Source organism: Hermetia illucens, chromosome 5, assembly GCF_905115235.1.
Source record: "Hermetia illucens chromosome 5, iHerIll2.2.curated.20191125, whole genome shotgun sequence".
Classification (NCBI taxonomy): domain Eukaryota; kingdom Metazoa; phylum Arthropoda; class Insecta; order Diptera; family Stratiomyidae; genus Hermetia; species Hermetia illucens.
Window position 1 is genome coordinate 80894716 of NC_051853.1, and position 144179 is coordinate 81038894.

A 144179-nucleotide genomic window follows, 5' to 3' on the forward strand; every position below is an offset into this window, starting at 1 on the left:
AGAACGAGACCCTTCTCCCCCAGTAGGCGCTTGATAGCCTTGCAGAACCTACTTTTAGTAGTTATCTTTGGGCCTAATTCAACGAAGACTCCGCCACCCTTCGTTTTCCGTACGGAAGACATTTATGCTTCACGGTCTTCGAGCTTCATCTTGTAGTGGATTCCACTTTGCATTTCCGAAAATGTTTTGCCTTCCGTCGGTTTTATAAGCAGAGCCCGCGGTCCAGCCCTTGTTCGTTACCGCCTCTTTTCGGTTAGTCATTTGCTATTCGCAGGCTCCCTGTCTTTGAACAGACAGGTTTCTGACGGAATAGCGTGTTGTTTCCTTTTGTCCTTCTTTGCCTTCTTGTTTGAAGACTGCTTGGATAAAGTCTCTTCCAGACGTGTCTTCCTCTTTCCGCTTCTTTCAAATCGAGAGAAAGATATACGATAACTACGATATGCGATGGTTTCATAATAACATGGCTTAAAATCACAAAAAAAGTAGGCTAACCTACGGATGGAGTAATGGAAAAATGAAACATAACATCAACCGCGAAGATGCGTGTTTACTATTGTTGTCAATAGTCGCCAGTTGCCAAAAACAGAAATCTTTCAAACGATTTTCTATTCATATTTCATTCCAAATTTCCTCGATAAAAACGTAGAATGCACGGTAACTATGGAGAAGTCTTGCAACATATCAGACGGAAGTTGACAGCTCTTAACCGCACCGGGAACTGGATCTCGAAATCTCTTTAATACAAACTACAAAAACGTTGTTTTTAATTTTTCACCACTAATGCTTTTAATATTTTACTAATGATCTAATTTATCATCTACACTCAGAAATAAAATCACTGCTGAGATGACTTCAGAGCCTGGTCCAAATCATCTATAAGGGAATCAGCATCTTCCAAACCGATGGAAAGCCTGATCAGATTATCAGTAATACCAAGTTTCTCTCTTTCTTCGGCAGACAGAAAGGCATGACTCAAAGTAGCCCTAGAAATAAAAAACGTTAAAAAGGTCACTCCAAAGGCTTTCAGGAAATTATTACGGTGTGGAGATTAAACTTTCAGGTCCACCGAAGCTGCTGGCAAATAGGAAATATTTAAGAGACTTCATGAACTTAGCCATGTTGTCCTTATTGCCTTTTAGGTAGAAGGACATTATACCGCTATGACCATAGCTCTGCCTAAGAGCGAGCTCATGTTGCGGATGAGATGGGAGCCCAGGATGTAACACACGTTCAACTAAGGGATGACTTTCGAGGAATCGCGCGACCATCAGTGAGTTTTTACCATGAGCTTCCATTCGCAAGGCAAGAGTCTTGATGCCTCGATTCACTTGGTAACAATCGTACGGCGATGGTACTATTCCTGAGACTGAAAATTTTCAATTGAGATGATAACATTATTTTCATAGAGCAAAAAATCAGCTAAAGTAAAACAGTTACTAACAAACTTGTGCAAACTTTAGCTTTTCCGCCAGCTTTGGGCAGTTCGTTATTGTAGCTCCCATTGTAACGTCAGTATGACCGTTCATATATTTCGTTAGCGAATAAAGGACAATATCTACTCCGAGTTCCAAAGGACGTTGGAAATAGGGGGTGAGCAAAGTGTTATCCACCACGAATATTATATTTTGGCTGTCGAAAGTCTTCAGTATTTTCGATATCGCAGCGATGTCCATAACTTTTATTAATGGATTGGTGGGCGTTTCAATAAACACCATCTAAAATAATTCAAACGTAGTGTTAGGAAGTGGATTTTAACGATACCTGGTATTAAACTTTACTTTTGTATTTTTCTTGATTGCCTTCTGCAGCTGATCCAAGTCTGTGGGATCGACGGTATCCAGCCCAATTTCATATTGGTCGCAATGTTTCCTGAAAAATAACGGATTGTATAGGTAAATGCACTGGTTCATTGGACCAAGCGTACTTTGTTATTTAAAATATTGAGTGGACTTTAAATTTCCTAGAAAAGGCAAATATTTTCAAATTCCCAGGATAAACCGCGGCACAATCCCTAAAATAGAACTAATGAGCTTTTCGCCACTTTATCAATACTCAGACTTGCTGATGAGGGGGTGCATCCATACATTATTATGAATCACGGATTATATTGGTGAAGCAGCACTATGAGTGTCCGACGGCTAAACCGGGAAGGGTAAAAGGAAATGATGTGCCACAGATATCTTGGTGTGGCACAGAGATATACATCGAAGTAACTAAAGCTGGAGGGAGAATAAAAGGCCCGCATAAAAATCATCCTGGGTCCGGGTTTAGTTTCTGCAGCTCTGCCGACTCTATTTTTCCACTACCGTTTTTGATAAACGCCGTGTATTTTATTAGGTCTACCAGATAGTTGTATTTATAATAAAACAAAATACTAAATTTTTCATACATAGAATAAACTTTATTGAATAATATAATTTCCAACATTACTTATGAGTTTTTGCTGTTTTAAAAAAAGTCTTGTCCCTAAAGTCGAAAACCAGTGATCAGTGTCTGACATCTCCTTCATTTTTGAACTTTTGTAAGGGCAAAAACAAGTGGTAGTTGGAGAACGCTAGGCCCGGAGAGTATGGTGGAAGTGGTAGAACTTCTCAGCTTAGCTCTGTCAGCTTCTGACGAGTGCCTAAAGCAACATGTTGCCTGGCATTATCATGATGTTCTTCCTATTGAACATGGCGGACCCTTTTTCTGAGGGGCTGTGTTTAATTTATCCAACTATGGGTAGTATCTCTCCGAATTTAGTTTTCTTACTGGTTTCAGCAGCTCATAATGTATGGGTCCCCCAATGCAAATAAACTTCTCTTATTCAAGGTCATGTTCAGCTTAAAGGTAGAAAGGGGTAGATTTTCCGGAGTGAAAACATTCTCTTCTCCTTACAATATTTTCGTAGGTAATCTGTAACATAGTTTTCAAAATATTGTCTTCAAATAAAAACGGTACCCCAGAGCGTAGCTTATCTAAAAGGTCAAAAGCCCCTACTTCCAATTTTTAGAATAATCTGCCGCATGCTCTGCCATAAACTTTACCTTCACCAAACACTTTCAACAAATTTCTATACGCTTCCGTAGCATCCTTCCTTGTTGAGATTCGTATAAAATGCAGTGGTGCAAATAAGCTTTATCAATAGCCATCATTATATTGGGTTGGGGAAAAATAAATGTCGTATTTGTGATCGAAATTTGACGCTTTATTTAACTTACTTAGAATTATCGGATTTAAGTCAAATATGCGCCGTTTTGTTCGCAAACTTGTTGCCATTTAGAAGGCAACTTCATTATCCCCCTTATAAAACCCCTCCTCCTTATTTGCAAAAAAATCAGGCAGCCAGTTTTCGCAGGCCTTTTTTCAGGCCAACTTAGTAGCACCAAGAGTGTTTTGCATGGACAGGAAGAGGTAACTACTCGGTGCCAGGTCCGGATTATACGGTGGATGCGATATTATATCACATCCGAGCTCCCCTAGCTTTTGTCGGGTCATCAAAGATGTGTCAGGCTGGGCATTGTCCTGGTGGAACACAACACCATTCCTATTGACCAATTCTGGCCGCTTCTCGTCAATCGTCTGCTTCAAACGGTCGAGTTGCTCACAGTAGAGGGCCGAATTGAGGGTCTGGCCATAGTTGAACCGCTCATACTGGATGATTCCCTTCCAATCCCACCAAACACACAGCAAAACCTTCCTGGCCGTCAATCCGGGCTTGGCGATGGTTTCGGCTGGCTCGCCAGGCTTCGACCACGATCTTTTTCGCTTAAAGTTATCGTACGTGATCCACTTTTCATCACCATCCGCATCAAAAATGGGTTGAATTCGTTCCGTTTCAACAGTGCATCGCAGCCGTTGATTCGGTCCATGAGATTTTTTGTGTCAACTCGTGTGGCACCAAACATCCAGCTTTTTTTGGAGTACAGTCTTCTGTAAATGGTTCCAAACGGTTTTATGGTCTATACCCAGTTCCTGGCCAATCGAGCGAATGTTCACATGGCAGTTTACTTGGATGATTTGGATGATATGCGTCAAATGAATTTTTACGTTCCGTTGGACTTTCTTCGTTTTCTTTAGCTTTTGTCCCATTCATAAGCGAGGTGTGCCCATCGTGGTCGGTTACGCCATTTTGTTCTGTCAAAGGTCTGATCTGGATGCAGTCGCGAGGTTTCAAATCATCATCCAACGTACCAAGCTATTGTTGTTTCGCTCAGCCATTGGAGTCGGGCGTAAAAATTTCTGTTTTTTCAGATTCGCTTTGAGACCGTGTTGCATGAGGCGATCATTCCACTTTTGGACAAGCTGCTGGAGATCAGCTTTGTTATGGGATGCTGGGAAAATATAATCTACATAGAACAGTGTATAGAGCGCTGCACATTGGATGTTCCATGCGACAGTATCCATAACAAGAACAAAAAGGAATGGCGAGGACGCTTCCTTGATGAACAACGATAGACCCATGAAGTGGTTTTGATATACTTACAATATTTCGAGCTTTACTCTTCGGATCGCAGAAGAACAATTTAACCCAGCGCATTAGGTGTTGTCGTAAAGCATAACAGATGAGTTTGTGTGGAATACGAGCAAATGCCTTCTCCAGATCCAAATGCAATGTAGAGAGACTTAGGGGTAGAAGTGTTCCTTCTCACGGACCTTCATCTGTACATCATCCTTTCAAAGCCAAATATTTTGGGTTCGATATTCTTAATTAACTTAATTATTCTTAATTCTTTGTTCTCTTTTCTCATGAAACCATCATTTAATTCGCGACGGGCCAATGAGGCCACCAAGATTTAGCTTGCAGATAGGTATTTGTTTGGCATGGACTAATTTTCTCACGTCTTGCCACGTGGACTTAGATGAGCCCTAGCATTTCTCCGAAGCTTTTTATTCAAAGTGATCATTTTTTCTAATCACATTAAATGCCTTTTCTTGATCGCCTTCTACCTGTATACTTTCACCTTAAAAATATTGATTTAAAAAAGTTCTCTGAAGTAGAGTTAGTGGAATCAATTTTAATATATTTTAAATTTTCAATTTTAAGGTAAATCGAAGCGAAGTAGATCACAGAGCACGAGAGCACAGAGCATTTGGAAGGCATAGATGGCTCAGGAGGCACTCATTTAATTGCTGCGTTAAAAAATGTGCAATCGCAACATTGATACAAGTCTCCAAGTAAGTAAGTCAAGTTGTGACTTAAATTAAATAGTCTTGCAAAATTAAACTTATCCTGACCTTAAAAATAGAGTTCTGGAGAGATCAATTTAATTTAACTTGATTATAGTTTTTTTTGGAAAATTTTGAATTGAGATAAATGTTCAAGGTAAAGTGGTAACCTAGACGTTGCAACAAATTTGCGCCCAGCGCCTCTCATTCAGCAAAAGTTGCGACTTGCACGAATGACCCACCTATTCCTGATTTCAATTAAATCTATGTTGAGAGAGTGCTGTTTAATCCACAATAGACAAATCAGGCTGCGGAAACCAACTACGTGTTGACTGGGAAACCTTATGCTTTTCTGAAGAAGACAAGGAGCAAGCACTCGGGACATTTTGATATTTCTCCAAGTTCATCCGTGTAATAGTGAAAGCAGGCCAGAGCTTGTCAGGAGACTGAAAGCTGCTTAGACCATGAATGACGCTCGTTCGAAATTATTTCGGAAGAAAAGGCCAATAACTTCTGCAATAGTCAATTCCATCCGAATTTCGCTTTCATGGTACCAAATAAATCAAATGAAGTAACCGACCATATTAAAAAAATAAATTGTTGTGTTAAAATCTTTCCGGGTATCACGAAAAAAATAGCAAACTGAATGTGGATCTACAAATTTATGGAGCGGTGTGTATTTGCATTATTGTCAAAACCGTACCCCTATAGAAGATTAGTAAAGTTAAAATTTAAAAATAAAACGTACCTCAATAGATAAGTTGTACCCCCGTAAAGGTCACTGCTGCAAATCAAATGGTCGTTAGTATTTAGCATAGTTGCTACCGCCATGACTGCCCCCGTACCTGATGCAAAAGTAACACAATGCTCTCCATTATCCAGATGAGCCAAACACTTTTCCAAAACATTTCGGGTCGGATTCCCATAACGACCGTAAATGAATTCCTGAAAATTAGAATACTGTTAAATGGAGATTCTGGGTATATATTTAAATTTTAAATAGCGATACATCTTTCCCTATTTATTGATTATCGAAATCAACTGCTAAGGCGTGGGAAAGGAAGGATATCCAGAAATAAAACCAAACAGGGAGAAACAGAAGAGGAATAAAGTTACGGTGTAGTGCTTCAGGAACCCAGTACCGGCGTTTTTTGGGAGTGGACAAGCAAGTTTCCGGCCGTCGATACCCAACTGTCACAGTACATACTTCAGTAGTGGAAACCTTGGCTACTATGGCATCTAATGTTATTAGCGCGTCGCCCCAGCGCTGCATCGACGGACCCGTTTTGTAGAAACTCGATTTTTGGCATATTCCCGCCTATAAGGCCACAAGCCTCTGCGATCGAAAACGCTACCCCCAGTGGAGAGTGTTTAGTAGGAGGATACGAAAAGGAAAAAAGCTTCATGGCAAATCACCCAAGCAATGAAGCGACCAATCGAAAGAACTCCTAGAGAAGTGGAGTAGGTGAGGAGGACAGCTCTAGTTGCCAGCGAAACTCACGTAGCCGCGATTCCGGTAAAAGGAAATGGATCTCACAAAAAGGATGTGGGAGCCTGGGCAAAGATGTCGCCTCGAACAAAGAAATATCGGAAGAAGATAAGACCGGATGTTATCATTACCTTCAAACGAAGTTCAAGGTTATACGTTGACATTGTCAGGAGAGTGAAGGCGACACAGAAGAGAGATAATGTTAGTTGCATTAGGCGGTCCCAGAAGGGAGACCTTATGTTGGAGCTCAAGAAATCCAAGGATGTAACCACAGATAAAAAAATTGGAAAGGAAAGACTAACAGGCCGGCGATACAAGGATGAAGATGAAAAGATGGATGGATGGAAAAGCAATTTGAGCTTATCGCATTACAAGTTACAAGCGACGAAAACGCTAAGGAAAGCTTACGGTGGAACACAATCCGCCATCATCAATTTGTCAGTGGAGGTAGCACTCAAATTGTTGACAGCAAGGAGATTAAGAATAGGCTGAGTTATATGTCGACTTAGGGAGCAGGCGGCAGTGAAGCGATACTTTAGATGTCTTGGCTTCGATCACATTACGAAAGCACACATTAATCCAAACGCAATCTGTCCTTGTACAGAAGATGCAGAGTGGAAGGCCATATCAGGAAGGACTATGGAACTGACCCAAATTGCTTATTGTGCAAAGGAAGGAACATGTGCCCAGAATAAAGGAGAGCCCTCAACTCAAATCGTAGATGAGGTTGAGATTCAGAAGCTACTCTCACACACCATCCGCGAGAAAAACATACCGAAATTATGGTAGTGACATTCTGCTCAGGGATCAAACGGGCCAAGCAGCGCTATGGGTTTGCGTGGAACATGCCCTTTAAGAAATGAGCATCCGGAGAATGGATTCGTCAGAGCAAAATTGAAAGGAATCCACATATATAGCTGCTATGCTCCACCCAGTCCTGCACTTGCCGAGTACAAGCAGATGCTGAGCGCTCTGGTTCTGGACCCAAGAATAATATCGGAGAATTTTAATGCGTGGGTTCTTTAATGGAGCAGTCGGACAATGGATATGAAAGGATATGTTCTGCTGAGCTAGACATGGTACTCGCAAATGTCGGGACCCCACACTGTCTATAGTGGACCTGACATTATTGAGCGCCACTTTAGTCAAGAGAGCTGCTTACCAAGTTAGTGAGGATTATACTCATAGTAATCACCAAGTAATCTGCATGGACGTGTGAATTGAATCCGAAAAATACCTTACGCGGAACACGTTTTCCGCGGCACTCAAGCGCGACATATCCCTAGATGGTACGGTAAAAAAAAGTCACCCAAATCAGCCGATGGCTGACGGCAATTCACCTACTATTATGCTCGGCAGGCAGCTGCTCTCCAATAGGCAACCCAACGACTGCCGGAACAACGAACAAGGAAGTTTTATCACAGGCTTTGGGGAGAACCCCGTTGCGACATTTGAGAGGAGACACACAAACAACTGCGTGGCCGTTTAAAAGAAGGTATTCGGAGGAGTAAAAAAAACTGCTTCAAACAATGCCAATATAAGCCGGAATGAGGCCTAGAGGGTGGTAATGAGAAGGCTATGAATATCGCGTCAAGTGATCTTCCCGAGCCTTCCGAAAGAGATTGTTGCTACTCTGTTTCCTCACTACGAAAGCAGTAACTGCGGAGGAGTTGTATTATATATGTCGTGGGATCGGCTCCAGGTTTGGATAACATTCCTAACGAAGCTTTGAAGCTGGCGCTGAAGACTAGGCCCGACCTTTGCGTTAAAATCTTCGCCTAAAAGAACGAATAGCCCCTCTTCAATGGAAAAAAGCAGAAATTCGTGTTGCTTTCCAAACCCAATAAGTCACCTTGAGATCCAGTATCATATCACCCGATCCGCCTGCTTCTTACTTCTCAGAGAGGATTCTCTGAGAGAGAGTACATCGTCAGAGCGGGGGGTACTATGGGGAATCGAGAATATAATTGGGGTTCGTCAAACATTCAATGCAAAAAGCGAAACCTCTGTAAACCGATCTTTACGAGCAGCACTGTTTCAAGTCAAGTCATTTTAATAGAAAAAAAAACATGTAGACTAATAATATTTTTTAGAAAAAATTTAGATAGTTTACATAACCCGGGCAAATTTTTCCACGATATTCGTCACTAGACCGTAACGACGTCATACTTACACCAAGCTCATTAGGGAGAGGTTGCTGGAATGTGGTAGTCGTAGTAATTGGGCCCACAACGCAATGACTCTTCCATTGCTCCGGTTCTTGTCCTGTGTGAAGAGCTTTCGTAGCAAATCCCTTTGGTTGCTGTCGGAATCGTGGTGGTTCAGCCATTTGGAATTATTCTGATATTTCACCTTCGTAGTCTCCCTTACGTCGTAGTTTAAACAGCGACGGTAATCAACTGTGAGCGTAGATATATAGTAGGCCCGAATAGGGGTTGTTATCTAATTTCTATTTTTTCCAGCGCAAGCGGAGCTCACAGATCAGATTCAACGATGCAAGTTCACGCTATCAGCGATGGTATTAGTATTATGCTCACATTCGAAGTGGTTTAGAAACAATAATAACGTGTGCGACCATGTGCCAACGTTTTACTTCGCAAATGCTTCAGCCAGTTTTGAGGAGGCTTTAATTTATAAACAACAAATACTCAAATCTATACAGTAGCGTGCAAAAAATTGCAACAAACAAGGAAAAAAATCATTGAAGATTTCCAACTTTGTATTTTTTAATGTTTTGAATTAAGAATGTTTTCTAAACTAACTAGAATATTATTAAGTTTTCACATTTTGAAATGCATACCTAAATGCCAAAAGCATACCAAGCATGCATTTTTGTTTAAACTTTCTATTTTTGAATTAAAAAAAATTATTGTTTGTACCCTACATTCCATCCTTCTTCTTTCATTCACCAATACCAAGCCGTCTGAATTTTTGTTCATTTTACCACAGACTCTCTTCTCTGATTCCTACGAAAGTGACTCAACTGAATTCAAGACAGGCGATTGGACGAACATTTAAAAAAACATAAACACTGCGTTCATCCTAAATAAACACAAAACCTTATTAAAATCTGTTTACTGTCTGTCTGTCTGTCCGTCACACGCAGTTTTCTCGAAGACGTCTATAGCGATTAATACCAAATTTGGTGAGAAGGTGGAAACTGTGACCGCTCGCGCATACAGTAAGTTATATCCTTCTATGTAAAATTTGGGGGGGGGGTCCCCAGACATGCAAAGGGAGTGGTAAATTTTTTTTTATCAAATGTAGTCATGTGGGGTATCAAATGAAAGGTCTCAATTAGTACTTTCCGAAGCCGATGACAATTTTGACATTTACTGAAAAAGCGGGGAGTACTGGGGTCGAAAGTAATCATTTCTTTAATGGACTCATTCTCGGAAACTACTCAACCGAAAAATCTGAAAAAAGAATCAGGACGCTGCTACTATATGGTGGCTAGGCTCCGAAATACTTTCCATACCGATATTCGTTCAAACAAAGTTAATAATAGTATATTACTATAATTTTTGGTAATTGGCTGCGAAACCCTCCTTAAGTTCATCCTAGAATCGTAGCGGTGTAGGCTATAGTATGGACAACGATCCTGCCGAGTTTGGTGGAAATAACACTATTACTAACAAAGTTATAACAAGTCAAAATTGCCGTTTCTGTGCAAATTTAAGACTTTGAATGTAAATATCACGGGAAAATGGATATTCTGGCATAATATATGCATAAATTACGTGCTAGGTTTTGATGCGACAAATGTACACTCAAAACGCTTTATAAAAGAAATACACAAAACCTTTCACATCTAAAGCGTCCAGCTTCCAGTTTCCCGACTTGTTCTACTTTAAACGGGAAACACAATCACGATGCGTGCGGAATGCAGACGAGAGAAGCTGCGAACCGCGCACTTGCATTAGTTCCGTCGCTTCCAATCATAAACATTGAATTTAAACCGGAGAAGCACTCTTAGAGGCATTAATTGTATGATTTTCATAATATGAAAAATGCACGCAATTCGATTGGCCGTGCACAAAATCATGACATTGCACATCATCTTCAAGTTTATGCAATTAGTTTATCCATCTTCTTATATTTTATGTTTTATTTTTTACCCAATAACAATTTCCGAAATTACCATTTGAACCCTTTCATTTGATACCCCACATGACCATATCTCTGTGAAAAAAGTACACCCTCCTTTTTACATGTATGGGAAACCCCCTTCAAACTAAAGACAAAAATGACGCCACTCGCTGTATGTAAACGGGCATACAGACCACAAGTTCTCACCAAATTTCGTGATAATAGGTTCAGCCGTTTCCGAGTAAATCGGGTGTGACGGATTGACAGACAGACAGACATTGAATCAATTTTTATAAGGTTTTATTTCACACAAAATTCTTTTGCACCAAAAACATCCCGCTAATCGGAAACCAACAGCCTCGGGCTTCAAATGAAAGTTTTTGCAGATTTTGTATATTCAAATATTTAGAGCCACAAATTGGTTCATTCAAGTGACCAATTTTGATGAGGTTTTGTTTTTCACTAAAAAAAGTATAATTATCAATATATGTATGTACAATAGTACAATTGAGACATTTTATCCTAAACCACCATGTTTCCAAAATATCAAAAGAAAAGCCACTGCTACTCTTCCACATGGTAACAATCTAAAGTGTCATTTTTAAAGAATCACCTAAATTGAGAAAAAGACTATAATACATTTGTTGCAGAACATAAAAAAAAATCTTATAACTTTCAACTTTTCATATCGGCGGTAAAGGGCGCTTTCCGAAAGGCACCTTTTAAACGGTGGGACATTATTTGAGCTTCTAAAAAATATCAATATATTATTTCTACATATTACATTATTCTACCATTTCCACACACTTAACTTTTATTCAAAACTCAAGAAATTATAGTACATGCTTCTCGAAGAACGATACAGGCAGCTGTATAATATATGTGAACACAATATGTTTTTAAAAGCAAATATAAAAACTGAATATACACGAGACGAAGCGCAAACGGTTGCAATTGCCTCTCTAACTTTTTTATATATGGAATTTCTCTGATTTAGAAAATGAATATGTAAATAAAATTGCTGCAATTTTATTTTTTCATTCCTTTTGCTCAAAATCCATGAAGAATTAGTGAAAAATTTGCTACAGGCTTTTCAGGCAGTGACACGATGATTTTCATCTACAAAAAGCAAACGCTGTCGAACCAAAGATTGGAAATACAAAATGCTACTAGGACAAATTAGCCCTGCCCAAGACTCGAACAGTTTTGGCTCAACATGCAGTGATAACCGATTTCTGCATCTTAATGCGAAGACCAACTACTGCATTGAATATTTGAAGCATTATATATGTACGCTTAGTTAATCCTTACATACATATACGAGTATATCTTCTGTCCCGCTCAAGCCTAGTAAAATCGTCACACTGTTCCCACCTACTGGATTTTAGCCCCCATAGTGGACGATATAATTTTTTGCTTTTGCCATTGATTGCCTAGAGAGTAGTTTTGGAACTTTTCTTCAATTCTTTCTCATCCTCTGAAGACTTATTGTATACCGCCCTGATTGCTCTCACAGTATTCTTGATTACTTGGTGCCCATTCTGCTTACCGTTTGGACAGTTCATCAATTCAAGGACAAACTTCTGTTCAATGACCTTTTTTTCACGAGCGTGATTTTCAATCCTAGTTCTCCATATTTTGTAAGGTTAAGAGAGCTCCTTTGGTCTACGTGTCTTACCGCCATCGATATTAAGACGATCTCATCATCGTTGCGCTTCGCCTGAATTGATCCAGTTCGTGTCATTAAGACTTGTGATGCCCATCATTCTCTTGTGGGCGCATCCTTCTACGGTTTTGTTATGGGTGCTTTTCTCTCCGATATTTGTTCAAATAAAGTTAATATATTAGATTATATTATATTGCTATCTTTCGTAAATTTTCTGGAAGCCCTCCTTAAGTTCACCCTAGAATCACAAAGTTGCAATAATATAAATAGCTCTAATACGAAACATGATACAGGAAAGTTTCGTGGAAATTCATTTTTATTAACAAAAGCATAGTGGGTCAAAGTTGCGTCTTTCGCATACTGTACTCTAAATCATCATATGTTGGAAGTTATAATTATATTAAGGAAGATATTCAGACAAACTAAATGCGCATATACTACATACAAATGGAACCGCAATATTTTTCCATAACAAAATCACAAAACTTTTCATAACTAGCAGCACACAAACAATAATAAATAAACTGAGATTTGAATCCAGGGCAACGAGAGACTGATACTCAACCAACTTGTATATTCATCACCAGTTAATCTAGCTCGGGTTTTTGTATGTGGAGCATAGCGAGTGAACTACGCACCATGATTGACAGCGATGTATTATTCAACTGTTCTAGTTTTCTCCACGAACAAAAATTGATAGATTGAAAAATAATCCCTCTCGTATTAAAGTACTAACTAAAGTTACCATAGAATAAGCAAAAGACTTATGAGTCTATACAATGATACCATTATGCAATCCTTACCTTCTTGTCATCTAGCACATAAGGTAGTAGTTGGCAGTGTATTAGCTAATCGTTGGGCCGGATAACATCTCGTAGGTATCTCTCTATACCTGTTTAGAGTCTTCAGCCTTTGTTCCTTTTTTTTATATCAAGGCTTCCCGTATTTTCCTCCTAACTGTTCTTTCAGGCACCTATATCGTTGATATTCCCATCTCAACCGTCTTGTTTTACAATCAACTCATCAATTAATTTATGGCACTTTAAGGAATGAAATGAAAGGCGAATTAGTAAAATTTTCCTCCTAAATCTAGAGAGAACCGTATCTAAAGGTGGCACCTCCTTGAAGCGAACGAAACTTTAATTTCACTGCAAATACAGATTTTGTTTCAAAAAACGTGTAGAATGAACATGTTTTTTAACTAATATTTATAGAATGCGTGGTTTGTAAATCTGTTTGTTTCGTCTTTATTCTGCAACGAGCTAATAAAAAGATCCATTTACACGTATGCAACATTTTCCCTTTCTTCCTATCTGGCATCCTTTGGCATCTTTATTATCCCTTTTCCAGATTTCTAAATCCCATCCCACTCAACAAAACCCAAAAAACATTAAGGACCATTTTAATTTATCTTTGAATATTTTTCCACAAAACCCTTCCATTTTTAAATACCCAGAAACCCTAAAGTCTAGTATTTATTGTAATTACATAAATTTCCAAACATCAAAATGATAATTAACCTCTTTTTTGATCTTTCCCATAAGTTGCATTGGCCAGTCATGTGCAAGCAAATGTATTTCTACGTATCAGATCAGTGCAGGCAATTACGAAACATTTATTTATTTGTGAATTACTGCCATAGAGCTGAATGCATAAAGCATGAAGTGGCTTTTAGAGTTCGTGTAATTACTTGCTTCAGGAAAGTACACTGATGCTGACTTTTGTCTTCATCAGCCTCCCATCTAGGTGAGTCCAGAAGTTACACCATTGAGTTCGACAGCATATATATTTGCTTAGCGCGGAGGCAAAGGGCCACGAACTGGAGATTGACAAAACAAAAATATAAGGTTCTGGCAATAAATGTTGTGTCGCGATTTTCGTAGAATACCATAAAGCTCCTCAGAGGTAAGCAGATCAATCAGTTATCACTTAACTTTTTGGGATGCATATTAAAGAGGAGCAATAATGGATTCCGTAGCCTACATAATGACGAAATCTATGAGCGATACCACGGCCGTCTGGTTGGGATAAAATCCGGGTCAATAGTTTACGGTAGGCGGGTCACTTAATCCGTATGTATGAGGAGGATCCAGCCCGGAAAGTCTATAAGGGCAATATCTATGTTAGAAAAAAAAGACGCCACAGATCCTGCCTGAGATAGAACGATGACATAGGTCAGCACGCCAGACAGCTTTTAGGGATATCTAATTGGTGGACCTCGGTGCAAAACCGGGGTATCTGGAATTCTTTATTAAGGCAGGCCTAGACCGGATACCGGTTGTTGCGGCGTTGATGATGATGAATAATCGAGCGGTAAGGTAAATACATTTCAGAACAGCATGCTAGGTAGCACGTCGTAAGATCAAGTGACCATAAAGTACACCGCAACGCTAAAAAAAGCTAGCCTAGACAGCAACGTTGACCAGGTCGGACACTGCACCACCACTACAAGGATGAATTTTCCACAGGCGCAATCCCGCATTATTTCGAAGCAGAAGGTTTTTCAATTAGGAATTTGTTAAAAGCTTGGGATTATTTCTTAATTCTACAGAGAAAAAAATCCATAATGTAAACTCTTGCATATAAAATGCAGAGTGCAATGCAAAGGTTTTGAAATTTAGGCATTAGGCGTCAAACAGTTCTTAATTTTATATATAAAATGGCGCTAAACTACGGCATTTGAAATCACATTCTTTAGTACTATAGCAGTTTTTCCTATTTCTCTAAAAGTCGTGAAAGCGGCAATAATAATCCGAACTTTTATTCCTTTTATTAAATTTGTCATCTACACTCATTATCTAAATCAGCGATAAAATCACCGCTGAGATAATTTCAAGGCCTGGTCTAAATCATTTATAAGACAATCAGCATCTTCCAAACCAACGGACAGCCTGATCAAATTATCAGTTATACCAAGTTTCTCTCGTTCTTCAGCAGGTAGGAACGCATGACTCAAAGTGGTCCTGAAAATAAAAAAAAACCGTTCAAACATGTTATCCTGATACAAATCGAAAACTATTACGGTGTGGATATTAAACTTTCAGGTCCACCGAAGCTGCTGGCAAATAGGAAATATTTAAGAGCCTTCATGAACTTAGCCGTGTTGTCCTTATTTCCTTTTAGGTAGAAAGACATTATACCGCTGTGACCGAAGCTCTGCCTAATAGCAAGCTTATGCTGCGGGTGCGATGGTAGACCAGGATGTAACACACGTTCAACTAAGGGATGACTTTCGAGGAATCGGGCAACCATCAGTGAGTTTTTAGCATGTCCTTCCATTCGCACGGCAAGAGTTTTGATGCCTCGATTCACTTGGTAACAATCGAACGGCGATGGTACTATTCCTGAGACTGAGAATTTTCAATTGATTACAAAAAACTACGTGATATTTGCATAGAGTTAAAAAGAACTCAGCTGCCAAAAATAGTTTGGATACTAACAAACTTGTGCAAACTTTAGTTTCTGCTCCAGTTTGGGGCAGTTTGTTATTGCAGCTCCCATTGTAACATCAGTGTGACCGTTCATATACTTCGTTAGTGAATAAACAACAATATCTACTCCGAGATCCAAAGGACGTTGGAAATAGGGGGTGAGCAAAGTGTTATCCACCACGAATATTATATTTTGGCTGTCGAAAGTCTTCAGTATTTTCGATATCGCAGCGATGTCCAGAACTTTTATTAATGGATTGGTGGGCGTTTCAATAAACACCATCTAAAATAATTCAAACGTAGTGTTAGGAAGTGGTTTTTAACGATACCTGGTATTAAACTTTACTTTTGTGTTTTTCTTGATTGCCTTCTGCAGCTGATCCAACTCTGTGGGATCCACGGTATCCAGTCCAATTTCATAATGCTCGCAATGTTTCCTGAATAACAAAATACTGTATAATTAAGAGTATGCATTCACGGGACAGACAGGTAGTAGTCGATTGATGAATTTCATGCTGCAATTCATTTAATTTTTGGTCGTTTTGACCTGGATATATGAGGTTGTGCGTTGCCATATATGTATATGTTTATATTTTAGGAAAGATGTCGAAAGATCGTACATTGAACTCCTCCACGTCCTCCAGATATATCACAGGCAGGGGCAAAAACAAGAAGAAATAATATCGGTGGCAAAATCGAACCCTGGCGGATTTCACTTTGGACCTCAAATTTCTCTGACATTTTCTCTTGATGTAGCACGTGACATTCTGTGCCATCATATGTCACTCTGATAATGCCTATTAGTTTCTTCGTAATGGCCCTCCTGCGTAGAGTAGTCCAGATATACTGTTAACGCTCTCAAAAACGATCTCCAAAGCGATAAAGGGTATGTGAAGCGAAGATCTAAATTCTTTACGCTGTCTCAAAGTGATCCATAGGGTACTGACATGGTTAATGCAGGAGGACCCAGCCCTTGCGCTCTATCGATCGGGCTTTCGAGGTGTTCGTTGACGCCTTCTACGATTATAATAATAATCGTTGGCGCAACAATCCAATTGGATCAGGACCTTGAAGTGTGTTAGATCAGTTAATTCAAGATCGTAATGGTACACTACAGGATTACAGTACCCTATAGGAGGCAATATGGTCAGCATTTCGCTCACCCGAGATTATTACCCTGATTTGACACAGGTACTCATTTACTCGACTGATATCCGACGTAAATCACGATACAAATTTCACTGCTACCAGTGAGATTTGAATCGCGACCTTCCGTACGACAGCCTTGTGCTCTAACTACTCAGCTATCCGGACGTACCTCCTAAGACAACTTTAGCTGTTATCTTTACGACGGCAGAGAGCACCCAGATACCCCTCCAATTGCCAAGACGAGTGCCCTTGTTTGTAATCTTAACGATCAGTTTCTTCTTTCACTCGCTGGGAAAGATCTCAGATTCCCAAGATTTCCGTACGAGTGAAAGTAGGAGATCTGCAAAAGCTACAGATGCAATGATGAATAACTTTGCGGGGAAATCGTCAAGTCCAGCGGTTCTACTCCGTTTGAGTGCATTGATGGCCGAGATGATTTCTCTACTGTTTGAAGGAAGGAGGCGTCCGTATGCGGACCATGACCGGATGTGATATGACTAAGAACCGTCATAAACTATTCCTTCGAGCAGCTGAAAAGGTTGCCTCACAGGATCATGAGTATACACTTTTGAAATCATTGCGATCTATAGCTTCCGCTTCCACGGAGTACACTACTCTCGACTTCACGGAATTCCCCGCGAGCGCGTCACACCCGCCACCACTTACAGCGGTCAATAGAGCCTCTAATGCTTTCTGTTCATCGATCTGCTTCCATGATTCCACAGTCAGTCTTGAGACGTGGCCGACAACCTGCGTAGCATCCGGGAAAAGAGCTTTTTTATGGCGACAATGCTTAATGCGGATTACTCAGGGTATCTGCCGTACGATTAGCAAAATAGCGTTCCCACTGTGGAACGACATCATCATTATCAATGGCACAACAACCGGCATACGGTCTAGACCTCCCTTAGTAAGGAACTCCAGACAGTTGGACGTATCCATATTAAACCAGTTCGGCTGTAACTCTATCAGCTCCTGGCGATTTGTGATTTTTAAGCTCATGAATTAATTGCACGGGCTTTTTTTCATGCTTTGTGATGGCAGCATTTGTCCGTCATCTTCACTTGGCTCCCAATTCGCCGATACCTAGTTGTTGAACAACTTATGGAAATTTTCAACCCATCGCTTCAATATGTCCATACAGTGGGAATAGGATTTTCCTCTTTATCTTGGCAGGATGAGCATCGAGGTGTATAAGGCTTCATCCTGCTGACTTGTTGATAAAACTTAGGTGCCTGGTGTGATTACTCCATGCAGTTGATTACTCTTGCAGTTGGTACTTCCATTTAAGGAGTTCATGATACATCTTCGCACATGCTGTTTTCTTTGAGAGTGCTATGAAGATAGAATTAGTAGAGCAGTTGGTGTTTGTTCAGCAAGCATTTCCCAAGTTTTATGCTCCATCGTGGGTATCAATCTACGTTTCGCTCTGAGACTTATACTGTCCTTTGACTTTTATCGAGCGACAGCTGGATTAAATAGCAGCCGATGTTAAACTTACGAGGTCGCAGCTCTCCAACCCTGCGAAAAGAAGTGGACGCAACACTCAAGCGAAGAAAAGTGACCATCAGATGGTGATCCCTTTCGACGTCGGCGTCAGCATCATACAGCATACATGCAAAAGGGATGTGTAAATTTTTTTTCACCGAATATAGTCATGTGGGGTATAAAATAAAAGGTCTCGAACTGAAGAATCCCGCATATCGAGTAATGTTGCATTCTCAAAGAAAGCAAATACGCGCGGAAACATATCACCAACTCCATCAAGCGGAGAAGCGACTTCACAGACGGAAAAAGGAAGCCTGTCTGTGAACTAGAAAACTACAGGGAGCAAAAAGCTTTACCAACAAGTCAGCAGGATGAAGTCTTACATACCTCGATGCTCATCCTTTCGAGACAAAGAGGGAAATCTAATTTTCGACAGAATAAGTATATTGAAGTATTTTGATGAACTGCTTAACAACCAGAATATCGGCGAGTTGGAGGTCCTGCCAACTGAAGGCGGCGGACAAATATTGCCATCACCAAGCATGGAAGAAACAGTCCAGGCAATTCATCGGCTTAAAAGTCATAAGTCGCCAGGTGCCGACGGAATTACAGCCGAACTAATTAAATATGGAGGCAACCAATTACACCAAGCGGTTCATCAACTTATGCCAAGGTGTGGGACAGCGACTCAATGCCTGGAAAGGGATATATCACGTAGTGCAGCAATTATAGAGCTTGCTAGGCCGGATAGCCCCATACGCCCAAGCTTCACTCCAGGCAAATCAGCAAAAAGTCAGATTTTCTTTTTGTGGCAAGCGATAGGAAAACTTCTGGAATATGGCCACCAGTTGCATCATCTTTTTGTAGAGTACTCAGGATAAAACGGTACGCAACCATGAGTGAATTTGGTATCCCGACGAAATTGATAAGACTGATTAGATGTGAGACCAGATAAAAGCACGAGGATCACTCTCGAGACCATTTAATATCAACAACGGTCTAAGACAAGGGGATTCCCTATCATCTTTAACCTGGCCCTGGAAAAAGTGATTCGTGATGCAGATGTTATTGCAAGAAGCACCATCCTCTTCAAATTCACCCAACTACTGGCCTACGGTGACGATATTGGCTTTATGGGAAGACCAGCTCGATATGTACGGTCTACCTTCATCCACATCGAACAGGCGGCTCGAGATTTTGGGTTGCACATTAATGAAGGTAAGACGAAATACATGGTGACAACGTCAGCGCTAAAAACCAAAAAACGAACAACATCGAGTCGCACTTGTCAAACGAGAAGAATAAAGATAGAAGACTATTACTTTGAGACCGTTGAAAATTTCTCCTATCTAGGGTCGAAAATCACAATCGATAACAGCTATGTGCGTCCGGATAGCTGAGTGGTTAGAGCACTAGGCTGTCGTACGGAAGGTCGCGGTTCAAATCTCACTGGTGGCAGTGGGATTTGTATCATGATTTGACGTCTGACACCAGTCAACTCAACTGTGAACGAGTACTTGAGTCAAATCAGGGTAATAATCTCGGGCGAACGCAATGCTGACCACATTGTACTATAGTGTACCCTTACAATCTTGAATGAAGTGCTCTAACACACTTCAAGGTCCTGATCTAATATGGATTGTTGCGCCAACGATTATTATTATTATAACAGCTATGACGATGAAGAATTGTTGGTCCCCTACATGAGGGTGGACGATACCACAGTCTCTATGAGCAATACCACGACCGTCTGGTTGTCGGTAAAATCCGGCGCAACAGGTTGCAGTGAGCGGGTCACTTAATCCATATGGATGAGGATGAGTCAGTCCGGAAAATCTATAAGGGCAATATCTATGATAGAAAAGCAAAACGCGGCAGACCCTGCCTGAGATGGAGCGATGGCGTAGGTCAGGACGCCAGACAGCTTTTAGGGTAATCGAGGTAAAATATCCTATGATTAGTCTAAAAGGAAGTCTACTTCACGCTTCATTCTGACTTCAATGATCGGTGACATTCATCATGCTTCCCTGGCTGCAGGGCGCAGAGAAATTTATTGAATTTAATTCTCAAATGTTTAAATTGACTCCATTGTTGACATTTGTTAATCTCCTAAGGCGGTCCGGGCTTAGAAGAAGCGGTCCTGTCCACGGGGGAAAAAAAGGCCCAGGACCGAATTCTTTCGTATAACGAAAATGTCCCAACAAAGAGCACATGAATGCTTTGGGAAGGACAAAGGGAGCAGAACCTAGCTGGTCCAGATCTCAGATCAGCCTTTACGAAAAATAGCAACTCCCCCACCCTAGAAGCAAACATCTCTTTAGACCCAAGGTCAGGTAGTACCGACACGACAGAAACGCCATTCCTGAAACCAAGCGTAAGTTGATGACGTTAATATTATACCTCGATCCATGACGAATACTAACTAACACCAATTAAAGAAGGATCACACTGAAGAGTTCGCCACAATAACGAGTTGTATAACTTATACAATAGAGCAGAAACACAAACCCTTATCAATCTCCGCAAGCTCAAGTGAGTTATCCACCAGGAAATGTTTGACGAAAGATTTCTCAGATGCGTTGTGAAAGACAAAGATCAAGATAGCGAAAAAAAGCAGAAACCGAAGAATTATTTAATCACAGATAGCAAATCACTAACATTTCCCAACTACTACTGGAAAAGTGCTTACTTAGCTATAGCATCATACAAGATGCTTTAGGAATTATATAACCCAGGAGTGGCCGCTTGCTCAGGGGGTTAGTCTTTTTAAAAACATTCATCCGATAATTGTAATCGGTATTGCCTATTTGAAGGAAAATTGATAATAAATGTATATATTTCTATTGGTTTCACAGCACTTGCAGCTGGCGAATAAAATGAAAATTGGAGGAAAACTTACCTCAGCAGATAAGTTGTGCCACCGTAAAGATCACTACTGCAAACTAGGTGGTCCTTGGGCTTAAGCATTGACACTACAGCCATGACTGCCCCAGTACCTGATGAAAACGTGACACAATGCTCTCCCGCATCTAGGTGAGCCAAACACTTTTCAAGAACATTTCGAGTTGGATTACCTTCTCGGCCGTTAATGAATTCCTGGAAAGTTAGTACGCTGTCAATCGGGGATAATTTATGAATATTTTTGATCACTTTTCACATATTTTGAGGTATACATCTTTCAGCAAAAGAAAACGGACTTTAAATTCAGCACTTACACCAAATTTATCAAGAGAAGGTTGCTCGAATGTGGTGCTCGTTATAATGGGAGCCACAATGCAGCGACTCTTCCATTGTTCGGGATCTTGTCCAGTGTGAAGAGCCTTCGTAGCAAATCCCTTTGATCGTTGTCGAAATCGTGGTGGTTCCTCCATTTGAAATTATTATATTTTATTTTCAAAACTTTCCTTCCCTTCTAGTGCTATCAACAACGGTATACAACTGTAAGTGCTGATCTGGACCCAAGGCATTTATAAAACTTCTAATCGCCAACATTTAGTGCAGTCAAAGTTCACAGATCAGTTTCAACGTTACAAGTTCACGTTATCAGCGATGATGTTAGTAAATATATGTTTATATTTGAAGTGGCTCCCAAGAAATAAGTAGCGTGCGCAGCAAGCGGCTTTAAATTTACGGAATCACTTGCACATGTACCTTTTTCATACTCCTCTAAATGACTCTGCAATCTCCTCTGCAAGGTGGTAAACATTAATGATTCTTCTATTTCGAAATTTGCCTTGCAAGCACAGAGTGCATAGACGTTTATGTTTTGAAAGCCGATAACAGCAGGCTGAGCAGGAAACCTACTCCGAGAACATGGTTTACTGTATAGCCTCTGTAATATATGCTGTAGTCGTTTACTCGCTCTTCTCCAGTCAAACAGTCCTTGTTCAGTGCATCTCCTGTGACATCAGCCTTATAGCGTATCGACTAGCTGCTTGACAGCTCCTTTTCTGTTGAAGGAGCTCGCCTTCCATGAGAAACTGCCCAAATCGCTTGTGTGTTTTTGTTGCCGGGTCCGTCATTGTAGAATCCGTCCAGTCCGAGGCTCCTTTCGTGGCGCCGCAACTTTCATTTCCCGTTCAGACATTACAAATACAATTACATTACAATTTCGGCTTCATCCTTCTCCGTCTGCGGTTTTTCATGGAGATAGAACTGCCAGCAACCACCACGTGAAGGTGGAGATAGAGTTTGGTAGTAGAGGTTGTTGGTGCTTGTTCAGCACGCGTCCCAGGTTTTATGCTCCACCGTGGGTATCAATCTATGTTTCGCCCAAGAACTTATACTGCCCTTTGACTTATGTTGAGTGACAGCGGGATTTTATAAGCGGTCGATGTTGTACTTGGGAACCCTGCGAAAAGAGGTGGACGCAACACACAAGCGAAGGTTAGTGACCATCAGATGGTGATCCCTTTCGACCCTGATGTCAACACTTCGTCGTCTCCAGAGTCTCACTATCTTATTTCGCTTTAGGCCCAGAAGATTATATTACTAAAAGTCTCGGGCTAATTGGAGGAATGTTCGGTTTCGGGGACCCTCGATACCGTTGTCGAGAAGCGTACGTACATACCAGAAATCAATTATAATTCGCTATAGTTAGTTAGTTTAGTTAAATGGGGGGAGCCGCAGCTCCGAGCACTCAGGCCATTATTAGGCCCATTGTACTATCCCCGTAAGTTGCCTATTCAATGGCTTCCTGCCTCCGGTGTTCGCAGGCTTTAGCGAATCTGAGAACATTCTCAAGAGGCAGAGAGTGTGCAGATTCTTCATTGAAGAAAACCTTGCCAAGGTGTCTTCGTCTGAGATCTGAGGATGCCGGGCAGCTGCATAAAAAGTGCAGGGCAGTTTCCTCCTCCTCCTCACATTGGCTGCACACAGCCGAAACCACTACCCCAATCTTTTCCATATGGTAGTTTAAGGGGCAGTGTCCCGTCAAAAGCCCTACTAGGGTTTTCATGTCCCACTTCTTAAGGGACAACAAAAATGCCGCTCTAGTGGCCCTAGGTTCCTTTACAAGGATTTTCGCTTGCCGGCAAGAGTCCAAATTTCTCCACTCGGTTGCGTGAATCCTTGCAATTTCACCTTTCAGAGTAGACCTGACAGTAGATGGTCGGATTCCAAGAGCTGGTTCTGGGCCCACCATTGTGGATCCAGACCCTCGGCGAGCCAGTCTATCAGCCCCTTCATTACCGGCGATGTTAGAGTGCCCCGGCACCCACATTAGGAATGTTTCGTTCAGTCGGCCAAGTTTCAGCAGCACCTGACGACAACTCCACACCAACTGGCTTGATATGTTGTTGCCATCTAGTACTGATAATGCCGCCCGACTGTCGGAACAGATTCGAATGGTGCGACCCCTCCATTTTTGTCGCAGACATTCTTCTGCTGCCAATGAAATGGCATATATCTCCGCCTGGAATATGGTGGTCATTTTTCCGAGGGGTCGGGCCAGTTCTATAATCGGATTCTCCGAGAACACGCCTGCACCCGATCCATCCTCCGTGACTGACCCGTCGGTGAAGATTATTAGGTCTGTAATCTGAAAAGACTCATGGCCACTTGTCGACCATTCTTCTCTTTCGGTGATTACGACAGTGTATGTCTTTTCAAAGACGAATCTGGAAACCATATGATCGGTCGGCATCAGGGCTACCGGATGTTTTTCAAGGAATTTCCATATAGACGCATGCCCGTTGGATTGGCCGCCTTTCCACGCCCCAATGGTATCGAGCCTATATGCGTCGTTTGCTGCTTTCCGTTTCACCTCCAAGTGGATGGGGGGTAAATTTAGGATGGCTTCAAGTGCCGCAGTCGGCGTAGTACTCATTGCTCCAGTAATACTTAGGCAACCAAGTCTCTGAATCTGCGATAGCAGCTTCCTGCTGTTAGCAAAGTTCAGTCTTGGCCACCAGACGATGCATGCATACATCAAAATGGGTTTTATTATGGATGTATACATCCAATATATCCGTTTAGGTGAAAGTCCCCAGGTCTTACCTATCGCATTCCTACAGCACCAGAGCAATCTGCAGGATTTCTGGTATTGTTCCTGGATATGATGCTTCCACGTTAACTTGGAGTCGAAATGTACTCCTAAGTACTTGACTGTTTGTGCCAGCTGGATTTCCGCCCCTGCTAAGGTGGGTAGCGTATAGCTGCCCCACCTGACATTCTTAGTGAACATAACTAGTCCAGTCTTTCTAGCGTTCACCGTGAGTCCATTGCGGAGGCACCAGCTGTGGATTACATGCAGAGTTGCACTCAAGCGGTCACATACTGTGTCCGCAAACTTGCCGTTAATTATTACGGCTAGGTCGTCCGCAAATGCTTGTGCGAAGACTTTTTTGTCCTCCAGGAGCCACAGCAGGGTATCCATCACCAAGAGCCATAACAGTGGAGAGAGAACCCCTCCCTGTGGGCAGCCCCTGAGACATCCTGCTTCAATAGACTTCTGGCCGACCGATATGTGGATTTTTCTCCACTCTAGCATGTGAAGGATCCAACTGATTAGCAGCGGTTCGATTCCATGCTGTCTTGCCGCATCACAAATTGCCGCAAATGAGGCATAATTGAAGGCACCTTCGATGTCCATGAATGCGCCTAAAGCGTATTCTTTATCGGACATCGCCTTTTCAATTTTTGCCGTAAGTTCATGGAGTGCTGTCTCCGTGGATTTGCCTTTCTGGTAGGCGTGTTGCCTATGGTGAAGTGGCCATTTAGGAATGTGTGTATCCCTTATGAACCGATCTACTAATCTTTCTAGTCCTTTTAGCAGAAAGGACGTTAGGCTGATCGGTCGAAAGCTTTTTGCGTCTGTGTAGGTGGGTTTTCCTGGTTTGGGAATGAACAACACCTTCACATCCCGCCATCTAATTGGAATATAAGCGTGTGCTAGGCATGCCCGATATATATTCCGAATGTGTCGACCCAGGGCATCCATTCCTTCTATTACTAGCGCAGGAATGATGCCATCCGGACCTGCAGACTTATATCTGTGGAACGAGTTAAATGCCCATTTCACTCGCTCCAGTGATACTACATTGCATGCCAGATTCCAATCTCTCGGCTGAGGGCTATATGCACCTGTTGGCCCCGAGATTAGATTTTGGATGCTGCCTGGGAAGTGTACTTCAAGCAAATGATTTGCCGTTTCTTCGTCGCTTTCTGTGTACTTCCCATTCTGTAAACGTAAGTAACCCAGTTTCTGGCTACGTTCTTTGACCAGAATCCGCTTCAGCTTTGAGGTTGCCTCAAGAGAGTTAGTCTCTTCGCAAAAGCGTCTCCAAGATGACCGTTTGGCCGATCTTATGCTCTTCTTTAGAGCCTTCTGTGCCTCTTTATAGCGATTCCAGCTAGTGCTTGATTCGCCCTTCAGAGCACGATTAAGGAGCATCCTTGTCGTTCTCCTCTGTTTTGCCAAATCCGAGTTCCACCATGGTGTTTTACCCTTCTTTGGCATCCTGAGTGGACAGCTTTCTTCGAAAGCTTCTCTCATGCTAGTTGTGATCATCTGGGTTGTCTTCTCAATTCCAGCAATGGATTTGATGCGCCTCCCAGTGATCGTGACTCGGGCGTTCAATTCTGTTTGATACATTACCCAATCTGTCTTCCTCGGGTTCCGAAATGGAGTGGGTGGAGGTAAATCCATGCCCATAACGAAATCAATGCGTCTGTGATTCGAGAGTGTGACATCGTTTGATACTCTCCACTCTCCGATCAGAGCCGCGATGTCAGGAGATGCCACCGTGATGTCGATGACCTCTCGCCTGACCACGTTGAAGAAAGTGGGCTCGTTACCCACATTTAGGATCTGCAAATCGGTTCCTACTAGATACTCCAGTAGTCTCGATCCTCTTGCATTGATGTTCGAACTTCCCCAGCATATGTGGTGAGCGTTGACATCACATCCTGCTATTACCCCCATGCTTCTACTTTTGGCATATTGGATAGCTCTGATGAATGTTCCACTGGGAACGTCTTCTGCGTCGTAGGGGAAGTATGCAGAGCACCATAGTATCTCTTTTTCTCCCTGTTGACTTTTTATGGTTAGCTTAGCCGATGTGGTGTCGCCATCACATAGATCGTTAACCAGGTTAGCCTGGAAGTCTTTGGAGACTACCATGCAGGTGCGGGGTCGATCGCTTCCATTGGCATACAATAGGTCAGCATGTTGGAAGTTTAGGCCCCTGACTGCCCCACCAACAACCCACGGTTCTTGTATGAGGTATATAAATGTCTTGCAGCTATTGATCCGACGACTGATAAGTGCAGTCGCCGCTTTACAATGCTGCAAATTTAATTGGGAGATGTGGCACCTCATCTATGTTTCAGATGTAGATGCCGGGGGCTGCATGTCCCCTTCAATGGTTTTAGGAGCCGACACTTGTAACGTGACGGTCCCCAGCCCATAGTAGAGCCGGCAACCCGATTTTTCCCGAACTATCTTAACATCAGGTTCGGGAACGCCGATAGTGAGAAAAGTTCCCGGCCTATCGGTTCTCTCTCCTGTTTTGCTGCTTAGCAGCAACCAGGTGGAAGTGTTAAGGTTGTTCTGTACACCAAGTTGTTCCAGAACCCCGACACCATTTCGCTCTTCTTCTGGAAGCCAGAGAAAGCACTTTTTGATCGATGGCAGCTCAGAGACCCTTTTCAAGGTTAGTCGCGCACCCTCCCACACATCGTTAAGGGAGGAGCAGTACTGCCTGAGCCACTCGATCGTGTCTTCGTCGGCAAAGTTCAGCCGTAACATTTTACGGTATACACCTACCGACTCAAAGCAAAGCTTAATGCCTTGCGCGGACGCAGTCCTTACAGCTAGGAGGAGTTTCCTCCTAAGCTGTTCGCACTGCTCAGCATCGTAGCCGGATGGATTAGAGTCGTCATACAGGACCCATCCGTCGGCTTCGATAGCCTTGGCTGCAAATGAAGGCCTAGCCGTTGCCGGCCTAGCCCTCTTTGCCGCCTTTTGTGTCGAAGAGTTAGGATCGTCCGAGGACCGCTGCCGCTTCGGTTTCCCCTTAGCTGCAGGTGCCCCGAACGCTCCTTTCCCCTCAACCTTGGCACAGCTCTTTGGTTGTGCGTTGCCCGGAGGCGGTTTGCCCGAAGGCGGTTTGCCCGAAGGCGGTTTGCCCGAAGGCGGTTTGCCCGGAGGCGGTTTACCCGAAGGCGGTTTGCCCGGAGGCAGTTTGCCCGAAGGCGGTTTGCCCGAAGGCGGTTTGCCCGAAGGCAGTTTGCTGTCCGTGGACAGGTGCTTACCCATGGGCAAGACTTTAGCCTCAGCAGGTGGCGCCGATTGGAGCCTGGGGTCAGGAGTACTGACAGAAGGGGCCTGCATTGGCTCATCCGTTAAGGACTGGGTCCCAATTGAATTGGTTCCCACTTGAATAAGTGTGGAATCTGAGTCTAGACTCAGGTTCTCCATCGATGAGCTCAGGGTTGCCCCTTCACTCGGGGTTGGATCGTCACGACCGAAGTTTATTTGTGTTTGCTTAGTAGATTTGTGTTTTTGTTTTTTTATTTTTTCATAATTGGCTGCCATGGCCTCAATTTTTCCGGGGAAAGTAAGTCGATCTCGGCAGAGCCCCTTTTTGCTGAGACAAGGCTAGTTGAAACTGGGGGTCGCCTGGTACCCAGAGTTCACCGTTTACGGCCACATCTTAACCCCTGTGACCATTCAGCCCTCGGCACGGTAGTCACACCTTGGCTTGGGGTTTTGATTACCGCTTGGCTTCAGGTGTCACCTCCCGTTTCCTGGAGGATCTTCCTTACTGAGCTCCCTCACCACGTCAAGGTAGGTAATCGTCGAGGGAGATAATTCGCTATAATAGCCAAAGAACGATGTGTGAGGTCAGCCCCTATCCAAGGTGTGGTTGACATTGCAGTGGATTACTAGTCCATAAATATTATATCTCTTTTAGTCGCTTTTTATGACAAGCAGGGAACACTTTGAGTGTATCTTAATCCCCAACTGGCAGGAATCTTGGCAGCGCTGGGCAAATATAAAATGGACATTATGGATAATGGACACCATTCCTTTTTCATTTTTGTGTACTTTTTTAATTAAATAGGTACTCTTCAAATCTGGCAGTTCGAAAACACCGTGGCGTCATTCGAAATTCACTGAAAAGTCCGATCAATAGGGCTACGACATTGAAAAAAAAATATTACTAAAGCCACGGTGGACAAAGAAGTTTCATAGTGACCCAGCCAACAAAACCGTTCATCTTCGAAAATAACCAAGAAAGCAGCCTGCCTTTGTGAGAGAGCATCCTATAAAAAACTTAGACTTTTGGTATTCAGTTCGATGGTCCGGCGAAAGTAAATATAATAGATTGGTATTTGATAACTAGAGCATGGAAAGAATTATATTCTAGTGTGTTGTGTTTTAATTTGTTACAAAACGCCATAAAACAATCGTTTACTTCCGGTAGGACAACAAGCCCAAGTATACCTCATTCTCGGTACGAGAATAGTTATTGTATAATGTCCCACGTCGACTTTGTATGCCTCCCAAATCGGTAAACCTACATTTAATTGAACATTTGTAACATTTTCTCGAACTGTATGTCCATAAACAGCAAAACATGGATTGGTACCCACGATAGAGTACAAAACCTAGGGGACGCCTGATGAATCGACACCAACAGCTCTATTACCAAACCATATCTCCATCTCCACGGCGAGTCTCCCCGGCAAATTGTACAAACTAGTACTCCAGGTTGGGGATTGGGTAGGGCTAACAACCCTACACGGAAAACCAACATTACGAAGCCACAACAGGAGCCTCGGACAGGATGAATTTTACAAAAGCGAACCCGGCAACGGAAACGAAAGAACAACGGAAACGAAAGAAACAACATTTTTTCATGGCACGTGTGCTCCCTGTATAGACTGAATGTTGCCTAGCAGCTAGCCGATACTCTGTCCCAATATAAGACTGATGTAACAGCGCTACAAGAAATGCGCTGGACAGGTAAGGATTTCCTGGAGAAGAGCCACTACACTCTATATTATAGCAGCCAACCAGTAAACTATGTGCTTGGAGTAGGTTTCCTAGTCAGCCAAAAAATGAAACCTGCTGTTGTCGGCTTTGAAAACATAAGCGAAAGGCTATGGACTTTGCGTTTACGAGGCAAATTTAGAAATAAAAGCCTCGTTAACGTTCACGCCCCTATAGAGGAGAGTATAGAGTCGGAGAAGGATACCTTCCACAAGGCTCGAAGCCTGTCCGAAGTATAATATCAAAATCACACTTGGAGATTTGAACAGTCAAGTAGCGACGTAGTCTGTATTCAGGCGATACGTCGGCTCCCATAGCTTACATAAGGATACCAACGATAACCGACTGCGGATTATTTAGTTAGCAGTATCGCACGAAATGGTTGTGGGAAGTACCTCGCACATAGGCTTCTTCAGATGGCATCACTTTTTACCAAATTGACCACGTGCTGATTGAACGCCGCCATCTCCCAGCCTTGATAAATGTCAGAACATATAGGGGGGCCAATATAGACTCGGATCACTATGTTATTGGTATAGCCCTCCGGTCTCGAGTTACAACACCGCCTACAATCCCCTCTAGCCATCAGATGAGAGTGAATACTAAAGTCATCCACATCCCCATCCGGGAGATGAAGCATCAACAAATGATCTTTACAACCACCTGAAGAACGTTATCATTGATACGGCCACAAACACATTTGGCCCCAGCCGCAGGAAAAGTCGAAAAGGTTGGTTCGACGATGAATGTAAGCTAGCAACGAAACGGAAGAACGTCACATATCGAGTAATATTGGATTCTCAAAGAACGCAGGCACGCGTGAAGATTTATCACGGACTCCTTCCAGTGAAGAAACGACTTCACAGCCAAAAAAGCAAGCCTGAGAGAACCAACAAGTCTGTGATTTCGAGAAGTACAGGGAGCAACCGCACCAGGCGCGCAAGTTGTACCAACAAGTCAGCATTAAGAAGCCTTATATACTTCAATGCTCATCCTGCCGAGACAAAGAGGGAAATCTGATTTCCGACAGAATGGGCATCTTGGAGCAATGGGTTGAACTACTCAACCACCAGAATATCAACGAGTTGGAGGTCACGTCAACTGAAGACGGCGGACAAATGCTGCCATCACCAAGCATAGAAGAAACAGTCCGTGCGATTCATCGGCTTAAAAGTCATAAGTCGCCAGGAGCTGATGGAGTTACAGCCGAACTGGTATAATATGGAGGCAATCAACTACACCAAGCGGTTCATCAACTGATGCTCAAGGTGTGGGACAGCGAATCAATGCCTGACGACTGGCAACGAGGCATTATCAGTCCTCTTCAGAAAAAGGAAGATATCACGGAGTGCAGCAATTATAGAAGTAGCCGGATAGCTCCATACGCAGTTTTTCTCCTTGCGGCAGCGGTGAAAAACTTGTTGGAATTAGCCATCAGTTGCTGCATATTTTAAATCTTTTGTAAAACGGTACACGGCCATGAGAGAATTCGGTATTCCGACGAAATTGATAAAACCAATTAGGCTGACCCTGACAAATGTCCGGAGGCACCATTCTCTTCAAGCTGACGCTGACAATATTGACATTATGGGAAGAATCAAGTCTCGTTGGTCAAACGAGAACAATAAAGATGGGAGAGTACAGCTTTGAGACCGTTGAAAATTTCTCCTATATAGCACAATTGTTGGCTGCCAACAGACCCTATTTCAGCTTACAAAAACTGTTTCGCTCGAAACGTCTCACCACACAGGGTCAAAGTTTTTACTGTACAAGGCAATAATCTTATGTATTCCACAGAGACCTGGGTTCTCAACAAGAAAAATTTCGAACTCTTAGCCGCGTATGGATAAGGATGATCCAGGCCGAAAAATCTATAAGGGCATTATATATGAAGAGGAAAACGTGGCAGTCTCTGCCTCAGATGAAGTGATGACGTAGGTCAGGACGCCAGACAATATCGTAAGCGTAAGCCAGTAGTTGGGTGGATTTGAAGAGGATGATGCCTCGGTATTGCATATTTGAAGGAACATTGATAATAAATGTATATATTTCCATTGTTTACACAGAACTTGTAGCTGGTGAATAAACCAAAAATTGAAGAAAAATTTACCTCAGCAGATAAGTTGTGCCACCGTAAAGATCACTACTGCAAACTAGGTGGTCCTTGGGCTTAAGCATTGACACTACAGCCATGACTGCCCCAGTACCCGATGAAAACGTAACACAGTACTCTCCCCCGTCCAGGTGGGCCAAGCATTTTTCAAGAACATTTCTAGTTGGATTCCCATCTCGGCCGTAAATGAATTCCTTAAAAGTTAGCACATTGTCAAAGGGGAGGGTTTGTGAATTACTTTTTACATATTTTAAGGTACCTTCTTTGGTAACAAAATACTTTAAACTCAACACTTACACCAAATTCATCAAGACAAGGTTGCTCGAATGTGGTGCTCATAATAATGGGAGTCACAACGCAGCGACTCTTCCATTGTTCAGGATCTTGTCCAGTGTGAAGAGCCGTCGTAGCAAATCCCTTTGATCGTTGTCGAAATCGTGGTGGTTCCTCCATTTGAAATTATTATATTTTATTTTCAAAACTTTCCTTCGCCTCGTAGTGCTATCAACAACGGTATACAACTGAAAGCGCTGATCTGGGCCCAAGGCATTTATAACATTTCTAATCGCCAACACTTTACAGATCAGTTTGAACGTTACAAGCTCACGTTATCAGCGATGATGTTAGTAAATATATGCTTATATTTGAAGTGGCTCTCAAGAAATATATAGCGTGTGCAGCAAGCGGCTTTAAATTTACGGGGATTGCATTGTATTGCAGTCAAGTGCACATGTACATCTTGCATACTCCTCTAAATGTGCATATCGCACTTGATTGAAGAGTTTACTCGGCTTCACATGCATTGCGACATTTTCGATTTCCGCACACTTTGGGGAATGATGTAACTACTTTACTGTATAAAGGCCAAATATTTATGAGTTTAACGAAAAAGACCTTAAACAGAATCATTCCAATTACATGGAATCAGAAGAAGAAAAAGTAAGAAACGTTGCCTACGATTGAAAGTAACATCGAAAAATGGTGTACAGACCTAAATTCCAGAGCGTTCTAATGTCAACAGTCTCGGAATCGAAGAGTGGAAATAGATGTCGATCTCCACGAGCAGCATCCGGCGCTACGTCTATTATATGTTGCAGTGCGATAGACAATGTCTATAGAAGCGAAGAAATCCATAAGGTTGTTACATTGAAAATTATCAGGGAACAATCTTACATTTTGTTGTGCCTTTCCAAATTTTGGGTCACACAACGAAAGCGGATTTAACGTTTTTAACGCATCTAGTAACAGCTCCACGCTAACATTAGCAGAAGAATTCTAATAAAACAACCCACATACGCAAATTTCTGCGATATTTCCGATGTTTTGTCCATTGATACCGATAGGAAGAGTATGAGGTTCCTTCAGGCTGAGAACCTTAGCTTGGTTGGTATTTATCTTCAGTCCGACTCTTTACTCCATTTAAATGGATTGATTGACTTTTTTCACTAGATAATCGAAAGATTTATTGCCGCCTGCAAGCTCTTTCGAGATGTGAAAATAATTTCCTGTGATCATAGCGATAAAGAATTCGCCCCCTTTCACGCAGTTTTGTACTTTTGCGAAGATATCGAAGTTTTAGCCCTGTTTACTGTCCTCTACACTCCATGGTTTTCATACTATTCGACGGCTCATTTTTTCCGAAACCAATGGTCATAAAATTTACTGCCATTCGTTTTTGTTTTGAATTTTAAAAAAATTTAACTAATTTATCCAGTTTGACATTTTGCTAAAGTTCAAAAATTAAGAAGTACAATTTTTTTTGGCCGGACGTAGAAATTATGCAACGGTGCAACGATTCGAAACGAAATAAAATCGCTTTTTACAATTCATTTATTTTATCAAGCATTTATTTCTCAAAAATCTGGATGATGCCATACAATTTTACCCCTTAAGCATCCACTCACTAATAATGGATAACGTGGACTAAATTTAGTACTAACAACTATATCTGAATGACATGTGACACTTTTAATTACTTTAAGCTGTTTAGGATTCTTTTGTGGTGAATCGCAAGCGATTGGAAGTTCAGAGCAGTCTTCATTGAAGGCAAGTAAGCGGAATCCTTCTTCGTATGGTGAACAGATGATTCTCCCGTCTGCCGAGAACGACGGTTCCTTGATGAATCCTCTACCCTTATTTGGCTCTTCAATATAGTAAAGAAGTCGACTAACATTTTGGTAAATTTTCCGATTACAAAATGACATGTAGTTAATTTGGACAGGACTTTGTGGCTCCTGGTCTTCAGGATTGGACGTTTCGCCATCGGTGCTGGCTGCGCTTAAGTTACTTCTTCGGCTGACGGATGAACGTAAGGACGACTGTGGTATCACACCGCTGCTTATTGCGTAGACGTAAGCGTAAGCATTTGTTGAATTTGAGTCTCGATATCTACGTTGATGGATTCTGCAAGCACGATCTTGTACTGTGACTTCGGCCGCCCATATATCCGGAACCAAGGCTTCATTTCGGTTATTTGTCGAACCACGGTTGGTTTCAGATTCATTTTGATTTGATGTACTTTCGAAATTGCTGCTGCTAAAGCTACTATTGCCTGCCCTGTTAGAGGTGGGCGACAGATCATCTGATTCACTCAACTTCCGTTTTTTTACTTGTTCGTTAGGAAGATAATCTTCCTCCTCTTTCTCGAGAATATCGTGGATGCAACTCCATTCAGATCCTTCATCATAGCTTATATTGCGACTTAGCACACACCAACCATGTGGATGTATCTGTAATGGACATTAAAAGTACCTGTTAGATCTTCTGCTTTTAACAAAGTAAACACAACTATAAGCAATCATAGAAAAAGCATCATTAAAATTGTTTTTCCTATAGTGTATATTCTGATTAACATGGTTAGGTATCTTTGTTAGCTACAATTTGAAATTAGATTCTTACGTGGTCAACCAAATCTTCATGTTACCCCTGATCCAAAGTTCCAATTTTTACGCGTAAAAGTAACGGTTGGGTTAGTGGGGTGATAAGTCTTGGAATTACGGTTGTGTCATGAAAGCAGAGGGGACTACAGACAAAATTTTGGTTATTTTTTTTTTTGGAAGTAGGGTAGGTGAATACGTTTATGCACAGAGTGTTGGACTCTCGCAACAATACGCTGTCGGACTACCAAGTAAACACCTCAGAGAACTAGCCTCGAACCGTTTGACACATTACTTTGGGCTAGTCCTCCCGTTCTCCCGGGTTTGGGAGCTTTCAAGCCAAGGGATTCCTTTCACCAACGGGAGGGGAAGGGAGGAAGGTATTTATAGTTATTAGAACCTTCTCTTCCGCCTCTAATATGAAAATCGGAAGAAATGAAAATTGGCGTTGCGAACGAAACTGGTATTTGGAAGCAGATCCATGCAGACCGATAACATGAATTTGACAAAGCTCCCAGCTGACTGCGGTGGAACGCACTACTTAAGAAGGCTAGCCGTCTTGACAATGGGATTATGGGTATTGCTGCACCGCCAGGTGTGGCAATATCCAGAAGAACCGTATACAACGAAGTGGAACTTTCGGCGGAAAGTGGGGATATGCTGGTAACCCCGGTGAGACTCATGCTAAATACAGCATACTCTTCAGTTTGCAGTGGCTCTTCTACACATTTAGACTACACTTATATTACAAGCATAAAGGGTAGTAAAATTACCTTACAGAATGTCAAAGCCGCTTCCTATCTACTGGCAGGAAATCTGGAAAAAAATCCTTATATCTCACTGGATCAGCAAAGGATGAGAAATCCTCAAGGTTCGAAAGCCTGCGCATTAATCTCAAATTTCTTAGAAGCTAGAACTAAGGGATCTGCTAATGCATGCGCGTCAGGTGATCTTGAACTCTTAACAAGTTGTGAGGCGAACGCATAGTTGTCGGGGAAGTAGCAAATACAATCCTAGAAGAATAAAGCTATTCGACATCATCACTTCATCTGGTCCCATGACATCGGACATGGGATGCAAAGTAATTGATCTACCAATTTGTACTTCAAAAGAATTGATTAGAGACTGGCGTTTGCTAGACGAAGTCTCATTGTCAGACCACCGCCTTTTAGAATTTAGCCTGAAGTATTGCAGGCGGACAACCTGTAATACAAAGACGGAATCCGAGGAAAACGGATTGGACAACGTTCAATGTGCTTTTTAGCAAGTGTAACTTCCTGGGTGTCTCAGGATTCCTTTGGGAATACAAAATCAATTGGAAACTCTGAATCGCATGTGTTGAAGGGAGATGTTCTATTACTGCAAAAACTCATGGAATCAACTAGACAACTTCTGAATCGTGCTTGTAAAAGCAATAAAATGAAGACTGGTTAAACTTCAGGAACTCACAGCGGGAATATAAGAGGCTCCTGGGAAGTCCAAAACGACACTTTTTAGAACATGCTGTGAGGAACTGAGGCGAAAGAGAGACTTTAAGACTGTGCAGAGTCCTTAAAAGGGAGGTATCAGTCAAGTTGAACTCTTTTAAAAAATCTAATGGAACTTTTACGGAGTCAAGAGTTTAGTCAGTGCAAAGTCTGTTGGAATCAAACCATCCAAGAAAACAGGCAACGAAAATTGGAGAGAGAATTGACGGATTCTGCAAACCTTTCAACACGAAAGTGGAGGAAGATTGGAACGCCGCGAAAGTGGTTGTTACTATTGCTATCCAGTCTTTTGAACACTACAAAATGACAGTTATCTTACGATGCGAAAGGAAGGTGTAGAGCACCTAGAGCGTTGATAGCATGTCTTGCTCTCGAGTACGTGCCTTGGCTTTGGCAAAAGGTGAAGATAGTCTTCATACCTGAGCCTGGGAAAGACGACTATTCAAATCCAAAGAACTCTGACAAATTAGCTTAACTTCTTTCTCTCTGAATTGTCTGAAGAAACTGGTTGAGCGTCATATTCGTGAGAAGACGCCAACGTTTCACCCACTAGATGAAAACCAACCAGGAGTATTAAAAAGTGTGTTCCACATATGCTTGCTGTGTTATATGTAAGTTGGCGGTGCAAAATCTTACATATAATTGCCATAAACAACTATGTCAAGCATAATGCTTACCCATACCTATGTGCCATCATTGTCAGTTCGTGGCAATAAAAGCGTGCATTCATTCTCCACTCTTCTGCGGCGTATACCTAAATGTACAAACTATTCGGCGCCATCGATGTTTTGTCCATTAATGCAAATAGGAAGAGGGCGATGATCACTCAACTGACAACCTTGATTTTATTGGTGTTTATCTTCACTTTGGCTCTACTTGCCTCTTTCTCCAAATCCAAAACCATTTGATCAAGGTTCATAACTCGGTGGGACAGTAAGCAGATATCATCCGCATAGTCGCTAGTTGAGGATTTAAAAGCCTCGAGATTGCACCCAGATCAGGCATTCAATAGAGCTAAATGACGAAACCGATCACGACGAGCCGCCCCCCTTGTGAATAGGAAAGAAGAAGTCGAGGTTTTTGAGGAAAGATGACATTGTCCATTAAATGCCGCCAAGTTTTCCGGACAAGGCAGCATAAGAGGCGTCACCGATAACCAGAAAAAAATTATTGATGAAATTTGTCTGAAATTTTACTTCCATGGAATTCGTGACATTTTGTACCGTCATCAATGATCATTAAAGCAGAGGTCGCCTAGGAAAGTGAAAAGATCAAACTGAGGAAAGGAATGCCCCAAATGTTCTCCCTCCAGCACCACTCCAAAAAGGAACACAGTTTTTTAGGAACACATTTTTGCTCCATTGTTACAAAAAGCAGTGAAGAATTGATGACAGTCGAAATATCTATCTATCTAACTAACTTTCTTACCACACATGTGATCTATTTTGGTAATTTAGACACAATTTTTGTGTGCCATTACGTCATTGAATTATGACGTTACTTTGTTTTGTTTGTAACCAATCAAACGTTTTAGAGCAACCGTACACGGTCAGTTTTCCACAAGTTTGACATCAGTGAAAATGACAAAGTTATAGTCAACTGATGCTTTTGGAAATGACTGATGGATTGATATTTAAATGTGTTTAAATAAAATCTGTCAGTCTTTTTGAACTGATAACAGGCTGAGTGTAGTGCATTTGTCATTCTGTTGCTAGTCGAACACTCTCTTCTTGTCGTCTTTTTTTAATAAAACACGTTAGTCCAACAGTTTCTGGATGTCGAATACCAGGCGACTCATCCTGAGACAAATCAGGGTAATAATCACGGGTGAACGTAATACTGCGGTTGTGCACCGTTACGGTTTTGACTGGAGTGTTCTAACATGCTTCAAAGCCCAAATAAAATTATTATTATATTAGATTCATTTTTTAATTTGTTCTGGTAAAAATTCTTCGTCCTCAGCCTTTGTTCCATTCAGAAGCGGCTCGTCTTGATCGATCGTGCCATTTTGTTCTGTCAAAGGCCTAATCTGAATGCAAGGTGGTGAGGCTTTCAGGTCACCATCCAGCGTATGAAGCCCCGTCACTTCGGCCGGCCTTTTTTCCCATGAATTTCGATGTTCAGACCAATCTTGGCAAGTGAATTCTCGTCAACACTAACTACGCGATCAAACTCGTACCATCGAAGATACCTCTCTCACAATTTTTCCATGAACCCCTATCGATCGTGGATGTTCTCATTTCATGATGTCATGATTCCGTGTTACGCCACTAGTCTAACGCAACATCTTTGCCTCTATTGCCGCGAGACATTACGGTAAATTTAAATTTTTTCGTTCGCGGATACGTCGATCACAAAAAACGTCAGTTGTGGAACGTTAATTCAACCAGGTTGTGGCAATGCGTGAAGAAAGTTCATAATGCAGTTCTCCATTGGCTGATGGCACTGATTCAAAGCATTTAAATCGCTTAATTCTGGGTACGTCAATGCCACTGACTGTGATAGTGACTGTTTCATTAGGATCAGTCGTCAAAAATTCAATTTTATTCCGATTCAATCTGAGACCGTGTTGCATGAGGCGAACATTTCATTTGTGGACAAGTTGCTCGGAAGCAGCTTTCTACGAGACAATAGGAAAATATCATCTGAATAAAGCGCTGGACGTTGGATGCCCCGTGTCACAGTATCCATAACAAAAAAAAAGGACTGGTGAGAAGGCGCTTCCTTGATGAGCTCCGACAGAGACACGAAGCGGCTATGACATGCCCGCCACACTTCGAACTTTACTTTTCGGATCGTGGTGGAGTAATATTACCCAGCACACGAATTTTTCTATTACTAGGTGTTGTCGCAGAGCATGCGAGATGAGTTCGTGTGGCACATGATCAAACGCTTTCTTCAATGTAGAGAGAAGGATGCTTCTCACGTCAGTAGTTCCGGAATTATTAACAAACCCCGCTCGATACACGGTTATTTGAACGATGCCGAATACGGTTGTCAAGAATGCGTTCAAAAATCTTCATAGTTTGGAACAGCAACCGAATAAGTCACTAAGCCACCACTCTTCCCTTTCCAAAGTTCAGATGCGATATCGTCAGGTCCTGTTGCTTTCCCTGATTTCATTCATTTTATTGCTTTCTCAACTTTAGTGGCACTGATAGTTACGTCTCTGTGCTTTACGTGGGTACCTGTCTCGGGGATTTTCTGACCACAATCAGAGCCCCGCCGCAGCAACTTACAACGGTACCAGTCTATACCGAGTGCATGGCTCAGCATTCATACTGGTGAATGCAAGACCTACCTAAATCTCTACCGAACTAGGAACTAAGGAGGACGGCACCCGTGTTGAAACGCAACACCACGCCGAGACCTAAAAGTCTCTGTTCGCTTGAACGTAACCAACAACCCCCATGAAGCTCCCACTAGACGGCCAACCGCTACAACCGAGCTGAACGCACATACAACAGGAATTCTCCCGAAGTATGTAAATTCAGAGGCTATCCCGGTTCCCATGGTCCCAGTATACCCCTGGTAAGATGTCGTGACCTATTGCCACTTCAGATGAGTCTCCGTGCAGACTCGGGTCTGATCGCTCTAATTAGGCCTTTGGAGCATTGGCCTCCTGCATCAAGGCCGGCAACCAATGTGATAAAGCATCTCCTGGCGTCACCACTATGGAGGCTCTCCTCGGCCACTTGGTTTTGGTTCGGCCGCCAGAGTTGCCGCCCGTCTTCCTCACACGCCAACTTTGAGCACCGGTGGCGCTGACAGGTGGAATTCCACCAACAATCAACAGGGCTTGTGAAAATGGAGGAGGAGCAAATTCTTCAGTTTCAATCCGGCGCGGTTCGTTGATCGGTAAGCTAAGTACCGTTCTTGTCATTAACGCAACGGAAGTGTTCCATATCCTATGTGCGTTGGTGTCGGCTTTTGGCAAGTGGATAAAGATCTTTCTCGCCGTCTCGAGTGTTCAATTTATCGTGAAGATCTTTGTAATAGGCTGCTCGGGTAACCGTTTTATCCTCGATAAACTTATAGTAAAGACGTTTCTTTTCATAGCTCTTCATTTGAACATCATTCCAAAACCAAGTGTCTCAGATGATGAACCACTTACCTGGCTTGCTGATCCCGAGAGTTGTGGACCGTGTCTTTAATTTGGTTCCACGATTCTTCAACATTCGTAATGTTGGAAATTGCATAAGTCAGATCATTTCTTCTTTTTTCTCAATTGCCACCATTTAATATTGGTGGCTTGATTCGCAGACGGTAATTAACGGTCGATGTTGATGATCTCATAGGGATCAGCTTTGCAGTGACGATGATAAAATGTCGGCGTCTTATAAGGATATAGTCGATTTGTGTTTTATTGTTCCCATATAAAATATAGGACGATGAATCAATCGTTTGATAAAGTATATATTCACAAAGTACAAGTGTCCGCAAAATCGACTATACGCTGCTTGCTGCTGTTTTTTCCCATCCACATCACTATTAACGTTGCTCGCAATGAGTCATCAGCAGGCACTTTACAGCATTTTGTATCGAGAAGTTGCCAAAAGGCATCTTTCTCGGGATCTGATCGATCAGTTTGTGGTCTATATGCGGTGAAGAAGTGTATTATGCGGTTGGCGTGCGGAAACCATGGGGAATCTGCTGACACAAGCGAAGGATTGTAAAAATTACCGTTCTGTCTTTGAAGGAGGAAAACAACTGCTCGTACTGATACACAAATAGTAAGTGAAATGAGAAAATCACCAATTTGGCTAGGTGAAGTCTTCGAGTTATATTTCTGAAAGTACAATACAGCGGAGGTTCCCAGGGAAAGGGCTACTGCTGTCATGCCAAAACTAAGAAGCAGTTTATTTCCTAAAGACTAAACACAGTCGTCTGGAATTTGTTAAAAAATAGAATTATATGACTTTATCCTCAGGGGAAAAGGTAATATGGAGCGAAGAGAGCAAATTCGAATTTAAGCTTAAGCCAAAATTATTCAAAGCATCATCAAGTTTGGAAGCCGGAGCGTCCCAATGTAAGGATGCTTCAGTTATTATGGGGTAGAAAACCAAATTCCTCGTGGATAGGAAAATGAATGGAGCGTCGTACATCGACATTTTAGATAATAATTTCGTCTATCAACAAGACAATGATCCCAAGCATACGAGTAAAGTTGCAAAAGAACCTCTTGAGCTCTTGAAATGGTTTGGGAATGGCCTGCCATAGAGCATCTGTGGTCCTATCTAAGTGGCAAACTTAACAGATCCGCTTGCAGTGCAAATAATGACCATGTTTTTATTCATTTGCGTGAACTTATGTGCAAAATGCAAGCAACAGCCTTAGGTATCTTTGCCACTGCAAATATTTATAGTATGCATACTTCTGACGATTAGTTTCTTTTCAATGTTAATATTATCTAACCTAAAGTATTATTATTATAACATAACACCTTAGATAATAAAAATAATAATCCTTATCTGTTACAAATTCTACATTCATTCATAACTTTGCTTTAAAATTTATAACTAATGAAGGTGCACATAGTTGTGTCGTGTACTGCATATTCAAACGAGTCTTTTGCCATTCGGCATTTGTATGTTAATATGTACTATTTACTTAGAAAACTCTTTGAACTGTTTTTTTAAATAAATAAAAGAAATGGGCGAACCAAAGGGATTATGCCATTCCCTTTCATATCCGTTGAGTTTCAGTTACAATGTTCTATGCATACAAAACCCATGGGTCCGTGAGAAAAAAACGGTTGCCAAGTGTGAAAGTTTAATTTAAAAATTTTTCAAACTCACTAATTCATCGATTGCCTATAAAACGTTCCGGCGTGGAACATAACATAAAAAAATTATAAAGATCTACAAAATAAAATAAATAAAATCAGAAATATTACACCGGGGACAATACCAAGATGTATCTCATAACTTTGTCTCGTTCTGAGATTCTGGGTATAAACAAGAAGTTAATTGTTGAATTCTCTGCTATTCTGAAGGTGTGAACGGCTATTTCATAGACTTAATCAATTTTAAATTTATTATTTACTGGATCTAGGTTGCTGAGCCTTATTCATAACGTAGCATTCTACAAATTCTCAAAGTAATGAAATAATTGTCTTTTTTTTTGGGCAACTAACAAAACTCGTGGATTATGTAAAGAAAATTCAAGAATTTCGCAATCTCACAGACTACTCACAAAGGTGGCTATCACGCCACATAGTGTTCATGCATAAAATGCACCATCATATAAGGGAGAGAACAAAAATTGACGGTACACAGGTCCATGGTTATTTTCTTCGCTTTCGGGCCTACCGTGCTATGTTTTTTGTGCTACTAGATTCACGAGCAATTTGGGCGTTCCCATGTACACAGCCAGATCACGAGATGGACCGTATTGATGTGCCTACATAGTTGATGGGTCCGCATGTCAATTTCAATTAAAAGCCCAACCGTGTTACACACAAATATTATAAAAATCGATTTCCGAACGATGAGCGAAACCTTTTGCCACGAGTCGAAGTTTTCACCATCAGCTTTGTATTTGTTCCTGATGGCGGTTCAGCACCCAGTAATCATTATTATCTATACACGCTGGACAATTTCCCCAAGTGTCATTAGCGACAAGATCTCGAGTCTCTGTTTGGATCACTACCATTCATGCATTGGCATCAAGACCTCAAATAAATAATAGTTTGGGTAAAGGATACCTCCGAGGTAAGCATGGCAGTCTGTGAAAATACTCATCCCATTCATTTTTTTCCAGAGTCACGTTCATATTTTACATTGTTGGCTCCACTGCGCGCCTTATGAGCACTCCCACTTCATAGTATTATAGATCCTAATTGACAGGTTTCTTCCCCTGTACGATTGACCCTGGGCTCATTTAAATGACGAATTCGGTCCACGAGGGCCTCTTCACCTTCTTCGACGGCGCCTTCCAATCTCATTGGATTCAATTTTCGATATTTTCCCAGTTCACGTATTTGATGGATGCGTGGATTATTTCAATTGAATGTGCTGTATAAATGTTGTTAGTGAGAGGTCTGGTCCGTTTTAAGTGTTTTTGTGAACGATGTCCCCGAAGATAACTCTATTACCCTCAAAATCTTCCAAAAATTTTAGAAGAAATCATTTTCTTTGTTCCATGTAGCCAGCCAATCGTTCGCGCGATAATTTAATTGGACCGAGGTCCTGAAGTGTGTTAGAGCACTTCATTCAACGGTACACTACAGGATTACAGTACTCTGTAGAATATGGCCAGCATTGCGCCCGCCCGTGATAATTACCCTAATTTGACTCAGATACTCATTCACAACTGAGTCGACTGGTATCCAACATCAAGTCACACGTCACAGAGTCTAGTGCTGTAACCCCCACGGATACATCATCGTCCGACATTTCCACCCCAAAAATGGCTGAACAAAATTTCACAAATGCAAAAATTTCAAAAATGTGAAAGTGTCAAAGAAAGAAAGACGAAATGACTCTGCATTTCATATACAAATCTTAATCAAAGAGCAAAGAGTGGAAACTCATTAGGGTTTGTTTAACCGAATGGGCATCAAGCAGCTTAAATGCCAACCCTAGCCATTTTCTACCAGCAGCAACCAAACTAGAGAACTTTAAGAGATAGTAGTCATCCCAATTGTTAAACACATGAAATAAAACGAATATTGCAAAATTACCTGCAGCGCACAAACAACTTCGGCATCATTTCTTTCTGGAAAATCACTGATTAGCTCTACCCGATTCCTTTTCTGCGTCTTTGAAAAAACGTGATCGAATTTTGCTGCCTGTGGAATGAATTGTCGTCCTAGCTGCATAAGTCGATAAATATTCGGCTAAAGCGGCGACATGTATTGGATTAGTGTTCAAAATTTATCACGTGAATTCAGTTACACTTACTCTAAAACCGCATAGATCCTTTGCAAGCGTAGTCAAATCAAGATCATGTATAATAATTAAGTAACCGCCAGTAGTACAAATGACCATTTTCGATGCATCCGGCGATATTCGACATCGCATGAGACCCGATGTATGAAAAACTTTGTGATAGATGAAGCCTTGTTCTGTGTACGAATTTATATCCCAAGTGAAGATGCTTCCGTCAAATCCAGAGGTAACAAGCAATCCATCTTTCTGTGAATATTCAATGTTTTTAACCCAATTTGAGTGTCCTTGTAGACTTCGGATCTTCTTCTTCAAGTTTCGTGTGTCCCATATCGCTACCGTTGTATCGTCGGAACACGTTGCAAATATACGATTATCCAAAAACCTTATGAAATCACAATGGGTTTATTTTCTACATGGGAACAGTTCTTATTCAATGTGGATTTGATACAAGTTTATGCTTACTTAATGCAGTTGACACTATCTAAGTGGGCGTTATTTATTGTTTTTGTGTGTTTAGTTGTGACTGGGTCGAAAAGTCCTATCGACTTCTTTTCACACGCAGCCACAAGCAGATTTCTGTAAAATACAAAAAGTAATTATTAAATTATTCGAGACAAGAACTTGATATGTTTGGGCGAATTTCTTCTCTTAAGTTCTGCACTATCAGACAAACCAAGGATTTATGAAGCAACCAAAATACCACTTTTATAAGTGAACAAAGGAAAATGTGGGACAGCGACAACTCTCTCGATGGTGAGCTAACTTACTTTCAAGGAACTCATACTCAATACCCATTACGAGCATTTACATATCTCATTATAATTTACACCAAACGCAACATCAAAAGGTTGTTAAACTAATTGAAAAAATTCATGCATAATTGAACCCAACTTAAAGTATATTGTATGTTACTGGGAATCATTGCAATTATATCCAATTTTTATTCGCCTTTCCAATCCAATTATATGCATAAGCATGAAGATCCTAGATAGTCGCATTCATGGTTTCACTTACAGCGCCTACAAATTCCTCCACACCAATAATGATACACAAATTAACACCATTTAAACAATTTCACGCTCATGCAGCCTCAACTCACTGGAAAAACTATTACTTATGCATTTTTGCCACGCGAAAACCTAATATGCCTCTATAAATGTAAAGAATATGAAATCTATGCACCTAGCATAACTCCACAAAATCGAGTTACATGTCGTTGCTTACTTCACATGTGAAACGTTCGTATCAGATGTTAATGATTTCTTCGTTAACTCATTAAATTTAAATTAGGTTTAATTAGCGAAGGCTTTGGTTTTGAACTAGGGTGCATGTGTGCAACCTAAACTTCCTCCACCTAGTCTCGCGTTCAATGTTAGTTATTGTCTTGATCAAGGCGTCATTTGCCAACATAATCATACTTCAAACATCATCAGACAATACTTCGTATTATTTGCAAATGATGTCTAATTACTAGCTGTCTTTTTGTTGCTTTAATGTACCTTGAATACCTTGTGGGAAATATCAGCTTCATTATTTGATAGAGAATTTATTCTAGTTAACATACTTGAAAATTGCATCATATAAGTGATCAGCTTTATGAGGAAAACGGTCAAGGAAAAAACAGGAGTGACTGCCAAAAAAGATGAATCAATAAAATTTAGCTTGCCTGCTATAGACGCCGGCGCTGGGAGGCAAACCGACAGCGATGGCATGTAAATGTGGTTGGCACACTATTATCCATTTAGGGGCTAGTAACAACCATATTATTATCGAAAATATTTCGCTATTTTCTCCAAGTGCAGCATGACCGACCAACAAACTTAATTAATTTAATCGCTAGAAATGTCGCGGAATTACACTCAGAAGAAAACGACGAGTTTCTCAATGTTTTGTGTGTTCTCTACACTGAGGAACGGATAAAGTAATTCCCTAAATATTGTAAAAAGATAAGTAATAATAATAACAATCGTTGGCGCAACAATCCATATTGGAACAGGGCCTTAAAGTGTGTCAGAGCACTTCATTCAAGACTACAACGGAACACTACAGTACAGTGTAGGAGGCAATGTGATCAGTATTGCGCTCGCCCGAGATTATTACCCTGACTTGACTCAGGTACTCATTCACAACTGAGTCGGCTGGTATCCGACATGCAGTCACGATAACAAATCCCTCTGCTATCAGTGACATTTGAACCACGACCTTCCGCTACGATAGCCCTGTGTGCTCTAACCACTTGAGCCATCCGGACACACATAGATAGATAGATACGACCTAAAGCTCACAACAGAGGAATTGGTTGGATATGAATTCTAACGCCGGAGAAATTATTGGTTTGACAATGAATTCTAGGAACCGTCTGGCAAAAAAAATGACGACGCAGACATTATACAAAGTCAAACAGAAGGAGGAAAACTACAAAAATCTCCAATAAGTGGCTAATAAAATGTTAAAGCAAAAAAAGCGATAATGTTTTGAGGAGAAATTCAAATTAAGAGCCTGAGACGTGAATATCAATTCGATATCACCCTTTGTTAAAGCAAAAACGAGGCAATTATTGGGAGCAAAAGTGAACACTAGAAAGATGGGCGTCTTATTTCAAAGAACTCCCCAACTTCTCGCATACAACTTAATCACTCCGAGTATACTTATCGATCACAGTAGATCTACTATAGGCAGTACCCTTACAAAAATGACCCCACTTGCAAATGTGCTTGCAGAAGCTTATCTATACACATCAGAGACGCTAAACAAGGAAAAGACTTCGTCAAATCGTATTGGTAAGAGAGAGATCGGTGAGCTTTTGCTATTCTGGTACTACGGCGTGCTCACGCATATAGCAAAAAGTTGTTTCACGTATTCACTTATACATAAGCAAAAACTTGCCAATCTCACCAAAACATTGGCAAGTCCGGGCGGTATGTCAAACACAGCTGATCGGGTTTTCGGTGAATCTCGCTCATGCTCAAGGGCACAGTAGATCTACTATAGGCAGTACCCTTACAAAAATGACCCCACTTGCAAATGTGCTTGCAGAAGCTTATCTGTACACATCAGAGACGCTAAACAAGGAAAAGGCATAATCTTCGTCAAATCGTATTGGTAAGAGAGAGATCGGCGAGCTTTTGCTATTCTGGTACTACGGCGTGCTCACCCATATAGCAAAAAGTTGTTTCACGTATTCACTTATACATAAGCAAAAACTTGCCAATCTCACCAATCCATTGGCAAGTCCGGGCGGTATGTCAAACACAGCTGATCGGGTTTTCGGTACATCTCGCTCATGCTCAAGGGCAAAACAATTTGAAATCGTGTGTACTCGCACTGATTTCCCCCCTTGAGGGGCAAGGGGGAGTGAGGTAGCTGTGTAGTATCTAACTGTGCTCAAGGGCAAAACAATTTGAAATCGTGTGTACTCGCACTGACTACGCCAAGGAGAACACCGGTGCTGGTACTTGCCAGTCGAATTAACAACATTCGAAATAAATTTTAAATGTTGCTAATCCCGCTGCGCCACACACTCATGACCCCCAAGTACTCAAAATAATAAAACTTTGAAGCTGAAATTCGCTAGTCACATTCAACGTATGGGCACGGATTCCTTAGAAGGGTATTCGAAAGTGCTAGGCAGATTCTGTTGATGAAGACAGCGAATTACTGCTCGGATTTCGAAATTGGATGACACAATTAGTAGACAGAAGCTGTTGGAAGAAAGACATCCTGAAAGCCAACGCCCGAAATGTTCATCAAGTAAACATAGATAGTATTTTCCATTTTTCTCAGAAACTTCTGCCTGCAGTTTCATAAAGGTGAAGAGCCCGTATTCAGGCGATACGTTGGCTCCCATAGCTTACACGAAATGGTTGTTGGAAGTACCTGGTTTGTGCGGAAAGCGGTCCAGAAACATACGTGGGCCTCTCCAGACGGGACCACTTTCAACCAAATTGACCACGTGTTGATCGAACGCCGCCACCTCTCAGCCTTGATGAATGTCAGCACATATAGGGGGGCCAATATAGACTCGGATCACTATCTCGTTGGCATGGTGCTCCGAGCTCGAATAACAATACCACCTAGAATCCCCTCTGACAATCAGGTGAGAGTGAACACTGAAGCCATCCACAACACAACCCTCCGCGACACCTATAAGAAGGAAATGGATGCCGCAATAACCGCAGTCAACAGAGGACCTGGAGATGAAGCATCAACAAATGATCTTCTCAATCACCTGAAGAACGTTATCATGGATACGGTGACAAGCATACTTGGCCCCAGCCGCAAAAGGAGTCGGAACGGCTGGTTTGACGATGAATGTAAGCTAGCAACGGAACGGAAGAATGCTGCATACCGAGTAATGTTGCATTCTCAAAGAACGCGGGCACGCGCAGAGACTTAGCACGAACTCCGTCGAGCGGAGAAGCGACTTCAGAGACGGAAAAAGGAAACCTGGGAGAACCGACAAGTCTGTGAACTAGAAAAGTACAGGGAGCAATCGCACCAGGCGCGGAAGTTTTACCAACAAGTCAGCAGGATGAAACCTTATACACCGCGATGCGCATCCTGCCGAGACAAAGAGGGAAATCTGATTTCCGACAGAATGGGCATATTAGAGCGATTGGGTTGAGTACTTTGATGAGCTACTGAACAACCAGAACATCGGCGAGTTGGAGGTCCCGCCAACTGAAGACGACGGACAAACACTGCCACCACCAAGTTTAGGAGAAACAGTCCGTGCAATTCATCGGCTAAAAAATCATAAGTCGCCAGGAGCCGATGGAATTACAGCCGAATTGGTTAAATATGGAGGCGACCAATTACACCAAATGGTTCATCAATTTGTGCTCAAGGTATGGGACAGCGAATCAATGCCTGACGATTGGCAACGAGGCATTATCTGTCTCATACATAAAAAGGGAGATATCACACAGTGCAGCAATTATAGAGGTATCACGTTGCTGAGTACCATCTATAAGATATTCTCCTCTATCTTGCTAGGCCGGATAGCCCCATACGCCCAGAACATCATTGGCCCAGCAACCATCAGCAACAGATCAGATTTTCTTTCTGCGGCAAGTGATGGAAAAACTGTTGGAATATGGACAACAGTTGCACATCTGTTCATCGACTTTAAAGCCGCCTATGATAGCATAGCCAGGGTAAAACTGTACACGGCCATGAGAGAATTCGGTATCCCGACGAAATTAATAAGACTGACTAGGCTGACCCTGACCAATGTGCGAGGCCAGATAAAAGCAGCAGGATCACTCTCAAGACCATTCGACATCAACAACGGTCTACGACAAGGGGATGCCCTATCATGCGTCCTCTTTAACCTGGCCCTCGAGAAGGTGATCCGTGATGCTGAGGTGAATGCAAGAGGTACGATCCTCCAACTACTGGCCTATGCTGACGATATCGACATCATGGGAAGAACCACACGAGACGTACAAAATGCCTTCATCCAGATCGAGCAGCCGGCGCGAGATCTTGAGCTGCACATCAATGAAGGCAAGACAAAATATATGGTGGCAATGTCAGCACCGAAGACGAATCAACCAACTACATCAAACCGCACTGGTCAAACACAAAGAAGAATAAGGATAGGAGAATACAACTTTGAGACCGTTGACAATTTCTCCTATCTAGGGTCGAAAATCACAACCGATAACAACTACGATGATGAAATCCGCGCACGGTTGTTGTCAGCCAACAGAGCCTATTTCAGCTTACAAAGACTGTTCCGCTCGAAACGTCTCACCATAGGGTCAAAGCTCTTACTGTACAAGACTATGATCTTGCCAGTCCTCATGTATTCCTCGGAAACTTGGGTTCTTAGCAAGAAAAATTGCGAACTCTTGGCCGCGTCCGAGAGAAGAATCCTGTAAAGAATTTTTGGAACCCTACATGAAGATGGACGATTCCGTAGCCTACACAATTACGAAATCTATGAGCGATACCATGATCGTCCGGTTGTGGATAAAATCCGGCTCAATAGGTTACGGTGGACAGGTCACTTAATCCGTATGCATGAGGATGATCCCACCCGGAAAGTCTATAAGGGCAATATCTAAGGTAGAAAAAGAAGACGAGGTAGACCCTGCCTAAGACGGACCGATGGCGTAGGTCAGGACGCCAGACAGCTTTTAGGGATATCGAATTGGTGGATCTCGGCGCAAACCCGGGATGTCTGGAGTTCCTTATTAAGGCAGGCCTAGACTGGATACCGATTGTTGCGCCGTTGATGATGATGATGATACTTGCAAATAGCGATATTTAGGGAACCACTTGTTCCCTTCATCAGTGCTATAAGTCTTGAAGTATTTGCAAGTATAATAAATAATACAAGCGAAACGCATTCTACTAGTTATTCGTCTTTCCTATGGACATATGGTGATACTAATAACACTAACTTTATCAAAAAGTTCTCGGAATTAAACACGTTCTTCCTTTTTTTGTTAGATTACCATATCTGTTATTGATATTCCCTCCAAATTTGAGCATCATAGCTAAACCGTTCTGAAAGTAACCCCATATTGAATATATATCTCAATTTGGCTAAAGGCCATCTAATTCTCCAGACCATACTCCTATTAAAAATGTCTGGAGATTCCTAAAAACTAAGAATTATTCTGGCTTTAATTTGACTTCAAATATTCTAAAAATATATAGTGGAACTTTGATAATTGGAACTTTTCTTTTGGTCCCTATACTATAGGAAATAGTAATGATATTAAGAATTCGTGGATAATTCTATTTCTTGGATAAATCGAAGAATTTGGTGGTCCGAAAGGGGCCAACTATTTCAAGGACCCATTCTTAGAAACTACCCAATCGAAAAATCTGAAAAAATATTATGGCGCACGCACATGGTACCTAGGCTCCGAAATACTCTCCGTTACGATATCTACTCAAATAAAGGTAATAATAGTAGATAATTATATTTTGAAAATGTACTGCAAACCCCCTTTAAGTTTATCCTGGGTCCATAAAATGTATTAACATAAATGTTAGTATGAAACAGCATACTGGAAAGTTTAGTGGAATCCTACTATTATTAACGAAGTTATTGCAGGCCAAAATTGAGTCTTTCGCGTCCAATTACTACTCTCTAAGACACAAAATGTCAGTGCTACATTTGAATTGAATATTGGAATTGTTGGAAAATGGGACCATTGTGTACCTAAATATTCGTACAATAAAAAAATCAACAAAACCTGCTATGACTGAAGTGCCGAGCTTCCGGTTTCCGACTCGTGTAAAAATGGAATGTACAAACTGCCATCACGCTGGCAAGGAGTCGTCAATAATATTTAAAAATATATATTATTTAATAACATCTATTCTATATATAAAAAAATAAAATTCTATTTAATGATATAAAACAGTCCACCAACCACTTGCTGGCAAATCGGACCAATTGCAAAGAAGCTTCCTTCCTCGATTTCTGGCAGGGCAGAGCTAAATCAGCAGACGCTGCTTCAGGACTACCTCATATGCTTAAATAAAAATGAAATCATCCTCGGCCAACTTAGGCTTAATCTTACTAGGCGGTTTTTAACATGAATATAATTCAAACCAATGGCCAGTTATGAATTATATATACAAGAGCAAACAACATCTAGTAATCACTTCGATCACGTCGCGCCGAGTACTAACTGAGCCCTTTCATTTGATATCCAACACGGCTATAATCTGAAAAAAATGGAAAACGTAGAATAGGTAGATGTTCTCGCCACTTAAGGAGCACGTCGATTGCCACGCATCAAAGTTGTTAGTAGCGCATTAATCTTCACAAATTTTGGCTCGCCTAATCGTTAAAAATGTTTGCCAGTATATACAGATGCTCACAGAGTTGAAGGCACAAAGAGTAATATTTTTTTAAATCTTCAATATTTCAGTAAATTCTCATTAATTTTAGAAGCAAACCTGTTTATTTGAGCGAGCATTTCATCTCACACACATGACCACACGACCATCATGAAAAAATCATCCCACTAGAAATTAAAGGGGGTTTCCCCGAAAACTGTTACTTATGCGATACAAAAAGTTATATACATATGTAGTAACTAGACTTTCTGACGGTTTTTATCGATTGAAATTATCTGAAAATATTTCTGTATACCCGTTGTTTGTAAATTTTCCGGATTTGTTTTGAAAATACTGTTTAGAACAAATGAGAAATAAAACAACAGTTGAAGAGTGAAAAATTATTGTTAAGCTTGTTTGTGAAGGGAAAAATCTCGAAGTTAATAGAATCGGCGGGGGATCATTTTCATCGGTAAGAACGATTATAAACAAGTGGAAAAATGACGGAAGTTTGATAAATAGACCTGGTAGAGAGCGAAAAAGGCTACTAACGCCGCTCGATGAACAGTGTATTCAATAGCACATCAATAAAGAACCAAAAAAGTCCATAAACAACCTATGAGCTGAAGCCTCTGTAATGATCCGCAAACCTATTTCTAAAGAAATGATATGAAGATCGCTCCAGAATCACGACTTCAATGGAAGAGTTTCTCGTAGAAAGTCATTCATTTCCAAAGTTAATAGGAAGAAAAGACTTGAATTTGCAAAAAAATACGTTAATCACAGTCCCGATTTTCGGAGAAATGTAATTTGGAGCGCTGAAAATAAATTTAATATATTTTCCTCTGATGGAAAGCAAATAGCAAATACAGCCCTGAACAGGGAAAATGTATCAGCAAGAGTAAAGCACGGTAGCCGCGGAATTATGGTCTAGGGGTGTATGGCTGCTAATGGAGTCGGAAATTTGGAAAATATCGATGGAGTTATGGACCAGTATAAATACTTAGCTATATTAAAACGCAATTTTAACTGTAGTGCTGCCACATGACGTATATTGGTTCCAACAAGACAACGATGTCAAGCATGCGGCGCACCACGTTAAGCTCTAGTTGCTGTGCAACACCCCGACACAATTTAAAAGTCCACATGTTCACCGGATCTTAATTCAATTGAACATTTGTGGTCATTTTTGAAACAAGTCGGAATACAGGAAGCTATGCGCTTCGGGTATAAAGGTTTTGTGTTCATTTTATGTGAGAAACTTGTACGCACATTTTTCCATCCATATATAGCTACAAATCCAACATATTCCTTCATATTTTTCCAAACTACAAGATACATATTACAGACATAGATATTATTCTCACTCTAAACAAACGAACTGCCTATTACCGAATGATCGTACTTGTATTTCCGGTTTACTTCATGCACAAAAGTTGCGAGAGAGGCGTCTTCGATGGTATGGTCACGCAATCCGCGCTAACGAGAATTCACTTGCCAAGATTGGTCTGAACATCGAAGTCGATGATAAACGACCAAAAGGCAGGCCTAAACAACGGTGGCTTGATACGCTGGATGTGGATTTAAAAGCCTGGAGACTGCACCCAGATGAGTCATTCAATGGAACCAAATGGTGAAGCCGATCACGACGAGCCGACGAAGGCTGAAGAAAAAGAAGATATTGAATACTATCATACGGAAGGTCGGGGTTCAAATCTCACTGGTGGCAGTGGGATTTGTATCGTAATTTGACGTCGGATACCAATCGACTCAGCTGTAAATGAGCACCTGAGTCAAATCAGGGTAATAATCTAGGGTGAGCGCAATGCTGACCGCATTGCCTCCTACAGTATACTCTAGTGTACCGTTACGATCTTGAATGAAGTGCTCTAACACACTTCCAAGGTCCAATATGGATTGTTGCGCCAACGATTATTATTATTATATTGAATACCGCTGGTTTAATGTACTGATATATCTATCTAGATTAACTTCCCGCAAACTTCATTAACACGTATATATAGCTATATACACATATGTCTGTCTGGAGTAATTAATATTGAGATACAAATGACCCAAAAACTTGAAATAAAATGTTTCTTTGTGACCCCTCATTCATGTGAGCCCACTTTGTTGTGGCATTGACGAATTGATATGGGATGACTTCATACACGTTGTAAAATGCACGAAATTCACAACAAATGTCGAAGTTTCACCTTATAATGTTAATAATAATGGGATTTCTTCAAAGTTGACCAAATTATGCCTTATGTCGTCCTTTATACAAATGCAAATTTTGTAGTTCTAGCATGAACTTAAGGGGGGTTTCCGGCTAAATTTCTAAAATATGCTATCATTAACTTTATTCATGCAGATATCGGAACGGGATGTATTTTGAAATTGGATAGGTTCTGAGAACGAGACCTGTTACACTTTTTGTGGGTCATATTTTGAGCCCTCACTTCCCTACGTTTCACCTGATATCAAATGTGGGCCAGTTTCGAAAAGTGCTAATTGATACCCCACATGACTAAATTCTGTGAAAAAAAAATTGCACCTTCCATTCACATGTATTAAACTTAACAGAAAATGGCGCCGTTGTATGTAAAGGGAACATCAGACCACACGCTTTCACAAATTTTCACGACAATCGGTTCACCCGTTTCCGAATAAATCGGGTGTGGCAGACAGACAGACATAGAATCGATTCTATTTCACACAAAACCTTAAAAAGCTAAAAGAATGACAAAATATCGCGCCTAATACTACAGAGAAGGTAATCGAAAGTATGCCCAGACGATTGCAAGCAGTGATAGATGCTCGAGGATACCCAACCACGTACCAAAAGGACAACAAGACTGAAATATTACAGACTTAATTTCTTTGCGCCTTCAATTTAGTGTTGCATATTTTGTTTTTTTTTTGTTCTTAGTCTTTATATCAAATGAAATGGATTTTATGTTATTAAGAGAAAATATATTGCTTTTAGAAAAAACTAAAAAACTATTTTATTTGTCGCAAAGTTTTAATGTAGTATGATCAAAAGCAATAAATTACCATTTGTGCCTTCAATTTTGTGAGCCATCTGTAAGAATTTTAAAACCACAGCTCACCATTCAATGTTGGATTTGGTCTTCTTCAAGGAGCTGCACAGTTGCAGAAACATATTTCTTCGAACTGACGACATGTGAAAATTATTGGAGCCGTCATACCCCGACCCGCAACCTTATCATAGTTCACACGAAAAACGCGACGATAGTGGGAGAAAGTGGGCAAGTTGTCAAAATGAAACACGTTCGTTTTTGTTATAACTTGCAATAACCTTTTGTAATTTTTTTTTTAAATTTGAATTATCTAGTTTCGGGGGTTAACTCTACCACATCCAAAGGCGAGAACACTTCGAAAGTTCCCTTCCGCACGTTTTGAACGATATTGATAGGACTTTGGATAAATAATGCTTGATGTTTTTAAATTGTTTAAAAAAACACTTAAAAATTCCCAACTTTCAAGACAAAAATCCAAAGAAAGTCTAAAATAATGGCCTTTGAAGTCACCAACACTTTAATAAATTATCAATCAAATGATGATCCCAAAGATTCGCTCTAATTGACCCTGAGGTGCAAAAACAATTTTATACTGTTGAAAAAACTGGAAATTTCCGGAAAGCTAAGAATTTCGGCACTGGTTATTCCCCTTTTTTAAAAAGGTGTGTGAATTACTCAGATCAAACTTTGAACGATGATGTCGTTCTGCAGATCAATCAAAAGTAATTTTGTAGTTTCTAAATTCGCGAGTGACGATGCTATTGCTCTTATAATTCTCTGATTAGTACATCCAAATATCTACGGTTCACATTATTCCGATGTGCGTGAGATAATGTTTATACAAATCAATCTATGTTGCCCATGCCTCATAGCAAGAACCATGGAATTGCTAAATACATTCAAAATAAGGAAATGCTTCAATGTTTCCTGTTTCTATAATTTGGGCAAGCCTTTTTCCATTTGTTGATACACAACTTCAAAAATTGAAAACTAATTTTTGACCTTGGGAAATTTTTCTTGGAACGAATATTAACACAATTTTGCAATAATTGCTGAATATCTACCGAACAATAGGAAACCGGCTGAGTGAAAATGAATATAGATAGGATTGTTTTCTTAGCAAAGCACATTCACCACTAATGGATACAAATTTGAATCAACACTTCACTATCTCGAGAAACCGCATTACTGATTTATGCATAGTATTTCGATATAATTCAACGTCTTTTCTATTCAATGAACCTTTTTTTTACAGAATTAGACGAAGTCATCTACACTTTCTGAACTAACTGCTTTAGATTTTATTCTGATGATCTCGCTTCAACTGTAATTAAAAATAAAAGGTGACTTGCCTAACCAAGTAAAAAAATCACAATTATTTGTAGAAATTCCTTTTCCTGCAACGCAAAGCAAAAACTCTCAAACTGGTATCGTAGACTCGTTTTCAAATACACGCAGGTGAATAGTAGACACGAGTCTTCAAGAAGCAGAAAGAAGTGTAGACCTAATGATAAAGTACAATGCCACCTGTGCCACATTGGTTCAGATCTTATTTTCCAATAGAATCAATTGTCTGGAATCCGGTTAACTCCACAGCTAAACATCAACACGGTCTTTAAGTTACTGTTCTAGAGTAACTCTAATGACTGGTTACGATTTGATTGCCTTGAAAATAGAATCGTAGGCCAGATTCGAGGGAAAGTACTTAATTCGAATGTAATTGATATTTGCTTGATCTTGAAATAGACAATAAGATCGTAGGTTTAGGCGTGTTCCTTGGATTAATATTGTTAACTCTATCTTTTCGTTGTCAATGAAAAAGCACTTCATTGACAACAAAATCGCTTAATTTTCAAGTAAAAGATTTTGTGTAGAATTGTCACTCAACAATACAGAAATTAGATAGTCGAAGTTACTTTATAAGGAATTTATTAATAATGGTGCGATCTCCAAGTAATGTTTCAGCTTTTTCGCTTCTTTAATGATTGAGACTGCCAAAAAATTGTGGATCTAGAACTATGTTAAGAGAAACCAAAATTATTCTTGTTAAGTCCGTGTATTATTCCAAATGTACATTTCAGTAGCAACTTGCTACTTTCATTATTAGGTTATGAAAGAAAAAAACGAATAATTTTGGTTTTTCAAAAAAACAATGCAAATAAGCCGGCTCCACTTAATATTAATATGGCAACCAGCCCCAGCATTTAAAAGATTACTTAAAGCTAAGCAAAGAATGGCTGATATTACCAAAGACATTCGGTTCCTAAAACTTTGCCTACATCATAAAATTACCCCGAAAAGCAATAAGATAAAAAAAACATTAGTAAAACCCCGGATATGCGGTCTAAAGTGAAAACTTGGGAATGGCACTTAATAAAAGAAAATATAAAGAAATTATACACTAAACTTAACAAAAAAAACTCTACAAGCATATGCAACACATTTAGAATTAGCTAAGGAATTGGCAGCAAAAGAGGCATCAATAACTACCAACTTTGCTAAAATAGAAGAACCCAAGAATGTTCATGTTCATCAGAGATGCGCAAAAAACGGACTCAACCCCCGGATGATAGACCAAATAATAAATAAAAAAAAAATCAAGACTATCAAGAAACAATTACACTACCTTGTACGAACAAGAAAAAGCTAAACGCAAATCATATAGGGTATCATCTATTCAAACGAATTTTTAACGAGATCCCGATGAATTTGTCTAAACATCGAGGTAGTGGACTTCAGCAGGAAATATACGCTCAAGAGCTAGTTAACTATAGAGAAGAACCAAAAGTAACAAAAGAAAAAAGCGGGATATACCGTATGAAGTACCATAACTGCCCCAAAATATATATTGGCCAAACAAGACGACTGGTTCATGTTCGAGTCAAAGCGCACCTAAAGGAGGCAGAATTAGTCAGAAGATAGAATAGGCAGCGTATAAAATCGTCACCAAGTGGTTCATCAACTTGTGCTCAAGGTATGGGACAGCGAATCAATGCCTGGCGATTGACAACGAGGCATTATATGTCTCATACATAAAAAGGGAGATATCACACAGTGCAGCAATTATAGAGGTATCACGTTGCTGAGCACCATCTATAAGATATTCTCCGCTATCTTGTTAGGCCGGATAGCCCCATACGCTCAGAACATCATTGGCCCATACCAAAGAGGCTTCACTCTAGGCAAATCAGCCACAGATCAGATTTTCTCTCTACGGCAAGCGATGGAAAAACTGTTGGAATATGGACAACAGTTGCACCATCTGTTCATCGACTTTAAAGCCGCCTATGATAGCATAGCCAGGGTAAAACTGTACATGGCCATGAGAGAATTCGGTATCACGAAGAAATTGGCTGCCTGACTAGGCTGACCCTGACCAATGTGCGAGGCCAGATAAAAGCAGCAGAATCACTCTCAAGACCATTCGACATCAACAACGGTCTACGACAAGGGGATGCCCTATCATGCGTCCTCTTTAAACTGGTCCTCGAGAAAATGATCCGTGATGCTGAAGTAAATGCAAGAGGTACGATCCTCTTTAAGTCCACCTAACTACTGGTCTATGCTGACGATATCGACATCCTAGGAAGAACCACCCGAGCCCTACAAACTGCCTTCATACAGATCGAGCAGGCGGCGATTGATACGAGATCTTGGACTGCACATCAATGAAGGCAAGACAAAATATATGGTGGCAATGTCAGCACCGAACACGAACCAACCAACAACATCAAACCGCACTGATCAAATAGGAGGAATAAGGATAGGAGACTACAACTTTGAGACCGTTGATAATTTCTCCTACCTAGGATCAAAAATCACAACCGATAACAGCTACGATAATGAAATCCGCGCACGGTTGTTGTCAGCCAACAGAGCCTATTTCAGTTTACAAAAACGGTTCCTCTCGAAACGTCTCACCATAAGGTCAAAGCTCTTACTGTACAAGACTATGATCTTGCCAGTCCTCATGTATTCATCGGAAACTTGGGTTCTTAGCAAGAAAAATTGCGAACTCTTGGCCACGTTCGAGAGAAGAATCCTCTGAATAATTTTTGGCCCCCTACATGAGGACGAACGATTCCGTAGCCTACACAATGACGAAATCTATGAGCGATACCATGACCGGTTGTGGATAATATCCGGCTCAATAGGTTACGGTGGGCTGGTCACTTAATCCGTATGGATGAGGATGATCCCACCCGGAAAGTCTATAAGGGCAATATCTATGGTAGAAAAAGAAGACGAGGTAGACCCTGCCTAAGATGGAGCGATGGCGTAGGCCAGGACACCAGACAGCTTTTAGGGATATCGAATTGATGGACCTCGGCGCAAAACCGGGATGTCTGGAGTTCCTTATTAAGGCAGGCCTAGACCGAATACCGGTTGTTGCGCCGTTGGTGATGATGATGATAAAATCGTCCCTGGCAAAACACATAATTGAAGAAGGGCATATAATGAACGAAGTCGAAATAGTAAGAGAGGTCAAGCAGGCTAATCTCAACCCGTATGAAAGTTTTTTCATACATAAACAAATGCAGGAAACCCGCCTAAACACTGGCCTAGGCAACGCACATTCCCCCCTTTTCAAATTAACTCCAAGATAAACATAGTATGATAGTATAATTACGCAACGTTTGGGATTAAGAATTAGGAATAGGTATTGGCTTTTTCTTTCATAATCCACTGATGAAGATAGCAAGTTGCTACTGAAATGTACATTTGGGATAACACATTACTCATGGACTTGAAACGAATAACTTTGGTTTTTTTTTAAAAAAACAGTGCAAATAAGCCGGCTCCACATGGGAATAGCAATCCTCATCCACTTGATAGCTGCCCGGACTAGGCGCAATGAAAAACACAAACTCTTCGCACAACTAAGACGCCAGTTGTGATTAACCCGCTTTGAAATGCTCCCCACCACGGTATATTTCTACAGATTCCAGGGAGTAAAGACCACTGTGTTGGAAGGTGATCATATCAACGAGAAAAATCTCAATGAAACTGTCCTATACTATAAAAGCTCTTACAAAAAGGAAAGGAAAGCATGTGTTTCAAGTTTGAAGTTTATATGTGATATGGTACTTTTATTTGAAAGGCCTCCGCCCAACCAGTATAAAAGCTGAACTAGTTTCAACTTTTAGGAGTCTACTCCTTCGTTTGCAACAATAAAACATTGAGTGATTGCAAAATAAAACATTAAAATCGGTTCAATGTCTGTCTGTTACACGCACTTTTCTCAGAAATGGCTATACCGATTGACACGAAATTTGGTGAGAAGCTGGGAACTGTGAACGCCCAGACATGCAGTGAGTGATATCCTTCTACGTTGAGATTAAGAGGGGGGTCCCCATACATGCAAAAGGGAGGTGTAAATTTTTTTTTCACCAAATGTAGTATTGGGTATCAAATGGAAGGTCTCGATTAGTACTTTTTGAAGCCGGTCTTAGTTTTGACATCTGTTAGCAAGGCGAGGAGTGGGAGAGGTGGAAAGTGATGATTTCTTTAACGGACCCATTCTCCAAAAACTACCCAACCGAGAAATCTGAAAAAAATCACGAAGCTGCCTCTATATGGTGTCCAGGCCTCAAAATACTCTCTATGCCGATATCTGCTAAAATTAAGTTAATAATAGTATATTACCATATTTTTGGGGAAATTGAGCAGAAACCCCTATTAAAATTATCCTAGATTTATGGAAGTTTGTAGTAGCATAGAATATAATCTGAAACATACGATCCCCACGTTTGATCAAATCGTACTAACAGAATTACAGTAGCCCAAAGTTGATTTCACCGTGTAAAATATCAATGTCACACTAAGGTGAGTAGTTTGACATGCTAAATGCATATACATAACGTACTTCCTTTCGGATAAATCTAAGTCAATGTATGAAGTTGGTGCCTAATGAGGATTTAAAGATGACTACTGCTGACACTTCACTTCACTCGCGTTTCAGTTATCAAAACTAAATGAAATCTCAAGTCATTCACAAAGTCCGTTGTATATCGTAATCTTCTGCCATTCAAAACAACTCTGCCGGATGTCATCCTGTTATGGTAGCTCTGCCTAACAAATGATATAACCTCGAAAGTCGCAATCAAACACACACAAAATATATGATAAATTAAAGTGCATACATGAAGCAAAGTGTATACCCTATTGATTTTATTCTGTATTCAGAGGTGAGCCTCTATTCACATCAAAGGTAAACGGCAACCGATGTTGCGATTATTTAAGAAAAGAATGATTCCTTAACTTTCGCCATTGTTGTTACTGACTTAATAAAAAATGTAAACAATGTAAAGGTCCCTTTATTAATACCAAATCTCTCGGTCTCGTTTCTTACAATTTCATCAAATTTCTCGAAACCTTTCAAAAACAGTGTAGTGTGTCTGAATAGCTGAGTGGTTAGAGCACAAGGCTGTCGTACGGAAGGTCGCGGTTCAAATTTAACTGGCGGTAGTGAGATTTGTATCGTGATTTGAGATCGGATACCAGTCGACACTCAGCTCAGACTGAGTTAAATCAGGGTAATAATCTCGGGCGAGCGCAATGCTGACCATATTGCCTACTACAGTGTACTGTAGTGTAACGTTACGGTCTTTAATGAAGTGCTCTAACACACTTCAAGGCCCTGATCCAATATGAATTGTTGCGTCAACGATTATTATTTCAAAAGCAATTCCCAATTATGGTAGGTGAAACATCTTGAGTACAAACTGAAATCCCTTGCTCCCTTGGTTGAACATTATCCATTATATTCTTGTCCTCGTCGATCAACCAACTTGTAAAAATATCCCCGGTTATCTATGACCGCCTGTTTTTCATATAATGCAGGGATAGGCATTTTTTTCGTCAAATCAATGATATTTGCACGTTTGTCTCCCTATTATTGAAAACTTCAATTTGTTTGACCCAACCATGTTAGCTTCCATCAGCAAAGTTAACATTTCATTGCTATGCTTTCTTCACCTTTTAGCAGTAAAATGCTGCTTGGTAAGCACTTATAAAAAAAAACTATTTTCACTTTTATCTTCAGGAGTCAAATTATAGGTTAATATTCAAGGAGGTTTTTTAAACCAGTCATCCGCCGCTTCTCGATAGATTCACTTTCGCCAGAAATAATTTGTCCTTAGATCCCATATCTATTTTGGTAACACTCTAGCTGTTGCGTCTTCGAAAAGCAGGATAATTTTTGCATGCGAATTCTAAGGTAAATACCTACACCAATATTCTGATAATCCATCAGCAACTCTTCAGGAGTAAGAAAAACATTTATTATTGACAATTTTTCTCAAAATGGTGGCTATTGAGCGTTCAAAAGAAAACAAGATTTTTTTAAGGTCCTCCGAAAGGAGCAATACAATTCCATTGGGTCTCCATCTGGAAGTGCTGGTGTAGCTAATTTTGGATTTTTTTTGTGCCTGACATTTTAAAACGCTATAACTTTTTGAAATCATAATTTTTCTAAACTTGACTCTGCTATCTCAGCGGGATGGGCGGGTCACATAATCCATATAGGTGAGGATGATCCAGTCCGGAAAGTCTATAAGGGCTATAAGTCTATCGTAGCAAAAGAAGACATGGCAGACCCTCCCTCAGATGGAGCGAGGGCGTAGGCCAGGATGCCAGATAGTTTTGAGGAATATCGAATTTGTGGACCTCGTTGCGCCATTAATGATCTTTTCTGGTTATTCTTTTTTTTCTTGTAAACATAAAGCCTTATTAAAATCGGTTCAACATCTGTCTATATGTCTGTCATATCTGTCACATCTCAGAAACGCCTACACCGAATGTTGCGAAATTTTGTGGGAACATGTGGTCTGCGTGTCCTTTACATGCAGTGAGTGGCACCATATTGTGTTGAATTTTAAGGGGGCTCCCCATACATGCGAAAGGAGGGTGTACATTTTTTCACAGAACATGATCGTGTGGCGTATCAAATGAAAGGGCTCAATTAGTACTTTTCAAAACTTTTCTTATATTGGGTGAATTCTAAGGGAGGTAGGGCACAAAATGTGTGATCCAAAAAAAGAAACAGGTCTCGTTCTCTGAACCCACCCTACCGAAAAATCTAAAAAAAAATCAGTGATGCAACTATATGAAAGCTAGCCTCAAAATGCTCAAGTTAATAATAGGATATTACCATGTTTTGGAAATTTTCCGGCAAGCCCCCTTAAGTTCATCCCCTAAATGTGAAGGCAATCCGACTATTATTAACAAAGTTATAGGAGGTCAAAGTTTCGCATTTCAGGTAAATTTATGGCATCCAAAACAGGTATGACGTCATCATCATATAAAGTGAACTTACATGAACGGCAGGGTTCATGGGAACACTTTCATTTTTTGGACTCTTTTTAGTTAATTGCATTTCAGTGTCAATTACTCCAGGTAGACATGTGTATGCATATGTATATGCAAATATAGCTTGCCGGTAGTAACCAATATAATAGACACGTGTATATGTATGCTTTTGTGCACGGAGTAAAGTGGAAATGCATGAAGATGCGTTCCATCAATTTAGATGCCCACATATATATGCATGCATTATCATGCGCTAATAGACAATGTAGGCTAATTTAAGGTGAACACAGTATTTATGTAGTTGATTGGTATGTACATATGTGAATCTTGGGGTTTGGCAAAATATGACGGAATATTTTGTATTCTTAGCTATGTACGAGGGGAAAATCGTGCATAGCGACTTTCTAACATAAGATGAACACAAAACTTTTATACCCGACGCACCATATATATTCCTTCATATATTGCCGAATTCACCTATAAAGCCATAAATATTTTACTCATCATAAACAAGAAAATATTGCTTATTACCTATTACCTTGTGCATATTTATGTTTATATGTATGTATGCATCTAAATTGATTGAACACATCTGAACATCTACATTTATGTAAATTGAATACCGCTGGTATTAACGTGCTTATACATCTATCTTAATTGGACACTTAACGCAAGCACTGTTAGCATATACATATATCATACATACACTGACGCACAAAATTGTCCACGCTTGAAATGGTTACATTTTTCCTTTAACTTTGTAGCTAAAATATGCACAAATCTACAAATTTTATTTTATAAATTTATTGCTTAGAGTTTGAAATTCTGTTACGTTAGGAATAACGGTGTTTTGGATTTGGATTGGGTGGCAAAGGGTCGCGTGATCAATTTTGTGCATTTCGCCCGTGGAGTAAAGACGTGTCGTTGACAACTGTGTTTGCTTTGTCAAAAGGTGTCAAATTAAAAATACTACTTAAATATAAATGTATGACCTAGAAACAAAATTTAAAATTAGACACTAATGTGCTATCGTCAGCAGAAGTAGGTGAAGAGAATATGACAACTTTTGCGAGGAAATTGAAGAGATGAAGCGTAGTGGTAAAACACCCGGATTTCAATGCAGGTGGTATGCTAAATCCGCCAAAAAACCTCCGATTTGACTGTAAAAAATAAGGCAGGACGTAAGTGGATTGTTGGTGAATTTCAGAAATTGAAACTTCTATGGGCTATAAGAAGTGCTACAAACCAAAACGCAGTAAAAATGCGTTGCAGACTTCAATCCACAAATTGGAATTATCCCCAAAAACACTAGGAACACTATGAACTGCTGCGAAGACGCGGAAAAGTTAAGAAACCCCGTGCTAACAGAGAGACGCCAGAAACTGCGATTGGTATTCGCAAAAAAGTCCACAAACTGAGCTGCAGATGACTGAGACAAGGTTATATGGTTGAATGCAGGAAAAATACACCCCGCAATGGAAAACCCATGCTAAAATTTGATGAAGGCTCAATGATGGAATGGAGTCGATTGACAAAAAACGGAACCAAGAGATTGGAGAAGACTGCAGATTGAATGACAACAGGTTCTTATATAAAGATTCTAGACTATCATTTGTTGGGCGGCATTGAATATTTAAGAATTGATACTTTGGGCATTGTTTTTCAACAAGACAATGATTAGAAGTATACAGCAAAATCGATCACCAAATGGATATAGGAATGCGGAATAAAAATGTTAATCTGACTTCAACAATCTGCAGACCTAAACCATATCAAACTAGTCGCAGGATAGTCATCAACCGTATTTTGGCCAAAAGGGCTGGGTGCATGAAATGCAATACTACAGGAAACTTGTGAAAATCTAGTTTCTTCTATGCCTAGAAGAATACAGGTCGTACTAGATGCAAAGGAGGCTTTACCGAATATTAGTTTCGATTTTTCTACACACACTTTAATTAAATTACTTTCCTCCTTTTGCTCCTTTCTTGTTAGTAGCTCGAATAAAATAAATAATTTAAGAAAATATCAAAAACAAATTGTTTTCAATAACATGTCGCATTTACTGCAAAAGCGTGATCAATTTTGTGCGTCACTGTATGTATGTCTGCCTAGAATAATTGATGCTGATATACAAATAACTGAAAAAAGAAACAAACAAGTCGGAATAGCGGAAGCTCACGCTTCGGGTATAAAGGTTTTGTGTTCATCTTATGTAAGAAACTTCAACGCACATTCTCTATCCGTATACAGCTATAAATCCAACATACTCCTTCATATTTTCGCCATTCATACAAACTCACTTCGTTGTGGTACTGACGAATTGATATGGAATAATGACGTCATACACGTCGTAGAAGGCACGAAATTCACATAAAATGGCAAAATTTCACCCTCTATAACTTTGTTAATAATAGTTGGGTTTTCTTCAAACCAAATTGTACATTATGTTATCCCTTACATCTACGCCAAATTTTGTACTTCTGGGATGCACATAAGGGTGGTTGCGGGGTAAATTTCTAAAACCTGGAAATATACTATTATTAACTTTATTTGTGCAGATATCGGTATCGGATGTATTTTGAGGCCTCTATTTCGTAGAGATGCACTGTGATTTTTTTTCCAGATATTTCAATTCGATAGGTTCTGAGAACGAGGCCTGTTACTCATTTTGATGGTCATAATTTGAGCTCTCACTCCCCTATGTTTCACCCGATATAAAATAAAGAACCAGTTTCGAAAAGTACCCATTGAGCCCTTTCATTTGATACTCCACATGGCCACATTTTATGAAAAAAATGTTGCACCCTCCATTCACATGTATGGGGAGCCCCCCTTAAACTTAACACAAAATGGCGCAACTTGCTGCATGTAAAGGGAACAACACATCACACGCTCTTACCAATTTTCGAATCGATCCAGCCGTTTCTGAATAAAGCAAGTGTGACAGGCAGACAGAAATACATCGACTTGATTCTAATTTTGTTTCACACAAAACCTTCAAAAGGAAAGCTAAAATGTTCCCATTCACCTCGGCATTCTCACGAGTTCACTTTTAATGACGTAATACACGTCTTAGAGTGCAATATATGGTAGAGTATCAAATTAAAGATCTCGGTTAGTACTTTTCGAAGCCGGTCTTAGTTATGACATTTGTTGGAAAGGTGGTGAGTGCGGGGGGTTGACACTGATCATTTCTTTAACAGACCCATTCTCAGAAACTACTTAACCGAAAAATCTGAAAAAATTCAAGAGGCTGCCACTATATGGTGCCTAAGCTTCGAAATACCCTCCATACCGATAACTATTCAAATAAAGTTAATAATAATACATTGCTATAATTTTTGGTAATTGGCGAGAAAACCCCGCTTTCGAAATGCATCATGTAGGCTACAGGATAGGGCATGATCTTACCAAATTTACTAACAAAGTTATAATAGGTCAAAGCTGTCACTTCTTTGAAAATTCAAGACTAAATGTCAATATCACTTGAAAGTGGATATTTTCACATAATATATGCATATATTACCTGCTACATACTAATGGGACAAATGCACACTCAAATCTCTTTATAAAAGAAATACACAAAACCTTTCATACCTGAAGTGTCCAGCTTCCGGTTTCCCGACTTGTTATAACTTAATAACAGTTGGATTTCTTTCAAATTTCCCAGAATTGTGCCCAATAACGACGCCAAATTTTGTACATCTAGAATGAACTTAGGGGAGAGTTTTCGGGTAAAGTTCCAAAATATGAGAATATACAATTAACTCTTTTTGCTGATATTGGAATCATTGCCATTTTTCAAAATTTTTCCAGGGAATAGGTTCTGAGAATGGAACCCACTTCACTTTTTGGGGCTCACACTTTGACCCTTACTTCTCTGTGTCCCATCCAAAATCACAAATAGTTTTGAAGTACTAATTGGGCCCCCACCCCACATGACTATATTCTGTGAAAAAAAAACCTACCCCATCCCCTTACATTCAAACGAAAATTATATATGTAAAGAGATTTACTGACCAAACCTTCAACCGCAATTGTCTTACCCGAATAAACAAATTCTTTCGCCAAATTTCGAAAATGTAATGCCGTAAGCCCATTGGAGAGAGGATAGAAAGCTCACTGTAGGCTGAATGAAAAATTTAGATGAACTAGATAGGTAGGATGAAGCTTAGCCGGACTAATATAATTTATTACCAAACTGGAAAGGTGAAACTCCACTGACATAATAACTTCCCTGCGAATTCACACTATGTCCTGTTTATTGTAAAAGACGATCATATTTAAGGGGGCCATCCCGTGTGTCAGGTTGGAGAAATCGATTTTTGCATGAATTGTATCTATATATAGTAGAGAATATGTGGGCAAATGAAATTTTCCGATATTCCGAGTCGTTCAGAAATTACAGTGTTAAACAAGTAAGAAGTTTGCAGCCGCGGCTAGAGTACTCGATTAGAAAAAGCATCGAATCTTTTTTTTACCTGTGCCTTATAACACACAGGTATAAATATGAAAAGATGGAAAACCAATCAATCGTCTAGACTCATTTGCTGTTTGGAATAAAAAGGATAATCCAATCTAGAGTGAGCACTGAAAGTCTTTCAAGCTATACTCAGTTATATTTTGTTGTAAGTATTGTGCTGTTTGTGTGTTCATTGATTTTTTTTAAATGGTTCGTACGAAGGGAGATCGCTTTAACGTTCAACGTCATGCTCGCACTAAAAAACGAGTATTTCATGGGAATCGATACTTATCAGAGAAGAAAAAGGACTTCGCATCAACATCAGCAAAGAAACTTTTAGCAAGCATGAACATCCATATGTTCCAATTGCGACAAGTTTTGTATATTGGATTTTGCTGGAGTTTTCTCCGGTATTTCTACAAATTTCTGCAAATAATAAAATATACGTAGTAGTAAAAAAGGAATGCCTAGGACATGTCGAGAAAAGAATGGGAACGCGGCTTAGAAATGCAAAGAAGAATCACAAAGGCAAGGCAAAAGGGGCTGGAAAACCTACTGATAAAGTTATTAACGACCTCACTACATTTTTTGGGCTAGCTATTCGTCGACAAATTCGATAGAAGGAATGAAGCAAGAAATTTTGGCAACTTTCTTCCATAAATGTTCTACAGACGAAAATCCTCAGCATCAAAATTGTCCAGCAGGCTAGGACAGTTGGTGTAAATGGCGCAAAGCTAAAGAGAACTGGAGAGTTTCTACCACGAAAAGGCACCTTTGACCGCAGAAGTTCAAACAGTCATCAAACCAATCTATGAAGATTTGTCACGAGATGATCTCTTGAACAGATGTTTAAGAGCAGAGACCCAGAATAACAATGAATCGTTAAATGAATTGATCTGGACTTTCGTTCCTAAATACCTTCATTCTGGGGCCAAGGTCGTAGAAATAGCCATGTTTCTGGCTGTAATTATTTTCAATGAAGGATTCAATGGCATTCTCATCGATCGAGAGAGATCGACTGATCTCGCTAAAAGAGCCAGAATTGAAACCAGAGAGCAACAATCGGCCTTACAAGACTTTTTTGAAGAAACGGAGGGAGCTCTCTATGGACCAGGTAGAATCACATTTAAATTTTCAAATGCGTTTTTCTCGAAACTGAATCTTGAAAATCGGCTGCCACCATAGCTCAAAATCTATCCAACCAAATTCTTTGAAATTTTCACGATTTCTTTAATACATATTTCTACGGTCCGCAAGCTAGGATAATTGCAATCGGGCGGGCCGTTTTTTTTATTCATAAAAAAAGCCGTTAAAAACACCAAAATTCAAAAAATTAAGTTTAAAAGCCCACCAAAAATTTACCTTTCAATATTTTCTAATTATCCTAGTTTGCGGACCGTGGAATATTGTCCACATTAAAAGGCCGTTTAGTTTTTTTTCCTGAGATGAACACAGCGCCCTCCAGCGTGGCAGCAGAAAAACACCTTTTTTTGGAGGTGGGTGCATAAATTGACACATATACTAGAGGTGTCAATAAACACATGATGAAAAAATCACGTTTCTATCTTTATCCTCCAAATAATTTTTCAAAAAAAGGCAAAAAAACAGCCTTCACACGGGTTAGCAACCTGTAGAAATAACCATGGTTGCGAGCCTACTCGCTGTAAGCGACAATTACTACGCATCCGCAAGAAGCAAGTCACGTTTGTTATCACTTTCGATTTCGAATTATCCCTACCATTGACGAAGCCGGGAAAACATTTTTTCTTTTGTAATACAAGTTCTTCGTGAAAATCGATGGCGATAAGTTTGTTTCCAAAAACTTCAAGTAGGATTCATCAGATTCACATTGAGTCATAATTTGTTTCCATTAACGTGGTTTCTGGTTTGTAGCGAAGCGCAGAGTCCAATAAACCAAATCAATTTGGTCATCCGTCATCTTGTCTTTTTTTCACTTTAAACATCAACAAGTGCACAAATAAGAGTTAACAACGCATAATATTCGCATGAAAGCAAGTTCAAGAAAAGCTGAAGTCAACTCACGTGTAATTCATGTTTCACTTAAGTGTCAGCCTCCTTGGAAGTGCGACACAAGAACACGACTCGATATCATCCGAAAACATCAAAAAGACCAAGAGGCCAGCTCTAATCTGCATTCGGAATTATAATCATGCGAGCGTTCAGAACGGTCCAATGCATTTCCACAGAACGATTGAATGAGGGAAGTCTCAGAAGCGGTCTTAAAACTAGAAGAAAGCTTAACCTGTTCAGCCACCAATCAAAGGCATTTATTCAGCCAGAATGCTGCGGTCGCCCCAACCCACAGGCACAGGCAATAACACCAATGGAGGCACTTACCCGTCCGGGGAGAATTCCAGATTGAATATTCCTCCAAAGTCGCTGTTGCCGGTTTTGCCGCAACTATTCCATGTTTTATACAACTTGAAGGAGTTGTAAATGCATTTGTGAACAAAATCCTCATCACCCAGAACGGGACGAAACCCATGTTCCCTCCGCTGCAGCCACTTGTAAAACGTCATACTCTTATCGCTGTCTTCCAGCTTCGTTTTTCCTGCAACGCAGGACAGAATTTATTTACGCAAAACTCTCGGAACACGGCCACCAGATATGCACTAGACCATTTCCATGGGATAGATCTTCCCGGACCAGCAGCGTTGCGGACAAATCAACGATACGTCAAACGCGATTGTCCCGAAAATTTCGCGACGCGGTGCACTTACGATTCACTCTCCTTATCAAGGCAATTGCTCAGAAATACGGGAAGCCTCGTCACGCAAATGCTCTAATTAATGGCACACTCCGAGAACGCCTTGCTCCACTTCACGCGCGTACAGATCTAGCGGTAAATAATTGAAGTCTCCGCAAACATCGAGTGAGTCAAATTTTGCGGCCGTGTGGCATAAGAACGACAGAATCGAACGCACACTATGCGACAGAAGACAGGACAGTCGGCCGGGCGGGTAGGTAGAATCAGATGGCGTATCCAGCAAACATCAAACTGTAAATGGGGTTGGAAGTAGTGGATGTCTATAGTCACTCAGCCATGTGACCAACTAGCGACTGATACACATAACGTGCAATTCAGTCGAAAAAATATCATTTTGCAACAAACTCTCAGCATTTTATAAGAATATATGGATTCTAGATATCCGTTTTGTTTTGAATCAATTTCAACTAAGACCCGAACCTTTCAAAATTTGTTTCTGCGACGTGCTTCAGAGATCGTACTAGATCTTGCAAGAATGACATTTGAGATTGCAGTTGACATTGGTAAATATTTTTATTTTGCGTGTTGGTGCTTGGCACGTCTTTGGAGTACGTTTTATTAGCGACTGGCAGTAATGGTAGTTCCAGACGAATCTAAGAAAGCTCAGACGCTGCAGCTAATTGCGGAGAAGGATGCTATAGAAAGGAAAATCCAGGAATATGGGCAGATACTAGAAACGGTTAGTAAACTACAAATGACACCGGTTAAGAGGCTCCTTTGGTAAACTTCACATCGAAAAGGACCATTGATTTCGGTTCAGTTAATAGCCAGTGGAAATATATTACACATAGTGGGTAGCTTTTGCTTTGCGTGGAATTGGATGTTCCTCTTATTACACCCATAGATACATACAAGTGCTATGTAGAAGCTGTCAATGTGATGAGACCATGATCTTTCTTCTTTTTCTTCAGCCTTTGTCCCGTTCACAAGCGGGGTCGGCTTGTCGTGATCCGTTTCGCCATTTGGCTCTATCGAATGCCTAATCTGGGTGCAATCTCGAGGCTTTTAAATCCCCATCTGGCGTATCAAGCCACCGTTGTTTCCTTTGATCGTTTACCATCGACTTCTATCTTCAGACCAATCTTAACAAGTGTAACCATACCATCGAAGACGCCTCTCTCGCATTTTTTCCACGATCGACTTCCGACTTCGGATGTGATCAAAACGTGTCACGCCACTATTTCAAAGCAACATCTTCGTTTCCATTACCGCGAGACGCCGTTCATTATCTTTTATAGTCGGCCAACACTCAGAATCATAGAAAGCGACAGGACGGATGACATTGCGGTAAATTTTAGATTTTAGACGTTCGTTGGTACGTCGATCACAAAGAACATCAGATGTGGAACGCCACTCCATCCAGGTTGCTATCATGCGTGAAGCAATTTCATAATGCAGTTCTCCATTGGCTGATAGCGTTAACACGAAGTATTTAAATTGGTCAGTTCTGGGGAGATCACTGCCGTTGGCAGTGATTGTGCCTGTTTCATGGGGATCGGTCGTCAAAAGTTCAGTTTTGTTTAGATTCAATCTGAGACCGTATTGCATGAGGCGATCATCCCATCCTTGGACAAGTTGCAAAACATCATCTGCATAAAGTAGTGTGTAGGGCGCTGAACGTTGGATATCCCGTGTGACGGTGTCCATAACAAGAACAAAGAGGAGTGGTGAGAGGGCGCTTCCTTGATGAACACCAACAGAGACACGAAGCGGTTCTGATACACCCGCCATACTTCGAACTTTGCTTTCCGGATCATGGTAGAGCAATTGAACCCAGCGCACGAGTTCTTCTGGCACTAAGTGTTGTCGTAAAGCATACCAGATGAGTTCGTTTGGTTCACGGTCAAGCGCTTTCTCTAGATCCAGAAATGCAATGTAAAGAGGGCGATGCTTCTCACTATGTTTTCCATGAGTAACCGCGCAGTATTGCGTCAGTTCCGCAGTTCTTGATAAATCCGGCTTGATTCACGGTTATTTCAACGATTTCGCGAATACGGTTGTCAAGAATGCGTTAAAAATGGTATGGGAAAGTAACCGGATCGGACGGTAATTTCAACATTCTGCTGGACTACCTTTCTTTCTCCATATTGGAACAGTGGTACTTTCTTGCCAACCAGATGGTGTTCTTCCTTGCTGAATAACCCGATCAAAGAATTCACTGAGCCACAGTGTTGGGTCCCAGCTCTCCGCTTTCCAGACCTCAGATGCGATGGTGGTCAAAGGGTAGTATAGGTCCCGGGGCGAAACGTGGATTGGTACCCACGATGGAGCATAAAACCTGGGAAATGCCTGCTGAACCAACACCAACAGCTCTACTACCAAACCCTATCTCCACCTCCACGTGGTGACCGCTGGGAGCTCTTTCTTGTCGAAAAGCTGCAGACGGAGAAGGATGAAGGCGAATCTCCCGCGCCTAAAAACGGGACAAGTTGTACCAACTGGTCCTCCAGGTTGGGGGTTGGGTAGGGCTGACAACCCTACACGGAAAACAACCGTTACGAAGCCACAACAGGAGCCTCGGATAGGACGGATGTTAAAACGACGGACCCGGCAACGACAAAGGAACAACGATTTGCGCATTTTCTCATGGAACGTGCGCTCCCTGTACAGAGATGAAGCTGATAAGCAGCTAGCCGATACCCTGTCCCAATATAGGGCTGATGTAACAGCGTTGCAAGAGATGCGATGGACAGGGACCGGTTTCCTGGAGAAGAGCCACTACACCATATATTATAGCGGCCATCCAGTAAACCATGTGCTCGGAGTAGGTTTCTTAGTCAGCCAAAAAATGAAACCTGCTGTTATCGGCTTTGAAAGTATAAGCGAACGGCTATGCACTCTGCGCTTGCGAGGCAAGTTTAGAAATATAAGCCTCATAAACGTTCACGCCCCTACAGAGGAGACTGCAGAGTCGGAGAAGGATACCTTCTACGAGGCAGTAGAAAGAACCCTCGAAGCCTGTCCCAGATATGATATCAAAATCATACTTGGGGATTTTAACAGCCAAGTAGGGAAGGAGCCCGTATTCAGGCGATACATTGGCTCCCATAGCTTACACGAAAAAACAAATGATAACGGACTGCGGACTATTCAATTAGCAGGGTCACACGAAATGGTTGTTGGAAGTACCTGGTTTGCGCGGAAAGCGGTCCACAAACATACGTGGGCCTCTCCAGACGGGACCACTTTCAACCAATTGATCGAACGCCGCCACCTCTCAGCCTTGATGAATGTCAGAACATATAGGGGGGCCAATATAGACTCGGATCACTATCTCGTTGGCATGGTGCTCCGAGCTCGAATAACAATACCACCTAGAATCCCCTCTGACAATCAGGTGAGAGTGAACACTGAAGCGATCCACAACACAACCCTCCGCGACACCTATAAGAGGGAAATGGATGCCGCAATAACCGCAGTCAATAGAGGACCTGGAGATGAAGCATCAACTAATGATCTTCACAACCACCTGAAGAACGTTATCATGGATACGGCCACAAATATACTTGGCCCCAGCCGCAAAAGGAGTCGGAACGGCTGGTTTGACGATGAATGTAAGCTAGCAACGGAACGGAAGAATGCCGCATACCGAGTAATGTTGCATTCTCAAAGAAGGCGGGCACGCGCAGAGACTTATCACGAACTCCGTCGAGCGGAGAAGCGACTTCACAGACGGAAAAAGGAAGCCTGGGAGAACCAACAAGTCTGTGAACTAGAAAAGTACAGGGAGCAACCGCACCAGGCGCGGAAGTTTTACCAACAAGTCAGCAGGATGAAGCCTTATACACCTCGATGCTCATCCTGCCGAGACAAAGAGGGAAATCTGATTTCCGACAGAATGGGCATATTAGAGCGATGGGTTGAGTACTTTGATGAGCTACTGAACAATCAGAACATCGGCGAGTTGGAGGTCCCGCCAACTGAAGACGACGGACAAATACTGCCACCACCAAGTTTAGGAGAAACAGTCCGTGCAATTCATCGGCTAAAAAATCATAAGTCGCCAGGAGCCGATGGAATTACAGCCGAATTGGTTAAATATGGAGGCGACCAGTTACACCAAGTGGTTCATCAACTTGTGCTCAAGGCATGGGACAGCGAATCAATGCCTGACGATTGGCAGCGAGGCATAATCTGTCTCATACATAAAAAGGGAGATATCACACAGTGCAGCAATTATAGAGGTATCACGTTGCTGAGTACCATCTATAAGTTATTCTCCACTATCTTGCTAGGCCGGATAGCCCCATACGCCCAGAACATCATTGGCCCATACCAAAGAGGCTTCACTCCAGGCAAATCAGCAACAGATCAGATTTTCTCTCTGCGGCAGGCGATGGAAAAACTGTTGGAATATGGACAACAGTTGCACCATCTGTTCATCGACTTTAAAGCCGCCTATGATAGCATAGCCAGGGTAAAACTGTACACGGCCATGAGGGAATTCGGTATCCCGACGAAATTAATAAGACTGACTAGGCTGACCCTGACCAATGTGCGAGGCCAGATAAAAGCAGCAGGATCACTATCAAGACCATTCGACATCAACAACGGTCTACGACAAGGGGATGCGCTATCATGCGTCCTCTTTAACCTGGCCCTCGAGAAGGTGATCCGTGATGCTGAGGTGAATGCAAGAGGTACGATCCTCTTCAAGTCCACCCAACTACTGGTCTATGCTGACGATATCGACATCATGGGAAGAACCACCCGAGACGTTCAAACTGCCTTCATCCAGATCGAGCAGGCGGCGCGAGATCTTGGGCTGCACATCAATGAAGGCAAGACAAAATACATGGTGGCAACGTCAGCACCGAAGACGAATCAACCAACAACATCAAACCGCACTGGTCAAACACAAGCACGAACAAGAATAAGGATAGGGGAATACAACTTTGAGACCGTTGACAATTTCTCCTATCTAGGGTCGAAAATCACAACCGATAACAACTACGATGATGAAATCCGCGCACGGTTGTTGTCAGCCAACAGAGCCTACTTCAGCTTACAAAGACTGTTCCGCTCGAAACGTCTCACCATAGGGTCAAAGCTCTTACTGTACAAGACTATGATCTTGCCAGTCCTCATGTATTCCTCGGAAACTTGGGTTCTTAGCAAGAAAAATTGCGAACTCTTGGCCGCGTTCGAGAGAAGAATCCTCCGAAGAATTTTTGGCCCCCTACATGAGGATGGACGATTCCGTAGCCTACACAATGACGAAATCTATGAGCGATACCATGACCGTCCGGTTGTGGATAAAATCCGGCTCAATAGGTTACGGTGGGCGGGTCACTTAATCCGTATGGATGAAGATGATCCCACCCGGAAAGTCTATAAGGGCAATATCTATGGTAGGAAAAGAAGACGAGGCAGACCCTGCCTAAGATGGAGCGATGGCGTGGGCCAGGACGCCAGACAGCTTTTAGGGATATCGAATTGGTGGACCTCGGCGCAAAACCGGGATGTCTGGAGTTCCTTATTAAGGCAGGCCTAGACCGGATACCGGTTGTTGCGCCGTTGATGATGATGATGATGAGATGCGATGTCATCAGGTCCTGTGGCTTTCCCCGATTTCATTCGTTCTATTGCCCCCTCGACTTCAGTTGCGCTATATTTTATAATTTGCTAGCCTTTGCCTTTCTAATATTTGTGGTTGAGTTTACGGTCCTGTTGACTCCGGAATGCACGCGGCCAACTTGTAGTTTGTTTTACGATACAATATCAACTGCTGGGGATTTTCTAAAAGAAAACTGAAGTCTGCTTCTCTTCAAATATGAAACTCGCGAATGGAACTGCACCTCGAATGTGGGGAAGAAAAAGAATGCTATTTTCTGATTTGAATAGCTTTCGTTTATTTTAATAAAGCATAATTAAAAAGGTTTTGCAAGCTAAAATCATAGATACATAGTTTTTCGCTTCGTTTCCTCGATGCGGGCTAGAAGAGTGCGCACAGTATCAGCTGCTGTTTACATAAATGTTGTGGGGTTCGCTGGAAGGAAGCGCCAACACTGCTTCAGCACAACTAGGCGTAGGTAACATAGCCAGTTGCCTTCTGGTGGTCACCTCATTTGAAGGTAAATCTGATGTTAAATTACGTTGGCTTGTTTAGGCATTGAAAAGTGCTGAGCAGTTGGAACTTTTTGAGTGCCAGGCTCGGACAACTGAAGGTAGTCGCTTCGCATTCACGACATAGTCTGCTACCGTTTTTCTGTTCTTTTAACCGCACATTGAAACGAAGTTAATTTATAGCAGTATCAAGTTTTGCTGAATGACAACCTAACTGAGAATTTGAATTGTAATGTAGATTCATTACAGTGAAAATAGGTAAAACATTGCCATAAAATCGCAAAAGCAAAGTAGTGGTTTTGGTGAATCCAGTCCAACGCATCGTAAAATGTATAAAATATTCCTCAAAGTTTGACATAAAGTGGAACTATCCCCTCACAGATTTGGCAATTCGATAACAACGAGCCATCATTCGCAATTCATAGGAAAGTTTATTTAAAAAACGCCAGGATATTCAAGAAACGTTCGCCTGGTTGCGAGAGTGGTTAATTTCTCTTATTTAGAACACAAGTCTTCGAGGAATACAAGAAGATTGGCAAAATCATTGTCTTGTACAGCGAAAGCTTTAACGCTATGGTGAGGAATTTCGAGAGGTACAATTTTTATAAGCTTAAAAAGGCTCTATTATTTGCCAACAACGGGGCGCATATTTCATCGCCTGCACGATTTGGATGAAGGCAGTTTGTACATCTCTGATTGTTCTTCCCATGATGTCGATATCGTCAGCATAGCCCAGTAGTTGGGTGGGCTTGACGAGACGGGTGCTTCTCGCATTTACATCAGTCCAGGCTTACTCTTACCAGAGTAAATTTTAAAATAGGCAGGCTTTGAAGACGATAAAAAGAAGTTGCAGCTAATAGCCATATTTTAGCAGTTTTTTCATCGCTGTTATTGATATTTGTCGTCCACCTTTGTTTCAAATTATACTTTCAATTCTGCGCTCTGAACGCAAGAGTCAATAGACTGCCCAGGCTTACTTCGCGAATATTTTGTGTTAAAACGTTCTTCGTAAGGTTTTGCTTCTCATAAACCTTTTGTTTTACAACACTCCGACTATTTTAATTGGGTTGATATCAGGAGACTTGGGTGGCCAACTAAGAGCGTAGATGCTTCGACTGGACAAAAATCACTTCACAAATTTCGCGGCATAAAGATTGTAGAATCTCCATTTGCTTCCATTCGTTATTTTAATGGTAGAAGTGATGGTCTTCTAAGAGATTTTAAATATTACTGCTGTGTTGCCCTGCCTTCCACAAAGTGCGAGGATTCAGGACTTTTGTTCACTACTACTCCCCAAACCACCATTGAAGCAGTGTGTTTAATAGTTACTTGATCGCAGGATGTGTGGCTCCTTTTTCGGAAACAAACCAGCCGGTCCAGACTTGAAAGAGGATTCAGATTCAGTCAACTGCAGTGAGTGTTGTATGCTGCTTCGCGAAATTCAAAAATGTCTTTTTCATCGCCTTTGAATTTTGCCTTTTGGGACGATATGATTTTAAACCAATTTCAGTACATCGACGCTTCAAAAAGACCACAATAGTCCTGGATTTTCTTAACAGTTTTTTGCGGTTCTACGAACATTTTCGAATTACAATGCGGTTTACTTTCTCCGGGATTTTGCATTTGCTCTTACAGTTGACCGTAGACTTGATGGGGTGCTTTTTCCTCTATGGCTATTATTAGCTGTAATCACAATTACCCTTCTAATAGGGCACTTTCTCGGTAACACGATTTTATTACAACTTGAACAAAACGCACATTTTTTAAGCCACCTACGTTTTAAATCAATTGATCTTAATAATCTCAAACGTTTTGCAATGATATTAAACGTTTTTCCACGCAACGATGCTCTATTACGTTATTATGTATTATGTTATTTAGTAGCACTTCTCAGCGTAAAGCAAAACATAAAGGAATTTTTCCCAGTGTCAGCAAGGAGCGCAAAAGTGGGCAAATAATAAAAAAAATATGGATATAATAAAATAATATACACTAAATTTCATAGTTGCATTAAAGTCAGCGGTGTTGATAATTCACTGGCATTGCACTGTACGTAGGTCGAGTCATCCAGCTTTAACGAAAGTCCTGATAGAGAAAATGCAAGCCTGGGACCAGAGCAGCATTAGGCAGCAAAAGTATTGAGGAGAAACAACTCCTCTCATTATTTGAAGACGGAAATACAGCAACAGCAATTGGAGTGAAACCAGATTCGGCGTTGCCGAATGAAATCCATATCAACATTTTGAAGCATTTAACTAATTTTAATTTTTCTGATGGGACTAGTTGAAAAGTTCGATGTTTGATGAGAGTGTATCTTAGTAATAAAAGATAACGCCAAGGTACACAAGAGCCCAGAACAAAGGGCATTTTGCAGCGTGATGATTTAAATTTAATATTTTTACCGCCATACTCCCCAATTTTGAATCCCATTGAAAAATATTTTCAAATGTTAAAGTTAAAGGTTGGGAGATGTTCGTCAAAATTTTGTTTTCACGAACATACCTCTAATTTTGGAAGGACTAGCTTCAATTATAGTGTAATGTTGCTTCCTACTGCTGCTGCAGGACAAGAATTGGAGGCTGGCGAATATTTATTTATTTGATCGGAGAATATATTTACTTTACCAGGAAATTTATTTTCTTGTCTAGGAAATGCATTTATTTGAACTGGAAATGCTATATATTGACATAACTCTAGACGCAGGTTTTTGTTAATCTCCCAAGTTTCCTTTTTCCCTCTGTAAAGTCGCTTCTCCGTTCGACGAAGTTCGTGATAGGTATTTGTGCGTGCTCGCGTTCTTTTTAAGGTGCAATAGTAATCGGTGTTCAGCATTCTTCCATTCTATTGCTAACTTACATTCATTGTCCAACCAGCCGTTCCGACTGGGGCCAAATATGTTTGTGGCAGTATAAATAATAACGTGTGAAGATCATGTGCTTCACCTTCAGGACCTGTATTACCCCTGACGCCTGAATACGGCTCCCTGCTTGGCTGTTAAACTCTCCTAGTATAGTTATCGTTCCGATGCTTGTAGTTCTTCTAAATAAAAATAAAACTAGTTAGGCTCTCGAAATACGTATATACAAACTATTACAATATATTGTAGTAGGAGAAGCTACCCCGTTTGATTGCCTCCTAAAAGATATCCATCTCCAATTGCAATCTTCTCAGAAGGGACATGAACAGTAATTTACTAGGCTTACTAGGAAACTTACTCCGAGCACACGGTTTACTTAATGGCCACTATAACAGATGATGTAGTGGCTCTTCTCCAGGAAATCGGTTCCTGTACAGCGCATCTCTTGCAACGGTATAGTATCAACCTTTTCTGCACAGGGAGCATATGCTGCGTAAATCGTTTGCCCGTTTTCGTTGCCGGCTTCGTCGTTCTAAAATTCATCCAGTCTGAGGCTCCTTTTGTGTTTCGTAACAATTGGTTGTAGGGGTGTCAGCCCTAGCCAACCCCCAAGCTAGAGGGTCACTTTTTTTTCAGGCGTGAGAGACTCGCCTTCGTGCTTCTCCGTCTGCAACTATTCGTTAAGAAAGACCTCCCAGCGATCAGCGCTTGGATGTAGAGATAGAATTTGGTAGTAGAGCTGTTTGTGTTGGTTCAGTAGGCGTTTCCCAGGTTTTAGACTTCATCGTGGGCGCCGCTTTTCGGCCTGGGGCCTATACTGCTCTTGACCGCCGGTATATCTTCTCAAAAAAAAAAAAGATTTCCGGAAGGCATTGTAGCAAGCATGAAATGAAATTTCGACCGATGTAGCTCACTATCCTTCCAATTCGATACATCGTTATTTTACGACTGCAATTGCATATATAACATTAAAATTGAAATGAAAGTTCGTCTCATATGCTTTTAGCCGTACGTTCCTCAACTTGTATTAGTTGTCACATTACATTGCAGAAATGATAATCTTTTCTTTTTGCTTCCGGCAACATTGATGCTACTCGTAGCTTTCTCTAGTGATAACATTTTACCTAGAGTTTCCTCTAGGTTTTTCCTTTCTTCCACGAATCTCGGACATTGAAAGAATATATGCGGTAGATCCTCTGGGACGCTATCGCAGTTGTGGCTACCTTGCGAGGCGTCCAATTTAACCCTGCGCAGGTACTGAAACTATCAGCCATGACCGAAAAGGATGCAACCATTTCGCGCACGTGTGTCCCTAACGACCCTTTTTTGAACGTTCCTATTGCTGTTGCCTAAACAGTTGGGTGGAATTTTCTCTGCGATAAAGGAGAGTTGGATTTACGTTATATATAAATGCGTTATATACATTATTGTGAAGAACACACCCTCAGGGCTTCATAAAACACGCAGCGCTATTCCGCAAACTGGGATTGCACAAAAGGTGGAGCCCTTTCCGTGAATTTCTTTTTCGTCCGAGCCAGTAACCAATTTGATAGCATCAATGGTTGATCTGGTTTTGCAGAAGCCATACTGCCGGTATGAATGCCTTCCTCCGGATGTTCGGTCAGGATTTCACTGCGAGCTAAAAGGCTTTATTCGATACGCCATTTGAACCGGGGTCTTTCTATCGTCTATTCTACCGCAGATCTACATCAGCTTGTCTATACAGACTCCCGGAATGTGACGGCCACATTAGAGGCCGCTGGAAGTTTTCAGTGCTCCTCTTTTGCAGAGATCGATCCTATCTACCACGCTCTGACCCGTTCCTTCTGGCACAGTGGCAAGCCGATCGATGGCTGGCGACTTTACTACTCCATTAGTGGTTGGGTCTTTTACTGGGCATGGCCGCGTCACATACTTTGGCTTCGCATTGCTTTATATGGAGAGCTCCATCCATGGCGGCGTTTAAGTTATTAGGCTAGTCTAATCATTGTCTTTGCATACCGTGATGTTCTTTTCATTTGTTGGCCTTGGACGAGCGGCTCTCCTGCATGTAGCTCCCTCCATAATTCAAGATTAATTGCCTGGTGGCCACTGTGGGTAAAGCTGTCGCTAACTTTTTAAGACATATTGTACGTCAGGACAGGACTGATAAAAGCCTATCTATAATTGAATCAGCGCTCCCTTTGCGATGGGTGTTTTCAACCTCTTCGTCGTCCAGTATTATATCTGACTAGGCAAAAACTTCTAATCAACTGCGCCCCTTACGTTAGCCTCTCTGTTGCCCCACTCGATGGTCCACGCATTAAATTCATCAGCAATCAGCTTTGGACTTTGTGCCTTTGCGGCGAGAACGGGATTTTCTAACCAGTCTTCAGATTCACACAATAGAAGACTTGGTGTGTTGTAGCACGTAATATCGCTTATTTTTGCCCACAAAAAGCAACTAGTTGACAATCAATATTGTATGGCTTCGCGAAACCCGCACGGTGAGATTCAAGAGAATATGGTTAAAGCGGAACCTCAATTTTATTCGGTTGGTTGCGAGTATTCCTCTGAGGTTTGACTCTTTGTCATGCACTACACTCGCGTGACCCGCAAAGGGCAGTGCAGTGCAGCATACTTTCAGCTTATATCGCTGGAATTCTCGCTCAACTTAGAGAAAGCGAGCATTCTGGGAACTTATGATACCGATGTTGAGGAGCGTACGTACATTTCAGAAACCAATCGAAGCCCATTTTCGATAGCCGAAGGTCGTAGCCGGGTGGTCAGTCCTTATTCGAAGCGGTGTTGATGTTTCGGTGCAATGAAAGTTATAAATTTGACAGCTTGTTCCCTCAAAATGTCTTTACTTTTTAGTCGCCTTTTACAGGAAGCAGGGAATACTTTGGATTAATGTTCAATCCCCAACTCCAAACTGAGTCATTACCTCAGCGGGGCGTCAACTTCCTGGGTCAACAGTAAATTCTATTAGCCCAGGTAAACTTTTCACCCTCCATCCTACCATGAGATGCCAAGACGCTTCCTCCATCCTCCTCTCTCTTTAACGGGCTTGCGACCGTCTAAGGCAACGTATCTGAGCTTATACTGAAATTAAATTTTTAAATTTCGACGGAAAAATTTGGCTTTTGAGTCCATTCCACATATACTAAAACGAATTTAGGTGGTATTCTTAAGCCTCAGTTCAATAGGCTAAAACTAAAACAATTTATGGAGGGAGAAGATAAGTACATATTTGTATGCTTTTGTGCACGGGGTGAACTGGAAGTGCGTGAAGATGCGTTAGATCAATTTGGATGGGCGACGTTTGTTTATTTAGGATTAGATTAAAGAGCATAAATTTGTAATCAAAAAAAAATCCCGGCTTTAGGAGATTAGATTTTCACCTAATGCTTGTATTCCAGCTTTTCCAAACTACATTTTCTTGTTTAGAAGAGCAGTACACAGCTACTAAAAGTAATTAGATAATCAGTGAAAAAGAATAAAAGAATCTTATAACCGCAATTATTTTTAGTACAAAGTACTACTACTTTCATGCTTTTTCACAAATTAACTAATAACTAAATTTCCTGCGGCGCGAGTCTTCCTTACCTGAATCCCTGTTTAATAATCGCGTCGCGTCTTCTCTCAAAATTTCTAAACTTTCTCAAGGGTCTAAGGTTGCCATTCGATTTGCATGACGCAAGAGCTCAAAATTTTCTCGTTGAATGGCATGGCGTTCTTCGACTATGTGCGCTACAACCGGTGATCTTATGCACGAATTTTGTTTCCGGACACTACTTATCGATCCTTAATGTGTTCGATGAATCTCTAGTTGTGAGAGTCCAAAAATTTACTCTTTCACTGGCGTGTTGGGAAACAATGACTTCCGTCAAAAGATATCATCACATCGTCCTCGCTCATCCTGTCAATGCGTTGCAGCTTCTGTCTTACTGTGTACTTACTGCTCATCATCCCAAGGCCTTGGCACTCAAGGATCAACCACTTGGCGATGTTGTACGTCGGTGAGTTCGAAATCTGATTCTTGGAAATGTAGGATTTGCCATTCGGAGTCGCCCAATGGTCGGAAATACCGCACTAGGTTCCTTCAGCGCTCGATCGGCCCTTTTGATAGATTCGGAAAGCTAGTTGTTCCGCAATTCGAAGAAGTTTCCATTCTATAGTTCCTGAACGACAGCGTGGCCATACTTGGCTTTCTCCATAACGACGACGTAATTCCTCATGCCCACCTTGAGAAAATATAACGGTTTATCACCACGTTCCCATATTGTTTTTAAATCACGTTTACAAATTTTTTAATTTTATACCCGAACGAATTTCATCCTTAGTGTCGTTATTCAAGAATTGTATATTTACCTCGATGTTAACCACGGTTTTGACGACAACCTTAGTTGGTGGTTCTGCGAACGCAATACCGTTATTTAATAACTTCGTTTAGTTATTGTTATCAATAGCGCTTTTGTTAATTACGTAATTATCAATATGCGCGACGTTATTATTATTTACCTGTGGACCCGATTCGTTTTTCAGGTCGGAAAATTTCACACTTAAAAGCCCGGTGTAGTTTCACGATTAGTTGCTCGATTGATAGACCCGATTCTGTAGCTTCTTTGGTCATCTTGAGGTGAGCGCTGTATGCCCGTAACGTGATACTATTCTGTTTCGCGTACAGGGAATTATTACTCACGGTGACGTGTTGCATCTCTAACTTTAGAATTAATTTGCTATTAATGCAAACCGATTTCAACTCTATTCGATGGGACTTCGGTATTACGCGGGATTTGATGCATTTCTTTAAAAAGCGGATATTCTCGTTGTACCTCGCAATTATTTTCTTTAGCCTTCAAGTATGTCGCTCCTCAAATATAAATACATTCCAAACAAAAGATTGTAGTTTAGGGAAACTACCCCTTGTCTATTAATTGCCGGCTTCGCAAGAAAAACTAGTAAGTTAACCGTTGCAGTGTAACTAGAAAGAAATGCAAAATTGTTGCGAAGTTATTTGAAGTAAGCGCAGTTTGCGTGATATCCATGGCATAGAAGTGGCATTCAAAAATACTCATCTTCATTATTTTCAAATTTGTTCTTTTCAGCATATTTTTAACAAAAAATGTTTGCTATTTATAGAACAATGTTGGCATGACAGGGAGCCTAGTCGACGCGGAAGGCTTTCCACGCAACGATATAGATGTTTACCAAGTTCGACATGCGCGACATCAAATCATTTGCCTGCAAAATGATCTGAAAGCATTAATGAAGCAAATCGAGAAAGGAATTGAAGAAATACACGCAGACGCTAGACGTGAAGAGCAAGGGCAAACCAGCCCTAAATTTGCCGGCTTTTCCGAATCAGAAGGTGGAGCTGAAGCTACTGAGTTTGAATTACGACCTTTTATTAAAGTTGACCTTGTTTCGTCTGGATCACCAGCAGAGGATGCTGTAAGTATTATTTGTATTGTATTAATTCAATTCAATATGCCATATTTAATTTTTTCAAGGGTTTAATGGCTAATGATAGAATATTGGAATTTGGATCTATCAACTGTAAAAACTTCGTAAATTTGAATACAATCGCAGAGGTTGTCAAGCATCGCGAAAAGCAACGTATTCAGGTTAAAGTGAAGAGAGGTGAACAAGTTCTTGATTTAAATTTGATTCCATCTCCTTGGCGAGGGAGAGGTTTACTTGGATGCAATATTGTTCCAGTTGACCCAAGTGAACGTTAATTGTTATCTCATAATTTTGCATTTACGAACAATAAAATATTCTGCAATCGTTCTTGAAATACATTTATTCTGTTGTTTGTTCTATGGTTTTGTTGTTTTAATTGAGTAAGCTCCTGGATCTCTGCAGTACATTTCAACCGTAAAGTTCTCTTTGACAAAAAACAAGAGAGTAATTAAGTAGCCACTAGGACCAATGCTGCTAGAAAAACTCTATTGTTAGGTGAGAAGGGGAGCAGGGAGATATATAGTATAGAGTAATTGTTAGTTTTATAGGAAGGTAATCCAGTCGTGCAGACTAAATCGCTTCGCTTTTCAAATTTATTCCGAACAATGTTATTTCCTATCAATCCTGCCAGGAAACGTCAATATATCTGTGGCAATTGCTTTTCACGGGATAATCGGTATCGGAACATCGAACATTGACATCCCTGTAAGATATTTATGCAGGCGGCTAAAACACATATTTCTACCCAAAAATAAGGAAGTTTTTCTCGCAGTTTTAGGGCGAATTTTATAATTTACTGTGCGTCCACTGTTGCATATTGTTTTCTTTCGGAGTAAAAAATCGAGCCAGTTGAGGACAACTGGCAATTTTTTTTTGTTGGCCAATACAGAATTTAAATTTCTTTATCTAGGAAAAAAAGTTTAACTTTCCTGGCGGCATAAATAGGCCCATTATCCAATTGAAAAATCGGCGGAACATCTGCGATAGTTATTAGACCGTTAGATATTTGTTGTTTCAACAGCTGTTAAACCCCATATCATTAAGAATCCTCCACCGTTCTGTCGCTTGCTTAAAATTACTTCTCCTAACCATGTGGATCATCTAAATAAAATTATTCCTCTTTTTTCGGACTGGTTTAGATATAACGTTTTGAATCACTCCCCATATCCCTTAACCTGGCCGCTTCAGATTATCATCTGCTCACTTCCTCAAAGAGATACAAACATGACATAGAAGAAAAGTGAATATTTAGTTAGCATTCTTGATAACAGATGAATCGAACCCACACCAAAGTAAGTAGTGAGGTATAAACGGGCTGTGATCGACTCACAGAGTCTCAATGAATCCTGGACAGCCAACGGAAAAGTTAATTAAGCTAAAAGCTACAACCCAGGAAATGGACTGTACGTGCGACGCTATTAGCATCTTAAGCACATCAAGTAGCACAATTTTTTATAATTCCATGTAAAGCGAGCACTTAATTATGTATAGACAACAAGGCGGCGAGGAAAAGGAGCGGTCTCACCAGTCGCGGAAAAATAAGAATATCTCCGATGTAGAAGAAAATTCTTCTGACTCGGGACCCATAATTGATGATATCGAACTTTTAGGTGTACAATCCGAAACCGATCAAGTAGTGCTGTTGAAAGAGCAGATTATTCAACTGACGGCATCTGATGCAAGAATTGCATCACCAATAAAAATAATAGAATGGATGAGGAAATATACACGACCGTCAGGTAATACGTCCTCCTCTCCAATTAGTCGACCGCAAAATTTACCAGCTACCAGCATATCTACTGCAGAGAAGACCTTTACTCCAGGGGCAAGCGAAATCACTTAAAACCTCCACAGCAGAAGTTAGAACTATGTACATTTACACCGAAATTTACCGCCTCCCCCAAGAGCTCAACAGAACAGGTATGGTAAGTCGTGAGAAACTTCCTCCTGTAATACTGAAAACAGACAATTAAACACAATAACCTCACTTCAACCCAAATTCTGACTACAAAAGCCGAATACGACTCGAAAAAAATCCTTGAAGAAAGTAATCTCTCTTTCTTTAAATTTACTCCATCGACAAATAGGCACACTAATCTCGTTATAAGAGGCTTAGATAATTCGTTCTCCAGCCACGAAGTATTACAAGAACTTCATTGTCTAGTGATAATAAAGGAAATAACTTTGGGAATTTTTGGAGTTGTTAGATATCATTTAGTGTAAAAACTGACAGACGCTTAGTCATGCCGCATCAAATTGTAATATGCCGTACCAATCCATCAAATGCAATAACAAATGTGTAAATTACACTTCCACCCAGTGCAGTGACCACAATCAGCAAGCTACCTTAACTGCCACATCTTCAGCCGGCGTGCATCGCCTACGTCTACATCGCAACAGATACAACACTCGTTTTTACTCCTTGTTAGTCCAAACCGATCTCATATTACCTAACAACTTTTCCATTCCGTGGAAAATCTCTCATCTACCGCCTTATATCACTACCGAACTGCACATCAAAAGTCTTTCAAATAATCCTCTATGATCTTTTTTCATCAGGTCGCTAAATTCAATGCCATTCCACATTTTCAATTTACTAAAAAAAGGAAGCACTCTATCTCTGATGTCCTGTTTATTCTCAACAATGTTCTGCTGTCAAAGATGAATAACAATATTTCCTCTACCGCATGTCCGCTAGACATTCAAAAAGCCTTCGACTCGGTTCGGCAAGAACCAATCTACAATATGCTTAATATCTTCAGTTTTCAGTCTCAAATATGTAAGCTTTTACTGAGCTATGTAGAGAATAGAAACCCCCCCCCCCCCCCCCCGCTTCCATCCCGTCCTAGATGGTACCCTTTCAAATCGGCATCCCTGTTCTCAATTTTCATCGCTGATCTCCCTTCAGTAATTTCTTACCATCATCCAAATACCGCCATGCTGCTTCAATACGCTGATGAAACCTTGGAGAGGATGCTCAATCAATCTATACCTACCTTTCATGATTACTTCCAAAAGTGGAAACTCCTCCATCCCAGCAAAAGTGAAATAATCATCTTCCACGGAGGAACAAAATTTACAAGAAATGGAACACGACGCCCTTCACTCAAATCTATTGATTGGAGCAACCACGATCCCAAACAAGCAGTCTACCACATATCTCTGTAGTTTAAATAGAATTTTTTTACCTATCCCCCTTGTAGACTCCATCCAAAAACACACCCAACCGCGAACAAAACTGCTGACTAACTTTCCTCTCTTTCCTTTTAGGTAATAAATCGTTTTTCTTGAAATTAGTTTCATCCTAAAATTCTTCCTTTATTATTTGGCTCAAATTATTGATTATTTATTCTTATTACTACTTCCACATTACGGCGGTCTGCACGGGGCACTGGCCCTAGGGGACTATGCCGCTAGGCACGGCATACCCTACAACTCTCATTGCCGAAGCTGCGGAGAAGGAAGGGAAACCCCCATGCGCTTTCTCTGCGATTGCCCAGCTCTGGCTAGAGGCAGGCCGCGGACACTGGGCAAACCATTCTTTAGGGACCTCAGCGAGATTTCTAGCTGCAGGGGGGGGGGGGGCGCTGCTTTCCTTCGTGAATGCTACGGGCTGGCTTTGAAGATCCGAGCTAGCTGGACTCTGCCTCCCTGCTCCCATAACAACAGTTACGGTCTTAGCAGTTTGTGGCATCAAAACGGCGCATCAAAGCGCTAATTGGGCTCCTCGGAGCGGCCACTGATACCTACACCTACCCCTACTTCCACATTAAATCATTCGGACTGGTCACCTCGTGAGCAGTTTGCAAATAGTAAGTACCATTATTTTCGAAAGCATTGGACGCAAATGTTCAACGAAGGTGTTAAATTTCGAAATGAATTAAACTATTATTCCGTTCAGAACGTTTGAGTAAAGTTGTTGATATTAAAAGAATATCCCAAAACCGTTTCCTCGTCTTCAGTAGCAGGAACAACCAACTCAAAACTCCAATCGATCAAATGGTAAAGTCCGGGGTATACGAAATTCCCTGCGCTGATTGAGGCGTGGCTTGTAACCACGATTCGAATGAAACGAATGAAATTGTTATTCTTTCTGGTTTCTGTTAGTATGCCTCCTATAGGGTACTGTAATCCTGCAGTGTACCGTTGTGGTCTTGAATGTAGTGCTCTAACACACACACACAAGTCCCTGATCCAATTGGATTGTTGCGCCAACGATTATTATTACTATACATCTAACAAACCAAAAGGAGCGTGGAAATACGTTTTAGGGAACACTTAAAGGAAGCAGAATTGCGGAAAGAAAAGGTGCATCGGTTCTCAGTTCAAAGGGAGAGGAGCATATCGTCCTCAATAAACACAAGTTTCCGGGGAGAACGTAAGGTTGCTGAACTGCATAAGCCATATGAGGAAATTAGACGTGGCCGAAAAGATAGAAATTTACAAAACACCGAAAGGGTTCAAGGCAACGGTTACTCCTGGCTCTTCAAATTCATCAGGAGGCGCACTCGTGGGCAAAATATCGAAATATAATATCTGTTCCATCGGCGAGACTAATGAGGAGGAGAGAATAAAACAATAGATCGATTTTGAATTTCTTCTCTCATTTAAATGTAAGCATTGAAGAAGGCGATAAGTAATGGCCGAAATATGCATAGTTGCCATTTAATAAATAATTTTTAGTAAAGTAAAAGGAAACGGTTTTTGGATTTTCTTTTATAAGTGATATTTAATTCTGTATTCATTTATTATTTATTAAGCGTGTTTCATCTACCTTTTAGTATTAAGAGATTTGCCTGCCATTCAATATATGAATTAATCTAAAAATTTAACGAGACTGCCTGAGAACCCCAAACAGGACAGAAGAGTTCATATTAAGCTAATACTGCAACATTTCCAATGCCTGCTGCACCAAATCGCAAACACTGTTAGACTTTCTCAGTCTGGAATCCGAAATATTAAGAAAAAGGGTGAATAGCCTTTTCAGCCGCTGACAAAATATTCACACAAAAGTCTCAAAGCAGTTTGTTTCGATTTGTTTGTCAGATGAGTCGTCGATTCAGATCTTGGATGACAAGACCAGTTTTATCCGACGCAGGACTGGCGAAAAATTCAACAATGTTTTCATTTTAGAACCTATCAAACATCCCGATTCAATGATGCTGTGGTGCGTCATGATAATAATCGTTGGCGCAACAATCCATGTTGGATCAGGGCCTTGAAGTGTGTTAGAGCACTTCATTCAAGACCGTAACGGTACACTAGGAGGCAATGTGGTCAGCATTGCGCTCGCCCGAGATTATTACCCTGATTTGACTCAGATACTCACAGCTGAGTCGACTGGTATCCGACGTCAAGTCATGATACAAATCCCACTGCCACCAGCGAGATTTGAACCGCGGCCTGAGTGACCCGGGAGCTGTTCGACCTTAATCCTATTTAAAATGTTAAATTTCAAAAAGATAAATTGTAACCAATAAAAGAAGAATAAGCAACTGCCGAAAATTCCAAGAATTTCCTAAAATATGCATTGAAAGTATGCCACGTTGAATTGTATATGTTATTAAAGTTACAGACAGTTTCACATACTAATTTTAAATATGAATCGGCGTGAAAAACATAAATACAACCTTTTCGCCAAAATATATTCACCTTTATTTCAATATGAACGTGATTATGTTATGAGTAAGATATGTGGATATTTTCCGGCAAACTTAAAGCTTGAAACCTAAATTTTCTGGTTGAGTATAATAATTGGGCCACTCACTGTACTTTTCATTTCTAACCATCCTCTGTGTATCTACTTTTGTTAATATTAATCTATTATTTGATAAACAGGTGTTTATCCCCCGCAGAAAGTCCACTTTTAGAATAAGGGCAACAGGCGTGGGTTGTAAACACGATTCGAAACGAATGAAATTGTTATTCTTTCTGGTTTTTGTTAGTACGCTACACAATTCGTATGACTGTTGAGAAAAACGTGCAAGGGTTGCGATTATGTAAGTTGAAGAGTTTCAAGTAAAAAGAGCTTTAGAAGTGTCAGGCCTGCTGGCCTTCGAATTGTATTCAATCCCATTCCTGTCTCTCTATTTGTGTGGCCGTCAGCCCATGGTTTGTTTCTCTCCGTAGCTCCTAGTTCCTATTCACCTTCATCGGAGCTTTGTATTTTTGTTACGTCAAGGGGGTTTACAAACGAATTGGGTACACTCAACTCAATTTTTATTAGTTTTAGTCTTACGTTGTCATCGTGGTTGAATGCACCATTTGCACAAGTAATTGAGCATCCCAAAGTCTCCAATGAGAGTATCGTTGACTATCATATGCGTAGTCCAGTTTTTAGTGTTTTGTGTAAAACAGATTGGTGGACATATGAAATTCCACGCATACAGTAACTGATATAAATTTATGTGGAGTTTAAGGGCATGCACATACAGAGGGGATTTAAAAATTTATTTCATCGGATATAGTCATGTAAGGTTATATGAAACGTCTCGATTAGTGCTTTTCGAAACTGATATTCGTTTTGACGTGAAGTGTAAAGTGCGCGAGCAAGGAGTCAAAATATGCACGCTTAAAGTGAAACGGGACTCACTTTCGGAAACTACCCATCCGAAAAATCTGAACAAAAACATATGCATGCCAAGTATCACAAAAATACAGTTAGTAGTGTCAGTTATAGCAATTCAAACTTTTTAATTTAGCGCGAATTTACTACATCATAAACCATGCAAATAAGATGCCGACGTCACAATTAACGAGAATAATTGAAATATTAAAATTCCATTCATGAAGAATACACTTCTCTCCAACTCTTTCTGTATTTGTTGTCGGTTAGCTCCTAGTGTGAAACATATCGAAGTTGCTATCAATACAATACTTCCCAGATCAAATTATTTGTGTAAATGACTTTTTAAAAAGTACAGGGCAATTGAATTTTTAACTATGTGCACGCAGAACTGTCATTCGCTCATCATTACTTACATAAGGAAACACAAAACCTTTTATACCTGAAGCGTCTCTAGTTACTGCCCATGTACTTTATGTCTTCAAATCGTCTGAATGATGACCATTCACATTGGCTTGAAATGTGGATTCACCCAATAATGTGAAATTTGGAAGAGTCGATATCCCTGTTCGACTCCACTGTCCATTAAAGTCGCCATTCCCACAGACTTTGTTTCGTTTGTGGATTCGGTCTACTACTTTATTTAACGTTGGTCGACTATGTCGTCCCTATCCTAGATACTGACTGTACGTGCTATTATAAGATGTACTGAAATTTTCTTGCCATCGCACCACAAAAAGTAAAAAGAAATTTTTCCCGTTAGAAAATTATCTTTATTTTTAAACCGAATTATTTTCTCAATAATACAAATTCTCCATTTCATCTCATCTAAATTATTCTTTATTTGATCCGAATCATAATGTTTAAAGAAAAAAGTCCAAAAATAAAAACTGCTCCGTATATCTGTGTGTTGCTTAATTGCAAGAAGGTTCAAATTGAAGGAGGAAACATAATACACAAACAAACGGATAATCAACAACTCCTCAAAAATCGAAGCGTGCGTTTAAAGTAGTCCAATTTCATTAGAACAAAATTCAAATAATAAAAACGTGAAAACCTTGAATACAAATCTAATAATAATTCCCATATCCACTCCACTGTGAGTAGCCACTATTGTAATTACTGCCGTACTGCTGTTGCCAGTGATTGTAGCCGTAACTGTCGTAGCCTTGATACGTTTGACTGTTTCCATAATAATTGGAATTAGCGGACGATCCATAACCATAGTTTCCATTGTTATATGTCGCAGGCTGGCTCGCTGTAGTGGCGGGAAGTGGAGTTTCTTTTGCAGCCGTCTTTTTACTCGGACTAGATTCACTGAAAGAATGGAAATACAAAGAAACAAAATTATTCAATCGTAGGAAAACATTGATTTGTGAATAAGTATATTTACCTTTTCTTTTTTGCTTCGTTCGCTTTGTTCAACGCAATCTGTAAGCTTCTCTGAGCATCTTGCAATCCCTGGGCAGTACTTCCAAAGTCCTCCAAAAATTCGACTTTCCGCTGAGCAAATAGGACCTTTTGATCCGGGTCCATACCTTCACGGGCCATAAATTTATCCATTATACTCACAATCTCCTCTTCGTTCACTTTGCCTCTTTGCAATGCCAAATCAATCATCTGTAACGCAACTCTCGTGTTGCCCGAATCCTTTTCCAGTGTGCTTTTCAGAATATTAAGTCCAGCTTCCAAATCATTCAGAATTTTGTGACAGAATCGAGCATATTTAATCGCCAAACTTCCAGCGATACTTTTGTTTTTGGCTTGTGAAATGTAGTGTTCATAAAGTTCTTTGCATTTTGCGTAATCCTTTCGACGACGTTCCAGGTTTATTCGGCGATAAGCCACCTGTAAAAGACTTGGGCAGGTTTTCTCTACATTCACTAGTATCTCGGCAGCTTTATCGAAATTGTTGTGACATTCTTCAAATGCCGACCACATTATATGTAAGCTAGGCTTGTCGGGGTGATGAATTGTGCAGGCACGTTCGAAAGCGTCCCGTGTTACGGGAACAAGGTCTGCATCGTTCTGCGATTCTAAATAGCGAATCAATTTAAGCCAAAACTCGTCGTACAGAGCACATGCTATAAGGCAGCGTTCAAAGAGAATGAGAATTCGCTTGCGATCGGCACGTTCTATTTCGAAATCGAGATATTCATTCCAGTTCTTTAGCTGGCATCTTTCAAGTGGTTTTACATGGAAATAGGGTCTTTTGATTCCTTCTTCATACGTCCATCTGGCTGTGACTGCTGCCACAGTGGCCTTGTGAATCTTTCTTCTAGCTGCAATGATTTTATCGCGAATAGCCGTAGCTTCTTCCTCGTTTCGCACATGATCATCAGCTTCGTTCTCATCTGTTGCGTCCTTATCATTTGACTTTTCTGACTCACGAACTTCTGCGCGAATCTTTTTGAACTCTTCGGTACCAATTAAAGATGTTACTGGGTGGTTGTTAACCAAATCTTGAAAGCTGCAGAAATAAAATGTTAAACATACGGAATTGAAGGATGAATAATAAAATTGGAGCGTGTCGACTGTATGTATATCTCCATTTCAGAACTTATCGAAACAGGGGATTGAGCATGAGTAGATTTTCATGATATACTATAAATGGGTGGGATGGCAAAGGTAAACTTAATAACATTATACTTAAAGCACGCAAAGATGTGTAAAATATTACAGGTACCAAAGCACAAAGTAATTTATGTTACACCTCGAGAGAGAGAACTGAAAACAGGGTACTGCTTATTGTTCCAGAAAAATCAAAATTTACTAAAGACTAAAAGTCTAAAGGGTTCGGATTGAATCTACTTGCTGAACTATTTTTTTCCTTTCTTTAAAAAAAGCCTGTCTATATGTAAGTAAGCATTATTAAAAGATATTGTGGTAGTAAAACTTAACTTGTTCAGCTCCTTTTATTCGATCCATGATTACCAGAATAAGCATTGAAATACTATCTATTTTTACCGTTCTCTACAATGAAGACGAATTCAAGGATAATATTGCCTCTCATTAATTCATTAAGGGGTCATTCCGTGTGAAAGCCGTTTTTTTTGTTTTGTTTAGAATTTTTTCGTGAGGAACTGGAGAAAGATACAAATATGAATTTTTCACCATAGATTTATTAATATCTTGAGCGTGCATAGTGCCCGATTACATAGTTCGTTATTGAAATATAGAGCAATTTAAACACCCATCTCCAAAAAAAGGTGTTTTCCTACTGCCACGATAGAGGGCGCTGCGATCATCTTGGAGAAAAAAGTAAACGGCATTTTAACGTACAGACTTAACTACAGTCCAAACTAAGATTATAAAAAAAATATTAAAAACTAAATCTTTGGTGCCCTGTTAAACTTTTTTCTTTGAATTTTGGTGTTTTTTACGGCTTCTTCAATGAATAAAAAAAAACGACTGAATGAATCGCAATTATCCTAGTTTACGGACCGTAGAAATATGTTCTGAATAAGTCCTCAAAATTTCAAAGAATTTCATTTGGTAGATTTTGGGCTATGGTGGCAGCTGATTTTCAACATGCGGTTTCGAGAAAAACGCTTTTAAAAAGTAGAACGCGATTTTTAGTCATAAAACCTTAACTGACCATTAATCTACTATACCTAATCTATAAACCTTAGGTTTCTTGAAGAAACACATGTATACCCTTGGCTCCAATTTTTGTCCTTTTAGCGAAGTCGGATCGATAAATACCAGCTTTATTACGGCGATTGACATAAATCTGGCATGTGACTTATCACGTGTTTAACACTATAATTTCCGAACCTCTGCCCTGGGAGCAGCGTGACCGAAAGTGACGATCGATGGAAAATGCTCCACTTAAATATAATCGCAAACACCTAATGGGTGCGGACTTAGGACTCCCAGCATCCTCAACAAAAAATATTAATTATTTGCATCGGCCTGGTTTAGGTCTGGACTGTGACGGATTTCACTTAAATATAATTGGTACCCATTACGTGTTTGCGATTATATTTAAATGGAGCATTTTCCATCGATCGTCACTTTCGTTCACGCTGCTCCCAGGGCAGAGGTGAGGCAGCGTCTGATAAGTTGCCTCTGCCCTGGACGAAACCGTCAGTCAACTTTTTGTAAACTTGAGTTGTACTAAAAAAAAAGAGGAATCCGAGAACTACAAAAGAGGCAGTAAGTTGCTCCCCAAGTGGTTCGGTCCGTCACTAAGTGGGTGCGGACTTAGGACTCCCAGCATCCTCAACAAAAAATATTATTGAAAACTTGTTGTTTCTTTTTTCGTTGGTGTGTTCCTGATGAAGGGAACCGTTCCCGAAATATCGATATTTGCAAGAATGGAATATTCACACCAACGAAAAAAGAAACAACAAGTTTTTATTATTTCAGATAATTAATCGTTGGAAACACCGCATAATTTCATTCAGAGAAATGTACTTTAAAATGTGATGCCTTTAAAAGAATTGGGTTGTGTAAGTTCAGGGAGTCTGCATAATATTCACCCCGGACGGGGTTTTTCTTCTTACAACCTTGCGTACTAAACGTAACTATCTCCTAAACCACATTTTTTGTTCCCATTTATTAATGCCCTTGACTCTACAGAAAGGAATGAATGTAACCTCTTCTCACAATAACTACAATGACGGAAATTCGAAGTTGTCGAAAGTTACAATTAAAACAAAAAGTTAGAAATGATTCTCATCAAAAACTTGATTTTGAGACGGAATTCAATGAAATCAACACGCTCCAATTGCCTTCATATACCACTTACCTGTCGAAATGTCCACTGTAACCTTGTGTTGGGGTCTTCAATAAACGGTCGTAAATCTTCAAAACTTTCGAATATCGTTTACCTTCTGTTTCCCATTTGATAAAGGCTTCCCACAATTTGTCTGACCTAAATTCAAGACCACATGCAGCCAATGCACGTTCAAATTGAGATCTTACAAACTCTTCATTATCTGCATAATTAGCTTTTACGTGAGTTAAATAATGTATCCACAAATCAACGGAAAGCGGTATAGCTTTAAGTCCTCGTTCAAATACCTTTTCATTGTTGATTAGAAGAAAAGAAATAAAATGTGCCGTTTTTAATTAATTGCACCATGCTTAGAACAAGGTTTTGTAATGCAGAACTTTATTGTTTTCTATGTGTGTCAAAAACCAGATGGATTTAAATCTAAACTAAATTCAACGTAGCTTGTAAATGTACGCCCTATAGATAGCCTGAGCATCTTGAAGTATATTTTGTTCACACTTTTGGCCAAAAATAATTGCATCCGTATTTCAGTGCTGATCTAACACACGCTTTTATAGCTGACGAAGCATAAGTATGATGAAAAGTAAGTGGCGAATCCTAGCATTAAGATCATAAATTTAACTTCATTCATTACTCCAGTTTTATTCCATCTTTAGAAAAATATTTGTCGAATCGTTAATTGCCTAGGGATGAAGGCTTCGGCGAGTGAACCTAGAAGATCAAATAAGAATTCATGGTGAGGATAGTTCCTTTGTCTATAGTTCTACCCGTCCTATGGAACCGTAGGAATTTGACGAAACTAGTTGAAATAAAAGAAAACAAGCATTGAAAGCGAACAATGTCCTGGAGTGCCATCAACCCTATCCCTTGTTTAAGGTGACCAAACAATGACAATCTGAGAGAGCATAGTAAGTGGATTCATGAACGATAGAGCCACTAACATTTTTGATCGAACATTTCTCTTATCACCATTGTAATCAACTTTCAATTACCTCGATTTTTTTCGGAAAGTACTTGCATGGATAACGCATTTACCCCGAACAATTGTTTAAATTCTTTAATCGTATCATCTGCAGCACTCATTTGTTTCAATTTCATTTTTCAACCGTTCATCAACCAACCACAAAAACGATTTAGTTGTTTTTGGCCATTTACGTGGGTTTAAGGTGGAGTTTTCGGAATTGCGTTCATAATACATATCGGTAGCATTTTGTAAAAAATGAAATGAATATGAGAAATGTCAAATTTCTGCCTTCGTTAAAGGAACCAACCGTGAGATTACTCGCACAAGGCTATCATACGGAAGGTCGCGGTTCAAATCTCACTGGTGGCAGTTTGATTTGTATTGTGATTTGACGCCGGATATCAGTCGATTCAGCTGTGAATGAGTACCTGAGTGAAATCAGGATAATAATCTCGGGCGAGCACAATGCTGACCATTGCCTCCCACATTATACTGTAGCATACCGTTTCGGTCTTGAGTGAAGTGCTTTAACACACTTCAAGGCCCTGATCCAATACCGATTGTTGCGCCAACGATTATTATTATTATTGTCTATTCCCATGAAAAGAACTTTTGCCTCGACGAACCAGTTATTGGCGTGATATGAGGAAAGAACCGCGCCATTTTGCGGAGTGCAACTTCGGTGGTCGATTCATGATGATTTAGGCATTTTCAGCATTTGACAAGCCGAAACTTACGTTTATTAATGCCTGAATGAATTCCGAAGACTATCGAAGAATTCTGCATTATCATTTGTTGCCGTATTTGAGACCATTTTGATACATCGAGGTCTACAAAAGACTGACTTACCACTAAGAAAGGACCAACTCTAGATTGGCCATTACGGTCTCCTGAACTGAACCCAAGAAAGAATGTTACATCACACGGTTCGGAGCATTTACGGCGATTTTAATGATATTGGAAAGTTGAAAAGTGCAATTGGAACGGTTATTCAATATTAAAATGATTTTCTTTTCCTGATTTCTACATTTAAAATGCAATAAAAGCTGAATGAACAGTGAAACAAGTCGGGAAATCGGAAGCTTGACGCTTCAGGTATAAGAAGTTTTGTGTTTCCCTATGTGAAGAGCGTAACGCCGCTCTCCATTGGTTGATAGCATTGACTGCAAATATTTAAATCGCTCAGTTCTGTCAGCGGCAGGGACCTGCCCAGAACTGAGCGATGTAGTACTCTCAGGAAATATTTTACGGTCCAGTTGAACCTTGATAATTCGAACTCGAATAAATGGAAATTCTGATTAATTCGCACTTTTCTCTTGGTCGCTTGAATGCTGTAGTAACGATGTTAAATAAATCGTGGTTAAATTGAAGCCTTTTTGGATAATGCGAAATATTTTAGAAAATATTTCAACTTTGAACTTGATTTGTGAGGATTTCGTCCAAAAAGAAACTCAACAAATTCGAAAATCTTTGTCCTGAGGCCCATACCATTACGTTATAGAACTCCAACTTTAAGGAAAAAAGGCATATGCGTTTGGCGGGGTAAAAGGAGAGAAGAAGAATCTGCGGAGATATTACAGATGAGGATATTTTGGAAGATGGCAATCAATCTTCAAACAAGAAAATGTTTTAAATCAAATTGACGTTTAAGTACGAACAAACAGACTAAATATCTTCATACTTTAAAAAATTGTAATTACAATAATTTAAAGTAGGTAAGGTGCTATGTCGTTAGGTACATTATCTATTATTAGTAATGTTTACTGTAAACTCATTTAATATCAGCATATTTAAATTTACCCAATACGTATGTATGTTTCTTGTCCTTAGGTAACTACTCCCAGTAATGTGAGTTTTGGATAGTTCGAAGTTTCTCATGTGTCCCTTTGAGTTCGAATTAACTTGGTTCGACTGTAATTGAACGTTTCTTGCAATAGTTATAAGAAATGTTCGATTAAAAAAGCAGTGGTTCCGCAAGATGAGTGTCACATTTTACTTTTCCCGAAACCGTCTGAAAAGATGTGAAAAAACCTCTCGAATGTAACCATGAGTTTCAGACATATAGCTTACCATACAATGCAATGTGTAAAAAAATAAATGCATTTTATTAGTTGGGGACTGTTGCTTTTGCCTATGACGTACACAAGAAACTCTCCTGAATATTGATTACCATGTATTCGGCAAAATTCCGAATTGCGTGGGACGTTTGCATGGAACATTCTGAATCCGAATAAAATGAACAAAGGATTCTTCAGAGGCTATGAGGCAAGCCACTTTCGAGAAGTAATCGAGAATCACGAGACAGGCAATTAAATGCGTTACGATTGGTCCGCGCCAAAAGTGAAATAAAAATTTAAATTAAAATCTTTACTAAAACCAATTTTAAATCAAACAACCCTCTCAATTCTAGTCAGGTAAATGATAATTTTTTAACTATAGGACGATTAAACAATGTTATTGAAATAGTCTTTGCACACAGTAAATCTGCGACTTGGACCAATTACATAAGTAGAACTAGATTCAAAAGAGATGAAATAGAGTATGCACTTGTCTTCCCCGTGTCCGCGAGGTACGCAAGCCTGACACAATTTAGAATGAATAACTACATCAGCGTAAGGGCGGAAATTATAGTGAATAAGGAAATAACGACATGCTGGGAAAGGAGACATAGGCCGTTCCCTTCATTCGACGCGAATTTTCAGAAATGACATTGGTTGCACATATTCAACCACGTCCATTCCGACTCTACAGTTCTTTACAAAAGGCCCGAATCCACGTTTCGAAATTAAGAGGCTCATATCCGGTTAGCCGACTCAGCTCAGTCGGTAGAACATGAGATCGTTAATTTCAGGGTGTTTGGTTCAGGCTCCACGCTGACTGGGAAATTCATTGAAACAATGTTTGCCTCTTTCTAACATTTTAAACTCCATATTATTCTGCCCGTAGAATTTGCCGATGTCAAATTGCCAACAAGGAAATTGGTTTCAATTTGAAACCTAAGACGCATAGTGCATTGTCAAAAGAATGCATTGTTCCCCTTTATAGAGTGTAAGATAAACAAATCAGGCTTCAATTTTTGCCAGTTTTTCTTTGGGCCTCGGCATAACTCTACCCTTGCAATTAACCATTGTCAACTCGAATGGCCATTCTGGCTATCCCTAACGTCACAGTTCATGAAACATGATATAATAAATGAAGAAATTCATGTCATTAGCTCCCAGAACTAACACACATATCGAGCTGCAATTACCATACTACCAAGTTTTTCGGTAGAACTAATTTTTATAGGATACGTGTGAAAATTTCATGACATTCGGTTCAGTAATTCTTCAGGTATTGGAGGCTAAATGACGATAGATTTGTGTTTGTTTACACAATGGAAAAACCCGCAAATTTCGCGTGCTAATCAAACACCATTTTTAATGGGAAAAATACCGTTGGCACTGTGTCCAAAATTGCACATTGTAATTTGGGTATGAACAAATTGCTTTCCAAGTGGGTGCCGCGTTTGCTTACAGAGGAGCAAAAACATTCAGAGCGCAGTTTACGCAGGATAGAAAGGTTTTTTGCGTCGGTACTAAATGGATGAAACGTGAATTCATCATTACACTCCGCAGTCAAAAAGAGCGTCAGCCGAATGGAGACGAAAGGGCGAAAGCAGGCCAAAGGCAAGGCCTTTGTATTTTGGGGCGTCCACGAAATTTTGCCAAACGATCAACAGTGACTGAATTATTGGGTCGAATTCACTGAAACTATGATTTTATTGGGTTGACCAAGGAGACTAGAACCTTAACAGAGGTAGAAGTGATTTTTTACCACGATTTTTAACCATATAACATCCGCGGAAATCCCATTTCTTAGCGTAGAATCTCTGGAACTCTGGAAATCCGAGAGCTTTCCCAGAGAGTGGAAAAGGTAATGAGCGTTGATTCTGAAAAAGGTGCCCCCCGTCAAGTCCGATAATCAAAGGGACATTTATATGCTCTCTACCGCGTAACTAAAATAAATTTGATCTCCATTGGCTTCGAAAACGCTTCCGATAACATCAACATGGAGTGATCTGGAATGTTATAAGCAGGAGAAGAAGAAACTAATAGTTGTTATCAGAACGGCAAATGATGGCACAGAATGTCAAATGCTGCTTCAAGGTAAGATTTCAAAGGAATTTGAAGTCCAAAATGAAGTCCGAAAAGGTTGCATTCTGTCGTTGATATTGATACTATTCTCCTCTTGTTATCGGTGACATTCTAACATACATGCTGCCGCGTCCTGCTTCCTTCCTTTACATTATTTGTAAAGATGAAGATAAATCTACTCCAGCCTCTTATGTGAGAAAGTGTTATTCTAACCTTCACTACGCCTATTCAATATTGCCACTCAAATTTCACCATACTTATGACTTAGTCAATTAAAGTTATCTTTGAATTTATTGGAAGAGAATTCAACATATTGTTTCCTACAAATCCATCAATTCACTAAAATCTCAAATGCTGTAAGAAAATCATTATTAATTAAATATTATTATATGAATATCAAAATTTCATGAAATGCATTCACGTACTTACGGCTTAGTTATGTAAATAAATGCTAACACGATCACATTAAATTATTGTATATGAAACGTATAACTAGAACTCATTGTGAATTTTGTAGAAACTCGAACTGTAGATATTGAAGGAAAATACCCTCGAAGAAGTCCATTTTGTTGTCAGTTAATTTTGGAAGTTATAAAGAAAAATGAAATTTCACGCATGAAGAGTTTCATAGAAATCGTCGAAACACGTAAACATATTTAGAGCCGAAATGAATGTTGTTTCTAACATAGGAATGTGGTTTGTTTTGTGACGTTCGATTTATCTTATGAAAGTTCGCGGCAAACATTTTATTCATTATTAAGATTATCGTTGTTTCGCATTCAATGTCGAGGAGTCAGTTGTCGACTGCTCTTTTCTTTGCTATTGGAATTAGAGTACGCGAAACTTTTACAATTCCATGAGTAATTTTCATCTGAGATCAAGGAATCCAATCTCAATATGCCTAGAATCTAAAATAGAACAGTGACTTGATGAGCATGCTAGTGCACTATCCCTTGGTCAGTGGACTGAAACTGTTGGAATAGAACCAATAGGGGAGCCTATTAAGAAATATTTCCTGGGAAACTGCAAGGTACTGCGAAGGCAAGCGGCAACCGGGAAACCCAAGGTGTTATAATGCCCGTGTTAATAGGTGGATGGCACCAGGGTAAATGAACCGTAAATGGAACCTCTAAGATACAGGGCGACCCCTTCCAGTAATGAGCCTTGCGCGTCTACAGAGGTCAGTAAGCTCGTACACCATCGTTCATTGCAGCACTCGGTAGGAGTATATGGTATATTCACTAATTATTCCAATAATTAAAACAGAAACATTAACATGGAAAAATGGATTTGGGGATAGGACCGTGTCAACCTCTGCGATTTGAGAGAAAGGAAGCACCGATAAACCCATCCGCAACTCAGGGAAACTAAAACCAATTTTCAGTACAAACACTAACACTCGGAATAAGGAGACTAATTATCATAAGAACAAACAAGCGAAAGAGAAGATTTTTTCATCTGCGAAGATGGCCGTACTGCTAGAAAAATACCTGAAAGACAAGGTAGCTGCGAATGAAATTAAGATAGTGGGGCATTGTCTGCAGCCTTTCACTTCCACTAGGTGTGGCTGATGGAATCATAGTCTCGAAAAAATCTAATAGGACAAGAATACAAGGCTCTGGGATGAATATAACGAAACGGACACTATTATAACAAAGAAATCTGTAAAGTGAACTCATGGAGAAAGTATTTATATATTTAAAAGGAATGCTCTAGCTTAAGATCTATTGCGACATTGAGGAGGTCCAACGGAGCATACCCAGAAATTACAAAACACTCTCTAGAGACCGCTTTCTGAGTTCCTCAATAAGAACAGAGCAGCCACTAGTTACAATCTATTGCACTGGGCTATATATCAACGGTTTGAATGCAGGGGATGGCCTTACTAGAATAGCCAGAAGAAGATAAACCCGATGCGAAAGCAGATGGGCTAGTAAATCTAAGTTGTTTTCTTGACAACACTTTGGAGGTTGAGATGTGCGTAATGGAGAAGTTAATACCCCTCCTTCCGTTACCCATTGCAACAATCATAGACTTGGAGTTGTGAGGTATTTAGCCGGTCGATAGAGGATAACAGTGACAACAAATTAATCAAAATAGTAAACTTTGAAACTAGGTTGATTTAAAAACAGGAAGCTGATAAATTCAATAACGCAACACAATGAGAATGTTTATTGAAAACCCAACATGCAGATTTTAGAGCGAAGAGAGCAGAACAAGACAGCCTCCCACATCAGATTGGACTATATCGCGCTATTGCAAAGGAAATGTAACACCTGTAGAATAATACTAGGTTCAAAGCTTTGAAGAGGTTTCATTAATTGGGACACCAGAAGGCTGGGAGGCAAAAGACATTCCATGCGATAGGGGAAAGAAGGTTAAAGAGCCGAACGAACGAAAATAGAGGTTATTCTCAACTGGAAAAATTCGTGGTAAATTCTTTACGAAAAAATTGCTTAAAAATCACACTATTCTTTGCTTAAACAAAATAGGGTGGAAAGTAGCACTTGATTATAACCACTCTTCATTTGCCGTACACAAAATTTACTGTTACTTTCGCAATAACAGTGTAACGCATATAGAAACAATGAAAGGGACCTAATCGCAGCTTGATACTGATAACGACAATAGGCGTAACATGCAAACACACATTTTTGGCGCTTGTGTTAATTTTTAATAAGGGTTTTATGTCAACAGCTGAAGGAGAGAAGGGTCTGGAACGGGAGCTTTTGAAAAAAACGAAGTTAATACTAAATAAGGAAGGAAGGATATGTGCACAAATGGAACAATATGTGGTAAGAAATAAGAATGATTCTAATCCTTTCAAGAATATAGTCATGAATGCAGGAGCATATCAGGATTTCAAATCACAATAACGACTCAAACTATTCAGCTTTACCCTTGTTTACACATTATATATTTTTGTCACTGATCATGACAATTTTTCCTCTGATGATAAATTCTAGTGATTGAAAAGTACTATGGAAAATATAAAAATTCCGCATACTGTAGAACGAGATTCTTTACCGCCATTTTATTAAAATTTTCTTTTATAGAAATTTATTACGAATACTATTTCAGGGTTTATAATATAATTACTTTCCAACATTCACCCAAAGATATGAAAGACGCGACTCCTTCAGACATAAATTTGAAATTACCAAAAGTATATAAATTTAAAAAAAAAAAGATCAAAGCTCCCTGATGTGTATTGCGCAATTGCCGCGCAATTATGCTTCTTCTGACGAATAGATTTGTCAAAAACACATGTTGGCTGGTAATACGGATGTAATTGCATTTATTTAAAAAGGTTTTTCAGTTTTAAAATATCACAATACGTTTTATATACTTCATTTTGCAAATTTAACTCCGATGTCATTTGCTTTACTGCTTTACCAGATCACTTCTACCGCTTCTAAAGTGCCTTTGTGGAATCTGTTGCTTACATTTGAAATTGTAGGCAACTCCCAATGTAAGTTATACTATAGCCATTACAAATTCATAGCAAACAATGAGGCAGTGCAGCTAGCCAACACCACAATCGTAAAAAACACAAATTATTGCATGTTTCAAAAGGACTCTCTTAAAGACATCGGCATTAAATCGCCTATCATATAACAAAATATAATTCATTATTCCATTTAAAATTAATATAATACGAATGTTATAACTGTCAACACGTTTAATGGTAACAAAGTCTAGGAGCTCGTGTGCAGAAATATTACAGCAAACAGTGCCCCTGATCGTAAGCTGTAGGAAATTATAGAAGTAATACGCATGATTTTTTGTTTGTAGATCATTTCGACAACAAAATTTCATGACCTCAGTCTTAAGATATTAATTTCGGAAAAGAAAGAATAATTACATCAGTTATTATTTCAACACGGGAAATTTATTATGGTGGTATTTGAATATATGAATGTTTGACACAATGCAAAAACATAGTATTTATTCCATTTTTACTTACCTCTTCGCATTTCTTCCTGTGGCCTTTCCGTTTTTCATAATCAGCATATTTGCGCCAATAGCCGTAACAATATGGATAATGTGCAAGGAATGCATCGTATGCTTCTCGCGCAGCTTCAGCATCATTCTGCAAATAATGACAGAAAGTCATTTCAAGTATATATAATCGTAAATCAGTAAATTCACACTACAATCGCCAATGGGACTTCTAGATTTCAGATATTTATCAAATGACCGAATTATTATTGCCAACTCAAAATTGTCTTCTGCCCTATTTTAAACTTAACAAAGAACATTGTTACTCATTGTATTCGAGAGGATTCCCAGCTCCCACCTTTCCACAATATTTCGTATCAGTAAGAGTAACCGTTCCTGAGGAAAATGTGTATAACAGGCAGGCGGACGGAATCCTGTCTCTACGATTTTAATAAGATTTTGTTCCACACAAAACACACATTATGCCTCGTTAAAATCACTTTGAATCTATACACTTTTTCCTCTTGAAATTAATTTGAAGCCGATTTGTGAAAATAAATTAATTTATGATTACATCCAGGCAACCCAGTTTAAGGATCATTACCAGCGAAGACTTCAGATATAGAAAAACGGGCAATCGATCAAGATGGCTCTTCAAATTCACCAGGAGGCGCACCCGTGGGCAAAATTATAATATCCGTCCCATCGTTGAGCCTAAGGCCAAGAGGAAAGAGTAAATGAGGTTTTAATTAAGTGAGAACCCCATAGGCCGCGCCTCAAGAATATCTGAAGTAGGAAAAGCATCGATTGAGAATGCACTCCGTCGTGAATCTTCCCTCTCGATCGTGACACTCGAGTCCGGAGTTTTACGGCTCCACGCGCCAGGTAGAGCCGTTACGTTTCTTCTTTCTTTTTCATTTCCAGCTTTACCTCCATGTCCCATCATGTTTGTTTGATCTATAAGAACACGTGAGATTCTGTTAAATGACCCATAAGAGACTGAAGTGTTGTTCCAAAAGAGATGATAAAATCTGCGCGATTATCAATAGGTCTAATACCGTGGCAAAACCCAAGTCGTCCGAGTGAAAGAAATATAAGTGGAACCAAAAGGAAATTTCGTAATTGGTTTAATGTCCACAATGTTCCCCATATTGTATAACAAGGGGACTTTTAGACAATTCTAAGCCGTTCGATGATCCAATGAAGGATATTAATGAAATATTTCTCAACCGCAGTAATGAAAATCTTCACTATGGTCCCCAATTTTATCGATTCCAGTTTTCAGAATAAGCGCGGCGGTTTTGATGATCTTCCCGCAGAATTTACTCATGCAGTCCTGGTAGATCCGCAGAACTGCTTCATCAACATTGACTAAATTATAACACCATTCGAAACATTGTGGAGTAATCCTCGAAGATCACAGGTTGATTTTGAAGGCTTCCAGCCAAGACAATATGGAAAAAGTGTGGAAGGCTTTAGTGAACCATAACATGTTCCCTCAAATATCATTTCTTTTGATCAAATGAATTTGTAAAGGGAGGCAAGGAGGTTCTGACTGGAGATATCTTCCGAAGAAACCTAGTCTCCAGGAAGAGAATATCAAGCGTGTAAAAAATGCATATACCTTGGTAGCATTGTGTCTGTTAACGATAGCAGCGAAGTCAATATCACTCAAAACTTGCCAACACTAATTGTTCTTGCTCTTTCTGTACAGATATATGGAAGTAGCATGTGGAAAAAGAACGCTACCGTCACTGGAAAGCCAAACATTCACCAACTCGGTTTTGCGCCTTATTAACGAGAATTCAGGCCAGAGACAATGCCGAACGGAGAAATATTTTGACGTGTACAGGCCAGACTTCTGCCATGTAACTAAGCGACTGACTGCTTTATCTTATGCTAGTAACTTGTACCGAGTTACTAAAGCGAGCACTCGCTTTCAGTATTTTTCTTGTGTAAATTGGTGTTTTGTATTTCACTAGAATAATCGCCGCTAATGTTCAGCGCACTTGAGTGAATAGAAAGTAATCCTATTTACTGGAACAAACTAATTAATCCACACTATACTCGACAGTATGACATACTACCTTAACACCATAAGAGACTGATTACACGATTAAAATAGAGTAGTTAGTTTGATACTATTGAAGCCGCTGGCAGTTCGTCTACTGTCAAAATTACCAAATTAGTTGAAGGTAATATTTTAGTGTGTAGACACCACTATCCCTGTGTGTCTTCACCACTATCCCTGTGTAACATTCGTCTCCGGTACTCGCCCCAATGACTCGTGCAGGTTACTAGCGTCGTGTGAAGCCGTCCTATCAGATGGCAGCAAACAGTTCTTAAAGTTTTCCCTCTAGAGCAATAAATACCACAGCAGGCTTAATTGACCAGAATTAAATAATGTGGACATAAGCGGCACCTACTCGGGTAGAAGGCAAGCATTGAATGCACAATTCTATTTAAAATATGAGGAAGCAATCATAAAAATAATCTATATCACAGTGGACGTAGTGATAAATTTAAGCTTCAAAAATTATATAAACAAAATAATGACATGAAGAGGCCAACAAAACAAATATCGTCCACCCATAACAAAGGATTAGTCAAATATTTTTTCTTTAATCCGCAATTTAAAAATTCACATTTTGATTGCGAATAAGCGTAACTTTTCGCTTCTTTTAATGAAACTCACTGATAGCTAATTCTTGCATATCCCTACCACTTAAGGGCAAAAACACAAGTACCTACTGCGAAGCAAACGTCCTCTATGCACAAACAAATGTCTAGAAATGCGCCGTAGGCTATACGCCACCAGCGTTTGAGACGAGATTTTTAGCGCCACAGTGCTAGCGAGCAAAGTGTTAAGCGGTCATCGATGACAATACTCTACTAGCATTTGTTGTTATGGAATCTTGTTATCAATCATTTGCTGATTCGGAAGCTGATACTTAAAAAAACTTATGCAAATATATTTACCCCGAACTTATAAAAATTTCTAGAGGGAATGATCTAATAGTGCGATTATTTCGATAAATTTAAATTTCACTTTTTAAACCTTTTTGGTATCTAAGAAAACCTTTAGGCGAAAAACAATTAAGATGCGTGCGTAGTTCAATGTACAATCAACATTTCAGATCGGGAAAGTTCGCGCCACGTCGGCAAGGTTCGTTCTGATGACAGATTACGCCATTTGCAATTCGGCGGCGCCAATGCCATTAGTCTAGACCCATCGCTTTCATTCATAAACATTGAATATAAGCCTGAGGTATATACACTCTTAATGGCATTTAATTGTATGATTTCCATAACATACAATATGCACGCAAATCGATTGTCCGCGCATATAATTACGGCATTACACATAATCTTCAAGTTTATGCATTTAGTGTATGCATCTTCCTATCTTTTATGTTATGAAATTGATACTATTAAATGCCACTAAAAGTGCACATACCTCCGGCTTAAATTCAATTTTTATGAATGAAAACGGCGGGTCTAGACTAATGCAAGTGACATTAATAATTAGAACTTGCAAAGCAAATAGCGCCTTCCGCAGTTCTCAAAACGAATTCATTTAAATTAATTCCAAATGGCATGAACTGTCAACAAACTATTATCTGCCACGCATCGCAAAATTTCAAATTTTCCAAATTTTGTTGCGCGTCGCATTGCGCATCGGACTAGTTGTTTAATACTTCATACAAGCCCGTGTAATGAACTTTATTTGACAGATATCTCCCTGTGCACACACGCATTCATTCCGCTATTGTTTCCCGCTTTAGTGATTAAATGTCTCACCTCTTGATCGACATACTGCAGCAGATAAGTCCAACCAGTGAAATCTGCAGGATCCTCATTAACAGCACCCCAATATTTGTCCAGCTCAGGTAACTTCCGTTTCTCCTTCTTCCTTTCTTTAGCTTCATCCTTTTCTGAAAATTAAATTCTTCTGTAAATCTCCTAGTTAAAAACCACGAAGGAAAACTTACCATCCAATGATAATTTTGTTTTCTTTTCTGGTATGTCGATGCTCTCCTCTGTAGGACTGCTAGGATCATACCCTTCACTGGCCTTCCTCTTTGTCTCTTTTCTCGTTGACGAAGGTAATTCATCCTCTGAAACAACTTCAGTATCAGCTGGTAGATCAGCTTGATTTGGGGTTGGTAATTCATCATCCGACACTTCCTCTGTATCGGTAACTTTAGGTTTAGGCGGAATTGGAAGTTCATCCTCAGAAACCATCTCAGCATCTATATCTGCACCGGTTCTTTCACTATCACGATCTCCGCCGTTTGCTAAATCCTCAGCAATGGCTGGTTGTGACTGGCTAGCATCATCGAGTGAAATCTTTATAGCTGTTTCCTTTGTACTTCCGGAATGTTCGAAATTACCTTGCGATTCGCTTTCTTCGCCAGCCGATGGTAGACTGTTGGCATTGTCTCCAACCAAACTTGCCAGTAAAGAACTGTCCACACAATCATTTATATTTGAAACTGCAACTTCTTCGGTTTTCCCGTCTGAGTTGTCTGACGGGGGTATATCACCGAAGGGGAACGATGAACTTTTCTCGTCTTCCGCCTGTGTCAGTGTGACATTCTCTTCAGTCTCCTGTGTACTTATAATTACTTCATCTTGCTCTTGAGGAGTACTGAACATCTCTTCTAGCTCTTGTGTTTGCGGAACACAACTGTCCGTTGTTTGTGACAATTGTTCATTCGTACTGTAGTTTTCTGCGATGTTTCTTCGTAAATTATGCGGCTGAATCATGTATTCTTCTTGTGTTGTCATTATAACGTATTCACTGTCCTGAGTTCCTAACAGAATTTCACTTGATTCTTGAGTACCAACTAAAACCTCTTCACTTTCCACCTGATTTATGTTGGGATCTGTTGACAAATCTATTATAGTAACTGACTAGTACTCAAGCAGTTTTCTTGGTTTACCTTCTTGGCCGAGATTGTTTCCAGTTTCTTCTTCTATGCTTGACAATACTCCCTGTGCGGCTTCAGCAAGCATTTCTTGTATGATCGCCGATTGAACAGCAGGCTCTGCGCCTCCAGTATTCGCCTCAGCAGCAACTTCACTTTCCGGGGCCTGAAAAACAAAATTTTAATGTTAAAATAAATTATAAAAAAATGAGGCCCTGATTAATTTATGATTACGTCAGATTCCATGGAAAGAGTCAAAATCAACCCAAAAACGAAACCTAATAGTGTTCGAGTGGAGTAATCGGAAGTAGTTCACGAACCGCAATCACATCGACCGCAAAGCATTCAAGTTTGAAAAGTGGAAGTTTTGGCTTTTCTTTGAGTACTCATTGGAATCGATTCAGTGGTTGAAAGTTGTCTACATTTGATGATAGAGATAAATAAGAAGAGGAGTGCAAAAACGTGAATCATTTGAACAAAGTTGTGAACTGTCTTCGAATCGCATCATAACTAGGAGGAGAAAAGTGAATCATGGGCGCCAATCGAAACCATCAGACAGTGGTTGAAAAATTGCGTGTTCTCACAGGCATTGCCATAGCTTGGATTGTCAATGAAGAATTTGATGGTGCACATGGGGTGTGGTTGGATAGAAAAAGCATACCATCAGGGGTACAGAATATAGTCTGTTGGGTATCAGATTAAAGGTTCCGAGTAGTGTTTCCCAAAGTTTTGACATTTGTTGTTAAAGTTGAAATCACAAATTTGTCAATATATGATATATCTAGACTTCTCTTACGGTGGATTTGGAATTAAAAGAATGTTATTATTCTCATCTAAATATGGTATCAAAATGGCTCCCAGAAGCTCAGTATAAATTACTGTGTTCATTTTGGTTGTTACAAATCCCAGTCGCAGCTTGCCGTGAAAAGAAAATGCCCCCCAAACTCTAACACTGCCACCACTAAAGTTTCAAGTTACAAATGACTAATTTCGACCAGATATAAAATATAAAACATTTTTCAGCTGAACTATATGCCGTCTTATTTCCTATTACCAAAAAGGACGATTGGCTACGCTTGAAGGAACAATAAAGGAAGCTATTAAAAAGATTTCATAGAAGGAAGTTTCGTACCTGTTCTAAAGGAAAATGCTCATTTTTCAGTTAAAGAATTAGAAACCCAACAGAAACTATTTCGCACAATATAATAAAAGTCCAGGTATCAAAATAGAAGCCAACTAATTTGGAAGTGGAAGGATGGAAAGAAAAGGACAAAATAATCGAACAAGCCATGGTGATATACTAAATACTAATTGAAACCTTTCTTTTTTCATACTTCACAAACCAACTTTTGTGAAATAGTGGAAGTAATATATCTCCTTTTTTCGCATGTATGTCGCTGGATTCAAGGAAAGAACTTCACATGCCTTATATTCAGTTGGTCTATAAAACGATATTTACGCTTCAACCTTGGAAAATATTTAAATTCCAACTCCAAATCAAATGTTGTCATGTTAAGACTATGAACGTTTTACAAATAAGTTCTGCTCGATAAATCTACACCGAAAGCGAAACGCTCAACAGGGAAATGATACTGTTATCAGGAATTGCGGGCAACTCAGGAAACTCAAATAGTCGTAGAAAAGTTGATGTATTCTTAACGGAAGTCTAATTTGCTTTTTTGATAAACGATATTAAAAAAAAACTAAGAAGGCAACTAAAACTATCGCAAAGACAGAATAACTACATCTTATTTTAAACCAGCTAAATTGTAGAAATTAAGTGAGAGAATTTTTGATTCCAACAAAACAGCCCAATGACCAAACAATCTATGGATTCTTAAATAATGGTGCAATGGATTTCTGATGATTATGCCTTACTTATGCGAAACTGTGATTTTTAGCCACTATCTTTTTGAATCTTATGTTTAAAGTTCGATCCATCTTCATCAATTCAACAACAAAGAAGGGAATAATGCATGTCAGAATTGACTTAGGGGTAATTTCCAATAACTGCGTTGCTATTGATAGGATCGCAATTAAATGTGTTTCGAACTATTCCAATAGACTGGGACTATTGATGCAGTTATATATCGCTGGACGTCGAACAAAATAAAACGATGAGATGGGCTGTTCTGCCTGTGGGGAAGAATCAACTCACTGGCCCACAGCTCATGAGTAAATATTTGGACAGAAAGATCTTGTTTATAACCTAGGTAAATTAGCGGGTTAAAGATTGGCTACAGGCTATAACACCGCTGGTTACTCCGTAGGATAGTGTCATTCTGCGGGTTTAGCGAAGTTAGTGCCGGTCAACACCAACAAAAGTTGTTAATCTGGATTAAGAATACAAATATCATAGACACATAAAGTCAAGAAAAGCTGCTCACTAAATTGAAGCCTCGGAATGTAGGACTCAAGCGGGGAATAGACTATAATAAATTCGAAGTGCAAAGAGGTGACCCTTGTACCACGGATAGACGACGAAAGTTGGAGAGCAGAGACTGGAAATATTACATTAAGACAATCCAACTAAACCTCCAACATAACAAAATGCAGCGGCAACAATGAGCCGGCTAATCAAAGCTGAGGGTCTGGACATAGTGCTAATCCAAGAACCTTGGCTAATGAGTATAGACTCGAGAACATACAATACAAGGTAAATTCCCCACATGCCACTAAATAGCATTTCCAGTTTCTTAATTAAAATACGAATTAAGACTATAGGGTCAAATGGAAATTTGCGAAACAGTAATGGCTGACCATTTCCCGCGAGATCTATGGATGTCGTCACACAGGAAAGAATTGGGAGGACCTAATCCACTGCTGCGAAGCACACAACCTCCAGGCAATTATTAGTGACGACACAAATGTAAACCATGAAATTTGTGACCACTTCAAGAGCAACAAGACACTGCTATACTAATTGATGCCTTTACGATTTATTATTAATAATAATCGTTGGCGCAACAATCCATATTGAATCATGGCCTCGAAGTATGTTAGAGCACTTCATTCAAGACAATAACGGTACACTGCAGTACACTGTGTGCAATATGGTCAGCTTTGCGCCCGAAATTATCCAAATTTGACTCAGATACTCATTCACGGCTGAGTCGACGGGTATCCGATATCCAGTCACGATTACAGATTCCTCTGCCACCAGTGAGATTTGAACCGCGACTTTCTGCTACGACAGCCCAGCGTTCTAACCACTTGAACCATCCGGACATGATTTATTACTAGTAATTATTTAATAAAACGGAAAGGAACACTAAACCCTTCCTTCGTTAGGAGGAGGAGAGAGATAATTGGTAAAAACTCGTAAGAAATTTGGTCAAAACCACATACGACTCTAAATGAGGTAAATATGGCAATCATCAACTCATATAGTGTCCGGGTAACTGAGTGACTAGAGCACAAGGCTGTCGTAAGCCAGGTCGCGGTTCAAATTTCCGTGATATTTGTACCGTGATTTGACGTCGGATACCAGTAGACTCAGCTGTGAAGTGTGTGAGTCAAAACTCAATAATCTCGGCCGAGCGCAATACTGACCACATTGCCTCCTATAGGCTATCCTGAAGTGCACCGTTACGGGATTGAATGAAGTGCTCTAGCACACTTCAAGACCTTGATCCAATTGGATTGTTGCGCCAACGATTATTATTATTAACTCATATGAGAATAGCTGTTGCTCGTCAAAGAATCTCCAATGCATAAAGTGTAATGGATGAAATCAAAATTTGGCCGACCTAGGACAGGAAACATGCCAAATAGGCGATGGGAAGAATATAACCGAAAACTCAGTATAGCAAAGAGATCTGAAGGCTTCGAGGCAGGTTAGGGTGGTCATTCCTGGAACGGAAGACCTTGTGAAACCTATAAACGCCAGAAAAAATTATTGAGACATACATGAGGGAGATACTGATATCTTTTTCTGATTGAAAACCGTGTGCTTAGGGGAAAAATGTTTTAAGAAGGCACAGCATCAGCGGGTATCGAAAATTGATGCCAATAAAAGTTAGAAAAAGGCACTATTTCCTATTCAAAAATCGAGACCACAATAATTAGGGAGGACTGGTATTATTGGAATTGATAACCCTCGATACACATACTGAAGCACAAAGTATATACATCTAAGACAAAAGACGAGACTGGGATGATCCAACTAGGGGCCAGCGTACCAGTTTTCCAGATGAATATATATGAAATAAACCTTCACGTTAAGGAGAATCTACGGGGGAAATATGTATATGCTAAAGCCCATATTCTCACTGACAATCAATCAGGGGCGTTTTTAAAAAACCATCTCGTTTCCAGATCTAAACTAGTATGGAAATGCCGGCAAAACCTCAGAGCCCTGATCGGCAAAAAACAGTTAACAGATCACAAACGTGTTAATAGCAATGAGAGCAGCTAATGAAGTTATATTTATAAAGTGCATTGATAGAATAGTGGCCTGCACTTCAAATCAGCAAAGCGACAACTGTGACAACCATGCGAAACTGAAAATTTAAGCAGTTGGCCCATTAATGAAACATTGGATTAAAACAGCTAAAATCCTAAGAGTAATAAGAATGTATGGTTGCACGGTCCAAAATTTCTGGCCGCACACACAACATTGAACAGAAATACGTGTAGAAGTGAACTATGAGCCACTGGCTCGGGAAATCATAGAAATTTGGCATCTCAAGCGGGTGACTGTAGTTCCTATAATATTTTCAGCTAAAGGTACTGTATCTAAATCCCTCACGGTTTCCTTTGATGTCCCGGGACTCTCACAGAGTCTGATTCAAATCATATAGAAGTACACCATTTGGCATACGTGCTCGAAGTTGCGGGGAGTTCTCGACGGATTCTCCCAGTGGCCACCACCACCAGCACCCCTCTATAATTTAAGTGGGTAGGATCGTCTGAGATAAAATCCGGCATTTGCCGAGATTGTGACAACTCGGAATAATAACAATCTTGGCGCAACAATCCATATTGGATCAGGGCCTCGAAGTGTGTTAGAGTACTTCATTCAAGACCGTAACTGTACACTACAGGGTTACACTACCCTATAGGAGCCAATGTGGTCAGCATTGCGCTCGCCGGAGATTATTACCCTGATTTGACTGAGGTGCTCATTCACAGCTAAGTCGACTGGTATCACAGTCACGATAACAAATCCCTCTGCACCAGTGAGATTTGAACCGCGATTTTCCGCTACGATTTTGGCTAGATACCACGAATGCCAGATTTAATAACAGTAAACTTTTATTTGTACCATTATTCAAAATGGAAAATTTACACTAAGAAATCATAGGCACTAACTTAACGAAAGACAGAATTATTTACAAGCCGAGAAACCGGAAGCTTTCACTTCATTTAGCGCCACCTCATGTAGCTGTTAAAATAGCCTAACGCTTTTGAAAGCCTCTTGAAATAGATAAAAAGAAGGTGAAATGTAAATTTGAACTCTCTACGCGCAGGGAGTTGATGTCGTCCATGCAGAAGGCTCCAGAGCGGAAACCAGCCGGATTTCCATCGATCAAGCCTTCAAGATGCTCTTTGATGCGTTTCATGATTATTTTAGCTATTATCCTTGCAACGGCAGGGAGGGCTGGACATCCCTCCAATTGCTGCACTCAATACGGTTTTTCGGAAACTTAACGAACATCCCGTTTACCCACTTTTTTGGAAAGGTCTCAGATTCCCATATAAAAGGAAGTAGCAGCTTCGCAGAAATTGCAAAAACAGCGATGAATAAAAAAGACCGATAAACCCAGCACACTTGCCCCCCTTGAGTGCGTTGATGTCCGAAATGATTTCACTTCTATATGGTAGTGGTATCCGCATGTCTCGACGATTAGGCAGTTTATCTAGAAGAAGTGGAACTTCACCGGATACGGCATATACGGTTCTGAAATTACTACTAAGGCAGCTTCCGTTTCCCCGGCCAACGCAATGACACACTATGATGAACTTCCCGAAATTTTGCACAATATCGCGATAAGCGGGTCACCCTCTACGTCACACACACGAGCGACGGCTGGATTATGTAAGCGATGTTAAAGTTGGAAGGGGTCGCAGCTTTCTAACTCTGCGAAAAGTTGCAGGCGGAACATCCAAGCGACTGTTAGATAGTGATCTCCTTCGAGGCCGATGTCGACGTCTCTCTTTTAACGCACATACAGAAAACAACTCCTAAATTAATTGCTGATCACAAAATGGTCAATTTGATGAAACTTAAATGACCTTTTGACAAGCTCTGTGCTCCAACAATGCGCCACCAATAAGGAGGCGGTGGAAACTGCAGAAATCTACAAACCTCATTCCCATCATATATCCGAGTAAGGTGTTGTCAGAACCCACAGTGATATTCAGATACGTGTAATTGCTCGTAAAAAACATCCCACATCCCACATTATCGGAAGCATCCGCTAGTGCATAAATAACACTGTACAATTTTTATTCACTTTAACCTGGACCGAAATCTTGCACTCACGATCTTGTCAGAAACCGCCTCCCAGATTAAGAGAACACGCTTTGTGGTAGCCCAGTCTGACACCGGATTCGCATTTGCTACCAATTGGCTTTCTAGAGAACAAAAACACATTGCCACAAGAGGAAGAGGAGTACTCTCCAGAGTCCACTATTTTCCTTCGCCGAAGACAACTTACGGTTTCGTATCAAGGTAGGAGTAACTCATCAGATGCTGCCCCACCTCTGCCCTCCTTTTTATAATTCGCAAAACACAACTTGGGTGCGAATTATATGGAACATAAATCCGCCAACACTTCAGGTCAAAGCTTGGCCGGCGCTAGACAATTTTTGTTTAGGGATTGAAGTGTCCTAAGGCCGCATCCAATAGATGTCGGGCTGATCCAAATAGAGAGCAACTTACACCCACTGTTTTTAGTGTACGCACTCCTCTTTTTGAGCGTGCTCTCCTTTTGATCCATTCCCACATCAAGTGGATGCGGACTTAGGGACTCCGCAATCGCGAAAAGAGAAAATCTTAATAATAACCTTCTTTCATTACTCAAATGTGGAAAAGCAGGGATTTGTTTTAAAGATCAACCATTTTTGCAAGGGTTAGCGTTTTATAATATAGACTCAATACGCGAACTGTAGAAAAGGAGGGCTGGTCCCCTCATATTCATCAATAAGAACATTATACCATACATCAAATGTTGTACACCTTTTGAAATAACGCAAAATTTTCAATCGAAAATTTGTCAAATGATAATTATTTTTACTCGATTGGTTTGGAGCTTTGTTTCACAAACACTTGCCGCTTATTCTTTACTTAAGAACAACGTAAAAGCGCTGGCACTCATCCAATGTAATTTAACGTTAAAAGTACAATGCCCGTTCGTGTGTTCTTGGAAACCAATCAGTTCTAAATAATAAAACCGGCTGTTCCTAGAAGGGTCGTTCAACTGACGATGTCATCAACAGGGCACGAATTGATTCAAAGAGAGTGTACCAAGTCGAAAACGTAATGTAAATCGAAGGGCCCTGAGTTGCTCAGAGTGGAACTGTGAATGCACAATCAGAAAGTAGCAATGCTGACCACAAATGAGGTCTCATTTCGGACAGACGTCCCTATTTTTTAAAGTTATTCCACCCGCAATATTTAATGACTTCTCTACAAGCCCGAAGGGTGCCAAATCTAATAGTGCCCAAAGGTGTATTGATTGTTGTTAGTTCGCTTCATGTAAAGCGGCTTTTCCGCCTGATTGGTTTTGCGCACCTCAAACGTAAAATAACTAAATAATATTAAACTGGGCTGCAGAGTATGCTTCGCACGAGATGCTGTCGTACGGTATAATACCCAAGCGTGACTTAACGGATGATGAAAATTCGCTGATATAGTTCCATTATCCATCCACCATCCATAAACAATTTATAGAATTTCAATTTTCATGTCTATAAACACGTTGAAAGCTTTCAGAAAATGCTCGGTGGAGCGTGTAATTCCACATTTTACAATTCGACAAACAGGTGAAAGCCTCTTATTACTTACGATAATTAAATGTGGCAGCCGTAAAATTTATTAGGTGTACTTCCGAGACGTAAACACATTACAAAGTGAGGACTTGGTCGATAGTTGCTAAGCATCCAAAACAACTCATTTCTATGCTACTAAAATGCAGAAATATCAAACAGGACACAATCTTGAAGTCGAGTCGAAGTCAGTTGGCCCTTGCTTGTCTTCATTTCAATCAGCTGCCGGCGGATCAACGTCACGCCAGCAGAGAAGCGCAAATTGGCTCTCATCAGTCTTCACAACTCGACCCCGATCGGTGCGGATTTGCAGGTTATGTCTGTTTTCCAAATGGTACTCACTTGCTCTGTTGTTTGTTTTCGGCTCGAACGTCTCGTTGCTCTTGTTGACGGTGTCGTAGGTGCAGCCACTTTCCTTCCCGACCTTGTTCTACGACCTGAAACCGTTTATTAAGTTCAAATCACCTTCCAGACAAAAACAAAACTTATCAAAACGAAGTGTCGACAGCGTCCTTAGTTTTCAAAACAAATGTCGCACTGTCAACGTATCGTGGCGAACTAAAAATTATGGCAAACTTCTGTCGAGAATGTCAATTTCACGCTGCAATTGAATTCCTTGCGAAATACACTAGATAACGCGGCAACTCACCCGTTTCTTCTTGCGGGACACTTTCCTCATCACTCATCGACGCCATCTTTTTACAGACTTTGCGTAGTAGATTTGTAGTACTGAAAGTTGTCAAAGGAATTTGAATTGAAGGTTGATTCTAGTGTTCTGTGGATAGTAAGCGGCCGTTGCATTAAATTTTGGTGGAGTTTTCAGTTTGATTCCAGCGACTGAACTGATATAGTCTCAATTTTCTTGGATGGGAATTGCTTGGACGCCTTCTTGACTGCGATAAACTGCCAGATAAAACAATCATTAACTATCTAGCTTTATATACTGTCAGTGAGGCCACGAGCAAAATAAAATTAACACAAATGGGACATTGTATTCATGGAAGGATTATAAATCCCTGCTCCTAAAAGTATGCAGGCGATCATCGGGATGGAGAATCTATTTAAAAAGTAAATACCTCATATAGATGGCGCTTGGGAAAGAATGTAGGCAAATATATTCATTAAAGAGTTCCAGCCACACTCGAATTATTAGTAATTCGGAATAATTCTTTGTTGCTTAACAGATCTCGAGCCACAATAATTTATAGTGCCGGTTTTTCAATAAATTGTGAAAAAATAGACGGATTTCCAGGAGCTATGTAAGGTATCTGAGGAGATAGCATCTCTTTACACCCAAAGCGCGCCATCCAGGTTCAATTCGGCATGCCAGTTACGCCGGCAGAGCTCGCAAAGCGTCCAGGCGCATCATTATTAGTTCAACTTTGGGCATTGAAGGCGTTGACACGAGAATTTGAGCTATTTTTGTGTGAGCATTTATCAAAAATGTTCAGCAGCGATAAGGGTGCCCATCAAATTCTCACTCACAGAATAAACAAACATGTCTGTTCGATTGGTCGTATCCTTCTTCATTCGATCACCTCAACTGACAGACTGAACTGAACGTGGATTAAATAATTAACTGAGGTTTTCTGGTGTAATACATTAGCGGGCAACACGAGGCCAGGGCATTTTTTGGATCTGGGGTATTTTTCAATAAAAAGCGTTACTTTACGGGCTTTTTTAAAAATTTATTTTGGTTTTATCGACATAGAAATTGCATCAATTTGATTAGGATTGTCAGATCAATTGGCGAGATAAGTGAATTTGTAATGAGAACTTTTAAGGAAGACGGGCGAGCGTAAGAATAACAATTCGTTCTGAATATCTCTATGCAATCGTCGTAAGTTAGTACTTCTCGGATGAACTTAAGAGGGGTTTTCGAGTAAAATTCTAAAATAAGGTAAAATACTGTTATTAACTTTATTTGAGTAGATATTTGGATGGGATGTATTTTGAGGCCTAGATTTCGTGCGTTTCAATTTTTTTGGTTGGATATGAGAACGGCATCTGTCACACTTTTTGGGCAAACATTTTGAACTCACACTCCCGTGTTTCACCCAGTACCAGAAATAGTATCAATTTCAAACTACTAGCCGAGCCCTTTCGCTTGATACCCTACATGGCCATATTTTGTCAAAAAATGTACACGTCCCTTTAATATGTATAGGGAGCTCCGTTTAAACCCAGTGCAAAATGATGCCACGGCTGTGTGCAAAAGGATTAACAGACCACACGTTCTCACCAAGGTATAGAGGTATCATGTTGCCGAATAGCCCCATATGCCCAGAACATTGGCCCATACCAAAGAGGTTTCACTCCACTCAAATCAGAAATAGATCAGATTTTCTCTCTGCGGCAAGCAATGGAGAAACTGCTGACATATGGCCATTAGTCGCACCATCTTTTCGTAACATAGCCAGGGTAAAACTAAACACGGCTATGAGAGAATTTGGTATCCGGATGAAATTGATAAAACTGACTGGGCTGACCCTGGCCAATGTACGAGGCCAGATAAAAGCACCAGGATCACTCTCGAGACCATTCAACATCAACAACGATTTAAAGCAAGGGATGGCTTACCATGCATCCCTTTGAACCTGGCTCTGGAGAAAGTGATTTGCGATGCAGATGTGAATACCAGAGGCGCCACCCTCTTCAAGTCCACCTAACTACTCGGCTACGCTGACGATATTGTTTGTCCAGATCGAGCAGGCGGCGCAACATCTCGAGCTGCACTTTAATGAAGGCAAGGCGAAGTACATGGCGACAACGTCAGCGCCAAAGAACAACCAACGAACAACATCGAAAACAATAAAGATAGGAGACTACAACTTTGATACCGATCTAGGGTCGAAAATTATAACCGATAACAGGCATGACGATAAAGTCTGCCAACGGTTGTTGGCTGCCAACAAATGGTAAGTTTACTACATTAGTGAGTACTGCGTAACTCCTTTAGAAGGTGAAAAGGAGACGTCCACCCTGTCCAGAGTCCCTAATAAGGATGATCCGGCCAAGTTGGGCTCCCGAAAAAAACCGAATTGTGCTTTGAGGGACTCCAGAGTTGAGTCTATATAAACTCTCTTGGAAATACACCACCCGGGAGAACAGGTCTCAGATGCGGGAGGAAGAAAATTGACGGTTTCTGCAAACCTTTCGACACGAAGGTGTTGCAAGGGGAATTGGGACACTGCGAGAACGGGCCTTACCAATGAAAAGGTGAGCGCTGCTATACTATCCTTTAAACATTTCAAACCAATTAGCAGGAATGGCATCTATCCAGCGATGCTAAAGGAGGATATAGAGCAGTTGGAGCGACTTCTAACAAATATATCTCGAGGATGTCTTTCTCTAAGCTACGTGCCTTCCTCTTGGCAGAAAGTTAAGATAGTTTTTATACCTAAGCCTGGAAAAGATGACTATTCAAATCCAAAGAACTTCAAATCAGCTTCACATCATTTTCGCTGAAATGTCTGGAGAGACTGTTTGAGCGTCACATTCGCAGAAAGAGTCTAAGGTCGCATCCGTTAAATGAAAACCAACATGCTTACTAACGTGGAAAGTCGTAAGAATCTGCTCTTGACTCTTTGGTTTCCAAGATAGAGGACGGAACTCTGAAAGGCAAGTACGCGATGAGGGTGTTCGTGGAAATTGAAGGGGGGTTCGACTGTGCGCCCTTCCAAAAGCTCGGAAGCGACTAAAGGCTGCCCTCGAAAAGGTGTGTTATCGCCTGTAGAGTATTCTGATCGAACCACTACTATGCAATCGCCAAAATCTGCCAATATACATTCAAGCTTATGCAGATTTCGTGGCTGTGCCGGTTCTTGGTCGAGATCTCGGAACAGTGTGTAGAAATACACAATGCGCCGTTGATTTGATTGACAGTTGGTGCCACAGACATGGACTTTCAGTAAATCCAAATAAATACACAATGATATTATCTACAAAAAGGAGAAAACTGGATGGCCTTTGCCTTCCATAGATGAAGGGTGTAACCCTTCAACTCTCGGAAGAAGTAACATATCCGAGAGTTATTCTAGACAAGAAGCTTCTTTGAAACAAACATGTACAGATAAACAAACAACATGTAAAGGTAAAGATAAGTTTTCGCTGTAAACTAGCCACACTGTAAAGAACTGTACGTCTGAGTATCACCGGTGCCATGAGCACGACGTCCGGCGCAGCTCTGAATGCATTACTTAATTTGTAGACCTTGGATTTGTTTATTCAGCGCCCTGCAATGAGAACAGATCATAGACTCATACGATTAGATCTATGGAGAAACAAATCGGAATACCGGAAGCTCGCGTTGTAGAATGCATGAAATTCACAACAAATGGCAAAGTTTCACTCTATATATTATAACTTTGTTAATACTAGTTGGATTTTCTTCAAACTTGTCCAAATTGTGCCTTATGTCGTCCCTTATACAAATGCAGTAGTTAGCATGAACTTAAGGGCGGTTTGCGCCTACAGCCTACAGAACTGTTTTGCTTGAAACGTCTCACCATAGGGTCAAAGCTTTTACTGTAGAAGACAATGATCTTGCCAGTTTCGTGTATTCCTCGGAGACCTGGGTTCTTAGCAAAAAAAAATGCGAACTCTGGGCCGCGTTCGAGAGAAGATTTTTTGGCCCCCTACATGAGGATGGATGATTCCGTAGCCCACATAACGACGAAATCTATGAGCGATACTACGACCGTCTGGTTGTGGATAAAATCCGGCTCAACAGGTTGCGGTGGGCGGGTCACTTAATCCGTATGGATGAGGATGAACCAGCCCGAAAATTCTATAAGGGCAAAGTGTATGTGTTCATATAGATAGGAAGATCACGATGACCAATAAGAGTCAGAATGCTGGTTTTGCAGACGGTTTAGCCATTGATTCAGTGAGATAAATAGTTAATGGCATCTGCGTAATCGTAAATTGTCATATGTTATGGAAGTGTGTATGATACCTCGATCTCACAAAAAGTAGGTTGCAACGTTCCTTCCCTTTACAGTGGGAAACCCTGCATGTTTTCGGATTGAATAAAATATCAGAATAAAGTAAAAACATTGTATTTTAAAAATAATGGATGCATCCCATGCTAGAGAAGACTAAACATCGTGTTCACAATATAATTCTAACTTACGAACTATTTTTAATGACTTCTCGTAGAATTATATCTATTGCTTCGATTCTGTCGATAGTGTTAATTGCACAACCGTCATCTACCACTTCTTTCAGTAGAATTTTCACATTTTCTCTAAGCTGCACTGCTACATCATTTGCTCGCGAGGATGGCTTGCACTCCAGACGTTCCAAAACATTTGCAAGTACCTATCGGAATGTACAAAGCAAATCAATATTATCTTTTTTTAAAATCTATTTGAATTTCAAATGTTGGTACCTTCTCAACAGGAGCATCTGGGAATCCAAATTGTTCTAGCAACTCAGCGTCAAGAACTATTTTCAAGAAAGAAATAATACTTTCTTTGAGTGTAGCCTCCTCCATGGGAAAATAATTGTCTTCGTGAAGGTCTTCTTTCTTGATATTTTGCACTATTTGTTCAAAATCAATTTGATTGCTCTCGACATCTTTTGGTTCCTCGATTTGTTGATAGCTGCTTCCGGTACATTTTCCGTTTAAAATGCGTACTTCATTTGATGGAGTATTGCCTCCTTTTGGAGAATTATGAAGAATTATGAAAATAATTGTGATTTTTTTACTTTGAATTACTCTTACTTGCCATAGTCGTTGATTCATTTTTCAATACAAATGAGTCTGAGAAGCTTTGAACATTATATTTCGCATCACTTGATGTTTCAACAATTTCTTCTTTAATTTCAAACTTTGAATTGTTATTTTCCGAATTTATTAAGGTGACATCCACTCCTAGACTGTAATATTAAAAAGTTAATGAGGAGGAACAGTTGATGCACATAAAATATGTGCTTGTAATATGGAACCTGTTGCTTACCTGGACGAACTTTCGTTATATTTCCTATGTGTATTTATATGACGTCTATAGAATCCAAATGATGATAAATATCTCCCGCACTGTAATAGAACAAAATTGAATTATTGTCTGAATTGCTAACGCTGCCATGATATTTGCTTGTACTGATTCTAAACACAAGTAAAATAGGGTTTGATGCCACTAAGTACTATTCTCAGCAAAACAAAAAGAAACTTAAGGGGGCGCCCAGTTAAATCTTATTTAATCTCTCCCAGTGACACTTACAATCGTTAATTAAAAGGTACAAAATAAGTTTGGGAAAATGGGAAGGCTTTCGCCAGAAGCAAGGGAAACATCCTGCAAAGAAACGAGCATGAGCATCACGGGGAAGTATGGCAGTTCAATATTAAACAAGTCGGGAAACCGGAAGCTTGACGCTTCAGGTATAAAAGGTTTTGTGTTTCCCTATGTCAGGAGCATAACGTAGTTCTCCATTGGCTGATAGCATTGACCCGAAATATTTAAATCGCTCAATTCTGGGCAGGTTACTGCCATTGCCAGAACTGAGCGATTTAAATATCTCGAAGGGCAGGTTACTGCCATTGCCAGAACTCAGCCATTGAAATATCTCGAGTCAATGCTATCAGCCAATGGAGAACTGCGTAATGAAATTGTTTCACGCATTAACGCCACCTGGATGAAGTGGCATTCCCCAACTGGTGTTCTTTTTGATCGACATATCAGCACACGTCCCAAATCTAAAATTTACCGCAATGTCGTTCGTCTGCCGTTCTCTATAGTTCTGAACGTTGGCCGATTATAAAGGACAATGAACGGCGTCTTGCGGTAATGGGGACGAAGATGTTGCATTGCACTGGTGGCGTGACACATTTTGATCACGTCTGAAATGAGAATATCCGCGATCGATATGGGTTTGCACCGATCGTGGAAAAACTGCAAGAGACGCGTTTTCGATGGTGTGGTCACGTAATTCACGCTAACGAGAATTCAATAACCAGTATTGGTCAGAACATCAAAGTCAATTGTAAGCAACCAAAAAGCCGGCCAAAACAATGGTGACTTGATACACTGGATGGGGATTTAAAGGTCTCGCGATTATATCCTGATCAGGCATTTGATAACATAAAATGACGAAACCGACCACGACGAGCCGACTCCGTTTGTGAACTGAAGGTTGAAGAAAAAGATGTGAGGAGCAACGAGTGCGCGACAGCTCCGTGTCACATAGCTAAAAATTCCATTGCTCTCTCCTTTTTAGAAAGCGATTTAAATTAATCATTTGATGGAAACCCCTGTATTGATAATAGTCAACCTCATGCGTTTCACACTCTGAGTTCAATTTTATTAGCAAATGCCAAGAATGTAACCTACATCAAATATAAAAAAAAGCTGGGGAGAAATAGATTCTTCATGAATGGAATTTTAATATTTCACTCGAATGTCAATTATTCTCGTTAATTATGACGTCAGAATCTTATTTGTATGGCTTAGGATGCTGTTAATTCGCACGAAATTGATAAGTTTGAACTGCTATAACTTTGGCACTAATAGTTGGATTTTCATGAAACTTGGCATGTGTATGCACGAGTCTATCCTCTATGTCGGTACAAATGTTGAATGTCAATTATTCCCGTTAATTATGACGTCAGCATCTTATTTGGAAGCAGTTAATTCGCGCGAAATTGCTAAGTTTGAACTGCTATAACTTTGGCGTTAATGGTCAGTTTTCGAAAAAAATTTAGCACGTATATACGAAATATTGTCCTTTAGGCGGAAGTCCTAGGATGAATTTAAAGGGGTTTTTCAGCAAAATTTCTAAAAGTTGGTAATATAGTATTAGTAAGTTTATTTGAGCAGATATCGGAATGATACATATTTTGAGGCCTACATTCCATCTGATTTTTGTCGGATTTTTAGGCTGGGCAGATTCCGAAAATGAGTCCTGTCTTATTTTAAGTGCGTACATTTTGACTCCTTACTCACGTACTGTGCAATTCAAGCCAAAACTGATGAGCTTCGGAAAGTACAAATCGAGACCTTTCATTTGATACCCTACACAACTATATCCGGTGAAAAAAATGTTTGAATCCCGCCTTTAAACTCCACCTAAATTTATACCACTCGCTGTATGCGTGGGATTTCATGGTTCCCATCTGTCCACCGAATTTCGCTCGGATCGGTTTAGCCGTTTTGGAGAAAAGTATGTGTGACAAACAGACAGACGTTGAATCGATTTTAATAAGGTTTTGTTTTACACAAAACTTTAAAAATGTGGAAAGCCAGCAACAACGAATTCTGCACTTTCCACACCAGTTCGTCCACAAGCAATATGGAGGAATATACAAGACATAAATCGTTGTATGCATTTTACAAGAAACAATAGAGGGATCTTAAGTATTCCGATATTGCGATGTGGTACGTAGAAGCCACAGCAACAGTTATAGACTTCTCTACTTTGCTGGACCACACACTCTCGCCTCTAAAAATCTCTGCAATATCCTTAAGGTCCTGCATTATAAAAATATAAAAAAAACTGATTTTTTTGCATTTGTCACTTCATAACACCTTAAAAAATTGAAGTAATAAAAACTTGTTGTTTCTTTTTCGTTGGTGTGGGTAGTTGCACTTGTTTGCACTGATGAAGGGAACAAGTGGTTCCCGAAATATCGGGTTTTGCAAGAATAAATACCCACACCAACGAAAAAGAAACAACAAGTTTTTATTACTTTAATTAATTAATCGTTGGAAACACCGCATAATTTCACTCTGCAAATTACCTCTGAATTGGTTTGGAAAAATTCGAACGTGAAATTAATGTAAAACGATTTAAACGTGGGCGCTTTTTCGACTAAACTACTCTCGCAAAAATTTTGACATACCAAAAAGAACTAAAAAAATGGTTAATGCTTCAAACTTTTAATTTGAAGTTGCGGCATTTTTTCTTTTCAATTTTTCGTTAACGGTAGTGAATTGTCACATGAGGGACCTTAAAACCAACTTTGGATTTTCTGTTTCAGACTTGAGCTAAGGTAGGGTGAAAGGCGCGTAGGTCATGACTCAACCCCGCCTAAAGTAGATTGAAATTTTGTAACGACAATAAACGAGCTGGTGATGATTAATAGACCATTCTTGGTAGCCGGAGACGACTAAGAGGGCAGAGTTATTACAAAACTGAGGTAACCACGGAGCATTGCAACATTGGGGCTCTGTTGTAGAGCTGACTGGTTCCCCATTACTCGTGGGAATAAAATTGGGGACATCTGTTTAAATCCTTTCAATGGGACCCCAGGGGCACGAAGGCACTACCTAACACGATTAAGAGACGCTCAACAACTCCAGAGCGGCTCTTCGCCCTTGGAGGTTTTGGCGGTTATGCCGTCAATCACTAGGGATGGAAGAGTTAGGCGTCGTATTGTTTGGGCCAACTCAACAAATTTATCGTCCGCCCCTATTACCGTGTCACGGATTTGGAACGGAATCCATCCCGTTTTCCGAAACTAAGTCATGTTCCGGAGCAGAACCTATAAGGCATTCCATAAACACAGTAATCAAGAGAAGCTTAATGAAGCTTAGTGATTGGGGATGTCGACCCAATTTATAATGAGGCTTTGATCGCATTCCAGGTCGCATTCACAGAATACGCTGAGATTCTCCTAGAAGCTAAGCCAAAGATACCAAAACTAAAGTTTACTTCGGCAATTGCGAACATCATTGCTGACGTTGACAGAATTTTGGCTGATCGTTCGGCTAACTAGATTACTGCTACAGAGGTTTACAGCCTGATCTACGTTGCAGCTTCCACGGTTATTCGTCCCGCGCCTAGGGTGAATTTATCGCTGTGGGTATTTCGACTCAACAAAAAGGTCGAGAAGTTGAGAAAGGACCACCATGCACCATGCCTGACATAACTGAAGCTGACGTAGAAGCAGCTCTTGAAAATGCCGGTAATTGGAAGGTGCCGGGAGTTGACAAGATTCACAACTTCTGGCTGAAGCGGCGCAAGAGCACTCACAGGGTAAATCATTTTAATCAGGTGATTGCCGATCCTAAATTAGTTCCACAACTTTTCACCAAGGGGATAACTTTCCTCATCCCCAAGGAACAGGATGCCTCTTACCCTTCAAAATGTCGACCAATTACTTGTCTTCCTACCATCTACAAGGTCTTCACTTCAGTTCTATGCGCGAACATCTCAAAACATTCGTGGTTATTATAAGTGTTATGCTTGTACAAAATCAACCCGAATGTGGTTCTTCTCTTAAGAAGAGTGATGAGGAATTGGAGCACGAAGCTATCGGTATCTTCATAAACATCAGCAGAGATGCCAAACAGGCGTGGCATTTTCCAAGGCGACTCTCTGAGCCCACTGTGGTTTTGTTTGGCTTTGAATCCACTATCCCATCTTTTGCATGAAAGCAAATACCGCTTCCAAGTTAAACATGGCATATTGTTGAAATCTACATTAAGTCATTTAATGTATATTGACAATATCAAATTATATGCCAAAGATGAAAACCAATTTCGTTCCTTGCTGGACATTCCTATCTAGTTCCGCAGGGATATCGGCATGCAGTTGGAATTGGAAAAATGTCGCATAAAAAAAATTGTTCAGGGAAAACACAGCGACAACGAAGGATACATCCAAAGAAAACATCCAAATTGAGGGTATGGATTCGGACGACGTCTACAAATACCTCGGCATATTGCAAGCAACAACTGCTGGGGCAATAATGATATCTTAATTGCTGGGGGAATTTGAACGGCGTCTGGATCTTGTCCTGAAAACTGAGCTGTTCGGGAAATATAAAACGATGGAACACCTTCGCTATTCCCGTCCTATATACTTTCGGTGTGATACAGTGGAGTAAAGCGGATTTAGAATCTGTCAATAGACGGGTAAGGGTAGTTCTTGCAAACAACAACATGCACAATAGAGTTGCCGAAAAATTGAGGACAGGGGGGTAGTTGATTTAAAAACATTGCACTACAATCAAGTGCATTCCCTTCGTGATTTTTTCTTCGAGAAACAACCCTCTAGCCAAATACATAATATATGCATATATAAGTGCTACTAATTGGACAAATGCACACTCAAATCTCTTTATAAAAGAAATAATCAGAACCTTTCATACCTGAAGCGTCTACTTGTTCTATCTTATCGTGCTGTTTGTAATAATTATCGTCATTACTTACCAAATTACATTTGTATTTTCCCCTTTCAACTTTTTGGCATGAATGACTGTTAAATTCCTCCAAGGAAGTCATCACTGAATTGCACATCTTACAGCTGTACGATGTAACAGGTTGTATATTCTCTCGCTTATGATTGTTGATATGAATGCTGCAAAGTGAATTAAATGTTTTTAATGATTATAACTTTCATATAAAGTACCAAAAATTACTCAAAAGCGGTCTTGTCCAGAAAACTTTTATGACAAAGATTACAATTATACTCTGGGCCAGTACGATCCAAACGATCTAAATCATCGTTGTGAGTTTGTCGATGTAGCTTCAAAATATAATTATTAGAACATTGAGCATTGCACAGCTCACACTTGAAATTGACCGAATTCGAATGAAGTAGCATCTGATGTCGTGCATGTCCCTTTTCAGTACTGAAAGACTTACTGCATTTTGCACATTGCAGCCAGCCGACCTATTAATAGCAGAAAATACAAATTCTCTAAGTGGGATTTTTTACTTAAAAAAATCTCTTACATGGCAATTTTTCAGAGGTTCCTCACAGCAAAAGCACATCCTTCGATCCACTAGACATGGTGTCGTTTGAGAGCACCTTATCACATGCTTCTCATATGCCTATTTAATAAAAAATGTTTACTGTTAGGGAAGATGGTTTTAGGTAACAGGTCAAATTTATTACCATTCGACTTTTGTAGGCTTTCTTGCAACTCTGGCAAACGTGCAAAATTTCACGGGTTGCAACTTTTCTGCCCTCACATGATTTTAAATGACTATTCAGGAGCTAGAAGAGTGGGAGTCAGGATATATGTTGAATCTCATGATAGTTACTACTCACCGCGATGTATTTATACTGCTTGCCGCATTTGTAACACGAACTTCCGGCGGTAGGAGTGTCAATTGCCTTTGGTGTGTTTCGGCTGATACTATTGTAGAATTCATTTTGGAAACCCGTTGAATTATATTCGCTCTCTTGGATAATTTCAATATCGTCATTGTCGGAATCGAATTTGAGACTGAATACTGTTGGAGACGTCATCGTAGTATCTCTACTGATATTGAAAAGATTTAGTTAGAAATTTATAGAATTAGGACGGTATGTTCAACAACATTGTCAACATAGTATCAACTTCTCCGTAGGAATCCTATCCTATTGTGGGGGAGCATTCAACTTATAATACTTGATTTTGAGATTTTAAAGAATTATTAATTAAGCTTGGCTATTTTAAATTTCTTGCTCAGCGCCTACTACTATCTAATAGAAGTTATGATAGAAGACGACTGCATACATCTATAGAACCATCCTCGGCCGGAGATCCCATTTTTTTTTAAGGTTTTGTGTGAAACAAAACCTTATTAGAATCGATTCGATGTCTGTCTGTCTGTCACACCCGATTTATTCGGAAACGGCTGAACCGATTGTCACGAAAATTGGTAGGAGTATGTAATCTGCCGTTCCCTTTACATGCAGCAACTGACGCCATTTTGTGTTAAGTTTAAGGGGAGCTCCCCATACATGTGAAAGGAGGGTGCAAAATTTTTTTTCATAAAATGTGGCCATGTGGGGTATCAAATGAAAGGTCTCAATTAGTACTTTTCGAAACTGGTTCAATATTTGATATTGGGTGAAACATAGGGGAGTGAGGGCTGAAAATATGACCCCCAAAAAGTGTAACAGGTCTCGTTCTCAGAACCTATCCAACCGAAAAATCTGAAAAAAATCACAGTGGTGCATCTCTACGAAATCTAGGCCTCAAAATATATCCGGTTCCGATCTCTGCACAAGTAAAGTTAATAATAGTATATTTCCACATTTTAGAAACTTACCCGGCACCCCCCCTTATGTTCATCCCAGAAGTACAAAATTTGGCATGTATATAGTGAAGAACATAATGCATAGTTTGGTCAAGTTTGAAGAAAATCCAACTATTATTGACAAAGTTATAGGGGGTGAAACTTTACCATTTTTTGTAAATTTCGCGCACTCTTCATGCATGACTGCATGACGTCATCATCCATATCAATTCGTCAATACCACAACCAAATGAGTTCTTATGAATGGGGTCCCAAAGAATTATTTTGTTTTAGTTTTTTAGTCATTGTATATGAATATCAACTGTGTATGTAGGTATATAGTATATGCGTGCTAATGAACTTTGTGGGTAGTGCCTATTCAGATAGATATAAGAAGTAAATCGGAAATATGGGTACGATCAATTTATATACGTGCATATATGTGTACGGTATTCGGAAATAGGCAGTTTGTTTGTTTAGGGTGAGCGTAATATCTATGGCTGTAATATGTACGTATGTCTCGTAGTTTGGAAAAATATGAAGCAATATGTTGGGTTTGTAGCTATATACGGATAGAAAAATGTGCGTTGAAATTTCTTACATAAGATGAACACAAAACCTTTATACCCGAAGCGCGAGCTTCCGGTATTCCGACTTGTATGAATATAGGTGCAGGTGTAGAAGACAATATAAGCTCTCTTAACCCTCAGCTCTATTTTTAATCTACAATCCACGACCATGTCTACTTTACATTGGAAAAAGAGCCAATTTTTGTCCAGTTAACTATGGGAGGTGGAATTCGGGTAGCATTATTATGTTGGGAAATAGTATTACCTCTGTTTTGCTTGGATTTATGTCGAATATGGATCTTGCAGTCGACAGGCACAGCTTTCGCGACGGTTCGTCCATAATCTCGCTTATAACGGAGGGAAATATACCTGATATAAATGTCACCAAGTCGTCGGCATATGGCGCTACCATCACTCTGATTTCCAATATCCGTAGAATTTCATCCATCGCTATCAACCAGAGCACCAGAGAAATGGCTCCACCCGGGGCATCCCTCTACACACCGCTCTGATCAAGTGGCCACCTCCCAGGTCAGATTGTATTATCTTGGTTCTAGTTTTAGACATTTGAATCGTTAATATTCCGGTTTCTCGACTTTTTGAACAATTGGCAGACGGGTAAGGTGTAGTTTCGACTAATTTTCAGATATTTCAGGTGATTGCGAAGCGTTCGTCACAAACAACACTTTTCCTCAATCAATTCTCTGAAAGATCTCTGGTTCTGGTTGTTATTGACTTGACAATTCATCCTGGGGTCATTTATAAGGTTTTGTGTAAAACAAAACATTGATCTATCTGTCGGTTACACCCAAATTAGGAAACGGCTCAGTCTATTGTCACCTGCGAATCCCGTTCCATGCAATATATGATATGATTTTGCATTAATTAGATAATTAAAAATTTAAAAAATGTGATCTTTTCAATCTTTTTATGAAATCTATAATATAAAATTTTTAATTAACAAATTTTATAATTGTTATATCTGTTTCTTGCGGGAAAAGTGGACTCTTCTAAAAAATTTGGTTTGCTGTTGAGAAGCATATCCCCATTTGCAGTAACCTGCATCTATATGATTCCTTCTGTCGTCCAAACCATGTTTATAATTTTACCATATCAAACATTAAAATAGCGGGGCTGTAGAACAGAATCTTCAAAAATCGGGTCTATTTTTCATTGAAAATCGAGTATAAAAATAAGAAATGATTAACGGAACCAGAAATACTGCTGTGTAGAATAATGCGTAAAAATTTCAGCCAATTCGAATCAATAGAACTTGAAGTTGAAAAGTGTGGTAGCGCGTGATCTTTTTTTTTCTCACACTCGGTAAATATTTAGAATTTCGGTCTAAAATTTCTGCAGTATATTCCCAACATATTCTACTCTCAAAATATGTATGTACAAAAGAACAAATCGATTTTTGGAAACCGTCACGTAGGATTTGATGCTCCGTTTGACGCTTCAAGATTTGACAGTCCCTGACTTTACCTAAGATTTTATTCACTTTCAATTTATAAAAAAATTAGAAGGATATCTGCCATACAAGGATAGCTATAAGGTTATTTTCTTATATTTTCCGGTTTGGTGTATGTGGTCTTACACATTTTGTATGGGAATATATGAACTATGATATATAGTGGAACCCCGATAATACATACACCGATCGTTCGTATTTCCGGCTATTTGGTACAAATTTGCCAGTTCCCGCAGTTAATAATAATAATAATCGTTGGCGCAACAATCCATGTTGGATCAGGGCCTTGAAGTGTGTTAGAGCACTTCATTCAAGACCGCAACGGTACACTAGGAGGCAATGTGGTCAGCATTGCGCTCGCCCGAGATTATTACCCTGATTTGACTTAGGTACTCATTCACAGCTGAGATTCCACTGCCACCAGTGAGATTTGAACCGCGACCTTCCGTATGACAGCCTTGCGCTCTAACCACTCAGCTATCCGGACACCGCAGTTAATTTTCTTTATTTTGCACTCCCGATATTCCGTACTAAATTGTCAATTCCTTGACAAACCCTTCTATTGGTGGTTTCGTGATAGAAAACAGAAAGTTTATTAAGAGTTACTCATTCTTAGACGCGTTTGATAGTATACTTTTGACCGCTAAAGATTCGCGTAATAATAGGCAGAAGTTAGAAGTTTTATGGCGGACAAAAGTCCTGCATACTTATATTTCGAGCGACTATGTCGCATAAGACCAATTCTTCAATTAAACAAAATGTCTTATTCAAAAATATGTTAGGAGCTACTATAATCTAAAGATTACTATACATATAGTTGTCATAAGCAAATATGTGAAATAGGCGTAAGTTTCCATGAAATCACAAAAACAAAGTCATGTCAATGCTGGCCACCACATCATAAAAGGTATAGAAATACCCACTAAGTTGGGCATAAAGCGGAATGACCTACGGCGGAAGCTGGCAGTTCGAAAACAACGCGACCTGATTCGCGATTCATAGAAGAGTCCATTCAAAGGCGCTTTGGATGAAGATGTCACGACATCAACGGGCGGACAGTTTCAATTTAGAGTGTAGCCCAACCAGAACAAAACTGTTCACCTCAGAAAATGGAAGACAGTCACTACAATTCACTTTGAACTCAAATATCTCGAAAGCGAGATGATATTTTTAAATAATAAGTTGATAATAGATATTTCAAAAAAAGATCACTAAAGTAGGCTACTTTGACATACGAGACAAGATTTAAATTCGTTAGAACCCTTGTGGGCGTCGAAAAGGAGCTATGCAAAATAGAGGTAATGAGTTAAGAGATCTTAAAGAACCGCATAAAGGATATTTGTAGGTTTATTCTTGCAGAAGTTACCGAAAAACTTGCAGGGCCATCGAAAAAAGGTCATGCCACAATTTTAAAAGCAAATAATCACCAGACAAAATATTAATTTACTCAATTGTTGGCATACATTTATTCTTTTTATATTTAATTTGAAGTGTCCAAAATAAAACTGACAAAACAACAATAACGGCAGAAAACACACATAAAAATTTATTATTTTTCTCCAATAATTTATTCAAAAATATAATCTGACTTTCGACATATTTATTTTCAAAATATATTGCAGCCTCTGTCTAACTTTTGTTTGGTTTAGCGTAGCATGGTGGCAAGAATTGGGCTTGAAAGCGACCAGGTTGAGTAGATTGGTATTCATAGACTAAAATATAATAAGAACATATATTTGAATGTGTCGTGGTGGGAAGTTGCGAACACAATTTGTACCGGTGTGATTCAATACCTTTCCAATTCGATAAATCGTTGTTTTAAGTCGTAATTGAATACATAACATTGAAATTGTAATGGAAGTTCAGATTTCATTCGTTTTTAATTAAAATCCGTTCATTTTTCTTGTTGTGCCAATACTTTTGTGGCATTTGCTTTTGTTCATTTTCCTTGGTTTCTTTGTATGATCTGTATTACGTGAGATCTTCACTAGACAATGAAAGCTATAGAATTTCTATAAACTTTTCACCGTTGTTGTTACGGTTAAAAAGGCCCAGGCTCTCTCTCTATCACATGTTCGAACAAAGTATTGTCGGAGTCTACTTTGTCATAGAACGTAACGATCACAATGTGACTTTTACTGTCAATGGTGATTATCTTGCAGTTAAGAATTTATTAGAAACCGGTTTCCGAGTCAAGCGTATGTACTTTACGGTAGCTGTTAACAGCAATCTAACACCCAGTTTGCGCCTGTGACCACTTGGCTTTCAAGAGTGCAAAAGCACAGTGCTGCAAGAGGGAGAAAAATACCAGACCAGAATATCCAGTTATCCAGCTTATACGGCTGGAATTTTCACTCTACTTGGAGGAAACGAGTATTCTGGGAGCTCTGGATACCATTGTCGAGGAGCGTGCGCACATTCCAGAAACCAATCATAAGCCATTTTCAATAGTAGGTAGTAATGTGTCCGTATGGCTCAAGTGGTTAGAGCGTTGGGCTGTCGTAGCGGAAGGTCGTGGTTCAAATCTCACTAGTGGGGGGATTTGTTATCGTGACTGGATGTCGGATACCAGTCGACTCAGCTGTAAGAGATTACCTGAGTACCTTCCGGGAAACGCTGCACTCACTTTGGCTTGTTGGCTGTGATACAGTAGGCGTATGCTATCAGCCTTAATTAGGGCCATCAGACGTGACTTCGGCAACGAAACCTTACCAAGGGGACACTGGCACCATGGGAAACGGGATAGCCTTCTGAATTTACATATTCCAGGAAAATTCCCGGTTCATGTACTTTTAGCCCGATTGTAGTGGTTGGCCCCCAGTGAGAGTTTCATGAGGGTTGTGGCCGCGTCCAAGCGGGCAAAGAGACCTTCGGGTCTCAAACATGAAGTTGCATTTCAATTCAGGTATCGTACTCCTTAGTTCGGTAAAGATGTAGCTACGTCTTGCATGCTGAGTCATGTACTCAGTGTAGACTGGTATCATTGCTACTTGCCACAGCGAGGCTCTGATTGTGATAAAAAAATCAATCCGTATTTTAAGAAGACAGTGGGGTTAAGTCAACTCGAAAAGTACTCACGTAAAACTACCAAGGACGTAACTGGGTATTTTTAAACCCTCTGCTAACATGGTTACTTTTTTTTGCTCCATACAAATACGATGAACCCTAGTGCACATATAAGGCAAGAACCCATTCTACTACTCAAATGAAAAATCTGAAGAAAGCCGTGTTGACGGTTCTATAAGAAATTCAGTCCTGAAAATACCCCCATTCTGACATCTACTCAAATGGTATGTATATTATATTCTCTAAGCTTACTGAAAATATCCCATAATTTAAATTTTGAAGAGCGCAATATTTGAAAGATTGGTAAAAACCATTAATAAAATAAGTCAAAACATCTGTCTATCCATTAATATAATATTCTTACAGAAAAAATCCACAAACCTTCCAGTGTGTAATGTAATGTAAAAATAATCACTAGGTAAACTACGCCACTAAAGTACAACGGTATTTGTTGTAAATTATCAATGAAAGGCACAATTGTAATATTAATTTAAAAAAGAATTTATGGAATGAGTGTATAACTTTTTGTTCAGTTCGAGCGAAAAATTTGCGACTTTGTAAGCACTGGTTGGGAAAGTATAGAATGTTTTTGTTTCGTTTTGTTAAGCTTTCTGAGAATGGTCGCATTTTAATTTAATCCTATTTCTCGCTTCTAACTTCTAAATAACACTTTAACTAACGATATATTTACTACATTTATCATCACTACCCACCATATTCATGTAAGAAATATAATCAGCTTTCTTGTCTTGACAATTATCGAACCAATCCAAAGATAAGAACAAATCAGATATCTCTAATCTTTACCTGATATTCTAGTGAGCAATACTTGATAGTGTACACCAGCTTCTGACACCGACTGTGAGCTTCGCCTTCGTGGCACTTCACTTTTCTGAATGGAATTTGGGAGCTTTGACAGCCTTCGGGATCTTTTCAACTTGTTGCGCGATCGTTCACCGAATCCACACTTCACTTCCGTTTAGTCCGTGATATTAGAAAAGCGATTCCTGCACGGAGTCCCGGTCGTTAAAAAACTTCCATATTTTTTTGGCAACTTTATAAAATGCCGTGATAGAGAAAGCACGCACGAATTATGCCTGCACATAGGCAACGCTTCCGCACTGATGACTGCAATGTCTGACTCGGCTGCAGCCGAGAGCGAACCGAGTTCACATACTGTTGTCTGCATGCGATCAGCTAATCTCTTCGCTCGTGGGCTGGTGTGGTCGTGAAGGAAACAGGTCGAGCTGAAGTGCGGCGTGTGGCGGTACGGAGAGATCTGTCTGGCCGGCTCTAGCTCGCATTTAGTGTGCGTTTTCTTCACGGTGCGTACGTTAATTCGAACCCGTTTTTATTCGCGGCAATCTTTAAAAAATTCTAATAACTGAAAAGCGAAATTCTATTTTAATAAGTTGGGGTGAGCTTTGCGCCATTTTCTCTCGTTGGGAAAGATTTCCATTACATGAGCTTTCTATGATTAATGAAAAAGCTTGGAAAAAGAGTGAAAAGATTTTATTGATTGTAAATGCGCGCATTAATTTCATTTATGAATAAATAGGGTTCTGGAGACAGCGACTACATATTGTCGTGACTGGAGGCTTATCACTTAACAATGGTAATTGGTTTGACGTCTCTATCCTGGACTCCCTGCCTTAGGCATATTCGTTTAGAGAAAAAATGCTGGAACGCTCATGTATTTTATATACAGTGAGCAAAATTGAAATTCGGACCCCAGCATACGAAATACATGTGTTCAGAAACGAATTCAAAGGAGTTGAATGTGTTTTGCTTCTTTTACAAGAACGTAATGTACAGTCTGAGGGATACAATGCAAAGAAATTCAACGAAAAAAGGCAAAATAAAACCCGTGCTGAGGGCGAATAGCAAAAGAAACTATGTTTTCGTAGGCAAAATTGAAATCCGGACAGAGCTAAACACGTCAAGAAATCGGAAGCTGGCCGCTTTGGGTATGAAAGGTTTTGTGTATTTCTTTTATAAAAACAATTGAGTAGACATTTGTCCCATTAGTATCTAGCACGTAATATATGTATGTGTTATGTGAGAATATCCACTTTCGCGTGATATTGACATTCAAAGTCTTGAACTTGAACAGAACGACAGCTTTGACCTATTATCACTTTGTTAGTAATAGTGCAATTTTTACCAATCTATATATGATGTAAAATATATGCACAAAGTGATTTTTTGATATTCGAAGTCGTTCGGAAATTATACTGTTAAACACGTAATAAGTCACATGCCAGATTTATGTCCATCGCCGTAATAAAACGCGTATTTATCGGTCCGAATGATTTCAATAAAAGGACAAGAATTGAAGCGAAAGCTGTAGATGTGTTTCTTGAAGAAACCTCAGGTTTATGGAATAGGCATAGCAGATTAATGATCAGTTAAAATTTTATGACTAAAAATCACATTCTACTTTTTAAATGCGTTTTTCTCGAAACTGCATATTGAAAATCGGCTGCCACCATAGCCCAAAATCTATACAACAAAATTCTTTGAAATTTTCACGACTTATTCAGAACGTATTTCTACGGTCCGCAAACTAGGATAATTGCGATTCATTTAGTAGCTTTTTTTTTATTCATTAAAGAAGCCTTAAAAAACACCAAAATTCACAAAAAAAAGTTTAAAACGCCGCCAAAAATTTACCTTTTAATATTTTTTAATAACCCTAGTTTGCGGACTGTAATTAAGGGGTTATATACAGTTAGAAGGCCGAAAAAAAGGCGAATTTGCCAGAATTTTTTTGAGAAACCTTTTAAATTTATTGCCCTAAATATTTGAACACATATTATGGTATCTTTTAACAATATTTTCAGACTTAAAACTAGTAAAAATATTTATTTGACAAAATGGTGGTTTCTAGAAAAAAAATTGATTTTCGGCCTTAAATTGTTAATAAAAAAAAAAGTATTAATCGGTAAGATAAAATCTTCGATCAATTACTAAAAAAATATATTTAAGAAGCTTGTGTCAAAATTTGAGATCAATCGGTTTAGCCGTTTTTGAGTAATGTTGGTCACCGACTTTGAAAACACCATTTTGAGAAAAACGCGTTTAAAGTTTGAAAAACACTTTACAATAAGATGAAATTTTTTTTTCAACTTACATGGAGTCGTCTATTCCAGGACCATATAATAAACCCTCCGTCGCTTCGGCAGCTTCTAATAACTCACTGTTATAAAATTTAAAATGCGATACTCAACAAACGGATCACGCGGAACTGAGATTTCCTCTTGTTCTTTAAATTTTTTTGCCGAGGCACTGAAACTACTTTCATCCGTTTCGGCTGTTTTTGGATTAAAAACATTTTTTCGCTTTTTTGGTCTGGACTTACGTATGTTAAGAGATTTTCTCATTTCTCTAGAAGCCTTCATTTTCAAATTACAAATAGAATTTTAACGAACTCACAAGTTTACTACTTGGCTTAGCTGCTTATGCTGACTACCACTCCTAAATATTTTCCAGTTTGGGGAGAGCAAAATTAAAATTTACCTTTCAGGTATAAAAACGACAATAACACCGATGTTTTACCCATTTAAATACATTAGAAGGGAACATTTAAAATAGGTAGGTGCACAAAAGGGACAGCGTTCCAAGTAAGCGCTGCCGCTCCGGCCTTATTGCTTCCAACCGCTCTGAAACGCCTTTTAAAATTTGCGTGTAACTTCGAAAATATTCACCGGAACGATATGAAATTTTCTGTGTATATTCTCAAATATTTGTACATTAAGATAATAAAATAAAAAAAAAATCGATTTTTTGAAAATTCTAACTGTATATAACCCCTTAAGTCTGCACGTTAAAATGACGTTTACTTTTTTTCTTTAAAATGATCGCAGCGTTCTCTAGCGTGGTATTGCTCTGTATTTCAATAATGAACTATGCTATCGGGCTGGAAAAACTACCACGCATGCTCAAGATATTAATAAATATATGGGAAAAATTCGTATTTGTATCCTTATCCAGTTCTTCGCAAAAAAATGCCAAAAGAAGCGAATAAAACGGCCTTCACACGGGATGACCCCCTTAATTTGATTTGAACAACACAAATTTGATATTTTACACAAAATCTTAAAAATCATAATAATGACATTAAAAAGCCAAAAATATGACTATTTTATACTTCTTTAGATTTGACCAAACTTTTTACATAATCGGCTGTAACTTTTCTCTGTTGTCATCGAGTACTTTTTGGTCGAAATGGGACCCTCGCGAAGCCTATCGTAGACATAATCCCGCTGGTTTTCACTAGTATGGCAGTCCGATAATGAAAAAGAGGTTTTGAATAGCTTCGGAAAATTGAAAACTATCACATGCGCGTTTTTTACGCTTTATGTTTCGGGTCAATATTTTGGCATATCTTGAATGTTTTACAAATACCTCACTTCTCAGCACTGGCATGCAGTTTTTTTTAGTTGATGGAAAAGTAAAAGCGTAAGAAAGCCCAATACCTAGCTGGAGTCGAAAAACTGAAAAGAACAGTAAAATGCGAGTACTTTGGTGTGGGGCTGCTACGGAGCGGACGGCGTGGATAATGATGTATTCGTGGAGAGGAGTATGGGGATGCTAATATGTGCATGGATATTTTTAAATAAATCTACATCCCAGCGCTGAGAAATTGGATATTTGTCAAACTTTGGGATATGCCAAAACATAAAGCATAAAAAACACGCATCTGGTAATGTTCAATTGTCCGAAGCTACTCAAAACCTCTCCTTAATCCTTGGTTGCAATATTAGTGAGATACCATTGGATTATGTCGCGATACGTTTAGTGAAGTTCCCATTTCGAACGAACTATTCTCGATGGCAACGTCTTTTCGAATAACAAAGAAAAGTTACAGTGAAATATGTCCAAAGTTTTGTCGAACTGGTCAGTGTTAAGGTTTTTTAGCTCTGTCCGGATTTCAATTTTGTCTATGCAAATATAGTCTCTTTTCTTATGCGCGCCCAGCAAAGGTTTTATTTTATCTTTTTTCGTTGATTTTGCCTGTATCCTATAGACTGTACGTCACGTTCTTGTAAATCAACTCCTTTCACCATCTTTCTGAACACTTACGTATTTCGTACGACGGTGCCCGGATTTCAATTTTTTTCATTGTATTTTTTTTTAGAAATCTTGATTATGCTGGAAAAAATATAATATGTAATTGATCCAGCATCTGCTGACACCACTGAGCGGATCGTTCCAATATAAGTTGTATTAAGTTACATGTCTAATAATGTAAATGACCACTTTTTTTATTTGCTAACTATTCAAAAATGATACCCAAAATTATTGTATTATTGTAGATTTGCGGGTAATTTGATTAGATTTAGAGCACATTTAGAGTTTATTTGATAACTAATAATGTGTTAAGGACACCGATATTCCGGAAGGAATATCGGTGTTTATTAATCTTTTAAAATAGCTCACTAGATGTCTCCAATAGTTAGATATTCATCCTAGAAGAAGAGATGACGCGTTTTTCACGAAACTACGTTTCTCCAATTGGGCGCCTCCAATTTTCAACCGATCAATTCCAAATTTGAACCGTAGCTTTATAGTAAAATTTTCTAGTGAATTACATAAGATTTTTTCGATTGACTAAATTTGACCAATTTTTTCGACACCATCAATATTTTCAAAAAATACCATGCACTTCACTAGATTTTCATGACTACTTCAGGAAAGTTACGACCTGCAGACTTTTACCCACAGAGCTCATTAAAAAAAGGTATATTTTGCTTTAAAATAGTGTGAATTTTTCTCTTATGAATTAGAAATTAAAACTAAAAATTATTAATTGGGCTTTCTTCTATATATGTCAGAAAATGATCCCCGATTTCTTGCACACAAGGTAGTATTACACCTTATGTGGCTTCAAAGGGAGACTTGAGCATTATTTAGGAAATTTGCAGAAGTTCACTTAGAACATATAGAAACAAGTCGGAAATCGGAAGCTCCGGGCGTCAGATATAAAAGGTTTTCGAGATTTCTTATGTAAGAATATTTGGATGCACGATGGATTAATTTATACATACGTAGTGGGGTCCATGAATGTTTTTTTTTATTTTTCAATATACACTCCTTTTATCGTAACATAGTTTTCATAAAGCTTCACTAATAATTCCTGAAAAATATGCTAAAATTTTTACTGTCAAATTGACCGTAAACACCCTGTTTAATTTTATTATCATTGCTAATTTCTATTTGTCTCAGATTGAACTTTTGAAAACAAAAGGTAATTTCAGAAGGCCAGGTTGGGATTGTAAGGGGGCTAATTGACTTTCGTGAAGCTACAATCCTCCACTGTAGACTTGGAAAGTGAAAATCTATGGATTGGAGCATTTTCATGAAGCAATGGTACCCTTGGGGTAAACTGTCGAAGTAAATGGCAGTAATAGACCCCTTTTACAACTGCTTTCTTAGTGCTTTGGGTGACCGTAGTTTTTTTTATACTGGTGCTTTTATTCAAAACCACACCATCGTATCCTGTCCGAGGAGTTGCTTCTGTCCTAGACGAAACCACAATCGTCTGTATATATTTGCAAGATTATTTTTTTTCTCGGAAACCATGTAATTTCTACAGAGTTGAAGGGGAGTTTTATTGGTACTAAATTTTCTTTCTTTATGCAACATGCTGCCATGCCTTGAAAGAAAGTTAGCCTCTCTCTTAAGGAGAAGCAACAAATTATAAGTGGCATCGTCAGTGACGGTAAGCAAATCGATGTATTGAAGCGTCTTAAAGTCCCTCGCTCAATCACGTCAATCCTGAAGAACAAGGATGAGATCATCTTTCAGTCATTAGTGGGTTGATTAGCTGTTATAATGGCGAAATTTCACATGATTGTATAAAAAACAGTAATTTAAATTTTAAAAGCGTTTCTTTCGAAATGATATTTTTCAAATTTGTTGCAAATCTAACTCAAAAACACGATCGACTCAAAAATCCGATCGGGCTGAAATTTTGATAGTATCCTTCGGATACCTTTATTCGTATGACCAACTAAGGGTTTTTGATTGAAAAAAAATGTCAACTTATCAGGTTTTTATTTTTGTACAAAACTTCGCCATTTTGTCAAATTTATAATAAATATTTTTCACGAATCCTAGTTAATTGTACAGGGAATAACTTATAATTCAATAATCATTTTGAATTTACATACTTCAGGCACTCTATTAGTCACAGACCCTGCAGAAAATCAAATAATTTTAAATATTTTTTTATAACAATGTTTCTACATATACTTTGTTTGTAATAAACATTTCTGCGAATTCTGGAAGCAATTGAGTCAATAATTTTTTATGAACTTTCCGATAGTTTCGTTAAATTTCCGTTAAGCGCAGAAAATTCGGTAACAACCAAATTCAGCATAGGAAAATGTCATTCAAAATTTGTTTTTGTGAAGTGGTTCAAGTGAGTGAGAAGGGAGATGTTTGAAACGCCAACCCGAAATGGCAAGTATTGAAGGGAGTCAATGCCATTATGGGCGAGATTGACTTTTGGTAAATTTCTAATTTTCGTTCGTTAAAATTTTGACATTTTGACCATCACATGCCTTCCAACTATATATAAAATCCGTACAGCCTATATTGTCGCTCATATTTGTGAACACCCACGTATGATATGTATTTTTCTAATTCAGACAATGAACATTCTCTGGTGGCATTCAGATGTCTTTTGGCCATGATAAATGTCGAAAACAAGGATAATAAGGGGCAAAGTCACTCCCGAAGAATTATCAAATGAAATATCTCTTATGAGTGGAACGAATATTTGAGGATGCTCCAAAATAACTGGATAGATAAGGCGTCGATAAAAAAAGAAATCATCAGCAAGTTCCAAAGACGTTTGCATTCGATATTAAAATCGGGGTTTACGTGAAGATCATAATGATAATGAGGAGCTATTTTGAAGGAAAAGCAGAAATATCAAAGATTCATAAAATCTAGGAATTAGTTTGTATTATTATATGACTATACAAACATACACAATAAGACCCTATAATCGATCGGATATCATTTTACTAGATAAAAAAAAAAATAGAATAGGTAAAATTCGGTGTGACAAACCTTTCGGATCTGGACCTTGAAGCATGTTAGGGCACTCCATTCAAAACCGTGACGGTACACTACAAGAATACAGTGTAGGGGTACTATCACCCTGATGCACAGCTTAAACGATTGGTATCCAATATCCAGTCACGATACAAACTCTTTAGACAATAG

General features: G+C 39.9%; 7 protein-coding genes across 11 annotated transcripts; 1 reads left to right on the plus strand and 6 right to left on the minus strand.

The window, feature by feature from the left end:
- Nucleotides 1-760: 760 nt before the first annotated feature.
- LOC119657536 (putative cystathionine gamma-lyase 2) lies at nucleotides 761-8999 on the minus strand. The gene is made up of 6 exons (XM_038064479.1): nucleotides 8811-8999; nucleotides 5897-6093; nucleotides 1779-1869; nucleotides 1442-1715; nucleotides 1039-1366; nucleotides 761-983 (listed from the first exon to the last, which is right to left on the minus strand). The coding sequence occupies exons 1-6, from the start codon at nucleotides 8964-8966 to the stop codon at nucleotides 836-838; spliced, it is 1194 nt and encodes a 397-aa protein (XP_037920407.1). The 5' UTR covers nucleotides 8967-8999; the 3' UTR covers nucleotides 761-835.
- A 6138-nt stretch (nucleotides 9000-15137) lies between these two features.
- Nucleotides 15138-21899, minus strand: LOC119657535 (putative cystathionine gamma-lyase 2). The gene is made up of 6 exons (XM_038064478.1): nucleotides 21676-21899; nucleotides 21360-21556; nucleotides 16170-16260; nucleotides 15833-16106; nucleotides 15415-15742; nucleotides 15138-15355 (listed from the first exon to the last, which is right to left on the minus strand). Exons 1-6 carry the CDS (start codon nucleotides 21829-21831, stop codon nucleotides 15208-15210), a joined length of 1194 nt encoding a protein of 397 aa, XP_037920406.1. The 5' UTR covers nucleotides 21832-21899; the 3' UTR covers nucleotides 15138-15207.
- Nucleotides 21900-31565: 9666 nt separating this feature from the next.
- LOC119657537 (cystathionine gamma-lyase-like) lies at nucleotides 31566-32113 on the minus strand. The gene is made up of 2 exons (XM_038064480.1): nucleotides 31870-32113; nucleotides 31566-31766 (listed from the first exon to the last, which is right to left on the minus strand). Exons 1-2 carry the CDS (start codon nucleotides 32023-32025, stop codon nucleotides 31566-31568), a joined length of 357 nt encoding a protein of 118 aa, XP_037920408.1. The 5' UTR covers nucleotides 32026-32113.
- Nucleotides 32114-33397: 1284 nt separating this feature from the next.
- Nucleotides 33398-70425, minus strand: LOC119656888 (DDB1- and CUL4-associated factor 10 homolog). 2 transcript variants are annotated; one of them, XM_038063558.1, is made up of 6 exons: nucleotides 70084-70425; nucleotides 69808-70021; nucleotides 44290-44403; nucleotides 43840-44209; nucleotides 43620-43775; nucleotides 33398-34301 (listed from the first exon to the last, which is right to left on the minus strand). In XM_038063558.1, the coding sequence occupies exons 2-6, from the start codon at nucleotides 69987-69989 to the stop codon at nucleotides 33426-33428; spliced, it is 1698 nt and encodes a 565-aa protein (XP_037919486.1). In that variant the 5' UTR covers nucleotides 69990-70021; nucleotides 70084-70425; the 3' UTR covers nucleotides 33398-33425. The 2 variants fall into 2 exon arrangements, with proteins under 2 accessions (XP_037919486.1, XP_037919488.1); XM_038063560.1 differs by lacking the exons at nucleotides 69808-70021; nucleotides 70084-70425 and adding an exon at nucleotides 69493-69518.
- A 290-nt stretch (nucleotides 70426-70715) lies between these two features.
- LOC119656889 (26S proteasome non-ATPase regulatory subunit 9) lies at nucleotides 70716-84946 on the plus strand. The gene is made up of 3 exons (XM_038063561.1): nucleotides 70716-70916; nucleotides 84285-84596; nucleotides 84656-84946. Exons 1-3 carry the CDS (start codon nucleotides 70812-70814, stop codon nucleotides 84881-84883), a joined length of 645 nt encoding a protein of 214 aa, XP_037919489.1. The 5' UTR covers nucleotides 70716-70811; the 3' UTR covers nucleotides 84884-84946.
- Nucleotides 84947-91923: 6977 nt separating this feature from the next.
- LOC119656820 (pre-mRNA-processing factor 39) lies at nucleotides 91924-118692 on the minus strand. Its single transcript, XM_038063453.1, has 9 exons — nucleotides 118529-118692; nucleotides 118222-118316; nucleotides 109903-110053; nucleotides 108949-109845; nucleotides 108758-108891; nucleotides 104982-105107; nucleotides 95927-96201; nucleotides 92567-93643; nucleotides 91924-92490 (listed from the first exon to the last, which is right to left on the minus strand). Exons 1-9 carry the CDS (start codon nucleotides 118572-118574, stop codon nucleotides 92244-92246), a joined length of 3048 nt encoding a protein of 1015 aa, XP_037919381.1. The 5' UTR covers nucleotides 118575-118692; the 3' UTR covers nucleotides 91924-92243.
- A 4231-nt stretch (nucleotides 118693-122923) lies between these two features.
- LOC119657698 (protein suppressor of hairy wing-like) lies at nucleotides 122924-137056 on the minus strand. Of its 4 annotated transcripts, none has more exons than XM_038064735.1 (10): nucleotides 136749-137056; nucleotides 129880-130090; nucleotides 129724-129825; nucleotides 129561-129659; nucleotides 129245-129498; nucleotides 129036-129183; nucleotides 123843-123922; nucleotides 123608-123762; nucleotides 123272-123543; nucleotides 122924-123201 (listed from the first exon to the last, which is right to left on the minus strand). In XM_038064735.1, exons 2-10 carry the CDS (start codon nucleotides 130078-130080, stop codon nucleotides 123010-123012), a joined length of 1503 nt encoding a protein of 500 aa, XP_037920663.1. In that variant the 5' UTR covers nucleotides 130081-130090; nucleotides 136749-137056; the 3' UTR covers nucleotides 122924-123009. The 4 variants fall into 4 exon arrangements, with proteins under 4 accessions (XP_037920663.1, XP_037920661.1, XP_037920665.1 ...); XM_038064733.1 differs by having other exon boundaries at nucleotides 129880-130093; XM_038064737.1 differs by having other exon boundaries at nucleotides 136655-137056.
- Nucleotides 137057-144179: the final 7123 nt, after the last annotated feature.

What these genes read in the sequence shown, in the direction of transcription:
- LOC119657536 (XM_038064479.1), bottom strand. Translation starts at nt 8,966, where the DNA reads ATGGCTGAACCACCACGATTCCGACAGCAACCAAAGGGATTTGCTACG. An exon ending in CTCTCCCTAATGAGCTTGGT is followed by an intron (nt 6,094 to 8,810) that starts GTAAGTATGACG and finishes TCTAATTTTCAG; the next exon opens with GAATTCATTTACGGTCGTTA. An exon ending in CAATCAAGAAAAATACAAAA is followed by an intron (nt 1,716 to 1,778) that starts GTAAAGTTTAAT and finishes GAATTATTTTAG; the next exon opens with ATGGTGTTTATTGAAACGCC.
- LOC119657535 (XM_038064478.1), bottom strand. Translation starts at nt 21,831, where the DNA reads ATGGAGGAACCACCACGATTTCGACAACGATCAAAGGGATTTGCTACG. An exon ending in GGCACAACTTATCTGCTGAG is followed by an intron (nt 16,261 to 21,359) that starts GTAAGTTTTCCT and finishes TTTGTTATTCAG; the next exon opens with GAAACATTGCGAGCATTATG. An exon ending in GAAAGTTTAATATCCACACC is followed by an intron (nt 15,356 to 15,414) that starts GTAATAGTTTTC and finishes TTTTATTTTCAG; the next exon opens with GACCACTTTGAGTCATGCGT.
- LOC119657537 (XM_038064480.1), bottom strand. Translation starts at nt 32,025, where the DNA reads ATGGAGGAACCACCACGATTTCGACAACGATCAAAGGGATTTGCTACG. An exon ending in CTTGTCTTGATGAATTTGGT is followed by an intron (nt 31,767 to 31,869) that starts GTAAGTGTTGAG and finishes CTAACTTTTAAG; the next exon opens with GAATTCATTTACGGCCGAGA.
- LOC119656888 (XM_038063558.1), bottom strand. Translation starts at nt 69,989, where the DNA reads ATGACGTTTTACAAGTGGCTGCAGCGGAGGGAACATGGGTTTCGTCCC. An exon ending in CTGGAATTCTCCCCGGACGG is followed by an intron (nt 44,404 to 69,807) that starts GTAAGTGCCTCC and finishes TGTATTTTACAG; the next exon opens with AAATCTGCTTGTGGCTGCGT. An exon ending in AGGATCTATGCGGTTTTAGA is followed by an intron (nt 43,776 to 43,839) that starts GTAAGTGTAACT and finishes TCGCCGCTTTAG; the next exon opens with CCGAATATTTATCGACTTAT.
- LOC119656889 (XM_038063561.1), top strand. Translation starts at nt 70,812, where the DNA reads ATGGTAGTTCCAGACGAATCTAAGAAAGCTCAGACGCTGCAGCTAATT. An exon ending in ATGGGCAGATACTAGAAACG is followed by an intron (nt 70,917 to 84,284) that starts GTTAGTAAACTA and finishes TGCTATTTATAG; the next exon opens with AACAATGTTGGCATGACAGG. An exon ending in GATCACCAGCAGAGGATGCT is followed by an intron (nt 84,597 to 84,655) that starts GTAAGTATTATT and finishes AATTTTTTCAAG; the next exon opens with GGTTTAATGGCTAATGATAG.
- LOC119656820 (XM_038063453.1), bottom strand. Translation starts at nt 118,574, where the DNA reads ATGGCGTCGATGAGTGATGAGGAAAGTGTCCCGCAAGAAGAAACGG. An exon ending in AAACAATCTCGGCCAAGAAG is followed by an intron (nt 109,846 to 109,902) that starts GTAAACCAAGAA and finishes ATTTGTCAACAG; the next exon opens with ATCCCAACATAAATCAGGTG. An exon ending in AACGAAGCAAAAAAGAAAAG is followed by an intron (nt 92,491 to 92,566) that starts GTAAATATACTT and finishes CCATTCTTTCAG; the next exon opens with TGAATCTAGTCCGAGTAAAA.
- LOC119657698 (XM_038064735.1), bottom strand. Translation starts at nt 130,080, where the DNA reads ATGACGTCTCCAACAGTATTCAGTCTCAAATTCGATTCCGACAATGAC. An exon ending in AACCTCTGAAAAATTGCCAT is followed by an intron (nt 129,499 to 129,560) that starts GTAAGAGATTTT and finishes TGCTATTAATAG; the next exon opens with GTCGGCTGGCTGCAATGTGC. An exon ending in CTGGACAAGACCGCTTTTGA is followed by an intron (nt 129,184 to 129,244) that starts GTAATTTTTGGT and finishes TTCACTTTGCAG; the next exon opens with CATTCATATCAACAATCATA.